At 40.0% G+C, this 125,573-nt stretch overlaps 1 protein-coding gene across 3 annotated transcripts; it reads right to left on the bottom strand.

The window, feature by feature from the left end:
- Positions 1 to 36,416: 36,416 nt before the first annotated feature.
- GASK1B (golgi associated kinase 1B) lies at positions 36,417 to 93,782 on the bottom strand. Of its 3 annotated transcripts, none has more exons than XM_068542383.1 (6): positions 93,606 to 93,782; positions 91,752 to 92,885; positions 85,535 to 85,729; positions 71,537 to 71,751; positions 41,920 to 42,146; positions 36,417 to 39,038 (listed from the first exon to the last, which is right to left on the bottom strand). In XM_068542383.1, the coding sequence occupies exons 2-6, from the start codon at positions 92,662 to 92,664 to the stop codon at positions 38,831 to 38,833; spliced, it is 1,758 nt and encodes a 585-aa protein (XP_068398484.1). In that variant the 5' UTR covers positions 92,665 to 92,885; positions 93,606 to 93,782; the 3' UTR covers positions 36,417 to 38,830. The 3 variants fall into 3 exon arrangements, with proteins under 3 accessions (XP_068398484.1, XP_068398485.1, XP_068398486.1); XM_068542384.1 differs by having other exon boundaries at positions 93,602 to 93,771; XM_068542385.1 differs by lacking the exon at positions 85,535 to 85,729.
- Positions 93,783 to 125,573: the final 31,791 nt, after the last annotated feature.

Genomic DNA, 125,573 nt, shown 5'->3' on the forward strand with positions numbered 1-125,573 from the left:
GAGAAACATGACTTGCATTTCAAGTTATGACAAAAAGGCAATATATGTGAATAGGAAGTGAAACTTCATAGACTGAAAAACAGATGAAGATATTTCAAACCTCCCTAGTCATTAGACAAATGCAAAGTTACATCATGATCTATCACTTTATATCCATCAAATTAAAATAATTAGAAAGCTATATGATACCAAGTGCTGACAAGTATGTGAGAAAATAGGAACCTCATGTGTTTCAGGTAGAAGTATAATCTGACAAAGCTAATGTGTGGAAAATTTGAGGACTTGGTAACCATGAGTATGGCCCAGCAATGCTACAGTTGGATGTAGAAACACTTGTGTATAGGCACACACAGGGGTGTGTATGCATACGTTTATTACAGCATTGTGATCACGAAAGCTGGATGCAGCCTATGTGTCCATTTCTGGGAAATAAATTAGGAAACAATCATAGACATGTGAAAAAAGATCATTAGGAAAAAATCATAGATGTGAAAAAAGATCCTGCAGCAATTCAGAAGCAGTGACCATGAACAATGCTCTAGAGTAATAACAATACCATTAATGTAACTTCGAAATACACACACACTGAACAATATTTCACAGTTTACAAAAATACACACATATCCAAGGAAAAACCCCACACACATTAGTGATGCCTATCGTGGAGGAAGATGAATAAATATATTTGATGGCCAAGAATAAAGGAAAAGGAAAAAAAAAAGAATAATAGAGGACACTCACACAGACCAATACTATAGTATAGTACACCGAATAATATAGCCTCTGCATTTGAGCTCCCAACACACACACACACACACACACACACACACACACACACACACCCCACCCACATACTTAGACAGACACACATGCACACAGAAAGTTAAAACAAAAAGCCAGAAAATTAGACAAAACTTTGGTATGGGAGCTGGTCAAAAATATTATGGTACATTCACGCAATGGAATATTTATGAAGCTGTTAGAAATAATGAAGTGCTAATGGGAAACAATCTCAAAGGTTTACTATTAAGGTAACATAGCAAAGTTCCAAACTATGTGAAGAGCATGGTACTATTTGCTTTATAAAAAAAACAATATATAAGTTAATACTTGCATATGCACAGACTAAGTCTGGAAGGACACAGAAGAAAATGGTAATGGTGATTGCTCCCAGGAAAGATAACTAGATAGCCAACTGACAGCAGTCGGATGGGAGATTTACATTTTACAGCATCTTATTTATTTTAAATTTTGTAGTCTATTTGCATTAGCAATTCAAACAAATAAATAAAATGCATTGTTAAAGAAAACTTACACCAATAAAATAATTGTCTACTTTGAAGTCAACAATGAACTTATCATAGGCTAAATTACTGCCAAGAGTAAAATCTAAGCATTTGTGATATTTTGATTAAAGTGACAAATGAGAATAACAAAAGCAGGACTGCTATGAAGTCAGAAAGTCTAAAAAATGTCCATGCTTTATTTAAAATTTATTTTGTATTCAAACACAGCTATCTTTATCCATACTTGCAACTCGAAGTTTTTATAATATTTAATATATTACAACCCTTGGAAGTAAAACAATGACTTTGATGAGTCAGCATTTCATTTAGAAGTCAGAATAATTAGTAGGGTGGTAACAATCCCTTTTAGGACACACGCCAGCATTTTCTCTTTTAAATAGCCAAGGATCCCTAGGTGCTAAGGGGCTCAGTGACTTCCCCGTGACAATACCGAACGCATCGATGTGCAGATGTGCTGGGAAGTGTCCCGTGAAAGGACCTTCCCAGTGTGAGAACAGATTCCAATTCCTGTCTCTCTCTGGAGTACTTTTGTTAGAGCTTCACTTTAATCTCAAAAGCCATTCACTTAAATCGTCCTTGATACATGTTACTCATTGCTGTCTGGTACACTTTCAGACTTCCATCAACTGGCACTCAGAAAGCTCCGAATCATTAAATTGAGGACAATTTCTTTCCTAAGTCTCTCTATTCACCTTACTTAACAGATTAGGGTAGTTCTATCTCGCACCAATACTGCAAAAACTTTATAAGTACATTTTCTATTTCTAGAGCAGAATCTATCATTAGTGAGGACTTGAAAGGCAGACTTTACTCAGGAACTGGACACTGACTTATCTTGAACATGTTGTGATCTGGTTGAAAACAATACTATGTGCTCTTAAGAACGTGTACAGAGAGAATAAGAAAAGAAAAATGGAGAATAATGCTAATGCAGATTTATACTTCCCCAGATCTGACTCCCAGAGAATTAAAAGTATAAGAAAGATTAACTACTCAGCTAAAAAAAGAACATTTTATTTAATCTTAAAATGTTAGTAAGATATTCAAATATTTCCTTGCTTAATAATTGAGAAAGCAACTGCTAATGTAGATAGTAACTAGTAATGTGATTTAATTTACAGAATTTAAGGAGACAATACCATTAACTTTGGTAATATTTTCCAAAGGAAATACTCCCATATGTCTAGATAGATAAGTTGAAAACACAATGTTATTCCCAACTTTTACACATAATAAAAACAACAAAAATTAAAACACAGCCAGATAAACAGGAATGAATCAGTACTGATTTCTCTTCCACATGGAAGGGAGGTGAAGTAAGCTGTTGTGGTGTTTGTTCTATTTTTACCTGTGGTCTTTTTCAGGCATCGGGACGCTTTCCCGTAAAGGGAGAGGGAGCAAATATTTTAGACTGTGTAACCCCAGTGGCCTCTGTGACAGGAACCCAGCCCTGCTGCTGGAGTGCCATAGACAGCAGGTCAGCTAGCGGGCCTGGCATGTTTAAATAAAACTTTATTTACAAAAGAGGAGGCAGGCCAGATTTGGTTTGCAGTGTGTGGTAGTTTGCCTACCGCTGATCTGTGCAATTAGACATGAATGATTCATAAAGGTATAGTGAAAAGCAAATAATAACTCCAAGTCCCAAATCTCATCAGCCGCGTGTCTTTTGCGACTCCATAAATGCACCATCTGATATCTCTGGATAGCACTTTATTAGCATACATTCAGCCTCCTTTTCTCTCGGATACTCATTAATTATAAATGGTAGAATTGGTGGATTATGTTTTTATGCCACAATTTCTTTTCTGATCTACGGTGAGGATCTCACAAAGAAAACCATATTGTTTTAGCAAATACTTTACAGAATCCCCGTTCTCTTATTGGCTATCGTAGAGAATGTTGCTCTGAACGTGGAGGTACAGACATCTTTTCAAGTTGGTGTTTTGTTTCCTTTGGATGCACTCCTAGAAGTGGAATTGCTAGATCATACGGTAGCTCTATATTTAGTTTTTGAGGAATTTCCATACTGTTCTCCATAGTAGCTGCACCATTTACTTTCTCACCAGTGCACAAGGGTTCCCTTCCCTCCACAGTTTTACCAACACTTGTTGTTTTTCTTTTTGATGACAGCCATTCTAGCAAGTGTGAGGTGATATCCCATGGTGGTTTTAATTTCATTTGCCTAGTGACTAGTGGATGTTGAACATTTTTTCATATACCTGTTGGCCTTTCACATATCTTCTTGTAAGAAATATCTATTTAGGTTCTTTGTGAATTTTTAATTGAGTTATTGGGTCTTTTGCTATTGTGCTGTATGAGTTATTTATATATTTTGACTATTAACCCCTTATCAGATATATGATTTGTAAATATTTTTTCTCATTTCACAGGTTGCCTTTTCACTTTGTTGATGGTTTCTTTTCTTGAGGCTTTTTAATGCTGTTCTCTCTTTTGATAGCACATGCAATACACAGAAATTGTCTAGGTCATAGGATAGTGAGTAGCACATACTAGATGCAAATACATGCTAGTTTTATTCTACTCTGTCTATTTCTTCACTATCTATAACAAATAGCAGTCTCTTTGCTATAGTTATACAGTTACAGAAGTTTTCTCTATGACCAGCGTGGCTAATGAACATATCTAGTTAGTTAAGTGATACATTGAGAGAATTTTTGACAACTCATATATTGATTAATATTTTGTGGAAAAAGATATTTTAAATAGCAGAATAATTATATGCCCCAGTACATTGTACTTAAGACTCTGTCTATTCTAGACTACTGCAAAATAACTGATGAGCAATGGAAATTTCAGTCGTGTTTACATAACATCATGTTCCCAAATACCTTATCATTATTAACAAGCTTTATTCTTTCAAATTCTCGGAAGCCTTTAGAGTTGGTAGTGATACAGTTGACCCCTGAACGACACGAGGATTAGAGGCACCAACCTGTATGCAGTCAAAAATCTGAGTATAACTTTACGGCCAGCCTCAGCAGCAGGGGTTCTGCATCCCTTGATTCAGCCAGCGTTGTTTACTGTAGTCCTATAGGCCATATTTATTGGAAAAAATCAGCAAGTAAGTGGACCCACACAGTTCAAACCCATGTGCATTTTGCAGATACAGAGATGGGCTCCCAGGGGCTAATTGATGTCTACAAAATCAGACAATTCGTTAATGATAGAACCTAAATTAGAACCCAGATTTTCTTCCTTTCTCAATGGATATATAGTCTATTAAATTCCAGACAGTTAATAGTCTTGAGGTAATAATATCAAGATATTAATATCAATCATATCACATAAGACAATAATATCAATAATATCACATAATAAACACTACAAATGTGACTCTAAACCCAGCACATTGAGATGTCTGCCAAGGGTGAAGAGGAGAGTTAATTCAGAAAAGCTTATTGGGGCACAGGGACAGAGAGGGCAGAAACATAGTCAAGAAAAGATCTTTTACAGCAATTAAACTACTAACAGTTTTAAGGAGAGAAGAAATAAGGCCTGGTTTTTAATGCACAAGGCTGACAAAAACGAGACTGGCCCCAGATGGTAGGCGGGGACCAGCAGAGATCCGAGACAGCTTCTGCCTCTCCAGGAGGGGGCTGGAGCAGGTACCCTGGCTTCTCCCTAGAGGGAGTCAAGGAGGCCATCATGTCTATCCTTTCTGGAAACCCTGGGGCCTTGATCCACCATCGGGAGAAAAGTCAAACTTATTTTCAGCTCCTACTGCCTCTTGGGCAAAGGGGCAATGACATCGGTATATACCTGCCACCCAGCCTGATTGGTTTAGTTCCAAGGAAAGACAAGGCAGTTTGCCATTGTTTGGGGATTTGTTCCTAACAATTAGGAATTCTTATACAAGCCATCCTCTCTCCCACTGAATAGAGAATCGTTTTCTCTTTCAAACAAGGTTTTGCATTTTCCGTGTATGACTGTTTGTTAGAAACAAGAGAAAACAGTTCCTCTCCATGTAAAACAGGCAACTTTCCAAAGAGGAAAACAAAATGTATTCTTCATGGAAAGAATTTTGGTAACAATAGAACTTTGAGTTCTTTCGAGAAAAAGTCGTGTGTGTGTGTGTGTGTGTGAGAGAGTGTGTGTGTGTGTGTGTGAGAGAGAGAGAGAGAGAGAGCAGGGTGGCAGTTGGACACGGACCCAGGCTCACACCCATATACATTCTCAGATATCACTCCAGTCCTGCAGGGAGAAAATGAGAAAAATTCAATAGTCAGAGTTCTTAGACACCATGATACAACGTTACAAAATGACTTTAGTAGACCATTTTGCCTTTATAAAGGCTAGACTTTTAGGTAGTTCTGTGCAACTATGTGGAATATAAAACCCAGACACGATGCTTCAGCCTGGCTACCCCGTTTAACCATGAGAAAGCCCAAAGCATCACACTTGTTTACTGTGGCCCTACGTGTAGAAGCTCAAAGCAGAGACAATGGCTCCGCACGAAAGCCATAACAGATAAAGGAGTGTGGCATATGCAGCCTACTCTCAAATGGTTCAGATAAGAAAAAACAAAACAAAACAGTGTGTGTGTGTATGTGTTTGTGTGAGAAAGAGACGGAGAGACAGAAAGAGAGAGAGACAAAGGCAGAGAGTTCAAGAGAGAATAACAAAGCCAATTTTGCAAGATGTTAACAATTGGTCAGTCAAGGTCAGAGACAGAACATCTATCATTAATTGTTGCCGAGGACCAACCAGAAGACTTTCCCCCCATCACAACATCTACTTCTTATCACTTGGAGTGGTGATAATTTGCTAATTCTATAGCAGGAAAGACTGTCAGTGTTTAAGTGAAATTCTTCATCTTTGACCATGGGTTTGTGGCATATGTTTAGTGAGGGGTTATTTTTTGCATATTTTCTCTTTGGTAGATGTGTGACAGTTTAATTGTTACTCAGTTTTCAGATTTATCGCCTGGTCTCTTGTGCAGGACCTTCTTGTGAAATGAACATTTCTGGGCTTAAATATCTGAGCAGAATAAGAACAGTTGAGTAATCACTAGATTACATTTCTAAGGTCCTTTATCCCCCAAAATCTCTTTTATATTTTACTTCCTCAATTTTCTTTTTAATTCCGAATGAATTTAATTATCTCCCCTCAGCACTTCTGTCTCTCTAGGGAGGAAAAAGCAATGCATTCATGGTCATGATGAAGGTGAAGTGAGGTTTGTTGTCATGCTTGTTCTTTCCTACATAATTTGAATTTCTTAATTGAGCCTAGAACTGAAAGAAACTTATTATAACGGGGATTCTAAAAATACTAACTCATGCCTAAGATTGCTTGCATTCTTACAAGTAAAAGAAAATTGTTGAAATAATTGGTTTGTTGCCAGTCAAATGGTTTCAATTTTTGTTACTTCTCAGCACTGGCTTTGTAGAGTCACTGTTACACAGTTTGGCTGCAGGGCTAATCTGGCATTGGCTAAAAATATCCAGCATCAGGAAGGAATGATGTCCTGGGACAAACATAGTTGGCGACAATCTTTCCAGTGGTAACCAATGTTTGTTTGTTTTGTAAATCATTGGCTGAACAATGTAAAAGGCAAATGTTATCTCCTCTTCCTTTTACTTCCCAAGAATCTGAAAGGAACTGCTGGCAAATGCAGCTGAGAGGTAGGCCTGTGACCTCTGCCAGGCACTGGGTCTAGCTGGAATTTGCAGGGTGGGAGAGGTTAAAGGGCAAAGGGCTCACAGACCATCCTTCAATAGCTGCAACCCTGCGGGAAGTCTACGTCCAAGGGTTTCATTCCTCCTTTCATCAATAACACTCACAGACACCCTTGGCCATAATAGGGAGCCTGCTTTAGGGAAAAGAAAAACAAATTATTATGTAAAAGTGTAATAAGGAAAGCAAGGAGGAGGGTCTGGTGTCTGTCCTCTGGGTCCCTGAGTCTGCATCCCTTCCGAGCACAGTGATCTCTGCCCGCCCCAAGGAGGCCGTCAGGAAGATGCTGACGACGGGGACCAAGCTAACTGCTAGGAGAAGGACCAGGAAGGACCCCAGGACCACTGAGCCCTGCAGACAAGCTAGGGAGCCGCCTCTTCACTGTGGAGGGCCAGGCTTTGAGAACCCCTCTTCAGCCCCCTGCCCCAGACCTGCCCCTCTTGCCAGATGCAGGGGCATGGGGGGAGGGGAGGCACACCCTTCACCCCTCTTGCCAAAGCCCTCTCTCCCCCCAACCTTCCTTCTCCCTCCACCCCTAGTGGCTCTAAATCCTCCAATCCCTCTTGGGCTGAAGCAGACCATGTCCACCCCAGGAACCTCAGTTTGGGGCGGCCTTTATTTTATAAAGTATGCAATTATACTGATACCTTTAAATAAAATCAATGGTAGGTACTAGGATGAACTTGAGCAGGGTGAAAATCATTTTTTTTAATTCAGTGAAAACTCACCAATTAAAAAATAGCTTTAATTCACTCATTCAATAAACGTATATTACGTACTTATTATATGCCAGGTTCTGTGGTCCACAAGGCAGGTCTCCACGCTCAGGAAACTTGCAGGTAAAACACTTAAGGAAAATTTTACCCCTTAAGTATTAATTTTTTGAAGTAAAAAGAGATTAATTTGTGGTGGTTGAAATTTTTTGATGTGTGTTTTTATTGTGAAAGACAGATTTGTTTAAATGATGAACATGCCAAGAATATAATTTAAAAAAATTTTTTTACAAATTACAAGTGATACAATTCTTGAAGACCCTTTGACAATTGTCTGGAAAAATATACTAATAATGTTTTTTCTAAATCATTTTTCTAGTATTTTCATTTGTATTGTAATTTACTTTGCCACTCTACAAAGAGTGTTAAAAATCAAACATGTATTTCCAGGGATCTGCACAGTCAATAGATTAGAATATTGCTGTTTTGCAGAAAATATTTTTATTTCCTGCTGTGACATTCAGCCCACTTCAAGTTTTAAAGATTCAGACACACAGCTGATGTTCACAACGCTGTTAAACTTCCTACAGAGACATTCAGGGGAAATTACCAAGTTAGGGTAGGAAAAAGTTAGCGCCATTTAAAAAATGACTTCTATTCAAACAATATTGTCATTGTCTAAAGGCCAAGGTCTTCTTGGAACTGTAAAAGTTTTCATGATATCAGGCCTTACCGTTTGTTAAGCAATAAGCAGTTCTTGCTTTCCAAAATATGCTCTATGTGTTTCTTCCCAAGAAATGCTATCCTTGAAGGAGAAGATGGCATTATTTTAAAAGTACTGCTTAATGAAATCATTTTGCTATGATTGATTTTTAAATAAATATAAAACCATACTGATACTTTTATATAAAAATCAATGTTATCTATTAGGGTGAAGTAGAACAGGCTCTACATTAAGAGTGGAAATCATTTTTTTTAAGTCAGCTAAAACTCACCAGTTAAAAAATAGCTTTAGGGAAACCACCCTCATTAATTTTTTGAAAAAGTCTAACTCAACCATAAAATGACAACCCAATTAAAACCAGGCAAAGAATCCAAACTGGCATTTCTCCAAAACAAGATATACAAACAATTAAGAAATATATGAAAAAATGGTCACCTCATCAGCCATCAGGGAAATACAAGTCAAAACAGGAGGAAAATACCCTTCCCACGCCTCCACCAGGATGACTACAGTTTTCACAGAGTGTAGCCTGTATGGCCAGAGCTCTGTGGAAATACATTTTTAAAAGTTTATTTAAATATTAAGTTATTAGGGCTAGTATTCTCTAATACTGCTGTTAAAGTACTGCAGTTAGAATGCTATTACCAAAAACATTGGAATACCTCTGTATTCCCGGATAAAATTCTAAATATATAGGCTAATAACAGTATATGTTTAAAATATTTTGATAAAAATGAGTAGTATGAATTTGAGAAATTAATATTTTAAATACTTGATGGAAATACTTTGGCTTTGCCTCCTAAATAAGAATGTCTGTCTGCTTAGCGTCATTACAATTGTGCTATGAAGAAAATGGAAGGAAAATTAATTCTATTCCGAGAACGATTTAAGAAATAGGGAAGCCTCGTAGCCAGATGTGATATTGAAAGCATGTTTGTCTATTTGCAACTCTGCACTGAATAAAATGTCAGAAGGAGAACAGTCACTTCTGAGACAGGACCTGGCAGCCTTTCACTACCACCACAGAACTGTTTGAAAGCAGAAACAGAGGAATGTGCAAAAAGCAAGTGCAATAGATAAAACAAAACTTAGAAGCACACTGGTAACGAAACTGAACCAACTAAAACCAACAAAAGTAAATTGGGCCCTGAATCTTAGGGGAAAAGATTCTGAAATTTTCACACACACAAAAATGGCTCATGAAGGCATTTGTTTCATAGAAAGTTTGCTTCATCAAGGACCAGGAATCATTCATAAACACTTAACTCATGGAGAGTTTCCATGGAGACACAGAAGGCCCAACATGGAAACAATTTTTATAGGTTCTTAACCCACACAATGGCCAAAACTGTCCAGAACTGTGGTTACAGCTCAAGCTATAATGGCCACAAGCAATTCCATAGGAAAATCATTCTATTAACAATAAGGAAATAACAAATCACAATATTCTAAAGCAATAGACCACAAACATTCATGAGTTGCTATACAAAATGACATGTCCACATTTCTTAAAGTGTAGACTATTGATAAAACTGTTGATTCTGTTTCTTTCCTTTAATATATTTTGTATGATTTACTGTGGTTGAATAAAACCAACATTAGCTGTTGCTATGGTACTTATGTATTCAGGACACATTTCCTACAAAATAGTTTATGAAACTAAATTTACGTGAAGACGTTTTTATTTATATGTATGGTGATACGTACAAGGAATAAGAGGTATTATTAAGGGCACGGATGAAATGCTATTTGATGGTAGTTACTCTTAACCTGTATTAAATAATCACTGCTGATCTCTACACTTCCCTCCTCTTTCATTTAGTGGAAAGAAAATTGCAGGACTATTTTGTGCCACCACCATAGCACTTCCTAGATGAGGGGATTACTACAACTATTTTGCTTCATTTTTAGATTTCTCTAGCCTATATCCCCTTTCTATTTTGGAAAGAAAAGACATACTTAAGAATGGATCATTTGAGTTGACACACTGCAATTCTCTTTACTCCCCATCCCACCTCTAATATTCCTGAATAAATTGAGAACTAAAATGCTGTTTTATTTCTTTATAAGAGTCCCAGTTATACTATCTATGAGTAGGTAGGATCTGGTGGTTTATTCCACTGTTTCTTGCATTAACTCCAAAGGACTAGAATTATGAAAAAGCTTACCTTTTCCCCTTCATTAGATCCATTGCTTTCGCTGACAAAGAAATCTAGTGGTAGCAAAAGAAGCAGTAAGGTTGCATTTTTAGAATAAGAATAAAGAGAGAAGTAAAAAAAAGAGTAACCAAAAGGGGAAAAAAAAAACTCATGAAAGGAAGAGGATGAAAAAAAAAAACACAACAGAAGATGAGAAGAAAGGTTCTAATTGTAAGAAACTGAGTTGAAAATGATAAAACTCTGAAACAGGAAATACTTTAATTTAGAGACTATGTTAATATTTAAGAATTGCAAGCATCTACTTTTTTAACACACTTTTTAAGACTTTCCAGGTACAAATGCATTTAATCTGCATAGCCCATACTGAGTGACACATGTCCACATGGTGAAGCCCATCACCACGACCAAAATGACGCATAGATCCAGCTCCCAAACTTGCCATCCCTTTCTCACTTCCCCCTGCTCAGGTAAACACTGACCTGCTTTATGTTACTATAGACTAGTACAGATTAGATTTCTATAAATTAGTATGTTGCTGTGAATATAGCTAGAGTTATATATAAGTCGAATCACAACGTACATGTTCCTTTTCTGTCTGGCTTCTTTCCCTCAGCAGAGTTATTTTGAAATCATCCATTCTGATACATGTATGAATAGGTCATCACTTTTTCTTACTTACTCATGTTCTATTGTATGGATGTACCACTACTTGTTTATCCATTCACACGTGATACACATTTGGATTGTTTCCTGTCCCTGTTTATTACAAATCAAGCTGCTGTGAACACTTGTGTACAAGTATTTGGGTAATTTTCTCGAATAAATGCCTAGGAACAGAATGACTAGATCATGTGATAGCTATATGTTTTACTATTAAAGATATTGCCAAATTGTTCTGTAAAGTGGTTATATCATTTTACATTTTCACCATCAGTGTGTGTGTGCTGTATTTCTCTACATCCTTACCCACATTTGGTGTGGTCAGTCTTTTAAATTTTTGTCCTTTTTGCACAGTCTGCAGTGACATCCTATTATGGTTTTAATTTTCATTTGCCTAATAATTAATGAGTGAGCATTTGTGTGTGTGTACTTATTTGCCATTTGTAAATCTCCTTTTGTGAATTGACTCTTCAGATCTTTTGCCTATTTTTGATGGCTTGGTTCTTTTTACTTATTGAGTTTTGAGAGTTCTTTGTATATTCTGGATACAAGTCCTTGAATTTTCTCCTGGTATATGGCTTGTCTTTTCTTTCTCTTAAGAGTGTCTTTGGAAGAGCAGATTTTTTTAAAATTTTGGTGAAATCCAATTTGTCAATTTACTCCTTGTGGATTATGCTTTTGGTAATGTATCTAAGATACCTTTGCCTAACACAAGGTCACAAAGATTTTCTCCTACATTTACATCTAGAATTATTACCATTTTAGGTTTGACATTTAGGCCTATAATCCATTTTAAGTTAATTTTGTATACGGTGAGATATAGTATGGACCAATGTATTTTATTTTTTGGTTTTGTTTTTGTATATAGATATTCAATTGTTCCAGCATCAATTATTGAAAGGACTATCCTTTTTCCATGGAATTACTCTTTCACCTTTGTCAAAAATCCATTGTCCCTATACATGTGGGTCTATGTCTGGACCTCTATCCTTTTAATAGATCTATTTGTCTATCTTAAAGGCAATACCACATTACTTGATTGCTGTGGTTTTATTAAAGGTCTTGATATCTGTTAGGATTAGTCCTTTAAATTTGTTCTTTTAAAAAAATGTTTTGGCTATTCTAAATCCTTTGTACCTCTGTATGAATTTTAGAATCAGCTTGCCAATTTTTACAAATCACCTGCTGAGGTTTTGATTGGGACTTATTTTATGACTGAGAATATGAGTTATCTTGGTAAATATTCCACGTGCAATTGAAAAAACTGCATATTATTCTTTTGTTGGGTAGAGTATTCTATAAATGTCAAATAGACCAGGTTGGAAATAGTGTAGTTAAGTCTTATTACATTCTTGTTAATATTTTCTCTTCTTGTTCTGTTATTTACTGAGAGAGGGGTATTGAAATTTCTGACCATAGGTGAGGATATTTCTACTTTTCCTTGCAGTTCTATCTGTTTAGCCTCATGTATCTGTTACTAGAGGCATAAATGTTTAGAATTCTTATATGCTTTTGATGAACTGATCCTAATCTATTGTATTAAAATTGTCATCAAGTTTGGAAATATTTTGGCCATCGTTTCTTCAGATGTTTTTCCTGCCCCTATACGTCTCTCCATCAGGGACCTGAATTACCTGAGCCTGCTTGAAATTTTCCTACAACCCACTGACGCTTTTCAGTTAATTTTTTCTCTCTGCTTTTCATTACGTATAGTTTCTGCTGCTATGGCTTTAAGTTCACTGGTTTCTTCTTCTGTGATGAAAATTGTTAATTCCATCCAATGTACTTTAATGTCATACTTTGTAGCTTTAGCCTCTAAAATTCTGAATTTAGTCTTTCTCTACTGAACACATTGATCATATGAAAACAGTTATAACTATTTTAATGTCCTGTTTTGCTAATTATTACATCTGTGGCAGTTCTAGGTCATTTTTGGTTTTCTGATTATTCTCTTCCCTCTGCATTATGTTTTCCTACCTCTTTGCATGCCTGGTAAGATTCACTTCAATAAAAAAAAAAGGTGAATTTTGCCTTGTTTGGGGCTTTATTCTAGGATTCAGTTAAGGGCTAGGAAATAATTTAAGCGTTTTGAGCTTACCTTTCTGATTGTTTAGGCAGATCCAGAGAGGTGTTCAGTCTAAGACTAATAATTTCCTGGTACTTGGGCAGGAGCTATCTTGAATTATGAGTTTTTCCAGTCTGGCTACTGGAAACGGGAACTATTCCCAGGCTGTGTAAGTGCCCATCACTGTTCCTGCTAACACTTTTGGTTGGTTGTTTCCTTAGGCTTGGATGGTTCTTTCTTCCCCTGCACTGACCAGTGTTCTGATGGCGACTCCAAGGAAAATCTACTCTTTAGATCTCCAGGGAGCGAACTCTGTGCAGCTCTCTAGTCTCCAGGGCTCTGTCCTGAGAACTCCAGCCTCCTTGGTCTCCCCAGATCAACCCCCACATCCGACTCTTCAACTCAGTAATCCACTGGGCTGCACCTGGGTTTCACCCCCTCTCCCTGCTGCGACCTGGGGCAGTAAACTGGGGAAATGACAGGACTCGCTTTCTTTTTGGGGATCATTATGCTTTGAGTCTGATGCCCAGTGTCTTGAAAACTCTTTTTTATGTACTGTCTGTTTTTTGGGTTGTTGTTTTTGGTTTTTGGTTTTATCAAGCAGGAGGGTATATTCAGTCACTGATACTATATCTTGTGCAGAAGACGAAGTTATCCCTCACCTTTTAAAGACAACTAAAGGGAGAAAGTGCTGAGTAGTGTGGTTCTGTTGACCATATCGTCACTAGAGTTTTATCAATAAAAAGAAATATTAACAATTAAAAAAAACAACAACAACTAAAGGAACAAAGGAAAAAGCAACAGACAGTTAAAGAGAGAGCAGGGGAAGGCTGAAAATGTCCTCTTCCTAGCTTATTTTGATAAGGTACAGTATCTGATAGCTCAGATCTCTGTTGCTGCTGTTAAAAATTATCATAAACTTAGTGGTTTAAAACAACACAATTTTATTATGTATAATTCTGCAGGTTAAAAGTCTGACACAGGTCTCAGTGAGCAAAAGTCTAGATGTCGGCATTTCATCCTGGAGGCTTTAGGAGAGCATCCATTTTCTCGCCTTTTCCAGCTTCTAAAGACCACCCACACGCCTCAGCTCGCGGCTTCCTTGCTCCGTCTTCCAAGACAGCAACCTCTCTGACTGTTCTTCTGGAGTCCTGTCTCCCTCTGACCACAGTAGGGAAAGATTCTCTGCCCTTAATGACCCGTGGTGAGACTGTGCCCATGTAGAAAATCCAGCATACTCTCGACAACCTCAAGTTCCTTAACATAATCGCCTCTGCAAAGTCCCTTTTGCCCTGGAAGGTAAAATATTCATAGGACTTAAGGGTTAGGAGATGGATATCTTTAGGGGATCATTATTCTGCTACTACAACTAAGATTTGGTGACGTAAGCTTTAGTATTCTATTCATGTTAAGCAATGAGAATGACATTCACAGAAATCCTTTTAAAAACATTCAGTCAAATACAAAGTTTTAAGAAAAGAAATTTGCTAGTTTTTCCTTTCCACCCAGTTGATGAAAAAAATTACTTGGACTGACTGCTTTCTGTACCCAACCTACTGCTAAGCCCTCCTTTATTGGCCCGTGATACTGGTTCTTTCTCAGTCACCAAGATTAAAATAGTGAAGTCTAACATGCAATGAATTCTGTGTATGTATTTATATATCATTTTCTATATATTTATAGTATAGATATAGATACAGATATGGATATATTTCACGGTTGAGTTTTGCTTCTTAGCATTTATTCCTAAGAGTCTTCTCAAAAATTGTTGTGTTCGTTAATGTTACTTCTCAAACTAATTTCAAAAGTAATGTCAGTATTATAACAATAGTCAGTATTTATTAAGCACTTACTATTATATAAGGATTTAACCTAAATAACTCTTTTGGCATATGTAGTAGCTGCTATCATTTGATGAGTGAAGAAATGAAGCAGAGAGAGGGTAATTTGCCCAACGTTTCTGAAACAGTTTGCATGGAGGTCAGACCAAAGCCACGACACCCTGACTCCTGGGTCTGTACTCTTGATCCCTATTTTCACCGCATTTTAAGTTCCTGGAAGGCAGGGATCATGCCTTAATATTTTGTTTAAAGCATCTGGCACAGCGCTTCAAACACCTGGCACAGTGCTAGCTAGCGCTTAAGCGTACAACACTTACCTGATCAATTAATATGTACTCCTTTCATGTCTTTAACTATTAAGCAATTTAGATAGATTTGGTGTCCCCAAGGTGCTCCCCTGATTTCCTTGGGAGGAGGTGGGTGAGGAAGAGGTGACAGAGAGCACAGCATATAACTGCCGTTAGTTTACATGTTGGTACAATAGACAAGTAATGTTATATGGTTGCTGTGAGAGCTAGTCAGCCACGCGAGGAGACTCATGATAGCTCACTGAGATTTGCTGTTCTTTGTCTTCATAAACACACAGATATACACCTGAATCTGGAACACTAGGCGTGATTCCTACCTTTTTTTTTTTTTTTTTGATTTAGTGGGAGATTTTTGAATGAAATTGATACAGGCTAACGTCTTTTTTTTTTTAAATTATTATTATTATTATTTTTTTTTTTGGCTGTGTTGGGTCTTCGTTTCTGTGCGAGGGCTTCCTCTAGTTGCGGGCAAGCGGGGGCCACTCTTCATCGCGGTGCGTGGGTCTCTCACTATCGTGGCCTCTCTTGTTGCGGAGCACAGGCTCCAGACGCGCAGGCTCAGTAGTTGTGGCTCACGGGTCCAGCCGCTCCGCGGCATGTGGGATCTTCCCAGACCAGGGCTCGAACCCGTGTCCCCTGCATTAGCAGGCAGATTCTCAACCACTGCGCCACTCGGGAAGCCCGATTCCTACCTTTTCATCTTAAAACAGTTCAACTCTGAAATTGTTTTCACTAGAATGGTAGAAAGCAGAGTCGCAAACTTCACAAAGTGTTGACCCTGTGGGCAGTTGTGAACAGTTTCTAAACCTAGGAGGAAAAAAGACTCCCTTTCTGCTGATTAGTGAGAACATTTAGCTCAAGGCCAGAATCCTCAGGTTTCTCAAAGCTTGGCTTCCATCAGTGAGGAAGGAAATTGTTAGCTGACTACCTAAGCTTTTTTTCTATAACTTGGATTTATTTTAGTCTCACCATCCAGGACTGAATAGCTTGGAAGAAGTTTCCTACCTCTACTAGTTTCCTAGAGCTGCCAAAACAAATGATCACAGACTGGGTAGATTAATGCAACAGAAATGTATTGTCTTGCAGATCTGGAGGCCCTAAGTCTGAGATCAAGTTGTCGGCAGGGTTGGTTCCTTCTGAAGGCTCTGAGGGCATATCTGCTCTGTGCCCCCTCCCAGCTTCTGGTCACAGAAGAGCACCCTCAGTTCCTTGGCTTGTAGATGTTTCCTTCCAACCTCTGCTTCCATTCTCATAGCATTTTCCTATGTATCTGCACCTGTGCCCAATTTTCCATCTTCAAATAAGGACATCAGTCATATTGGATTAAGGCCCCTCATCATGACCTTAACTTGATTAAATCTGCAAAGACTCTATTTTCAAGTAGGATCAAACTCACAGGTGATGGGGAGTCAGATTTCGACAGACATTTTGCGGAGGACACAATCCAACCCACAGCACTGCCCTACTTGTTGAAGAACTTACATGTTAAGAATCACTTAAGCCAAGATTCCACTTAGACCTAATTATCTGGATACGTTACAGAAGTCAGTGATTTGATCATATGACATCGATTATATGTGGAAACTAAAAAAAAAAAGGATACAAATGAACTTATATACAAAACAGAAACAGACTCACAGACATAGAAAACAAACTTATGGTTACCAAAGGGGAATGGGGGGGAGGGATAAATTAGGAGTTTGGGATTAACATATACACACTACTATATATAAAATACATAACCAACAAGGACCTACTGTATAGCACAGGGAACTATTGTAATAACCCATAATGGAAAAGAACCTGAAAAAGAATATATGTATATTCTTTTGTATTATATATTCTTTTATATATTCTTTTATATATATTCTTTTATATTCATCCCCAGATATATATATATATCTGAAATTAACAGTGCTGTAAATCAACTATACTTCAATAAAAATTAAATTTAATTTAATTTAAAAATTATTATTAAAGAAAAGAATTTGGTGATTTGGTTTCACTCTGAAGAACATCACCTCAGGCATCAAAGTCCTCACAGAAATCAAGGAAAATGTTCAGTTCAAACACTGGCCATTAAAATATGAAATGTATAATCCTTCCTGTCTCAGTACCACTTATGTATTATTCATCAATCATGTGAAGCTTGTATTCCTTTTTCTCCTGTATTATGTGGTTACCCCCAGGTTCACCTACATCTGATTCAAGAGCCACTTAATCAGAAGCTATGTAATAGCTTCCTATGTGCTCAACACCAGCTAAGAATCATGAGGCTACTGAAATTACACAGAATGTGAGATGAGAAGGCGTCAACCAGTCCAATCTTTTCATGGTGCTCAGAGGAGAAAACTAAGACCCGGAGAGGTTAGTTGTCTCTTAAATTAACCCTCTAGTTAGTGACAGAGCCAGACATCTCCAGGTATCAATTGTACCTAATCTATTCTTTTTTCTTCCTTTTTTTAAAAGAAATTTTTATTGAAATATAGTTGATTTACAATGTTGTGTTAATTTCAGGTGTACAGCAAAGTGATTCAGTTATACATATACATAAACATGTATCCATTCTTTTTCAGATTCTTTTCCCTTATAGGTTATTACAAAATATTGAGTAGAGTTCCCTGTGCTATACCTTAGGCTCTTGTTGGTTACCTATTTTATATATGGTAGTGTGTATATGTCAATCCCAGACTCGCAATTTATTCTTCCTCCCCCCCTTTCCCCTTTGGTAACCATAAGTTTGTTTTCTATGTTTGTGAGTCTATTTCTGTTTTGTAAATAAATCCATTTGTATCATATTTTAGATTCCACATATAAGTGATATCATATGGTATTTGTCTTGCTCTGTCTGAGTTACTTCACTTAGTATGATAATCTCCAGGTCCATCCATGTTGCTGCAAATGGCATTATTTCATTCTTTTTTATGGCTGAGTAATATTCCATTGTATAAATATACTACATCTTCTTTATCCATTCAACTGTCGATGGACATTTAGGTTGCTTCCATGTCTTGGCTATTGTAAATAGTGCTGGTTTCAATTCACTACCACCCCACGATGCCTGTATAACTCACAAGAATACATATGGGGTAGTGTTGTTCCAATTTTTACTCTCCTTTGCTCTCCATCCCTGATTACAGACAGTGTGGAGGAGAGGGCTCCTGATTTTGTCTCCAGGAAAGGAATTCTCCCCTCTGCGTTTCACTCTGAGGACCTATAGTACATTATAATATGTCAATATGGCAAACCTTTGCTATTATCACTCTTTACCTAATAAATAAGCTGGTAGGAAAAGCCAAAGCCTCATTCAGGTTCTATACAGCTGCTTAAACCATCTCAAAGTCAGCTTTCTTCCCGAAACTCTCCTGATTCTCAGCATTTCAGTTTGCTCAAAAGAGCACTGAATGGTTTGCTTGGGCAGCTGCTAATGTCTAGCTCTGGATATAAAAAAGACAGTTACACAAACAACAATCACATTCTTAATCAACAGTGATTTATGCCCTTGAAACTGGGCAATAAAAATTCAGACTGATTTTTTGTAAGTTATGCCTTCCTGCCTGCAATTCAGTCATCCTTTCTCCAAGTTTCATTTTCTATACAATCCGAAATCTCAAGCACTATTGTGGCTTTGCACTTGCAGAAATAAATTTTAAAAGGAAGCGTGGTTAATTTTGCCTTGATCCCTTTTTTAAAGCCAAAGAGGAAATACGAATTTCAGTGTGCAAGTGTCTTTGCAGCACTAAACATATTCACTGATTAAGTAAGGTAACCACAGTCCAGAAAAAAAAAAAAAAAAAAAAAAAAAGAAGAGGGAAGGATTGAGAACCTACAGGGGAGGAGGGAAAATTCAGTCAAAATTAAAGGTAATTCAGTTAGTTACTTAGTTACTGAGCCAAATATCCCTTAAAGTTATTGCCAACCATAATTTTGATAAGAAAAATTAGACCAATAAATTTGAATAATATAATCAATCTACAAAATTAGCTTGGAGCCCATTACTTGTATCTTTAACAGAGAAACATGGTAAAGTTTTTTCTGGCAATAATCAGATAATTTTATTTTCAATCTACATAAATTCCACCAAAAGCAACTTTGTAGAGACACAATATAGCATAACATTTAAATCAAGAGCTCTAAAGTTAGGCTTCCTTGAGTTGCGGCCAGACATTGCAATTTACTAGCCGTATGACCTGGACAAATTAATTAACCTTCATAAGCCTTCCTCAATTTTTTTTTGTCTGTGAAACAGAGGTAATAAGTAGTCCCTGCCTCACAGGAATGTTGTATAGATGTAACGAGATAATGTATGTAAAGTACTTGTAGTAAGTTCTCCATAGATAATTCAGTATTATCTGCCTGAAAAAGCTATGTCAAATAAGGCATTTGGAGCATAAAATATGGAAAATGACAAATAATGGGTAAAATGCAACAAGATGTTAACAGTGGTTAACATCAGAGCAGTACAGCTATGACTGATTTTTTCTTTTTCCACTTCCCCAAAAATTTAAATGCAATTATATTATATTTAAAACGGAATATGATTTTATAAAAGTCATTAGGGCAAATACGTTACAATGGAAAACTTTAAGTTATTCTTAATATATTTTCTACGGAAACTTTCAGCCCCTAGAAACCAGAATCCTCCTTTCCCCCAACCCCGTGCAACACACACTTCTAACCCCAAGATGAGGCTTTACCAAAGTCTACACCCCACAGGGCACATGCAGAGAACTCATAGCATGGCATTGATTCAGCAGCCCTTTACCACTGAGTTCAGCTTTAAAACATCTCTAGAATTAGAAACTCATGTTCTTCGGAACTCAAGAAAAAGAAAGCTGATTCATTTGTATAAAATACATATTGATGTTATCATATCAAAATTCTGGGTTTACATTAACCATTTCCTTGCAATATATTGTCCAAATGTGATTTTACTAAAATGGACTGCTATTGATTGAATATTGCATTAAGGAATTGAGAAAATAAATATTTAATTTGGGGTTAGCTTTTTCAGTGTCAAGATTATTCATGTCAAGCTCAATATTTTGAAGTCTAACTAAAGAATACGTGGTTTTAGGTGGAGAGAAAGGGGGGAAATCTGCTCGTTTATTTTTTAACAATAAGTAATTCAGAAATAATTTATGGCAGCTTGTATAAATACATTTAGTACAGCAACTACGTCCACATAAGAGAAACTTGTTTGGAAAGCCAATTTATAACTTACAGTTAGTGGATTTATGAATAGTTCATTTTAAAAGTATGTAAAAGCCATACATCATTAACATGTCAAAGCTAGTCATTTGATTTCTTATCCTTTATGAATTTTGAAGCAATATTTTGTTAAAAAGGGGGAAAAGTTATACATAAAAGTGGCTAAGAGGCTTTTCATAAAATTTCCTAATACAGTTACAAAAGATGAGAATTTGGCCATGACTGGTGAAATTTAATTTGGGTTTATTTTCTATTTTTTTCTCCTGGTAGCATTCTAAGAAAGGGGCTTATGTGCTCCCCTGGAATTTAAAATCGTAAAATATCAGCCTGTTGTTTGCTTAAGCTTCTCTGGAGATGGTAAACAGAGAAGACACAGAGGACACGAGCAAGCATTCAGTGTGTCCCCTGGCAACATTCTCTAGAGGTGAAACGAGGTAAAAACAAGCATCCACAGTGTCATGAAGTGACAACTAAGACATAAAAGAAATCGAACAACCTGCTGGGACTTTGCCCCAAGCCTCTTCAATCTTTCACAATCTGTGAGAGGAAGGCGTGGCCGTAGACACCTCTTGAAAATGTAAGCTGAGTTTTAAGCATTGGCTGCACACGACGTCTTTTTTTTTTTTCACCTACAAACAGGAGCCACCTCCTTATCTATCTTCCTGAAACTCCCAACAGGACCACAGGAGTACCGAGTGTGAGTAACCCTGAAGGCATGTGTACTCGAGAGGTGCATTAAAATGAAGCATGAAAAAATAAAGCGCTCTTCACTTCCTGTAGAGATTGGTGATAGCAAGCAAAAGGAAAAAGCATTCTTGAACTGTTATTGTTTTGGCCATCATTCGGAAATTTTTACGAGATCAAATGCAGATACCTCTGAGTAGGGAAGGTGAGACAGTCAGAGATTTATGCCCATCCAAGAAGCAAATGTATGATTTATGAATATTTTTCATCTCCAAAAATAGTGAACAAGTTTTCCATTAATTATTTTTAGGGATACTTTCTTTTTTTATTGAAGTATAGTTGGTTTACAAAGTTGTGTTAGTTTTAGATGTATGGCCAAGTGGTCCAGTTTTATATGTTTACACACACACATATATATTCTTTTTCAGATTCTTTCCCATTATAGTTATTACAAGATACTGAATATAATTCCCTGTGCTATACTGTAGGTCCTCGTTGTTTATCTATTTTATACATAGTTGTCTGTATCTGTTAATCCCAAATTCTCAATTTATCCGTCCTCCCCCCTTTCCCCTTTGGTAACCATAAGATTGTTTTCTATGTCTATGAGCCTAAGCCTGTTTTGTAAATAAGTTCATTTGTATCATTTTTTAAGATTCCACATATAAGTGATATCATGTGGTATTTAACTGCAAAATATTCTCATTCCCATGAAATCCTTTTTTTTTTTTTTTAAGGATTTATTTGCAAAATGTTGAGAAACCTGTCTTCTGTTCTTGGCACATAACTTTGACATTAGCAACTGCAGAAACAGATGCCTGTTCACACTGTTATCCAAAAAGAATAAAGAAGCACGCCAAGGTCAGAGCTATCTGAAAAAATCCAGTAATGACAGATGAAGAAAATTACAGAAAATGAGAGACATACAAGAACGGCAGGAACCAATGATTCTGCTGCTGGATTACATTGACCTCAGTGGCGAAGGAAAAGCAGCCCACAGTGTTGATTAGGGTTCGTTTTACCATGAGTTCCTCACCTGGAATTGTAAAATTCTAGCAAGCTGATCTCTAATTAGGGCAAAATCATCCCACTTAATTCCAGCTGCGTGAAATGTTGCAGAAGTTTTCCCACTATTCGTTGAGATAAAAATTTTTTGTTTTAATATGAGTAAATCCAAACTCCAATCTGCAAAACAGACTATTTACCTTGAGTAACAAGCAGCAATAGAAATTCATCCAATATCAAATGGCTGGAATTAAATGGGAGACCTTTGCTGTTACAAAAGATATCCCTGAAAGGAACGGTGACACGTGTTTCCTCCGGCCTCACACATCAAAGGAAATGCCACACAAATGCTGCTTTTTTGCAAGTTTGTTTAGGTATGTCTTCAAAGGACTTGGATTTAGGCAATGGGTTAATCCTTAGCAAAAGAAAAAAATGAACATATGTCAAAGCTATGGAGGATCAAAGCTAAAATCTACCAAGTGATTAATTTGCTCTAATGAAAAGTAATTCTGCAGAAGCATTTGGAAATCCAATGGTCTGCAGAAATGGTAAATAAATGCTTCCCGACCAACTGTTGCATGGGATTGAACTGTGATTTTAGCACTTTACTAATGATTCCTCATGCCGATCTGATATTGTTCATGTCAGCTTGGCTATGAAGTTCCAGGTTGCAGACTCAGACTCTGTGTTTGGAGATGGGGGAGAGAAAAGCCCACGCGGAGACAAGCGAACGTGGGGATGAGCCACGACAGAAGCACAACTTGTATTTCCTGCTGGTCAGTTCAGGCAGGCAAATATCCTGACCCAGATTTAAGAGTTCTAGGAGGTGGCTGTCACCTTTGGTCCCCCAGGCAAGGAGAAGTTCTAGTTTACACAGGTGGTCTTGTCCCTTCACATCTGCTCCAGGGTGTGGGGATTGAGGCCGCTGTGAGCACAGGCCCAGCAGCCGAGGCGGGAGGGGTTGTTGCTTTACTTCTTCATACCCCTACCTCCTCCTCCCTGGACTGAAGGGGAACCTCATTTTCTCCAGTTTGGCTGAGAAATGACTGGAGATATTCCTAAAAACTTAAAGAAAATAAAATATTTAACAAGGAGGCATTTCATAAAGTAAAATTTTGACCCAAATGTAACTAATATTTTGGCTCGTATGTAATACCCAGTCCCTAATTATGTCTATCAGGGAGTCACTTGATATTTTAGCGCTAGTTTTTAGAGAGACCGCCTAGCACTAGATCCTAGACTTCTCAGTGGCAGAGACTTGACTTTATCCATTGCTGTAATCTCTGCAGTGTCAATCCAGAACAGGGCCATAAACAAGGCCCGTTCCTGTCCTCAGCTCTCAGCACCACACTGCGCTGACATTTCCTCACCTCTTATCATATGGAAAGCAGATGCCATAGACTTCAAGTGGACATAGTCTATTCCAAGGGTCCCTGCTCAGGATTTACTTATTTTCTTTTAGTCCCCACCTCCATCCATCTTCTCCAGCCTAGTTCTTTTCCGGTTATGGTTTTTGTGGTTTTTGTCAATCCTACTGCCATTGAGTGATTAGGTGGGTAACAGAGAAGATGCAGGCATGAAGGGCAGCAATAAATACATGTCTTTGGGTTGATTGAAAGTCATCAGAGGTGGCAGGACAAGAAAAGTCAAGGAAGGTATGGCATATAGAACATGAACCAAAGTGGTGCCTCAGGGATGTTTGACCATCCACTAAACATAGAACAGGAACCCCTAATATGAAACACAAAAATCTAAAACTTACTGGACAGTTTGGTCTTTATTTTTCTGAGGGCCAGAAACCTACCATCATGTGAGATATTTACAGGCACTAGTTAGAGAGCAGAGCACAGCCTGAGGCTTTCTGCTGGGAACTTCTCTAAAATATCCCCACCAACATTAAAGGAGCTTTCTCATTAGAGCCCCAGGAGTTTCTGTTTTTAAGGCCAGAAATAAAAAAGAAAATTATTTTTCAAGGTTAACTCCTCTCTTTGCCAAATAAGGATATTCTTTCATAGAATACAGTGGAAGATTGGTGTGTTAGGCTCTGAGATTCATGAAATCTTCAGTCAAATTCCAGCTAGGAAGTCTCATTAGGAAAATTGCAAATCCATGTTGTTTATATTTGAGTTGTTAAATATAACTTCACATTAAAAGTCTGTACCATGGTGATAGGTATCATCTGAAAATGTATAACTTACCTAATGGATCATTCCATTAACTACGATAGGAGAAGAATTCAAGGCACTCTTGACTTTCCTATTGGTTTGGTCATATACTGCTCAAACAAGTCCTAACGTATTAGTTATTCTTCCTTGTCACGTATAGATCTTACCCCAGGGCAGGGGTGGCGAGAAAAAGAGGGAAAAAAAATCATGGAGTATTAAAAAATCCAAAAGATAAGGTAAGAAAATTAGATTTTCTAGGTAAATTTCAAAATGAATTTATTATCTTAGACCATGTTTCAGTATATACTTGCCATCTCTAAGTTATCTCCACACAGTTTTTTAAAACCACTCCAATTGGACTTTTACCCCCACTACTCCAGTGACACTTTGCTTGAAGGTCATTAATAAGTGGTCAGTTCTCAGTTCTCAGACACAGTTTCTCATCCTTTTGCGATGTCTTGTTTGTTTTTTTTTTTTAATTAAAAATTTTTTTTTTTATTTTCATTTTTTTTTAACATCTTTATTAGAGTATAATTGCTTTACAATGATGTGTTAGTTTCTGCTTTCTAACAAAGTGAATCAGCTATACGTATACTTATATCCCCATATCTCCTCCCTCTTGCGTCTCCTTCCCACCCTCCCTATCCCACCCCTCTAGGTGGTCACAAAGCACTGAGCTGATCTCCCTGTGCGATGCAGCAGTCTTGATAGAAGGAATTTAGGGAGATTTACTTTTCAACAGTAGCCTCTTGTAAAATGGGTCCTGTACTAACCAGTTCTTTGGGAATGGCTTCTCATTTTTACATATGGTGATGGAACAGATTTGATAGTCTATCAGCTTCATAAGAAAGAACGTGGTATTCTAAAAAAGCACCTCATCTCCCCCCGAAACACTGGACTGAGCCATGAATTTCATATTACTCTGTGCATCACGCGCTCAGATATCCCACTGGCCATGAGCTTTGATGCTGTTTCATGGTCACAGTGACATACGTGGCTGCCTGGAGAGTCCAGGTTCTTAAAAAACTGTTCCCGATGATAAAGGGAGAGACGTCTGTTTTTACCTCTCAATCTTCCACAATCCTCAATGACTTCATATAAGCCAACCAGATAGATACTGGATTGTTGAGTATATATTGGGGACTTAACACCATTTTTAAGAGGGTTGTCACTCATACAACTGGCAACAGGAAGGCAAAAAAAAAATGTTTCAATCAAAGCAATGGTAACAAAAATTTTACAAAGGATCACTTTTTGGTCATGAAAATAAACTTTTTTATATGACTCTCAGTGAAAGTAAAAATTCTTTCCCAGCGCAGAGCTGATTTTATATGAGTTTAAATCTGTTCATTGTTTTTTCAATCTCTTGCTTTAAAACACACTAACTAATCAGTTGAACAAAGCTCTAACTGGCTATTATATGTACTTGCAAACTAGCAAATTCAATTTTCGACATAACAACACAAAGTAAAATGAAGTGGAATGCTGTGATTTTAAGGGGGCTTAATCCTCCTTTGTTCTGTGAACTTCACCAGCTTTCACACCATAGCGGTCTCACAGCCCTTTGTTCAAACTCACAACATCGAATGTAAAGAATGGCTTTACATTGTGATTTTCTTACCCGAGGAATCCAAATGCATCAAGAAAAATGTTCATCAAGGCTTGGAACAGAAAGAGGTATTTATTTTACATGTGCCCGAGTTCTGTGTAACTCAGCATCATGGCAAATAGATTGAGATTGCAATTCTAACTTGAAATTCTCTTTGTCTCCTATGAATCAGGAAACCCGAACATATGGCCCAAGATGATAACACTTTTAAAGAGTAGGTACCCATCTTGGGGAACACTGACAATGACCATTTCACACACGTGAGTAGAACCAGATGTGCGAGGGCTATTGCAAACTTGAGCGGCTGACGCTTTTCTCGATTAGATGGCTCTTAGTCAATGTTTCCACTTAAACACCTGGCCATGGTTTCTGCAATTTATCTCGGTGTGTATAAGAGATACGAATTCTCTCAAGGAAGTGAGTCACTGCGACAGAGCGGAGAGAACCCTTGGATGAACTTGGGAAGGTTGTGTAGCCTGATTGTCTGTCATAAGCACAAGCTGTGAAGTTGGGTGGATTTGGATATGAATACTAGGTTGTCACTTCCTGGTTGTTCTTAGACAAATTATTAACTTCTCCATTCTTTCTTTATCTCATGTGACAGGTATAGTCTAGAGGACTAAAGTATTTACTGTTTTTGAAGTGTATCACACCATGCCAGCCTCATAGTGTGAACCTGATATGGGTAGCTATCTTTTTTTTTTTTTAATTTTTATTTTATATTGGAGTATAGTTGATTTACAATATTGTGTTAGTTTCAGGTGTACAGCAAAGTGAATCAGCTATACATATACATATATCCATTCTTTTTCAGATTCTTTTCCATATAGGTTATTACACAATATTGAGTATAGTTCCCTGTGCCATACAGCAGATTCTTGTTGGTTATCTATTTTATATATAGTAGTGTGTATATGTTAATCCCAAATTCCTAATTTATCCCCTGCCCCATTTTCCCTTTGGTAATCATAAGTTTGTTTTCTATGCCTGTGAGCCTGTTTCTGTTTTGTAAATAAGTTTATTTGTATCATTTTTTAGATTCAATATATAAGTGATATCTTATGATATTTATCTTTCTCTGTCTGACTTACTTCACTTAGTATGATAATCTCTAGGTCCATCCATGTTGCCACAAATGGCATTATTTCATTCTTTTTTATGGCTGAGTAATATTCCATTGTATATATGTACCACATCTTCTTTATCCATTCATCTGTCGATGGACACTTAGGTTGCTTCCACATCTTGGCTATTGTAAATAGTACTGCTGTGAACATTAGGGTGCATGTATCTTTTTGAATTATAGTTTTGTCTGGGTATATGCCCAGGTATGGGACTCCTAGATCATATGGTAGCTCTATTTTTAGTTTTTTAAGGAACCTCCATACTGTTCTCCATAGTGGCTGCACCGATTTACATTCCCACCAACAGTGTAGGAGGGTTCCCTTTTCTCCACACCCTCTCGAGCATTTACTGTTTGTAGACCTTTTAATGATGGCCATGGTGGGTAGCTATTGTGATTAAATTAGGAGATCTACCATACTGTTTCATGCCACAACCCACTAGAACTCACAAGTTATTATTTTCAAAATATAAATGAAAAATTTGTACCAATGAGCCTACATGATGACCAGATCTCCAACTGTATCATTCTCCCATTATTTTTCTTTTGCTTTATCTCATGCTCTTTTCAGTTGATTTAAATGGTGTCCAGTACTTATTAAAGAAACTTTTAAAGAGCTGAAAGATAAGACAAGCAAACGGCTTGTGGAAGTATTCATAAGGCAAAGCTGATTTATCTGTCATCAGCCCAGGCAGTAGAAACAAAGTTATAAATTTCTTAAGAGCAACAACGTAGGGGGAAAAAGGATAGAGCTTTTAGGGAAGCAGGAGAATAGGACAGAATATCAAAGGCTGTATCTCTCCATCTCAGAGAAAGAGGATAAATCAGCGTTAGTGAAAAAAGGGAAGAACCAATGGAGATTTTACAAAGATGAAATGGCTATATATGGCAGAAAAGTATTCTGATAGATATCGCATTGAAGAGGCTTTTAGACAAAATAAAATAGAAGGTTGCAATTCTGCGACTCACTAAAAACAAAATAGAAAGAGAAGAAGACCGCTGATAGTGGAGAAAGAGATCTGAGATGTTGAAAGAAGTTGAAGGGGATTATGCCGCAACAAAGGGAAGTAGGCTTACGGGACTGGCTTCTTGAACTTCACTGTCTGGTTCCCATTACTCTTCCTCTTCAAAAAAAAAAAAGTCATCCATTCCTTTCAAGGCAGAACATTTTGCCAAGTATGCTATTTAAATACTGATTTTAGAACATTTCCTTGTCTGAAAGCACACTACAAAGATTGGCAAAACTCCAAGCTCTTTCTTCCTGGAGTCCTTGTCAGAATTTACAGGAGGAGCTTTTTTCTACCAAAGATAAAATTGAAGAAGAACAGAACGTCAAGTGCACAAAACACAGTTCCTGATAATAAAATGCATTGGCTGGAGCTATCATGAAGGATATTTGAGAAATTATGTAAGAGATTCTGGTTCATAAATATATCTGAAAAAATAATCTTTCTTTTTTTAGTAGGAACACTTGAAGAACAGAAAGGAAAGGCTTAAAAAACTCTATATAAAATTAGTTTTTCTTATGTATGAAAAAAAATTAGCTAACGCCTCTGATTTCCATTATACCACATATAGACAGATATTAACTTTTACAGTTTCATGATCAAAGGTTTGAAAATGGAAGCTGCTGAAGAAAAATGTGTTCCCTTATTTTCCTCTGCTGGATCCCAGGATCTAAGGCAGTGCCTGACACACAGTTGGCACTCAAGAAATATTTATTACATGGATGAATCAATAAAACTTTAAAGAAATCAAGTTAAAATAAATTCTGTAGTCCCCACCAGTTCAGAGCTAATTGGTCCAGAAAGTCCTGAGATGTGGGTTTAATCTCATGGTTTGGGGCATCCCAACCTGAGTTCAAAGTCTCAATTCTGATAATAGTAAATCACTCAGTTTATAATCAACTGTGAAAAGAAATCAACCTGTTCATTAAGAAACAAAAGAAAGAAAACAATCCAGCTCTTTATCTGGATTTATTGTCCCATGTGTGTGGTGTGGGGTGTGTGTGTGTGTGACCGTCAATTGCTCTGAATCTTTCTCAGTGATACAAACGCAGGTGACCTTCTCTGTTTGACCTAGCTCCCTTTAAAGACTACTACTGGTGTGATGACTACAGGTGCAGAAAATGCATCTAAGCCCACAGCAGCCTGTTTTGCATACTGTTCCTGGAATATCTTTTCAAGTTATCTCCCATAGTCATGAGTTTTCTCAGAATGGTTAGTCAATACACTTTGAACCTTAAAATTTATAATGACCCACAATTATGTATGAAAAACACTTCAAAATTAGACACATCTTGCCTCACTCCTTGATTCCCTTGTGCCTAAGTAACTTCTAGAGCTTCTAGATCACTTCTCCACGTCCTCCCCATCCTCCTCCCCGACACACTCGCCAGTCTACCCCAGCAGACTCTTTTCTCACATGGTTCTCTTTCTGAAGAACGAGAAAGGGGAGAAAGGCATACAATTATTCTTTGGAAACCACTGAAATGAATAAAGAAGATGGCAAATGAGAAAAAATGATGTCCCTAGTATAAAGCTATAAGATGACCATCACCGAAAGCAGAAAGCAGTGCACTGATTTCTTTGAAAATAAACAATAGGGTTCTAAGAAACCTAAGAAGGAGAAGATGGGATTATACCAGCAAAGACACTGCCATTTTGAAATGAAAGAGACAGAGAAAGCAGGACAGAATGAAGAAATGCTGTCAAACTCACTAACTGCAGATCATGGGCTTTCTCATCCTGCATGATTCTGCAAGACAGGACCATAAATCTCTTCAGTTATGAATGTGCACTACTCCTCAAGAAGACAGAAGGATGATGCTGAGGGTGATTCAGAGATCATCATGGCTGATACTCTCACCACAGGCCCAAGGGACAGAACTAGTTCCTTCAGCTCTCACTTGGCCAGGATACACCCACCCACTGCCATCCCAGATGTCACGTGGGCAAGACCTTTCAGAGAGTCACAGGGGCAGAGCTGTGGGGATGACGCTGCCACCGCTATGACCATGAAAGGTGGGACACCGAGCCAGAGAGGATTATTCTCAAGACTTTAGAGCCAATGAGAGTTGCCTTTCTAGGTTTTGGACTTACTTGGGACCTGTCACCCCTCCTTTCTTTCCTATTTTTCCTTTTCTGAATGGGAATGACCTGCCCCATCACAGTATTTTGGAAGTCCACAACTTGTGTGGTTTCCCAGGTTCAGAGCTGGAGAGGAATCTTGTTTCAGGATGGATCATACCTCAAGTCTCTTGCATATGTGACTTAGATGGTATTTAAATGAGACTTTGAACTTTAGACTTTAGAGATGATGCTGAAACAGTTTAAGACTTTTGGGGCGGTTTTCATGGAATTTATGTATTTTATATGCAAGAAGGATGTGAAATTTGAAGGGCTAGTGCTATAGACTGAATTGTGTCACCCCAAAATTCATATATTGAAGCCCTAACCTCACTGTGATGGTATTTGGAGATGGGGTCTTTGGGAGGTTTAGACAAGGTCGTGAGGGTGGAGCCCTCATGGTGGGATTAGTGCCCTTATAAGAAGACACACCCGAGAGCTTGTTTCCTTTCTCTCCACCTGCACACCCCAAAAAGGCCATGTGAAGACTCAGTAAGGAGGTGGCTGTCTGGAACCCAAGGAGAGAGCCCTCCCCAGACACTGGCCCTGCTGTCACCTTGATCTTGAACTTCCCATCTCCAGTACTGTAAAAGGTAAATTCCCGTGGTCGAAGCCACCTAGCCTGTGGCGTTTTGTTATGGCAGCCCAACCTGACTAAGACAGAGACCAAAACCCTAACCTAGATGTGCTGCCTGGCAGATGAGGTAGAGGGGGAGAAATCGGGAAATGGCAGCTGCTGCTGAGGACGGCACACGAAAATACACAGAGGCGGCCTGTGCTCTACAGCAACACTGGCCAACAGACCTTCTACAGTGATGGAAATGCACTCCATCTGAGCTGATGTGACAATAGAGTATCCATGAAACACCTGTGACTACAGAGCATTTGAAATATTGCTAGTGTGACGGAGGAAATAAACTTTTAACTTTATTTCATTTGAATTTAATTTGAATAGTTTCAGAAACTATTTTCTACAGTCTCGAAGGATATTTTTAAAACCCTTTGAAAAACTAGTTCGACTAAAAAGAATGAAAAAATTAAAAATCAATAAAGAGTTAAGAAAAGCAGCAAAAGATGAAAGCTGAGCTTTCTAAAAAGGAAATTTGAAGATAAATTCGTTAGTGGAATCAACACTGAGAAGCAGTAAGAAGTAGAATAGATGCCCCTGAAATAAAGTTAGAGATGTAAAGAAAACCCTTGAGAAAATAGTACCTTTTGTGAAGGAAAAAAAGATAGAAAAGTAAGCAAATAAGGAAAATACAATTGATTCGGAGGCAGATTCCATACACACATCATAAATATCTCCTTACCTGAAAACAGAACAAATAGAACTAAAAGAATATTCAAATATATATTGTAAAAGTATTTCTGAAATGAGGAAAAATATAAATATGTTGATTTCTTGTTGTGTTCCAGGAAAATTTGATATAGAATGACCAACTTTAAGACATGTCCTGAGAATTTATTAAAATTAAAGAATGAAGAAAGAATTCAGTGTGCATCAAAACTGGAAAAGCAAATCACCTACAAGTTAGACGGAAAAAAAAAATTGCAGGCTGGCCTCTGAAATCTTATCTGTAATGTTCAATGCCAAATGATAGGGTTGCAATGTCTACAGACCTCCAGGGACATTTTGTTTTGAAAAAAAATATATGAAATCCAAATTTCCTATCACCAGGCTGTTGTTTAAACACATCCATACAACAGAGTGTTATTCACAAATGAGCAGGTCTCTGTGAATATAGAACTCATGAGTAAGTCTGTAAACATCATCTGATGAAGAAACCTGTCAGCAAAGAGATGAAGGAGGAAAAACAAAGACGTCAGGAATGAGGAAGCTGTAACTGATGGTGGGCAGGAAATCCATGCTCACAAAGCAGTAAAGCACCTGTGACAGGTGGAAGCCGGAAGGTAAATAGCAAGAAGATCAACAATGTGAGCACGAGGATACATATTTCAGAAGTTGGTTTGGGAAGGAAAGAAGTGGGGGAAGAACACTTGAGAGCACGGACACCTTCATCTGTCACAGGAAGAAATCACGACGTGCTTTCTAAACTTCGTATTAGAAGAAGACCTAACTGCCTTAGAAACCAATCAGAGATTTTCTGTTGGTTGCAAGTATCAGAAAAACAACCAACCCAGATTAAGTTGAAGCAAAAAGGTGAATTAATAAAGGACACTGAGTCATTTCAAGGAAACCAAGAACTGGAAGGCATCTCCAGGGCAACTAAGACAACGGCAGCAACAGGACCACAGGCACCGGCCACCCCTCCTGTCAGCTGTCAGCTCCTCTGCGGGTTCCCTTCCATCTTTCCTCCTTTCTCTGTAATCAGCTTTCTCCAGCTCATGTAAAGTCTGACTAAGATCTCCAGAGTATTGCCCATTATCACTTTAGTCCTGGTCTTCCTCCTTTTCAGGTCTAAAATTCTGAGGCACGTGTTCTGATTGACCCAGTCGGTCAGGTGTTCAATTCTGAACCGATCAATGATGATAGCGAACAGAGCTGAATAAAGAGACTGTGTTTGCCCAGTGGAAGTCACACATACATCCCTGAACCTCTCGACTATGGCCTGGGGGCCCAGGCAGAGGGGAAGTGAAATGGGGGTGGGAGGGGTCCCCAGAAGAAGAGGGTTATTGAATGGACAGTAGTAGACGTAGGTTGTATTTGCCTCAAATATAATCTGAGCCACCACTTGTACCTTTCGCCGTCCACTCATTCACCAGATAGTTCAAGTTTCCCACTTTCCAGACTGCTTTTGTCCAGTGACTTGTAACTGGATATACCAGCCCTTCAGAACTTCCCTTCACTCGGGCACAGCGATGGATACATCCAGCCTGCTCATCTGCTTGGGTCCCAGCGTTTAGGAAACACAAAGCCGTCCTGCCAAGCCGGGATGGGCATTTGTATGAGAAATCGACATTTGTGGTTTCAAGCCACGGAGATATGATGGCACTTCGTTCCTGCGACATTACTTAGTCTATTTTATTGATATTCCATCCTTTTCTTGGATTTCCCATGTGATTCTGCTCCGCCCATTGGCTGCTAACTGCATCCTGGTCCAACAATTCCCTTCTAATGCACTTCATTACTCTTCCTCCCCTCCTGCTGTAAGGACACGCCCCCCGCAATATTTGACTTTCTGTCAGGGGGTGGGGGGGTGGTCCCCTGGGCTGTTAAGAGTCCTGATGAGAGCATGCCTTCTTTACAGACCTGTCTTCTTCTCAAAGGATACAGATACTGGCCTCGGGGGCAGAGGAAGGTAAAGCAATTTTACCACCACTCATTCCAAAATGTTTGTGCTGATGTTTAATTTGTCGTGTGCTCCTAGATTTATCCCTCACCTAAAATTTGTATTTCAGAGCCCAAGATGTCTCTTCCTCCTGACTCTCCTGTGGCTTATTTCAAGATCCCTTTCCCCAAACCATCAAACCTCTTGGGGCTCTGATTGATGTCATACAACATGGCAATCCATTCTAATATGAGGAATTTGACAGAGAACATCTTCATGAACTGAACGTAAGAAGACAAAAGAAAATTAAAGGTTTACCTTCTATGGGGGGCCTTTTATCAATGGACTAAAGCAGTGGTTTTGAACCAGGGGATGATTTTGCCTTTCAGGGGATAGCTGGAGACATTTTTGGTGGTCACAACTTGAAGGCATGTTACTACTGTCAACTGGTAGGTAGCCTGGGACAAAGTCAAGATTTCATTAGGAGTCTATGTCCTTAATCAGGAAGTTCCTGCTCTGGATGTTGCCACGTCACTCCTCTTTAAACATAGTTCATCTCTGCTTGCAACTAACAATAAAGTAAGGCTAAGGAAATGAACCAAATGGCACTGCCACAATTGTCACCAAAAGTCTTGGGAAAGTCATATTTTAACTGTCACTTGCTACCTGATGAAGAGAGAGGAAGATTGACTCTCTCCTAGGAGATGCTATAAATTATTTCAAAATTCTCTTATGAAAGACCTGAATCTTACAAGTTTCATTGTAATGTATTCTCACCAAGTTAGAGCAGATATCTGACTCACAGTTTATTTTTTTAAGTACTAAAAGGTAAAATAATAATGTTGACCTCAATTTGTAATACTCCTGAGGACCTGAAATGAGGATATAGAACAAGATCTCTTGTTCTCCTAAACAGAAGTTGAGCCAATAACATAGAGTACTTTATGAGCCAGATAACGTCTTGTGTCCTGGAGCTAAAGAAAATGTTGGCACGTTTTGCAAAATCACAGCTGTTTCAGTCTCATTTAGTTACTGGCCCACTCCCTGCAGCCCAGTTTGCCTTTTGAAATATAGCTCAGCTAGCTATTCTGCAGCATGTGATAAAAGCCCCTGACAAGGGAAGGTTTTTTTGTTTGTTTGTTTTGTTTTGTTTTTACCTCTTTGTCTCAAAAGCTTTAGAAATCTTGACAAGTGCTGCTAAGAAATACACATTACTTTTTTTTAGAAAGAAGATGCATAGAGGTTTCTTAATGTGTGCAAAATTGTGTATATTTTTATCAACAAATTAAATGCACTTTGGAAACATGAGTGTAAAAAGATACCTTTCTAAGGTGAAAAAAAATGTTGAACTAATTTAACCATATGAAGCGCTGATGTAAAAAAGGATTCCTGTGACTTCATTCACATACCATGTGAATTTTTAGGCTACAAAACAAAGTCTGCCAGTAACCCGTCTGAGTCAGACGTTTCAAGTAGATGATCAACTAATAATTTTTAATAAATTAAAGGATTAAATGAAAATAAACTTAAGCTGTTGATCAAATGGTAGCATTCAGTTCTTAAAATTATGTGACTCTGTTTTGAAAGTTGTTAAAGTTTCAAACTTTTAAAATCATGACTCTCAAGAAAATACAATTATATGGCTCTGCAGTCAAAAATTTATTAAAGCAAAATTTGCAAAAAGGTAGAACTGCAACTCCTATGCAAATGTAAAATGAACATATGTCAAAGATTTTATTCAAATAATTAACTAACAAGGGAACCAGTAAGATGGTAAAATCATTTCAAAGAGTATTTCAAAGCTAAATATTTACAGGCTATGTTGGGATAAGATTGTTGGACTAGATATAAAAACTGGTTAATGTCTAACAGGGTAATAAACGGTAAAACCATTAGGGTTGTCTCTTCCACCAGACAGAAATTATTTGCATCTCCCTGGGATAAAAACTGACAAGTTAACCTCTGCTTTAGAGCACTGTTAAATAGTCCATTCAATCAAAAATCAAGCCCAGCCTTGCACTGAAAGAACACTTCTGGCTATTTCCAAGTGTCCGGAAACTTCTCTGACAAGTCAAATCATCTTTCATTCATAAAAGTTCTTAATTCTTGATGACACTATTTAGTTTTTAGAGAAAGGTCTTCATCATCTTTATTTGACCCATGTACGATTCCCATATCATATTTTCAGACTAGTGCCCTAAATGTGCATTATTTGTTCTGTGCTAAGATAAACATTAGAATTTCATAAGACAGTGTGTAGATGAATCTACATCTAGGTTGTTTTAGTCATTAGCTGTAATTTAATGTATATTGAAAAGTACAATGGTATAAACAGGCTATTATATAAGTTCAGGGATTATAAATATTTTGAGCATAAGTCTAAAACATTTTATATTTCAATAAGCTCCCCAGGTGCCTAATAAGCTTAATAAATATGAATACTATAAAGAAAACTTTAAACATAATGGTAAGACTCACCCAAAGCAAAGAAAACCCCAAATTAGTGTTTTCTTCTAGTTTATGATACCTGTTAACTAATTTGCATACCACCTAAAACAATGCTAAATGTACACCAAGAGAAGGCATGAAATCACTGTTAATGATATCAAATACATGCATACACAAACACAATCCAGTATAATTTTTGACTATTCAATTGTTTCTTTTATCATGGATGAAGGCAGCAAACATTCTCCTAGACTTCACTTCTGAAAAGCAACCCATCTACAAAAAAACAAAAACAAAAACAAAACAACAAAAAAACCACCTACAGAATAAAAAGCACACATCTTTAATTTCTAATATTTTTATTATACATTTTTTAGATATTTATTTTCATAATATCAGCTTAAAAAATAATCACATAAGAATAAGCTTTTGTATGTCTGCCCAGGTAAATTGCTCTATTTTAAACTTGTCAAGTTACAAATAAACCCCATAATGTGCTATGTGAACCAAACCACAGCATAACGAGTATATCTGAAAGGCACAGAGTATTCCCTTAGTTTCAGTAAGAGCAGAGTATTACTTATTAGAATGAAAAGCCTGGCCTTCAGTCATCCATTATTCAAAAATAATGCAGCATGAATTATTCACTGATTCCAAAACAAAATACATTGTTGAAAAGCAAAGTGACTAAAATAAACATGTGTTCCTGGACCTTACAATCAGACCCACTAGTGGGAGGACCAAGCTACCCCGAAATGGTGTAGTTTGAGATGCAAAATTAAAGCCGCTTCTGAGGAGCATGGAATTCCCAGCATCAATTTCACAAATTTGGATAAGATGGTATATTCCATAAAAAGCATTTTAAAATGCAAATATGCCACATGGATAAGACAAGGTATAAGGCAACTTGACAGAGAGTTATTTTAAAGTAGAGTCTGGATCTCCAGACTTCCGTTAGGCCAATTTTTCATTAATGTGCTGATTTTTGAGACATAAAGGGATCTTAAAAAGCCCAAATACAGCAGATAGAAGTGGAGACTCATGAGGGTCCAAGCGTACACTGAATGTGTAGGACCAGGGGAGGCACTCAGGGCTACAGAGGGCACACTGAAGAGAAGATCGTCATAAGACCAGCTCTCCAAGGGTCAGCCAGCAAAGGAAGGTGCTGAGAATAGGGCTTGAATGCGACCCTAGAAAAGTTATAATTAGATGATTGAATGATCCCTTTTCCCTTGGTCTGTCTTCTCTTGTGTTCAACATGCTATTTTGACATCCTGCCCCCATTCATTGGTGTAAATTATAATCTATAGATATCTTAGCCTTTATCAAAATGTCTTCAATAGTTCTAATCTACAGTGATATTGACCCTCGATCAGAACACAGAAAATGGGGGGCACTTTAGGAATAACATGCAGACCTGAGAAAACAGAGGATAGAATACATTATAAACATTCTTAAATTGTATTTTTAAACTGAAAGAAGTCAGTAGAGTAGCTTCTTAATAAGGGATGGGGGGAGGGTAATAATGATTTGTTCAGGGTTTGAAATCTCTATGTGACCATCTAGCAAACACCATGATGTGGACCCCTTCAAGGACCTGAAGACTCAACGCAGGAATACTATGTGTTCACGTCCTTCTACCTCATTAAAAAGTTGGTAGAGTTCGGAGAGAATTATTTGAGCCTAAATAATTTTGGCTGTTTCAGTTCTAGTCACGTGCTTTCATTGAGGAGAATTGATCAGCGTCGGGTTTTAATTGATGTTGTTCATATTTTTCATACTAGAATAAGCCAAACAATATATTTAAACACATTCAATATCCGGTCCTATAGTCAGTATCTGGACAATATCAATTAATTCAGTTTAAATATAATTACACGGAACAAATTAGAAGAAATCCGCTGTTATTAATGAAATATACAGAAATTATAGCATATCCTTGGTAAAGATGACAAAAAGTGTAAAAAGAGCATCCACTTAACAAAAAGATACTCTGTAAGTATAGTTTCACATGTGTAAATACCTTATAACTGTTGAATGTCTAAGCCACTAGACGTAAGTTGGAGCAAAACCGAGACAGCAAAACTACCTGATGTATAAATCTTCGGATATGGATGGTTTCTATACTGGCAACAAATACCTTTCTAAAAAGGAATGGAAAATGCAATTCTTGCACTCAGGATCACAGAGCTGGCTGATCATTTATAGGTACAATAGAATATACACTGGGGGTTTTACAAATAAACCACCATTTCTCCTAAGAATTACTGTAGGCTCTGAGGTTTCTGCAGATCATATGCCTCCATTTTCCAACACAGAGTTGCCTGTGGGTAGTGTCCAGACTGCTCTATGTTCTAACAATTAGTAACAGAAGGACGTCCAGAACCGGTCCCATTAGAGCAGCAAATTATTAAAGGAGTCACCACCTCTGATTCGCACTGTCCTATTAACCGACACAACAGATATTTTAACACGGCTAGCTGGGATAGTAATTGCAAACATTCTGTGCTCAGACGTTGCAACTCACAGGTCATGGTGTTAAAGGAAAATGTAAACCTTTTTTAGCAGTATAATTGTAAAAGCTTTTAGAGTCTGCTTATAGCGCTCAGACTCGTCATATCTACTTGATTAAATTCATTTATTTTGTGTATTCATCGCTACTGCCTCATCCCTAAAAGGACTTGAGGTTTGTGTACTTGACCCCAAAACAAAGATGCATAAATATATGTAGAACTCTATAGCCACAAGACCTTTGGCTACTCATTCATAGGTAACACTTTGGCCCCGTGTGCATTGATGTAGGTGAGCAGGATTCTGGCTCTCTGTTCAACTACATCGATAAGCTTCTCAATTCCCTGTCTACCTCCCTGACTCTCCCAGTAAACTTTATCAAGAAACAGAGACTGAAGGAGTTTCTGCCGTAAGTGCTGGCTCTTCAAAACAGAAACTGCGGATTCAGGAAACCTAAAAAGAGAAAATGATATTTCATTCTTCATAATTGCTTGGAAATATTATGCCTTACCCAATGGCTCTGCCCTTCATTAATCTGGCAGAAATCACACTATCAGATAATACCTTGAGAATCAAAACATTTTTTGTCACTGTCAAGCTGACACATCTCTTAATAATTACATACTAGAAGAATAGGTTTCAAGGGAACTGCGTTTTCTATACCATTGAGAACTTGACATAAATACCAATGTCTAACTTAAGGTTATTATATGCAGGCAAAGAGAGGCATGGAATTAGAATGGATTCTGATAACCTGGAAAAATACTTTCCTCAATCTTAAGCTCCACTGCACCCATAGAAACCACTTTAATCAGTCAAGTAGAATCGTAACCTTGTAAGTGCCAACATGGGGTTTTATGCAAGGAAATATGAGAAGAAAAATGCTGACAATTTCAGTAAAGTACTCTTCTAGAGGAGAAGATGCATGACTGAATTTAATGAGAAATAATCCAAAATGTATGTAGTAAAAAGAAAGAAATCATTCCAAAATGCCCAATTAAATAAAGAACTGCCTTTGGTTCAGATAATACTTCAGGATTTCTAAGAATCTGGGAACATTCTATTAAACCAGAATACTAAATTATTTTCAAATAAATTTAGCAAAACTCAAGTTTGAGACCCAGGGCATTCCACAATGAAGCATCTCTCTGGAAAACCTGAGGTCAATTTAGAAGGATCCTTGCTGAATTACCTAAAGAGAGTACATTGAGATTTCCGCTCTTCATTTAGAAAGAATAAAGCCAGGGGTCTAGCAGATACATTATCTGAAGGACTTAGTAAAATTTCTGGTTCAAAATTACCAGCAATGTTTTGCTGAATCTCCAATGTGGCCTCTCTCCAAGCTTTCATTAAAATGCTGATGAAAGCACAGTACAAATATTGGAGTGTAATAGTAAACTTAGTTGTTCCTTAAAAACTAAAACAGAACCTATACTTGTTTCAAGAGTACAGTCTGCCAGGAGTTTCAGGCCTCTGAGCACCTTCTCCAAAGGTCAGTGGAGCAAGCTGGGGATAGCACTGAGGGAGCATGAATACAGCAAATCCACGTGCTGCAGCATTTCTGATGCTGCAGAGAGACCAAAGGCCACAGAGCTGGAAGTGCTTAAAAGATGCTAATCAGATTCTCTGAGCTCCCCGAAGACATGTCCTATATAATTTAGTGACCACAGTACTAATTAAGTAAGAATTTTTGCTCTATGAAGTACTAATAATCCATGATTTATCAATTCTATGGCCCTTGAACTAATTTAGCTGTGGCAGAATGTATGAGATGAAACTGCTAAAACCATGGATCTCTTTAGCGACTAATCCTTTTCATAAGGGAAAATCAAAAAAATTACCTGACTTTGCATTACACTGATTAATAGAAATATTCTATGCATAAATCTGGGTTAGCAAAGTCTTCATTTTTGCTGTTGAATGGGTAAAGTACATATTCAAAGAAGATTTAACTTTAAACTCATTACTCCTCATAATGCGTTTAAGGTTAAATCTTCTTTGAAAGCATAAATAAAACATTATTCATATTTTTATGAATGTATAGGATAGATGGATTCTCCAGGCATACACTTAATTCTAAGAGGAAATGCAAGGATTTAAAGAAGACCCCATAATACCAACTCAGTAAGTGATGCCTCTGGTATGTAAATTTTCCTACACATAAAATTTCCTGAGCTTAGACACTTAGAAGAGAGAATCTAAGAGAATCCATATATTCTACCTTCAATCCACAAAGAGATGTGAAGAATGAGTATTAACAGGGAAAGACACAACAAAAACTCATGAAAGTGGGGCTCCTGAAACCCTCATTGTCTCTAGTGTCAAAAGACCATAAAATCCACATTACCTAATTCATGGAGCTAGGAAGAATTGTTGAAATATGCTTCAGAGTTTTACTAACAAGAGAAATAGGAACAGAAAAATTACTGGGCTTCGACTTGGAAGACCTGGCTTCTACCCTCAATTTTCGGCTCGCTCATGTGTTCCCAGCAGTCACTCAGTTTCACAAAAGGCTGGTTGACTGTTTCACTAAAGCACCCTTCTATCTTCAAGTTCAGACACACACCCCAGTTTCTTAGTGACCCCGATTTCTCACTAAGGTACAAAGACTATGAAGTGTGCTTACTGGGGGGAGCACTGAAATGTAGCCTCAACCTCCACGGTTGGGGGCGAATAGCCCAGACTCTGCAGTGAGGTTCCTGCCACTATGGAGTGTCTTAGTTTCCTATATTTCCAAATACTTCTTGAGTGTAAGCTCAAGATACCTTTCCCCATAATCTATGTCTATGGAAGGATTTTCAAATGCTCAGAAACCCTCCTACTTGAATTAAACAGCCATCGTCCTTGGCCACCGTGTCCTACTCAGCCGACTGGCTCTGACTTCCCATGCGCTGATCAAAGTCACTGAGTTTATTCTGCCTTTGGACATACTGCCTTGTCAATATCAGCTCGTCTGTTAGCTCCCCGGTCCTGTGCCCTGGTAATGGAGCCCCTGTCACCTGCTCACCCCTGCTGTGCTGCTTCCTATTCCACAGACCTCCACATGACTCCAACCTCACCCACACGGATTTTCACAGTGAGGGTCAAGCAACATGATGGAGGTGAAAACGCAGCAGGACCTTTGTAGGTTGCACGGGCGGGTCAGTGACGGTAAAACCTGGCGGCACCCTTGTTCTCTTCCCCTTGGGTTTGGTTCCCTTCTCTGGGCTCCCATTCCCAGATTCTCTTTAAGGGCTAAATTGATCAGACACAGGCTGTGAGTCTTCTCCAGACCTTACTACCTGTTCAAGAGAAATGTAATGTCCTGCAGATGTTACTACATCAAGAAACTTACTCTTTGATGCCTTCTAACAGTTTGAAGTTCAAGTTATCTTCGCTTCTATCAAAGAAACCCTGGTTGTCTATAAAGACCAAGTGCCTCGGGTCCTGCTTTCGCTGGACGATGTGGGCTAGAGCCACGGCATCCTGGTTTTCACACTTCAGCCTCCGTCCACTCTGTACACAGGCGTCTTCCTTCCGAGGTCGGAACCCACAGCAATTTGTATCCAAGCGATTATAAATCTGATAGGGGAAAACAAAAACAAATCCAAGATGCTGAGTAAAAACAAAACTTGGGAAAGTCAGAAGATTTCCAAAGAACGAGTGCTTTCTAAATAGCTGACTTGCCAGAATCTAATTGGGGCCAGGCTCATTTAATTAAAGGCAACACTTAAAGTCCAAGGTTCATATCCTTCTGACTCAGCGATGGGTCTAAGCATTGCCAGATCTGCTAACAGCTCCAAAGGCAGATCATCCAAGCTAAGCGTCTCCACCCTTAACATTCAGAGTTCCCACTGACATCATACACCGATGCGTGGCCAGAAGAATCTCTGCTCTCATGCTGCTCGGGACAGAAGATAGAAACGGTTGTACTTTGACACATCCAGAAAACCGGAGTTACCTCAATGGCTCTAAAAGTTTACTGCATCCCCTAACCTCTCTGGATTTCAGTATTGCAGTATCTAACCTGAGATAACAGAGAAGAGATGTACTGAAAAGATGTGTGATCCAGTAATAATAGCCAAGAACACTCTATGTATGGAGCCCACAGTTAGATTTTTAAAAAGTAAGCAGAATGAACAGAACAGTTGGGCCTATTGGTGTTTATTGTGGGTAATAGGGCTACTACCCTCTAGAAGAGGGCAAACAGATTAACTAGGAAAGGGAGAATTGGGTTACTTCCATTTCTTTCGGGCAAGGGAAGGAATAATATTTATTAATCAGGGTAAAGAAAAGCTTAGGCTCAGGAGTTAGATTAATTTAAACTCAAGTCTCTTCTCTCACACTTTTCAGCTCCGTGACCTTGTATACATCCCTTTACGTTACTGACTCTCAGTTTAATGATCTGCATAATGGGAATGAAATTATTCACCTTGCACATTTAGTGGGAAGATTAATGAAAGTGTCTGGATACACACCAGCCCTGACCCAGGCATCTAGAAGATACTCAAAAAAAAAAGAAAACTGTCATTACTATTGTTGAGACACAACGCACACACTATATGAAGTGATTTACCTCAGAACAAGCTTCCAAGGCAAAAGGTAATTTCTCCATTTCAGTGAAGGAAAACTGAGCCTCAGAGAGATTAAATAATCTGCTCTGCTACTTAAATATTAGTAAGTAGCAAAGTTAAGATTCAGACACCGTTGTGTTTGTCTTCAAAATGCCACGATTTTCCCCCAGTACGTCACGTTGAATAGTTTAAGGCTAGTCGAATATTGTACAGACGCTCAACATTCAAAAGACGGCTCAACACAGAGTGTCATTTTTATTCTTTTGTCACTAAACTCCCATCCTTTCTCTTCTTCCTGGGTTTTTGCAGATCCTGTGGGGCTGTGGCCACTCTAGGTGGCCACTTGCTAAGGAAGGGATGCAGAAAGAGTAGTACCAAAATTGAGCCTACTTTGACATAACTCTTCATTCATTCATGCAACAGATGTTTATGTAACATCTTCTACCCCCTAGCGGTGGGCCAGGCACCAAGGCAAATGTCACCCATGGCCAGCACCCCTCCACCAGCACTACTTCCTGAGGAAAATGAAGTGGTTTAATCTTGTCTCACTACCACGGCAAACTTTGAGAACTGGACAAATGACCCCTCCTCTCTGTTTTCTGCAGGTAAGTAGACTTGGTATCAAATAGCATACTTTGGAAAGCAGGAATTATAAGGAAGTTAGCATAAGCCAATTTTCTATGAGGTTTATATAAAAGCAGTTACATGGGATGGGGTGGTCCTTGAGCCACGAGAACTTGGACAGTTCGGAGGGTACAGTGCTGGTCGAGAAACAGTTTACAGATCAGGGAGGGCTCTGGCAGAACTGGCTCCAGGCAGCTGATACATAGGGTCGTGAACCTAACCAGTGGTTTATCCAAAAATGTCACATCGGCTGACTCCAGGGCATGGTGAGTTCCCAGGGCTGGTGCAAAGTTTCCCAAAGGTGGGCAGGAATGCCCACCCACATCACTGCAGGTTAAATGAAAAAAGCATATGTTGGAAACTGTTAGAAAAATGTATTGAGCCCTTTCTTCTCAATTTGATTTATTTTATGTAGCACCCTGACTGCCTTTGAATATAAGAGAAACCAAATGATATAGAGAGTTTGTATGTGCTCACCAGTTTTTAAGTTACCATCGGGGGGTCAGGGAGAATGTAAAAAATAACTCTTCTGGAGGCTGCTTCTCACCCAATGTCCCCCCTTTTTGGGGTGGGGTTTTAGAAGTTTGCTTATTGGACTCGAGAGGATTTTTGAGACTGGGCTGACTATTTTTGAGGGCTTGTCTATGAAAATATATTGCCAGTCACTTTCCAATGTCTCTTTTTTATATACATTAGCTAATAATTCTCAAAGAATCCTTTACCCTTTTCCCATCATCTTCATATGTTTTTATCCAATTATAATGACATTATATACGGGGGGGAGAACTTAATCCTCTTTCATTTGGGCTACAAAATCAAGGTGTGTTGTGTTGGATATGTGTGTTTAGAACTTAAATTTTAACAACAAATCTACCAGCCAGTTCTTAAGTAGTGTTCTGAACCCTAAGCTCTTTCTTCATTTTTGATTTCTAGTAGCGGGAAAGGACCAAGACATATAGCAACATTTCTGTTGTTTCTACAACAAGGACACGAGTATCATATATGCTATTGCTAAATAATAAGCACTTTAGCGTTCAGGCCGAACTTTTAGTACTTCTGTATATATTATACTTTTCTGTTTTTAAGCTAAAAGAAAGCATTAAAAGTTAGAAGTGGGACAGACCGAATTAGGGCATCTTTTTACTATCTTCTAACATTGGACTCTTTCGAACAGTGCACTTTTAAAGTGTTTTGTCTGATCTCATTTTGAATCACTCAACAGTCTGTGATGATTTCACCACTCCCCTGTCAGACTGTTGTGCCCTTCAAGTCTCACAGACCTTGTTATTGAAAGTGGGTGTGTGCGTTCAGCTTAACTTCTCTTCCAAAAATGTTTATCGTTCCTTTTATTCAGATCTATGCATGTACCTGGTGGGTATGTTAACAAATGTTGAGTGTGTGTGGTGTGTGTGTGTGTGTGTACACCTACAGATAGAGAATCAGATTGTAAGGCTTTAAATACTCTGAGTATTACTTTGTTTTTCTTAGCATCCAACTATACTAAATTATGTCTTTGTATTAATAACCTTGTCTAGCAAGGGCTTAAGCAGCTATTAAATCTTGTTCCTAGCTCTTCCCAGAATTTTGTTTATAGTCTCCCTTTCAAACTGACATTCAATATACCCAAAATAATTTGACCACAAAACCATAATCCACTCCCTTAAATTCAACACCATTTTGCTTGGCATTTAATTTAGTTATATACTGAATATATTTCCACTTACACTGAGGAGAGTTTACCCACTTTTTAAGGCCCAATAAAGCACATCCTAGACATCTATATATCCATAAATATGGTTTTAATATATGTACTTGTTTAGTCCACACATTAAAACCATCATTTCATTTAAATGTCACATGATCAAGCACCATAGTTACCATCTACATGTCTATATTCTTAGATAATAATCCTACAAAGAAGCCTATCTGGGGGTAAATCTTGTCAGTTAAGCAGTTAGGTATTGATCACCATTATTACAACTTGTTCAAATTCACATCTACTTACTCTTTAAAACAAGGAAAATCTTTTGCAAAATTGATCTTCTGAATCTGAAGATTCCTGCCAATGATGATCTTCTATAAAATTACCCTTTCCTTTTTTAGGAAAATATATCTTTTCAATGTTTACCTAACTAAAATTATACTCAGAAAATTCAGGTGTTCCAGCCAAGTATTTTGTTGATGGGGATATTTTTAGATATCTTGCCTTCTTCTCAAGTTTCTTTTTTTAATCCCATTTTCCTTTTGGTACTGTGAGTTTTGTCTGTAAGAAAAAGTATCATAAGAGTGACTCAAGTTATGTGCACAGAGCCCAAACCAGGATGCCTCAGCTGCCCTAACTAGCTCTCTAAGGCCCAGTAGAAATCTGCAGAAATCCAATCACTCTCCATATTTCTGCACCCCACCCTTTCTACCTGTGTCTTCAAAAAGTGGATCTGTGGGAGTTTCTTCTTATCTCTTTTTCCTCAAAGCAAAACAATTAGATGATTGATTGTATTGCCTGAACAAAGGCAATAAAAATATTCTAAACATGCTGCTAATGTTAATAATGAAAAACATAATAGCAGTCATTTACTGAGTGTTTGGTATGTGCCAGGAATTGTCCACTTAATTCTTTGCATGGATTATTCGATCTTCATAGCAACCCTAAGAGCTGAGTGCTAACAAGAGTCCCATTTGATGAATAAGGACACTGAGGCACAGAAAGGCTAGTTGACTGACTCAAGGTCCCTCAGCTGGCACATGACAAGAGTCAGGCTTCTAACCCAGGTGTCCATCACGCTGTATTTCTCAGGGGCAGCCTCCAACGCGGTGCTGCAGAGAGGTGAATACACCTGTACAGAATGTTAACTGACCCAACTTGCAATAAGTACTGGTCACAGGTTTCAGCAGAAACACAAAGAACTTCAGTGCAAGAGTTCAGGGAAAATTCATGAAGGAGAGGATATTACAGTTGGGTTTTAAAAGACAGGCAGTATTAGCTAAAAAATAGGCAAAGACATGAAGGTAGGAAATCCAAGGGCATCTTTAGAGAACCTCAGGGTATGTTAGACCAGTGCTTCTCAAATGTCTACCGTGAAAAACCTGATGTTTTTGCCTTTTCTCTCCCCAGGCCCCATATTCCATGTGGCCTGTTGCTTTGTTAAAAGATGATAAAATAGAGATTATCATATTAAGCAAAGTAAGAGAAAAACAAATGTCATATGATGCACTTATATGTGGAATCTAAAAAAAATGATACAAATGAACTTATTTACAAAATAGAAAGAGACTCACAGACTCAGAGAACAATCTTATGGTTACCAAAGGGGAAAGGAGGGGAGGGATATATTAGGAGTTTGGGATTAACAGATACACACTACTATATATAAAATAGATAAACAACAAGGACCTACACAGCACAGGGAACTACATTCAATATGTTGTAATAACCTGCAATGGAAAAGAATCTGAAAAAGAGTAGATATCTATGTATGTATAACTGAATCACTTTGCTGTACACCTGAACTAACACAACATTGTAAATGAACTATACTTCAATAAAAAATATAAATAAATAAACACCTTCGTTCATAGTTAGAAATGCTTAGATTAGATTCATCTAATCATCTCAAGAACTCAGGGATCAAGAGCTTCATAAAGACCATATTATGATATATGCTCTTAAAAAAAGTATTCACTATCCTTCTTTTTTTTTTTCTTTTTTGGCTGCGCTGTACACGGCATGCAGGATCTTAGTTCCACGACCAGAGATCGAACCCGTGTCCCCTGCAGTGGAAGCACGGAGTCTTAACCACTGGCCCTTCAGGGAAGTCCCATTATCCTTCTAATGAAACTTTAAAAAAAGATAATACAATAAAGGAAAACAAAATGATCTATTACTAGAGAAATGACATTTTGAAAAATACAAAATACCAACCAAATATTTTGTTAGATTCAATAGACAAAACTCCTCTACCAGATTGACATCAAAGCTTCTAAACACTTGTCTGCAGTGTTTCCCTTCTCTCTCCATGGGTGGGTCTGGACTGGCTCGGGCAGCACTGTATGAGCCCTCGCCATGCGGGCAAGGGCAGCGTGAGGGCGGGGAGCCAGAGCCAGAGCCAGAGCCGGAGCTGAACAAGGGCCCGGTGCCTGTCTGCAAGCTCCACTACCATCTCCTCCTGCAGGGCAGGAAGAGAGGTGAAAGGCAAGGGAGCAGGGCATCAGGAGGAGATGTCAGAAAAAAAAAAAAACCTGAAGGGAACCAAGGCAGGACGTGCTCGGAAGCTGAAGAGAGAGTAGAATGAACACGTACTATCTAACGGAGATGAGAAATTCCCTGGATCCAAAAATTTCTCTCATTCAGTTCTTTCAGTTAAATTACATCGCCCCATCTATTTTTCTACCTGTTTTTCTACACCTCTCTAAGGGTCTGAGTGAGCGCACACGTGTGTGTGTGTGTGTGTGTGCTTCTGGTTTGTTAAGTCAATATCTCAACCTTCTCACCATCTCTTTTCAAGTGATTTGTTTTAAAACTGCACCTTTTGGGGAGGAGGGATACATTGGGAATTTGGGATTAAAACATACACGCTATTATGTATAAAATAGATAAACAACAAGAACCTACTGTAGAGCACCAGGAACTATACTCAATATTTTGTAATAACCTAAATGGGAAAAGAATCTGGAAAAGAACATATATATATATATATATATATATATATATAACTGAATCACTTTGCTGTACACCTGAGTCATTGCAAATCAACTATACTCCAATTAAAAAATAAAGAAAATGTAAAAATATAAATAAAATTTTAAAAATTAAAACTGCCCCTTTACAAAGAAAACTGCATTTTAGAAAGAGAGTTTAAATGACACAATAAAACATGTAACAAGTGGAATTGAACAATTCACCATAGTAACTCATCCAACGCTTGGTGCAGAGCAGGCACTTGATATCTGTGTACAATTGACAGAATTCTCCCGATAGCATCCACTCTGCCTTTGGCTATCTACAAAGCTCCTCCAAAACACTGTCTTCTTTGGGAAGACTCAAATAAGCAAAATGATTCTGGCAGAGTCAGACGTGGGTCTTTTTAGAACAGCACCCAGCTAATGGAGTGGAAAAAGATGGGCAGGGAGCACAGAACAGAGCTGCATGTTCTCATCTGCTCCTGGTTGGCGTCTTTACGTGGTTCAGTTTCACTAACTGTGGACCACAGAGTCTCACACCCCACGGGGAGTCCATGTAACACCCTGCGTGCAAGAGGCATTTGAAAAACAACACGCACATGTGACAGAAATAACACTAGCATTGTAATTTGCAGTTCTCTGGAAGATTCCTTTGAATTCCAGTGATCTCACTTGACACCTCATTTGTTTTTAGAAAATGCACGGAGAGAAAACTTTCAGTACTTACTTTATCTCAAAAAGGCAAAAACACAGGGAGAATTGTCAGCCCCACCCTAGGAAGAGAAACAGAAGCATTTGGACTTACTTATTTGTCAGCTAATAACTCACATTGGAAAATCATTGTACTTGGATTTGTCTTGATGTCCATCAATGCACTGTTGCCACGTTATCAGTGGAACCAGATTTGGATCCCTGTGGTCTAGTGGGTGTGTGGATCTCTACTAGGTCACAGAGAAGGGCGACCTCAGACAAGCCCCCCGGCCCCTACGGTACTTGTGATCACAGACTTAGGCCCATAACCTTGGGAGCTCAACAAAGCAAAAGCAAAAGCAGCCTTCTCACCAGTCTGCACCTGTATCGCTAGGGAACTCTCACCTCATAAAATAATAGGTTTCATTTTTCTTCTGTGCTACCATGGCAACAGGTAGCCTGTTAAATTAGTATGCATGCAAATGTGACCAGCAGAGTTGCTGGAGAACGATGAGAAAAGTAAAAATCGTTTGCAGTACATATATCTAACTCCGGGCATCGGTTCCCCTGTGCCTCGGCCTCTGCACACAGCAGTCATGGCTCTACACCGCCTATACTCCAGAATTCCACACTTAAAAATAACTATCAGTGTATACCAATTCTATGCAGACTCTCCAGCTTCTGTCCCATTACTGAATCATAAGTAAAGACTAACAGTGTTATTTTATGTATAAGTGAAACTATTTTTAACGCTACAGTACATTTGGATCTATTTCTACAGATGCAATATTTGAATTCATGTACCTCTGAAAAAATACCAGAAGTCAAACATCATTCTGCCACAGAAAGACTCTGGAAAGAGTCACTTGTCACCAGGCAAGTGACAATCTATTTTTAGAGAAAGAAAATTCACGTTCTGTAATTTGCACAAGCAGAGCTGCATGAAAATAGCCTGTCAAAGGCACACCCACCTTCCTGTAAAGATTTTCAAAGAGCACTTGCACTAAGAAACACAGTAAATATTTTATGAAATTCTGATTTATAGAATGGATTTATATGAAGCAAATATTTAAAACAGCAATAAAATAACCTTAATATAAGTACACTTTCTTAAAACTACTTTCTTTCGATGAAATGAAACAGCATTTTTAATGATTCAGCATTAAACAGGGTTGCCAATAATTTTTAAATGATGTACATTTACATCTCAGGGAACAGTTCATTCAAAGCTTTTCCCTGGCTTGACTTGATGTGTATTCATTTTTAGCATTCTTATGGAATTTCTATCTGTTTTATTTTCCCCTATTATGCAGTATTTTATTATAAGGATAGTGACAAAAATGAGTAAAGATAAACGAAATGACTATACTAAAACACAGTTCTGATTATGGTGACAAAGTTTCTTTGCTTGACCAAAGTCAGGCTTCTGAACTTTCTCCTAGGCTTTTCACGCACTTCCTTATAAAATCAAGTTTTAGCAAGAACCCTGCAAAGTCAGTTTAACCAGAAGCCCTCACCCTTGCAGCTACCTGGTCACGCTCAACACCTAACCTGGGTCCTCAGCGCCCACCATCCCAAAGGTGATGTCTGAGCACCTGTCTTTAGCAAGAATCTGGTTAGGCCACTTTCCCTGGAACTCCCCTTCCCCCGGATGTCTGCTCTTAGCCATTTTTCACCCCATGACCCCTACTCTGCCCCCCTGGCTATAAGTTCCCACCTGCACTGCTGTATTCTGGGTTCAGCCCCATCCCTCTCCCACTGTAAAATCCCACTGCAGTGTCCCTACACCTATTGCGATGGTCCTGAACAAAGGCTGATCTACCATCTTTAACAAGCACCATGGAATAGTTTTTCTTTAACAGTGATTAACACAACCTAATGTAACATACCCCAAAGTTACTGAAACTTATTTTTTATGGAAATCAGCTCTCTTTATAAAGAAGATAGACTGATTATTTTCTGGTTCTTTAAAAATAAATGCTGCTTGAGAGGAGGATGGAGATTGCCAGGGGCTGGGGAGTTGGGAAGATGGAAGATGCTGGTCAAAGAAAACAAACTTTCAGTTAGAAGATGAATAAGTTCTGAGGATCAGACTATATTTAATAATACTGTATTGTACACTTGAAATTTGCTAACAGAGTAGATCTTACACACTCTCACCACACACACACACACACACACACACAAGGTAACTTTGTGAGGTGATGGAGGTGTTAATTAGCTTAACTGTAGTAAAGATTTCACAACGTATATGTAAATCAAATCACCCCATTGTACACTTTAAGTATATGCATTATATTTGTCAATTATACCTCAATAAAGCTAGAAGAGAAAAAAAAGAGAAAATAAATAAATTCTGCTTTACTAAATTAGACTTAAAAAAAAAAGACTATTTTTACATATATGTATAGAATTTGCTGTTTGAAAATGTATTTGTTTCTATGCTCCCTGAGTTGGCAAATAGCTATAAAGTAAAGCTGTTTATGTAGCTTAGATATGAAATCCCAGGATACTGCCAAAGCATTTTATATCATGCAGTTACTAATTATCAAAATAAACCAAAAGGTTAGGTATCACATTACAAATAAAGAAAAGGCTCAGAGAGGTTAAGTAACCTGCCCAAGGAGACACAGCTAGAGAATGATGTGGATTTCTACCAACTTCCGCCTTTTCCACACTGCCTCCCAACGTGGAGAAGACAAGATTCCTGCTATCACAGAGATTCCAATCGAATGCCTCTAAGTATGATTCACTGTGTATCCTCCACGTCAACCAACACCACGATTTGCACAATGCAAATACTCAATAAATGTCTGTCGGAAAAAATGAAGGAATGAACGCCAGCTCCTACTGAAATCTGTCTAATGCAGATAGCTAACTACTAAAAGACCTCTAATCAGGCCAGACCTCCATGTTTTCCTGATCCAGTACCTTGTAAAAAGCTCAGAGTGTTAAAATCAAAATCAAAGAATCTTAGAATTACAGAAACGTCATAACGCTGAAGTTACCAGAGACTATACAGGCAAAAGTGAGTTTATTTCAGAAAAATTACCCTAGAGCCATAGTTCTCAAACTTTTTAATTTCAGAAGCTTTTGACACTCTTAAAAGTATTGAAGCCCCCCCAAAATCCTCCTTTATGTGGGTTATTTATCATATAGAAATTAAAACTGAAAAAAATTGAATAGTTACGTATTAACTCATTTAAAAATAACACTGATACACCCATTACATGTTAACATAACATATTTTTACAAGAAATTGCTATATCTCTAAAAAAATAATAAGAGAAATGGAACTGTGCTTGCAAGTTAAAATGGCGTTAAAGGAAAACACAGCAATGAGTTGAGCTCCTGATTCAAACAATTGCATAAGCGGTTTTCCTCAAGACAACCACTGTACTGTGGGAAGCAATAGAAGTGCTTTATATACACTTTCCACTTGCTCACCCAGAATATTAAAAAGATGTACACTTACAGGTAGAGACTTAAGAACATTAACAGTTTTTATTGCTTCATCAAGGACTTTCTTAAGTGCATCAGGCATTCATTCCATGTATCTTTTCACATGAGTCCATTGGCCACGAAAGGAGAACAACTCTTGGTAGAGTCTGGTGCCAGCTTCGATTCATCCCAAGGCACCAACAGATTCAGCCATGATTGCAAATTTTGTAAATATTGTAAAAAAAAAAAAAAAAGCAGAAACTCTGAGTTTTGTGACCTCACAGACCCCCCTGAAAGGGCCACAGAAAAGCCATTACCCCAAACAGTCCCATTCAATGTGACCACAATCAGTAACAACTGTGAAAAGTCCCATTTATCTCTTAGTTATCTGTGTCCATAAACATTTTGAATATGGTTGGGAAGAGCCTGGCACTAATAGAATCCCTGTGGACCAGCTCTCCCTTAAATCTCTCTGAGTCTACTTCCTTGGGCAAAACAAACCATCAATCTTTTAAAAATAATTACATACAAAAAATATATATATTGAGCCAGATAAATAGTTGCTTGTCCTCTCATTGTTGCTATGGCAATACTGTTGGGTTGCTTTTTCCACGGTTTCCTTATTTACCTCCTGGGAGATTTATCTAGATTCAATGCTCAGACCTCCTATTTTCCTGGAAAACAGCAGTCAAGGATGGTTTCAAACTGTCTGTGTTTCCATGGCATAGGATCAGTGGCGAAGCCAATCCCAAAAGCTAGCTCAAACAGTGCATTAAACAATCTTTGAGTCTCAAAAGATTATTTATGGAATCACACAGGCTTCCTCTAATCCCTGATCTCTCCAGCCCAGCTATGGATACAACAAGATTTAGGATTGAAGTGTACTGACCATGCACTAATCAATTTCAGCACAGCCTAAAAATTCCATGGCAAGGGTTGAAATAAGCAAAAATGACCTGTAATTGAGGAAAACAGACTGTGCTTTGATTAATAATTACATTAGAATTGACCCAGAAATGCTCAGTTGGTTGTCCCTTGGCAATATGAGGTTTATGAATATAAGGTATTTGACCAGACATTTCTCCTTTGATTCCGACAGATACAAGAGCAAAGACCTATGTCAACCAGCCCACATTTTACACAAATGAGGCTTTAGCATAATCCATGCCAGAAAGCTCTGAGAATAAATGCTAGACAGTAGGTGGAAAGGATACATAAAATTCTAAAGGCTTTGAAGTTGGAAGCAGACGTCTGAGCAACTCTGTGCTTCTTCACAGGAAGGAGATGCTTTGAGACACAGAGAACCCTTAACAGGAAGTGGGCCAGGATCCAGAGAAATACCTTCCTGCTGTAGAGGCCAGGTTGCTAGTAAGCTACACCTCTGTCACGGACTAGGGTTGGTGTGACAGCTCTTTATCTTCAAAGTTGCATCCTTGAAAAATCAAACAGCTTAAATTCTGTGGAGTGAGAGATTGTGGTCTCTAAAAGGTCTCCACCAGAGAAATGATGTCAAAGCCCAAAAGACAGACTGACAAAGGTCAGGGCCTTTGTATTTACTTTCTCCATCCTGTCATGTTCTTGTAGAGAATTTTTAGCAGCAGAAGTACATTCCATGTAAGGGCCATAAAAAGTGAAACTATTTGCCTTTTGAAATAGTGCTGGTTTCCTAATCTCCACGAGGTTCTGAGACGGCCTAACTTCTTAGTGGGAGGGATGATCTAACGGGTCAATTTATGCAGGAGAAGACTTTACCAACTTCCTAGGTGGAATTGGGTGTGTGAATCAACCAAGGGGCCATCTTTTCTGGGAAAGAATCACACTGAGAAATGAGAGAACAATAGTTCCCAGGCCTGGAGATGACATTGTGTCAGATTCAAGAGCCAAGACACAAAATCTGAAATGATGCCTGAGGCCCACAGATTGGTTGGGAATTAGCTGGCTAGAACACAGAAATCCCTCAGTCCAAGTTTGTTGAATTTAATTGAACCTTGTAAGCAGTATCCTGTATGCTTATAATTCCTGGTTTTGTTTATAAAGTAAAATGAAAAGTACTAACATATGCTCATAGGAAAAATAGAACAAATGGTGGTGAAGCAAATTATTTAAATACAGCACCTAGGAAGCCAAACAAAGCCTTTCATATAATGTGAAAGAGTCCAAAAGCACTAATGTGATATTTGTCCCATTAAGACTCCACTTCCAATCCTGGGAAAATTTCTTGGCTGCTGCTGCCTTGCAGACCTATATCCTCCAGAATAGAAGCCCCTCTAATCTCCACCTCCCACCCTTATTTCCGGCATCTTAAAGCTACAGCCTGGCTGGACCCTGCCTCTCTCTAATTGTTAAAAGTAAGAGCAATTGTTAAAAGATGGCAATGACAAGTCACTGGAAAATGCATGTAGTCAACTGCGTTTACAGAATGTAATGAAAAAACACACACACAGATATCCACTTATTATGTGTGTAAAATAATTTTTAAATTGGCTGAAAAGGTGTATACTAATCTCATGACAGTGATCACCTCAGAGAGAAAGTGCAGGAAGGAACATGAAGAGACGGTCGAAGGCAGTTTAACCGACTTTAATGTATTTCTATCTCTAAAGGAAATTCTTAAAGCAAATAGGCACAGGAAGTTGACAGGATAATTCTGGACGTTGGAAACACGATATTTGTTAGGTTCATTGCTGTTCTTTGGTATGCTTTTATATGTCTTGATGAGGAGACCTCAAGGAACAGAATCTGAGAATAAAATCCCAGCTGGCTTCCCAGATTGTGTCAGCTGAGGACCCTGCAGTTAACAAACACAGAAGAAGGTATTGTCTGCAATTCCCCCATCTATGCAAAAAATACCCTTCACCCCAACTTGACCGGGATGGTGAGTCCATGGAAACTGCCTTCCACGCCCTCATGGTTTCCTACAGCACCAAAGGCTACCATGAGCAGCTCTACGCTGTAGAAAATTCAAAGACAGACCTACATGATCCCTACCACTAACGGCTTGCAGTATTCAGAGATTCAGGAAATCATAGCTATATATACATATATATACTTAGAGTAAATTCAGATTCTTATAAACAGGGTGGTTCTAGATAAAAAACGATGCTGATCTATTGACTACTTGCTCTCCGTCAGTGTCTTAGTCCGTGGAGCGGTTACAACAAATTTATAAACAACAAACATGTATTTCTCACAGTTCGGGAGGCTGAAAGTCTGAGATCAGGGTGCCAGCGTGTTCGGGTTCTGGTGAGGGCGCTCTTTGGGGCTGCACGCTGCCGACCCCTCACTGGGTCTCCCGTGACAGAAGGAACTGGGGGGCCCAGTTGGGCTTCTTTCCTAAAATCACCAATCCCATTCATGGGGCTCTGTCCTCAGGACCTCCTCAACTACCCAAGGCACCACCTCCTAACACTAACACCTTGGGGGTTCGGAATCACACAGAATTTGGAGAGGAACAAACATTCAGCCCTTGACAGCCAGATACCAGGACAAGTACTTCGTGTGCAATAATTCATGATATTCCCAGAACAAATCTCCAAGGGAAGTAAAATCATTTTTGTTTTCATATAGTAAAGAAATTAAAGCTCTGAGAGATTATAAACTTGCCCAAGCTTACAGAGCTGTCTATTAGAGAAGCTGAGATTCGAACCCAAGTCTGTTTTACATAAATGTCATTTCTCTATGAATTTAGTGAACTGAAAACTTGTAGAATTTTTTTTCATCTTCATTGGAGCATAGTTGCTTTACAATGTGGTGTTAGTTTCTCCTGTACAACAAAGTGAATCAGCTATATGCATGCGTATATCCCCATATGCCCTCCCACTTGAGCCTCCCTCCCACCCTCCATATCCCACCCCTCTAGGTGGTCACAAAGCACCGAGCTGATCTCCCTGTGCTCTGCGGCTGCTTCCCACTAGCTATCTATTTTACATTTGGTAGTGTATATATGTCCATGCCACTCTCTCACTTGGTCCCAGCTTCCACTTCACCCCTTGTGTCTTCATGTCCCTTCTCTACCTCTGCGTCTTTATTCCTGTCCTGCCACAAGGTTCATCAGTACCGTTTTTTCAGATTCCATATATATGTGTTAGCATACGGAATTTGTTTTTCTCTTTCTGACTTACTTCACTCTGTAGGACAGACTCTAGGTCCATCCACCTCATTACAAATAACTCAGTTTTGTTCCTTTTTATGGCTGACTAATATTCCATTGTATATATGTGCCACATCTTCTTTATCCATTCATCTGTCAATGGACATTTAGGTTGCTTCCATGTCCTGGCTATTGTAAATAGAGCTGCAATGAACATTGTGGTACATGACTCTTTTTGAACTATGGTTTTCTCAGGGTGTATGCCCAGTAGTGGGATTGCTGGGTCATATGGTACTTCTATTTTTAGTTTTTTAAGGAACCTCCATATTGTTCTCCATAGTGGCTGTATCAATTTATATTCCCACCAACAGTACAGCAGGGTTCCCTTTTCTCCACACCCTCTCCAGCATTTATCGTTTCTAGACTTTTTGATGATGGCCATTCTGACCGGTGTGAGGTGATATCTCATTGTGGTTTTGATTTGCATTTCTCTAATGATTAGTAATGTTGAGCAGCTTTTCATGTGTTTCTTGGCCATCTGTATGTCTTCTTTGGAGAAATGACTATTTAGTTCTTCTGGCCATATTTTTGGGGAGGGGGTGGTTATTTTTTTTTAAATTTAATTTAATTTAATTTTTTTATACAGCAGGTTCTTATTAGTTTTGCATTTTATACATATTAGTGTATATATGTCAATCCCAATCTCCCAATTCATCCCACCACCGCCACCCTCCTTTCCCCCATGGTGTCCATATGTTTGTTCTCTACATCTGTGTCTCTAGTTCTGCCTTGCAAACCAGTTCATCTGTACCAATTTTCTAGATTCCACATATATGAGTTAATATATGATATTTGTTTTTCTCTTTCTGACTTACTTCACTCTGTGTGACAGTCTCTAGGTCCATCCACATCTCTACAAGTGACCCAATTTCGTTCCTTTTAATGGCTGAGTAATATTCTATTGTATACTATGTCTTCTTTATCCATTCGTCTGTCGATGGGCATTTAGGTTGCTTCCATGACCTGGTTATTGTAATTAGAGCTGCAGTGAACACTGTGGTACATGACTCTTTTTGAATTATGGTTTTCTCTGGCTATTTGCCCAGTAGTGGGATTGCTGGATCATATGGTAATTCTATTTTTAGTTTTTTAAGGAACCTCCATTCTCTTTTCCATAGTGACTGTATCAACTTAAATTCCCACCAACAGTGCAAGAGAGTTCCCTCTTCTCCACACTCTCCCCAGCATTTGTTGTTTGTAGATTTTCTGATGATGCCCATTCTAACCGGTGTGAGGTGATACCTCACTCATTGTAGTTTTGATTTGCATTTCTCTAATAATTAGTGATGTTGAGCAGCTTTTCATGTGTCTCTTGGCCATTTGTATGTCTTCTTTGGAGAAATGTCTATTTAGGTCTGCCCATTTTTTTATTCGGTTGTGTGTTTTTTTAATATTGAGCTAATGCGCTGTTTATATATTTTGGAGATTAATCACTTCTCCATTGATTCGTTTGCAAATATTTTCTCCCATTCTGAGGCTTGTCTTTTTGTCTTGTTTATAGATTCCTTTGCTGTGCAAAAACTTTTAAGTTTCATTAGGTCCCATTTGTTTATTTTTATTTCCATTACTCTAGGAGGTGGGTCAAAAAAGATCTTGCTGTGATTTATGTTATAGAGTGTACTGCCCCTGTTTTCCTCTAAGAGTTTTATAGTGTTCAGTCTTATATTCAGGCCTTTAATCCATTTTGAGTTTATTTTTGTGTATGGTGTTAGGCAGTGTCCTAGTTTCATTCTTTTACATGTAGCTATCCAGTTTTCCCAGCAGCACTTATTGAAGAGGCTGTCTTTTCTCCATTGTATTTTCTTGCCTCCTTTATCAAAAGTAAGGTGATCATATGTGCGTGGGTTTATCTCTGGGCTTTCTATCCTGTACCATTGCTCTAAATCTCTGTCTTTGTGCCAGTACCATATTGTCTTGATTACTGTAGCTTTGCAGTATAGTCTGAAGTCCGGGAGTCTGATTCTCCCAGCTCCATTTTTTTCCCTCAAGATTACTTTGGCTATTCGGGGTCTTTTGTGTCTTCATACAGATTTTAAGATTTTTTGTTCTACTTCTGTAAAAAATGCCATTGGTAATTTGATAGGGATTGCATTGAATCTGTAGATTGCTTTGGGTAGTATAGTCATTTTCACAAGGTTGATTCTTCCAATACAAGAACATGGTATATCTCTCCATCTGTTTGTGTCATCTTTGATTTCTTTCATCAGTGTCTTATAGTTTTCTGAGTACAGGTCTTTTATCTCCTTAGGTAGGTTTATTCCTAGGTATTTTATTCTTTTTGTTGCAGTGGTAAATGGGAGTGTTTCCTTAATTTCTCTTTCTGATTTTTTGCTGTTAGTGTAAAGCAGTGTAAAAGATTTCTGTGCATTGATTTTGTATCCTGCTATTTTACCAAATTCATTGATAAGCTCTAGAAGTTTTCTTGGGGCACCTTTAGGATTTTCTGTGTATAGTGTCATGTCATCTGCAAACAGTGGCAGTTTTACTTCTTCCTTTGTGATTTGGATTCCTTTTATTTCTTTATCTTCTCTGATTGCTGTGTCTAGGACTTCCAAAACTGTGTTGAATAATAGTGGTGAGAGTGGGCACCCTTGACTTGTTCCTGATGTTAGAGGAAATGCTTTCAGTTTTTCACCAGTGAGAATGATGTTGGCTGTGGGTTTGTCATATATGGCCTTTATTATGTTGAGGTAGTTTCCCTCTATGCCCACTTTCTGGAGAGTTTTTATCATGAATGGGTGTTGAATTTTCTCAAAAATTTTTTCTGTATCTATTGAGATGATCATATGGTTTTTCTCCTTCAATTTGTTAATATGGTGTATCACGTTGATTGATTTGCGTATATTGAAGAATCCTTGCATTCCTGGGATAAACCCCACTTGATCATGGTGCATGATCCTTTTAATGTGCTGTTGGATTCTGTTTGCTAGTAGTATGTTGAGGGTTTTGCATCTATGTTCATCAGTGATATTGGCCGGTAATTTTCTTTTTTTGTGACATCTTTGTCTGGTTTTGGTATCAGGGTGATGGTGGCCTCATAGAATGAGTTTGGGAGTGTTCCTCCCTCTGCTATATTCTGGAAGAGTTTGACAAGGATAGGAGTTAGCTTTTCTTTAAATGTTTGATAGAATTCCCCTGTGAAGCCATCTGGCCCTGGGCTTTTGTTTGTTGGAAGACTTTTAATCACAGTTTCAATTTCATTGTTTTTGATTGGTCTGTTCATATTTTCTATTTCTTCCTGGTTCAGTCTTGGAAAGTTGTACTTTCCTAAGAGTTTGTCCATTTCTTCCAGGTTGTCCATTTTATTGGCATATAGTTGCTTGTAGTAGTCTCTCATGATCCTTTGTATTTCTGTAGTGTCAGTTGTTACTTCTCCTGTTTCGTTCCTAATTCTGTTGATTTGAGTCTTCTCCCTTTTTTTCCTGATGAGTCTGGTTAATGTTTTATCAATTTTGTTTATATTCTCAAAGAACAAACGTTTAGTTTTATTAATCTTTGCTGTTGTTTCCTTCATTTTTTTTCATTTATTTCTGATCTGATCTTTATAATTTCTTTCCTTCTGCTAATTTTGGGGTTTTTTGTTCTTCTTCTCTAATTGCTTTAGGTTAAGGTTAGGTTTTTTATTTGAGATTTTTCTTGTTTCTTGAGGTAGGATTGTATTGCTATAAACTTCCCTCTTAGAACTACTTTCACTGCATCCCATAGGTTTTGGGTCATCATGTTTTCATTGTCATTTGTCTCCAGGTATTTTTTGATTTCCTCTTTGATTTCTTCAGTGATCCCTTGGTTGTTTAGTATCGTATTGTTTCGCCTCCATGTGTCTGTATTTTTTATAGTTTTTTTCCTGAAATTGATATCTAGTCTCATAGCATTGTGGTCAGAATAGATGCTTAACACGATTTCAATTTTCTTAAATTTACCAAGGCTTGATTTGTGACCCAAGATGTGATCTCTCTTGGAGAAAGTTCCATGAGCACTTGAGAAGAAAGTGTATTCTGTTGTTTTTGGATGGAATGTCCTATAAATATCAATTTAAAGCTTGTGTTTCCACATTTATTTTCTGTTTGGATGATCTGTCCATTGGTGTAAGAAGGGTGTTAAAGTCCCCTATTATCGTGTTACTGTTGATTTCCCCTTTTATGGCTGTTAGCATTTGCCTTATGTATTGAGGTGTTCCTATGTTAGGTTCATAGATATTTACAATTGTTATATCTTCTTCTTGGATTGATCCCTTGATCATTATATAGTGTCCTTGCTTGTCTCTTGTAATAGTCTTTATTTTAAAGCCTATTCTCTTAAACATTTAGAGAAGAGCTAACACCCATCCTTCTCAAACTCTTCCAAAAAATTGCAGAGGAAGGAACACACCCAAACTCACTCTATGAGGCCACCATCACCCTGATACCAAAACCAGACAAAGATACTACAAAAAAAGAAAATTACAGACCAATAACACTGATGAATATAGATGCAAAAATCCTCAACAAAATACTAGCAAACAGAATCCAACAACACATTAAAAGGATCATACACCACGATCAAGTGGGATTTATCCCAGGGATGCAAGGATTCTTCAATATATGCAAATCAATCAATGTGATACACCATATTAACAAATTGAAGAATAAAAACCATATGATCATCTCAATAGATGCAGAAAAAGCTTTTGACAAAATTCAACACCCATTTATGATAAAAACTCTCCAGAAAGTGGGCATAGAGGGAACCTACCTCAACATAATAAAGGCCATATACGACAAACCCACAGCAAACATCATTCTCAACGGTGAAAAACTGAAAGCATTTCCTCTAAGATCAGGAATAAGACAAGGATGTCCACTCTCACCACCATTATTCAACATCGTTTTGGAAGTCCTAGCCACGGCAATCAGAGAAGAAAAACAAATAAAAGGAATACAAATTGGAAAAGAAGAAGTAAAACTGTCACTGTTTGCAGATGACATGATACTATACATAGAGAATCCTAAAACTGCCATCAGAAAACTACTAGAGCTAATCAATGAATTTGGTAAAGTTGCAGGATACAAAATTAATGCACAGAAATCTCTTGCATTCCTATACACTAATGATGAAAAATCTGAAAGAGAAATTATGGAAACACTCCCATTTACCATTGCAACAAAAAGAATAAAATACCTAGGAATAAACCTACCTAGGGAGACAAAAGACCTGTATGCAGAAAACTATAAGACACTGATGAAAGAAAGTAAAGATGATACCAACAGATGGAGAGATATACCATGTTCTTGGATTGGAAGAATCAATACTGTGAAAATGACTGTACTACCCAAAGCAATCTATGGATTCAATGCAATTCCTATCAAATTACCAATGGCATTTTTTACGGAGCTAGAACAAATCATCTTAAAATTTGTATGGAGACACAAAAGACCCCGAATATCCAAAGCAGTCTTGAGGGAAAAAAACGGAGCTAGAAGAATCAGACTCCCTGACTTCAGACTATACTACAAAGCTACAGTAATCAAGACAATATGGTACTGGCACAAAAACAGAAACATAGATCAATGGAACAAGATAGAAAGCCCAGAGATAAACCCACACACTATAGTCAATTAATCTATGACAAAAGAGGCAAAGATATACAATGGAGAAAAGACAGTCTCTTCAGTAAGTGGTGCTGGGAAAACTGGACAGCTGCATGTAAAAGAATGAAATTAGAATACTCCCTAACACCATACACAAAAATAAACTCAAAATGGATTTGAGACCTAAATGTAAGACCAGACACTATAAAACTCTTAGAGGAAAACATAGGAAGAACACTCTTTGACATAAATCACAGCAAGATCTTTTTTGATCCACCTCCTAGAGTAATGGAAATAAAAACAAAAATAAACAAATGGGACCTAATGAAACTTAAAAGCTTTTGCACAGCAAAGGAAACCATAAACAAGACGAAAAGACAACCCTCAGAATGGGAGAAAATATTTGCAAATGAATCAACGGACAAAGGACTAATCTCTAAAATATATAAACAGCTCATTCAGCTCAATATTAAAGAAACAAACAACCCAATCCAAAAATGGGCAGAAGACCTAAATAGACATTTCTACAAAGAAGACATACAGATGGCCAAGAGACACATGAAAAGCTGCTCAACATCACTAATTATTAGAGAAATGCAAATCAAGACTACAATGAGGTATCACCTCACACCAGTTAGAATGGGCATCATCATAAAATCTACAAACAACAAATGCTGGAGAGGGTGTGGAGAAAAGGGAACCCTCTTGCACTGTTGGTGGGAATGTAAATTGATACAGCCACTATGGAGAATAATATGGAGGTTCCTTAAAAAACTAAAAATAGAATTACCATATGATCCAGCAATCCCACTACTGGGCACTTACCCAGAGAAAACCATAATTCAAAAAGACACATGCACCCCAATGTTCATTGCAGCACTATTTACAATAGCCAGGTCATGGAAGCAACATAAATGCCCATCGACAGACGAATGGATAAAGAAGATGTGGTACATATATACGATGGAATATTACTCAGCCATAAAAAGGAACGAAATTGAGTCATTTGTTGAGACGTGGATGGATCTAGAGGCTGTCATACAGAGTGAAGTAAGTCAGAAAGAGAAAAACAAATATCGTATATTAACGCATGTATGTGGAACCCAGAAAAATGCTACAGATGAACCAGTTTGCAGGGCAGAAGTTGAGACACAGATGTAGAGAACAAACGTATGGACACCAAGGGGGGAAAACCGCGGTGGGGTGGGGATGGTGGTGTGCTGAAATGGGGATTGGGATTAACATGTATACACTGATGTGTATAAAATTGATGACTGATTAAAAAAAACAAAAAAACAAAAACCTGCACATGTATGTTTACAACAGCTTTATTCATAATTACAGAAATGTGGAAGCAACCAAGATGTAAAAAAAAAAAAAAAAAGATAGCCTAACTCTTTCTTTAATAAAAATCCTTTCTTGGCAGGGTTTAACCATTTCATTTACATCTTTCTCCTGCAAAAATCTCTATATTTTTTGATATCATCAGAAGCAAATCTGTATGATTCTGTTACCTCACTTCTCTATTTCTACACATATAAACATAAAAAGCAATAAAGACACTGTCGGGGCCAATACATACCAAGTTTTCTAGCCAATTTGCTCACCTATTTCAAGCAACACTCAGAATAATGAAACTATAGTGTCACACAATAATTTGGAAAGTCTTCTGAGGCCTCTTCAATAATCACTGTATTGTAGCATCGTTAATACCAAAAATAATTTCTCCCCATGACAGTGTGAACACATATATATATAGTAGAAACCGTGTTGAAGTCAGACTTTTCAATATCGAAAGGGCAAACTTAGTTTTACACCTTGAAAATTTTATGGTTAACCAGAACATATTTCAGTGCTTAGCACATGCATGTCTGCCAAGTTAGAAGTCCGTCATTTTTAAAGCCTAGACTGACATCTTCTCCATGTCCTTAACGTTGTAAGTGACTCTATAGTCAAGTGAACCACTGTGATTTTTCAACAAACAATAAAAAGCAGGAATATAATGTTCTCTAAATCCTCTCATCCTTGGCAATTTTTCCTCCCTAGATCCCAGCCAATTCAGCATGCCAACCGAGATTGCCAAAGCTAATCCCAGACTTTCTTTGCTACTTGAAGCTAAGACAGTACCTGACTGCATCATCCCTCATTATTTCCCAGCAAATGAATGAGAAACTATATTATTTGCTTGTTTGGACTTACCAATAAATACAGGGCTAGGGGCCATTTAGATTGGCAGTGTGCTGATTATGCAAAACAACAAAACTGACTCAAATTATGTAATTGAACTGCCAGTGTCTGAGACCCTGGATTGCTGTATTTTCTGCTGTCACAGCACTTACCTGCCTGTGAGTGTTGTCCCTCACTGACCTCTAAAAGTTGGAAGCGAGGCCCTTGATCACAGAGTCATAGGGATAAAGGGAGGGGATGCTTGGAAGACAGTCATCATGTACCACGGAGAACACCGTTGGAATCTTTCTTTGCCAGGCATATAGAACGTTCCTACAGAAACAATTTCTTTTTAATGAAAAGTGATGTTTCCTCTTGTTTAGAAGATAGTTGGTCGGAATTTTTACTTTACTATCATCACACCATTAAGAGGAAAAAATGACCCACAGAATCGAGAGCGGGGTGGGCAGAATAGGTCAGAGATTAACGCCTGTTAATCTAATTTGTTATATTGAGGAACTAAATCATTAGGCAGGTAAAAGTTCGGAGAGACAACGCTAGGTGGCCAGGCTTACCAATTTATACTGTTGCCGCTTATTGAATTCATGACCATAAGTGTTTTACTCACAGACATCTGGGAGAAACCACCTTAATGGGACAGGAAGTTTCCAAAGGACCACTTCTCCCAGGCAGTGCACGTCTCCTCCTTTCCGGCCCTTTGTTAGAATCCTTCCCTCTGAAACTCAGTTCCTGACTCCTGTGCTCACCTGATTCCTGCAAGTTCTTCAATTTCTATATTAAGTGTCACATTCTCGGTCCACACTCTTCCCCCTCAAGTTCCACAAGAACTGATAGCATCTTACTTGTTTCTATAGGATGTTAAACTCAATTATTAGACCTGATAAATTCTGCTGTGATTATCTCTCTCCTCTATTGGATGGTGTGATTCTTGCTGGCAGGAAGACGGTCTCAGCCATCTTTTTTATCACCAGCACTATGCCTGCCAAGTGTCTAGAACAGAAAAGAGCTCATGTGGGATTAACATATACACACTACTATATATAAAATAGATAATCAACAAGGACCTACTGTATAGCGCAGGGAACTCTGCTCAGTATTCTCTAATAACCTGTAAAGGAAAGAATCTGAAAAAGAATGGATATATATATATATATATATGAATCCCTTAGCTCTGTACACTTGAAACTAACACAACACTGTAAATAAACTGTACCCCAATATAAAATAAAAATTAAATTAGGGACTTCTTAGTGGTGCAGTGGTTAAGAATCCGCCTGCCAATGCAGGGGACACGGGTTCGAGCCCTGGTCCGGGAAGATCCCACATGCCACAGAGCAACTAAGCCCGTGCACCACAGCTACTGAGCCTGCGCTCTAGAGCCTGCACGCCACAACTACTGAGCCCGAGTGCCGCAACTACTGAAGCCCACGTGCCTAGAGCCCATGCTCCGCAACAAGAGAAGCCACTGCAGTGAGGGGCCTGCTCACTACAAGGAAGAGTAGCCCCTGCTCGCCACAACTAGAGAAAGCCCACGCGCAGCAACGAAGACCCAATGCAGCCAAAAATAAATAAATAAAATAAATTAATTTAAAAAATTAAATTAAAAAGATAAAAATTTAAAAATTAAAAAAAAAAAGAGCATCTGTCAAATCCAAGTGGAAAGAAATATGTGTAACTTATTTTGTTGATGATGGAAGCAGACAACTCCCCAGTCACCTCTCTGTTGGTCCCTCTCTATGGAAATACCCTTTAATTTCCCATCAAATAAACAAAAAATATAAATACAGGGAGGATTTTATTAAATAGTAAAAATATTAAATATTTTCCATTCATTTGATTTTTCATTTTCTAAACATCTCATTATCTGCCTTTAACAAAACTTTACTTCTTTACTGCAAGTAACGTTTTTATTTCTTTCACTTTTAACACTTTTTTTCCCACATCTTTATTGGAGTGTAATTGCTTTACAATTTTGTGTTAGTTTCTGCCATATAACAAAGTGAATCAGCTATACATATACATCTATCCCCGTATCCCCTCCCTCTTGCTTCTCCCTCCCACCCTCCCTATCCCACCCCTCTAGATGGTCACAAAGCACAGAGCTGATCTCCCTGCGCTATGCAGCTGCTTCCCACTAGCCATCCACTTTGCATCTGGTTAATCTGACACTTTGGATTTAATATTTTGATATAACTAGGTAAGTTTTCTTTGATCAAAAAAAACAATGCCTTGAGTAACTGTGACATTTTCAGACACACTGCTGGTAACTGAAGGTTACAAAGTTGAATAAGGCAGGGACTTGACCTTGAGAAAATCACAGCTTATTAAAGAAGACAGACTAGTCAAAAATAATTAAAACTTAATAAGTTAAAATCTAATTGTAAGTATGAAAATATTACACGAGAGTAGAAAAAATGAAATGGTTTGGGAATAACTTACAATTTAATAAGTAAAAATAATGATAAAGTATTCTACTTAATTCCTATATCGATATTTACCTCTAGTATTATTTCTGGATGATCAATTTCTTAATTAATATGAAATGCTCACTGAACACCTCCTGTGTAACAGGCGTTATCCTAAATCCTTTATGTGTATAAAAGTACTGAATCCTCTCAATAGCCCTCTATAAAAACAATATTATTATTCCTATTTTCAGATGAGGAAACCAAGGCAAGGAGAGGTTAAGTAGCTTCTCAGTGTTCAAAAATTAGTTATTGGCAGCTGGAATTCAAACTTAGCAGGCTGGTTCCAGAGTCTCAGTTTCTAACTGTTATACAGACTATATCTGAGGTCGAAAAAGCAAGTTTTATACCTCCTAAATCTTCTTCTGTTATTTTATTTAATCTTTTGAAAGGAATTTGACCAAATGTTGGAAACTCAAATGCTCTCTAGAATACTACCCTTTGTCATCCTAATGGGGGGAGAATTTTTATCCACTCAGTTCAGATACCCACGCTTCAAGAATAAAAGGTTACTTGTGTCTCTATCATATTTAACAGACCCAGTAAAATGCCATAGCCTTTGGGAATGTAGATTTGTTAACTGGGTGAAACAGAAAGAATGTTGTGTACAGAAAATTAACAACTGCGTTCTGTATTCCCTTGCCCTTGCTGTAGCATCAGAGCAAGTGATTTCAGTTTGCTTCAGGCATAACTTTTCTAAGACTGCTCACAAAATCCACCCAATATAATCCAACATATTCCCAAACACCATTTAAATAAGGCATATATTTGACTTTAAAATAAAAATTTCAGTGTAATTGATGAGAAGCATTATTATATAAAAAATAACTATTTATTATGGTACTCATGAAAAATGGCCTAAGCTTGTTCATTTATTCATTCATTTGCTCAGTAAACATTTTCAATAAACATCTCTCTATAAACATTGTATGATGCTAAATATAAGAAGCAAAAAATAAATTAAAAAAATAAGATCTTACAAAAAAATGTAAAATTTCTCTGGAGTAAAATCTATTAGAAAAGTCAAAAGAGGACTTCCCTGGTGGCACAGTGGTTAAGAATCCGCCTGCCAATGCAGGGGACACGGGTTCGAGCCCTGGTCCGGGAAGATCCCACATGCCGTGGAGCAACTAAGCCCATGTTCCACAACTACTGAGCCTGCGTTCTAGAGCCCACGAGCCACAACTACTGAGCCCGCATGCCACAACTACTGAAGCCCATGCGCCTAGAGTCCGTGCTCCGCAACAAGAGAAGCCACTGCAATGAGAATCCCACACACTGCAACGTAGAGTAGCCCCTGCTCGCCGCAACTAGAAAGAAAGCCCGTGCGCAGCAATGAAGACCCAATGCGGCCAAAAATAAATAAATTTTTTAAAAAGTCAAAAGAAAAACAACAAAGAAAAATTGTTTGAGACATTCAGGGTTGGATAATGGCTAACTTTCATCACATAAAAATGTTTTTATAAATCAATACGAAAAAAGTTATGGAATGCAACAAAAACATCAATGATCTGAACAAGCAATTCACAGGAAAAAAACACAAATAATCAACGTATGAAAATATGTTATCCTCAACCTCACTTGTAATGAAGGACCTGGAAATATATACAAGACCCCATTATCCTCCATAAAATCAGCAAAAACATTTATTAGTTTTCAACTTCCCGAAGTTGGTAAGAGAGTGGGAAGCAGACACTCTCACACATTACTGGTAGAATTGTGAAACACTGCAACAACTAGAGAAAATTAGCCTTTGTCTGTGACTTTGGGACAAATAAATGCTGGATGAGTCAAAAATGTAAATCCATTCTCACAGATGACACCCTTGTATATATAGTTTGATCTACTTTTGTAAATAGTGACCAAATGAACTCTTAACAGTCAGACTAACTTCTGACTTTTAGATTCAGTGCTTTAACCAGAGCCAAAACTGGGAACTCCAATCTTGGTGTCTTACCTTGGATGGTTCCAGGTTAAAGTCTTGCAAAGGTCTCATCCTCATGAATTATGGGGGATGAGAAAGACTCCTCCCTCTATTGCACCCTTAAGAGATTATAATATACCATAATATACTGTAAACATAACTTTTATATGCACTGGGAGACCTAAAAATTTGTGTGATTCACTTTATTGTGATATTGGCTTTGTTGTAGTGGTCTGACACCAAACCCAAAACCTCTCTGAGGTATGCCTGTATTTAGGATGCACTAAGTATCATAGGAACATTGCCAATCCCATGTTCTTTCTCATGGTTTCCCCAACCTCTTTATCATTCCCAGCCTACGATCCCACTCGAACTTTCTCCTTCACTATTTTATGGCAAAAGGTTCTGCTTCTTTTGACTGCATAACAGTAAGAACTTACATTATTTTCAGCCAGCCATCCTTACATGGATCTATCTTTTTGTTTTATACAGTATAGTTTCCTAACTAATGTTTTTAAAACCAAACTTGGTGTGCAGCAGTGGGAATAACCATCTCATACTACTTCGCTGCCCCTGCGGTGGTTTTCTATGGTTTAATGCACAGCAGATGTCGCACAAATATATCTTCATTGGTTGAATGATAGTCGGAGCTTCCCTTAACAGAAAGGAGAATGATAAAGACAGATGGTAGGTTGAGACTTAGTTGAAGGTTCCAAAATTAAAACAAATGTCACCAGAGACAACTTCTAACAGGGTTTGCCGTCTAATCATTATAGGTTAGCTCTTCTGTTCATCAGCTGCAAACCTCAAGGTCTATCCCTTCTCGTAGACTTCACCACCAGGTTCATGAATCTCCTCTCCATCCCCCACCCCCTACCGTAGTCATCATCTTCAGGACCTTCAACATCTATGCTGACCACTCCCCATAGTGAAAACCCTTACCTACTTCACCCTGGCAATCTTCTTCCATTCTCCACTGTATCGCTACTACATGTTATCACACCAACATCTTCCATTAAACTAAGAATAACTTGGTAGTTGTTATGTAATAATAGTTAAAAATATGAAAAATACAGTTAGCCAAACTTGCTAAAATCTCTATTTGGGAACTTACTAGCTAAGTAACACCAAACAAGAGAGGTAACTCTTGAGAAACAGTTCTCCGTGGCATTTCTGCACATCTTATGTCAAGTTTTCTTCTGCACTATCTCTTCAAGGATGTCAGTATAGCAAACAGCCTTGGAAGATACAAAGAGTGTCTCCCTCTGGGGTGGAAGACAGATTTGTTTCCTGACCAAGATAATAAAGATAACGTCTCCTTCTGGGGCAAATGTTGGGCAGTTGTGTCAGCAGCCTCTTATAAGACTGGAGGTTTCCTCAGAAGGTACAAGACCCCACTGGGTGTAGCGTTCAGTGGGGCGACTCCACATCGCCCCAGTGGGACTTGAGGGCAGAGGAAAGTGAGTGATGAAGTCATTTGTTGCTGACCCGGGAGGCTTTTGTCTTCTGCTAGCATCTATGGTTGGCTAACTTGTTAACTTGCAAGCAGGGTAAGACCTCAGACTCTTCACAGTTCTTGACAGGAACTTCTTTATGCCTTAGTTTCCCTACCTGTACAACGGAGAGAGGGCACTTACCTCAGAGAGATAGTGTGCTAATTAAATGGACTAATGAGGCTATACATATACGGAGCCCAGCCTGAGTCTCACAGCCGCACTTTTCATCAGTATTTGGTGACTCTTTGCCAAACCAAGTGGCCTGCTCTCGGCTAAGTTCTCACCGGCGGCTCTGAGGCACAGACACCAGAGATATCTCTCCTTCTCGAAGTTCCTAAGCCCTACCCTGCGACCCTGCACTAAACTGGTTTTCTTCCTACGTTTTTGTAGGAAGGCAGTCCTAAATTGCCACAAATATACTAATTAACAATTCAAAAACAGAAAACCAGTTTTTCTAAGGTGGAAGAAGGGGAAGGCAGTAATTGGAATGAGGGGGTAGGGAGAGTCATGAGGTCTTCATCACAAGGAGGTAAGAGTTATTCAAAAACCTATAACACATCAAGTCACTCAGTTATGTAGACGGCCAATATTTACTATTCTCCAATGTCTAATCTTAATGACATATTTGCAAAGAATTACTGGAAAAAAACAGGGGAAATTGTGGCTGTAAGGTATGTGGCCAAGTGACCATTGAAACAGTGTGGAATAATAGAAAAAAGACACTTTTACTGTCAACAGATCCCAGGATTCCAAGCCCCAGATTTTAGTAGTCGTGAGAACTTGGGTGAGTTACTTAACCTCAAAAAACTTTGGTTTACTTACCTCCCAAGTGGGGTAAGACTCTCTACCTTGAAGAGCTGCTGACGGGTTATCTCAGTAAATTGTATCTATGATGGGTATGACTATTCCATGAGTAAAATACTGAAGAATTACTTATTCAGAAATTAATATGAGGGCCAAGGGACATTTCTGAATATTTCCCAAAAGGATACAACATCTCGTGATGTGGTACCAGGCTTGCCAAATACAACCTTATAGAACACCGGGCTTGCCAAATACAGCTTTATAGAACTTACACTCTGGCTTCATAAAAACCCAAGGTACAGAAAACTCCTTAGTGGTAGACGTTTATAACTCTGTGTCAGTCTCAGATAACCACTTACTTGATTGAACTTACCTGTAACAAAAAATCAAAGAGAGCCATCTTGGACCACTCGTGGTGATGTATTTCAGTACAGCCCCATTCAGGTTTGGGTACGCGGCCATTCTGCCAGCACTTCTGTTTCAGCAACTGCTGATAAGTTCCCCAGGTGAGCTTAAGAGAAGAGTGGGTCTCATTACTCGTTGGAGATAAAGATGAGTCCCAGAGAATGAAAGGACATGGGCGGCCATCTATAGAATCCAAAAACACAAAAAAACACACTCTTAGAATGTTACTGACTCAGTGTGTACTCTTGGATGTCATTCAGTCTTTCACAGCTTCACACTCTCATCTGTCACACGTGAGAGTTTGATTAGATGACATTTATGATCACTTTCCCTTCTGAATATTTACTATTTTTATACCTCAGTGATGCTTTCTGATAGGAGTCTTATAAGATGGAAAGTTATTGTTAGACAAGGAAAGAAAAGTTTTTTTTTAAACAAGATACTTTATAGATGTGGCAGGAACAGGCCACTAACCACCCATAACAACGTCCTCCGGTTAATGTGGTTTAATTCCACATCTAAAAGCAGCCACCATGAAAAAGGAAAGAATCCAGACATTTATAATTATCTATTCAGTGTCTGAGTGGAGTGGCTCTCTATTTGTAATAACAACTGTCTGATTTTCTGAGGCCATATTATGATGTCAGGAAGAAAAAGAATTTTTAGAAGTTGCAAATTTAAAAGTGAAATTGTATGTTTCACACCAGTCACTCTAATCTCCAAAGAAAGAAAAAGGAAGCAAGAGGGTTTGTTTTTGGTTTGTTTGTTTTTTTTCTGATAGAAACAACAGCACTCCTGGTAATGGGTCATTTATTCACATAAAACCTCACAAAGTGTATTTAAGCAAATGTCATTTCTTCAACTTCCTGTGCATAGAATATTTTTCAAAAATATCTGTCACTTGAATGTTTTTGTCTCATTCTTGACAGTTTAGAAATTTAATTGGTGAACTGTATATTAAATGACACTGTAAGCTTAAAGCCAAAGCATCCCTCTCAAGCTCCCATGTCTGTCAAATAAAGTCACTGAAAGATGATGAAGAGCAGCTTTGCTTGTAACTTAAAAATCAGAATGATCTCTTGGAAGAAAAAAAAAAAACAACGACTAAGTCACAAAGGTCTGAAAAATCCCATTTAACTCATTCTTAACAGGCCTGGGCATTCGAATCCTCTGAAACTATGGTTGGAATGTCAAGACACATCACAGGGATTTTTAAAGCTCTTTCAAATGACCTGAGAGGTTCTCAATCTATAACTGTTTGTTTTTTGTTAAAGACTTTTATTTTCCCACCTTGCTTATTTGCCTTCCTGTAGAGCTCTTATCTCTGGTCTTTAATGCAAGGACAGTCACTCTTCTAACCACTCCTGAATGTGGTGTTACAATGACCTTAATAATATTAATAACATTCACTTAATCATTCTAATCACCTACATTCCAGTTTTGTTCAAAAGAAAAATCTTTCTCCTTTTAGCCTTGCAATTTAGGCCAGGGCCTGTAGCAAGTCCTTTAGATTGTGGAAAATAGGCCACAGTCACTGATGCACAATTAAAAGAAAAATAGAGAAACATGAACCATATATAAAGAACTTAATTGTTATCTCTCTCCTTTTTATTTCCTTTTACTGTACTAAATGATTTGGGGCTGCTGGGACCCGATTATCTTCTTAGGTATTAGATAAATATAATGTTAAGTGTATATGCTCCAAATACTATGCCAATTTAAAAAATAATAATAATAAATTCTAGGTAAAAGCAGACCATCATGTAGTGGGAGACACACATAAACCAGCGTAACCAAATACATGTAAGAGACACAACACAGCTTTCAAAGATATGGGCACTTCAGACTTCTAAATATCAACACCAAGAGGCTCTATCACTCAGTGCCTTTGGAACAAACTGATACACAGCTAGCACTCTGCATTCTCAAGGCTGGGAAGTATTCAAAGGGAGTTGAAAAACACTGAAATTCAGCAACACAAATCAATACACAAGACAGACAAAGTGCCAGTTTCCTCAGTAGACAAGGCCCTCAGAGAAATGAGGAAATTATGCACATAAACAATTGAAACAGTCAACTTCTGTGCTGTTTTTCCTTCCCTTTAGAAACATTGGTTTCATATTTTAAAAGTAATTAAGAGTAAATCTACTCATTTTAGGAAATGTGGAAAAACATTAAAATGTATAGCTAAAAGATGACATGATACTATATATAGGAAACACTAAAGTCTCCACCAAAAAAACTATTGGAACTAATAAATGAATTCAGTAAAGCTGCAGGATACAAGATTAATATACAGATATCTGTTGCTTTTCTATACACTGAAAATGAACTCTCAGAAAGAGAAATTAAGGAAACAATCACATTTACAATCATATAAAAAAGAATAAAATATCTAGGAATAAACTTAACAGAGTAGGTAAAAGACCTATTTGCTGAAAACTATAAAACATTGACAAAGGAATTTGGAAATTATACAAAGAAATGGAAAGATATCCCATGCTCTTGGATTGGAAGAATTAATATTGTTAAAATGGCCATACTACCCAAAGTCATCTACAGATTTAATGCAATCTCTATCAAAATACCCATGACACTTTACACAGAACTAGAACAAATAATCCTAAAATTTATACGAAACCACAAAAGACCCCAAATTGCCAAAGCAATCCTGAGAAAAAAAGAAGGGAGCTGAAGGAATCATGCCCCCTGACTTCAGACAATACTGCAAAGCTACAGTGATCAAAACAGCATGGTACTGGCACAAAAACAGACATATATCAATGGAACAGAATAGAGAGCCCAGAAATAAGCCCACACACCTTTGGTCAATTAATCTACAGCAAAGGAGGCAAGAAAATACAGTGGGGAAAAGACAGTCTCTTCAATAACTGGTGCTGGGAAAAGTAGACAGCTACATGTAAAAGAATGAGATTAGACATTTCCTTACATCATGTACAAAAATAAACTCAAAATGCATTAAAGACCTAAATGTAAGACCTGAAACCATAAAACTCCTAGAAGAGAACACAGGCAGAACACTCTTTGACATAAATTGTAGCAATATTTTTAAAATCTGTCTTCTAAGGAAAAAGAAATAAAAGCAAAAATAAACAAATGGGACCTAATTAAACTTAAAAGCTTTTACACAGCAAAGGAAACCATAAACTAAATGGAAAGACAACCTACTACATGGGAGAAAATATTTGCCAATTATATGTTTGACAAGGGGTAAATATCCAACATATATAAGTAGCTCACACAACTCAATATCAAAAAAAAAAAACAGATCCCTTAAAAAATGGGCAGAAGACCTGAAGAGACATTTTTCCAAAGAAGACTTACACACAGCCAACAGGTCATGAAATGATGCTCAACCTTGCTAATTTTCAGAGAAATGCAAATCAAACCACAGTGAGATATCAACTCACACCTGTCAGAATGGCCAACATCAAAAAGACTACAAATAACAAATGTTGGCGAGGATGTAGAGAAAAGGGAACCCTCCTCCACTGTTGGTGGGACTGTAAATCGGTGCAGCCACTATAGAGAACAGTACGGAGTTTCCTTAAAAAGCTAAAAACAGAGCTACTATATGATCCAGCAGCTCCACTGCTGGGTATATTCCAAAGAAAACAAAAACGCTAATTCTAAAAGATACATGCACCCCAATGTTCATTGCAGCACTATTTACAATAGCCAAGATATGGAAGCAACCTATGTGTTCATCAACAGATGAATGGATAAAGAGGATGTGGTATATGTACACAATGGAATATTACTCAGCCATAAAAAAGAATGAAATTTTGCCATTTGCAACAACATGGATGGACCTAGAGAGTATGATGCTTTGTGAAATAAGGCAGACAGAGAAAGACAAATATTCTGTTACATCACATATATGCGGAATCTAAAAAAATAAAACAAACCAATGTATATAACATAACAGAAACAGATTCACAGATATAGGTAAAAAAGACTAGTGGTTACCAGTGGGTAGAGGGAAGTGGGGAGGGGTGAGATATAGGCTATAGGATTAAGAGTCACAACTACTATGTATAAAACAAATAAACAACAAAGATATACAGTACAGGAAAATATATCTGTGATTTTTAATAACTTCAAATGGAATATAGAAATATTGAATCACTATGTTGTACCTGAAACTAATAAAATATTGTAATCCACTCTACTTCAATACAAAAAACAAATAAACAAACATAAAAAAAATGTCTAGCCTAGAAAACAGCAATCATCTACAATCTCCTACCCTAGTAACTGGTTCTGTTATTTGTATATTTACATCTGGTATTTTCCCATCCCTTTCTTTCACACCTGAAAAAGTAAATTGTTTTTAGAAATTTAAGGAGTAGAGCTTATGGTTAGCGTTCAGACCCTAGAACCCAACAGACCTTTTGAATTCTGATCCTATTACTTCTTAGCTTTGTAACATTGGACAAGTTATATAACCTTTTCACACCTCACTTTCATCCTCTGTAAAGTATGGGCAATACTGTACCTTCCAAAACAAACTTTGTTAAACAGGATCATGCATTTAAAGTTCTCAGCCTGGTGCCTAACACATATGCATATCCTGGAAAGGTTTTGCTATGACTATTTTTATATGCATGCATTATACAATCACATAATTCATCAGCCTTCTAGCCCTTATTTGTTTATTGAACATCTACTATGTCTCAAGCACTGTTCTAGGCCTAAAGCATACAGACATACATGCCAGGTTTTCAGTTGTTTGTTGTTTTGTGGGATTTTTTTCTTTCATAAAGTTTACATTTCCAGCAGGGAAAAGAGGCAAAAATTACACAAGGGAAATAAACTATTTGGAATCACCTTATGTATATAGTTTATCATAATTGTTTCACTAAATGTTACATTGCAAACATTTCTCTTACAATTAAATATTCTTAAATAGTGTCACTTTAACTGTGATACAATAATGTAGCCCAGTGGTAGGCAAACTTGGTCAAGAGCAGACGGTGAGTATTTCAGGCTTTGAGGGCCATACAATGTCAACTAGCAAGTACTCAACCGCATTGTGATACGAAAGCAGTCAAAACAATAAACAAATGGTGGTGACTATGTTCCAATAAAACTGTATTACATACCCTGAAATTCACATTTTTTGTAATTTTCAAGTGTCATAGTAGTATCATTGTTATTTGGATATTTTTTTCAACCATTTAAAATTGTGGAAACCATTGGTAGCTCAGGGACCACACAAAACAGGCTGTAGGCTATCTCTCTCCCACAGACTGTAGTGAATCAATCCCTAATCTAGTGTATGGGTTTATTGTGTCTCATTTACCATTTCTCTCCTTTAAATCTTAAATTTTTTTTGAACGATATATTTTCTATTAAATGGTTCTCAAACTGCCACAGGGAGCTTTCAACGGATGGGAATAATTGGTTTTCAGTTAACATCCTCTGTTTTCCTCCACATGCACCTCCCCTCAGCAAAATATTCTGACTGCCACAGAAACACATTCTGTCCTGCCACGCCTGGCATCAGTCACCGCAGGGAAAGGGGCTTCCGGAAAGCAGGGTAAGCGGCAATTCTCAGGCTGAGCCAGGCTGGATGCCCTTCCTTCCAGCCAGCAGGTCTTGCAGAGTATTTGTGCACGTTGCCCAGGCTGGTTCCAGATCTCAGAGCTGTAAGGTGCATTCCACTTTGTATAAAATACGGCTGATAACAGAATTGAATGAACCTTGATAGATCTGAAGGGATGACAGAAAAATACCCTTTGAAAGCAGGAAACAGGTTCAAGCAACTTACCTGAAGTGTTTCAGAGATGAGGAGCATTTATCTCTTCGCATTTGGGTTTGTCAGAATGATGTAGTACTGGGCTCTCTAGAGAAATCTTAACGGTGAAGAGAGAAAATTCTAACTATCAGAATGGGGAGGAAGTGGGGTTTTAAAAGACATGTGGGTGTTCCTGTGAATTAACGGTTATATAGCTTGTCTTTTAAAAAACTGAGACTTGCCAGTAAAACTTATTTTTTCCAAAATCTGAATATCTCCCCTGAATTTTGATATTCTCCCAAGTCGTTCTTTATTCAAAAGCACAAAGAAGACATTCTTGTGAGAAGATGAACGTGAAAATCCACTAAGAATGAATGCTATACACAACCTCCTCTGCCCTGGTGTATCAGGTGCCCTTCACCTTGAACCAGTGACCAGTTTTGCTGAACTACAGCGGGAGTTATCAGTGAATGTCTGCATCTATCACTGGGCAGAAACAAGTAAAAATATCCTGAGCTCTGAAATCAAAAGCCTATTTTATCACATGGGCCAAGTTCCAAGCTTCTTGTGAACAAGACAAAAAGGAAAGTGACAGTTCAGCTCAGACCCCTTCATTAAAAATAACTCCAAAACCCTCTAAAGAAAACAAAGACCAGCCAAAACTTGAGGCTCATCTTTGTTATGGAAAACAAATTCTGTCATGTTCCATTGCACCTGTCCGATGCATTGAAGGAAAACTTGAATGTTGCAGGTCTTTCATCTAAAAGCAAGTGTTGATGTGGGCGTACCTCCACGGAGAAGGTAGCAGGTGTCTTGTTGTTAATGATCCTTTAAGTACTATCTGCTCTATTTTTCTACTGTGCCTCTCACAGTAGGGTTCTGGCGATTAAAAGTGAAAAAAGCAGGTAAGATCTCTTGGCTTAGGGATGGCGAATGTGGACAAGCCAGTCAATGTGAGGGAGGGTGAAATAGGATTCTGTGACGGTCTTGCCAGGGAGGAAATGTGCAGGATAAGATGCTCAGGCTTTTAAACATTGTTAATTCACTTATTCCCAAAGCACGTATTTACCACTGTCCCCCAATATCTGGACGCATCTGGTTCCTGTGTGTGGGATAGAAAGAATTCAGAGTGAGGCATACCAGAAACAGAGGCCCTGCAAGAACCCAGTCCCAGGCAAGGCCTGGGCCACAGCTGGGCATCTAGTGGAAACAGACAAGCGTGCGTGTAATGACGATCAGGTTGCGTGTCTGCCAGTTGAAGAGTGTTTTAAAGGGACCGAGGGAAGGAAGGACTAAAATAAAGGCTGAGCTCTCAGTTCCAAGCCAAGCAACGAAGAACTGCCGGGCCCCAGCGTAGCGAAATGAGGAGCTCTGGCCATTAACAAGGAGAAGAGCCGTGTCTGGAGAGAAGCTGAGTGCGTCGGGTGGAAAAAGAAGTCACAGGTGTTGATTCTACTCTTGACGGCATCTCTGGTCTCCACGGGACTCAAGCCCACTCCTCCAGCCACCCTGACTGAGGCAACGGGTTCCCCAAGGCGGGAAAAGTGTGAGATCCAGAGACACTGAAAATACAGCACTGTCAGATATTAGAAAGAATCAACCTATATTAGGTTTTAAAAGGGGAAGGGGACAGAGAAGCAGAATTCCATAGATTTTATACGTGCAGATTCCACGCAGCCAACCAAATCCTCAATACAAGGGCTTGTCTTAGGAATCCAATTTCTGGGTGATTTAGAATACCGTTCTTCCAACAACAATATAAATGTATTTAGTTACCTTCCTAACTGTTTCACTAACTGGTTTTCTCGAGGTTGGACTGAGTTAAAATAATCTCCATGTTTCCTCAAGCGTTAGCTAAGCATGAAGCACTTGTGACTTCCTCTGCCACAGACAACTGAAACAATCCAAACCATCGGTTCTACTTTAAAAACGTATGACCCAGCAATCCCTCTACTGGGCTTATGCCCTGAGAAAACCATAATTCAAAAAGAGTCATGTACCACAATGTTCACTGCAGCACTATTTACAATAGCCAGGACAGGGAAGCAACCTAAGTATCCATCAACAAATGAATGGATAAAGAAGATGTGGCACATATATACAATGGAATATTACTCAGCCATAAAAAGAAACGAAATTGAGTTATTTGTAATGAGGTAAATGGACCTAGAGACTGTCATACAATGTGAAGAAAGTCAGAAAGAGAAAAACAAATACTGTATGCTAACACATATATATGGAATCTAAAAAAAAATGGTTCTGAAGAACCTAGGGGCAGGACAGGAATAAAGACACAGATGTAGAGAATGGAATTGAGGACATGGGGAGGGGGAAGGGTAAGCTGGGACGAAGTGAGAGAGTGGCATGGACATATATACACTACCAAATGTAAAATAGATAGCTAGTGGGAAGCAGCCGCATAGCACAGGGAGATCAGCTCAGTGCTTTGTGACCACCTAGAGGGGTGGGATAGGGAGGGTGGGAGGGAGACGCAAGAGGGAGGGGATATGGGGATATATGTATACGTATAGCTGATTCACTTTGTTATAAAGCAGAAACTAACACACCATTGTAAAGCAATTATACTCCAATAAAGATGTTAAAAAAATAAATAAATAAAAACAAAGTGTCCTTCTTTGTTCTGAACCTTTGACTAATGGACGGGAACTTCTGCTTTCTAGGTCTGCCCTGGACTTCCGCTATAAAAATGGGTTCTCCCAGACTCTTCCTGTCTCCATATTCCATTTAGAAAAACAGGAACTGACCTTGACTTCAGAGGGTCATGATGATGGAGTCACTGCCAATCTCCACAAACGATTGCATTTTGCCAGTAAAGTCTTGGTCACATCAGAGGGACCCGGTCCTGGGCCATTTAATGTTGGTTAAGGTAGATGAAGAAGCCATGAATTGCTGACTGGAGTAAGCTTCCTACAGTCCAAAGCTCATCACATCACCCCTCTTCTTCAGACCCCTCAATGATTTCCCATTATCTGCGGGATGAAGTCCATGTCCTTCCATAACATAAACCCACCCACTCTCCACTCACCACCGCCAGCCCCTATTCTCCTTTTTCCAGAAAGGTTTGCAGTTTCCAGGCACACGCTGCCTTCACAAGCTTCTCACACATCAGTTCTCTCCACCCTTCTGTACCCACCCACAGTGACTTTTAAGAACCAGTCTGACATTACCGCTTCTAGAACTTTCTGCAGTCCCCCTACCCACCCCCTATACACACACATCCCTCTCTGTGCCTGCAGGCTTCCCTAAACATATCTCGTGGAGGTCTTTATCCTACCAATCTTCTTTTTTTTTTTTAAACATCTTTATTGGAGTATAATTCATTTACAATGGTGTGTTAGTTTCTGCTGTATAACAAAGTGAAGCAGCTGTAGGTATACATATATCTCCATATCCCCTCCCTCTTGCATCTCCCTCCCACCCTCCCTATCCCACCCCTCTAGGTGGTCACAAAGCACCAAGCTGATCTCCCTGTGCTGTGCAACTGCTTCCCACTAGCTATCTATTTTACATTTGGTAGTGTATATATGTCCATGCCACTCTCTCACTTGGTCCCAGCTTCCACTTCACCCCTTGTGTCTTCATGTCCCTTCTCTACCTCTGCGTCTTTATTCCTGTCCTGCCACAAGGTTCATCAGTACCATTTCGTTAGATGCCATATATATGTGTTAGCATACGGTACTTGTTTTTCTCTTTCTGACTTACTTCGCTCTGTAGGACAGACTCTAGGTCCATCCACCTCATTACAAATAACTCAATTTTGTTCCTTTTTATGGCTGAGTAATATTCCATTGTATATATGTGCCACATCTTCTTTAACCATTCATCTGTTGATGGACATTTAGGTTGCTTCCCTGTCCTGGCTATTGTAAGTAGAGCTGCAATGAACATTGTGGTACATGACTCTTTTTGAACTATGGTTTTCTCAGGGTGTATGCCCAGTAGTGGGATTGCTGGGTCGTATGGTAGTTCTATTTTTAGTTTTTTAAGGAACCCCCATACTGTTCTCCATAGTGGCTGTATCAATTTACATTCCCACCAACAGTGCAAGAGGGTTCCCTTTTCTCCACACCCTCTCCAGCATTTATTGTTTGTAGACTTTTTGATGATGGCCATTCTGACCAGTGTGAGGTGATACCTCATTGTAGTTTTGATTTGCATTTCTCTAATGATTAATGATGTTGAGCATTCTTTCATGTGTTTGTTGGTAATCTGTGTATCTTCTTTGGAGAAATGTCTCTTTAGGTCTTCTGCCCGTTTTTGGATTGGGTTGTTTGTTTTTTTGTTATTGAGCTGCATGAGCTGCTTGTATATTTTGGAGGTTAATCCTTTGTCAGTTGCTTCATTTGCAAATATTTTCTCCCATTCTGAGGGTTGTCTTTTCATCTTGTTATGGTTTCCTTTGCTGTGCAAAAGCTTTTAAGTTTCTTTAGGTCCCATTTGTTTATTTTTGTATTTATTTCCATTTCTCTAGGAGGTGGGTCAAAATGGATCTTGTCGTGATTTATGTCATAGAGTGTTCTGCCTATGTTTTCCTCTAAGCGTTTTATAGTGTCTGGCATTACATTTAGGTCTTTAATCCATTTTGAGTTTATTTTTGTGTATGGTGTTAGGGAGTGTTCTAATTTCATTCTTTTACATGTAGCTGTCCAGTTTTCCCAGCAACACTTATTGAAGAGGCTGTCTTTTCTCCATTGTATATTCTTGCCTCCTTTATCAAAGATAAGGTGACCATATGTGTGTGGGTTTATCTCTGGGCTTTCTATCCTCTTCCATTGATCTATATTTCTGTTTTTGTGCCAGTACAATACTGTCTTGATTACTGTAGCTTTGTAGTATTGTCTGAAGTCAGGGAGCCTAATTCCTCCATCTCCGTTTTTCTTTCTCAAGATTGCTTTGGCTATTCGGGGTCTTTTGTGTTTCCATACAAATTGTGAAATTTTTTGTTCTAGTTCTGTGAAAAATGCCATTGGTAGTTTGATAGGGATTGCATTGAATCTGTAAATTGCTTTGGGTAGTAGAGTCATTTTCACAATGTTGATTCTTCCAGTCCAAGAACATGGTATATCTCTCCATCTGTTTGGATCATCTTTAATTTCTTTCATCAGTGTCTTATAGTTTTCTGCATGCAGGTCTTTTGTCTCCTTAGGTAGGTTTATTCTAGGTATTTTATTCTTTTTGTTGCAATGGTAAATGGGAGTGTGTCCTTAATTTCTCTTTCAGATCCTACCCTTCCTGTAGGACGGGTTTGGTTAGCTGTCTCTTGCCCTCAAGCTGGGAGCCCTGTGAGAGCAGGGACTGGTTCCCAATCATCTTTGGTTCTCCAGCTCCTGCCATAAGTCCCGATCAAAGCAAGCATTCAACAATGTTGAGGAATGAATGAGTGAATTTTTCAGAATCCCCCAGTTTTCACCTCCAGCCCTTACGTTCAAAGCAATGGTCAATGGGCCCTGAGCAAACGTTTGGTTGGTGTGACCTCCTAGTAAGCAGGGATGTCACTGTCCTCACTCTAAGTGGGTTAAGAAGGACTGAGGCACTGGAGAGGTAGAGGTGGGGGCAGGGGGGTTTCCAGGCCCTCCTTCTGCCATCCATCACCATGTCTCCATAATCCTCTGAGACTCGGGAATGATGAACACAGGGGTGGTGGAGACATCACTGCCTCGCTCCTCCTGACGCCAAATCACCGTCATGAGAAGGGGGACAGTTAAGGCGTCGGGGCTGCACTCGGGAATCAGACCGAAAGGGCGCGGAGGCGGTGGGTTTCCATGGGGACGCATGGTTACGCCGCCACATGCACCGAGGGTCCAGGTGATGTGAGAGGATAATGATGGTAGTGCAGACAGTGATGAGGGGAGGCTGGCGGGCCCTCCCACCCACGTATGCGTCCCAGCCCCACTGCATACGACCTGCACATACGCTAGTCTCTGAGCCTCACTTTCCCCACAGGAGACCTGTCCGAGAACATCTGACGTGCGGGGCTGTTGCGCGGTTTGGTGAGATGCTGAATGTAAAACGATTCGCCCTCCACGAACGGGAGAGACTGGGACCCTCCACCACCCACTCCAGGCGCCTTCTTTACATGACAGTTTGAGGTGCCTGTGTATTTAGTTCACGTGAACATCAATCTAGAGAAAGAAACTAGGGAAATCTAAAGCGATAGATCACCAAGAGCTGACTCAGCCTAGAAACTGAATGAAAATAACACACAGCAATCACTGCGCGTTCCTATGCGGGGGCACTGTTAGAGGTATTTTATCCGTATCGGCTCACTTCATTCCCACAACTCGATGAAGTCAGTACTGCTATCAATACCATTACACTCGAAGAAATAAGGTAGAAAGAGATTAAGAGAATTCACCCAGGTCACACAGTAGAACCAGGATTCAAATTCAGGGAGTCTAGACTGACAGTCATTGTGAAGCTAAACTGTATTCCCCCAAATGTATACATTGAAGCCCCACGCCCAGCACCTCAGAACGTGACTGCATTTGGAGAAAGAGCCTTTGAAGAGGCAATTAAGTTAAAATGAGGCTGTTACAATGGCCCAAATCTAATCTGACTGGTATCCTAATGAGAAGAAGTTTGGACACACTGAGAGACAGGAGGGGGACGGACCACAGAGGAAGGAGCCTATGAGGACACAGTGAGAAGGCGGCCATCGTCAAGCCAAGGAGAGAGGCCTGGGAAGAAACCAGACCAGCCGACACCTTGACCTTGGACTTCCAGCCTCCAGAACTGTGAGAAATAAATGTCTTCTGTTTAAGCCGCCCACCTGTGGTATTTTGTGACAGCAGCCCTAGTAAGCAGATATGCCAGTCACAATCTGAACCACAAAGCTATTTGAATTGGAAACTATACAGCTCCGTCCCCATGTTTAGAGTCACAAATAGAAGGTAAATGCTGTCAGTTACAACCAAATTCGACTGAAACGTCAATATTTGCCCATTAACTGAGGTCAGCACCTGTGCTGCCCTTAAACCCACCCAGAGATGGCAACAGATTCAGTCCCAATGGAAAGGTCATGACCTTGGGCTCAGGCTGGTGCTGAGTGAACCTTGAAATCAGTGGCCATAAGAAGAGTCCCTCCAGGCCACTGAGCTGTCACGTGGTCCAATGGTGTCAGCTCCAAGGGGGACAGGGATTCTTGACTCTTTTGTCCACTGATGCGGCCCCTAATGACTAGAAGAGCAACTGACACATAGCAGGTGCTCAACAACTATTTCTTAAAAGAAGAAAAGATAAACGTGATGCTGTAGAAGGGAACAGATTGCATGGAGCTGAGGAACACGCATCTTTCAGGCTGTGAGCACCGTGGCAACTATTGGCCACTGCCCCTTCTACCCCAGCCTCGTGTGAGATCGGGGGACACTTCCAGAGACACAGCAGAGAAGGTCCCCCAGTTCCCCCACTTTGCCGAAGAAGGTATGTAGTGAGCAAACAAGACGACAGGGGAGCCCAGCACTGCTTGAAGCCCACGCTCAGTAAACTTTTGTTCACGTATGAATGTATTTAGTTGATCAGCTCAACTTGATTGCTAAAGATGATACCCTTAGAGCTTTTCTGATAAAGAACACAATGTGGGCTTCCCTGGTGGCGCAGTGGTTGAGAGTCTGCCTGCCAATGCAGGGGACACGGGTTCGAGCCCTGGTCTGGGAAGATCCCACATGCCGCGGAGCAACTGGGCCCGTGAGCCACAACTACTGAGCCTGCGCGTCTGGAGCCTGTGCTCCACAGCAAGAGAGGCCGCGATAGTGAGAGGCCCGCGCGCCGCAATGAAGAGTGGCCCCCGCTTGCCGCAACTAGAGAAAGCCCTCGCACAGAAACGAAGACCCAACACAGCCAAAAATAAATAAAATAAATAAATAAAAATTTAAAAAAAGAACACAATGTGCTTTCCATCCAGATTTTCAGAAACAAGACATGATTCCTATACTCCTGAGTCAGTATTTTAAGAAAGTTTGCACCCACGTCCCAGACTTCCAGGATTTTGAAGTCAGTGTGTTTCCAAGTTGTGAGGGCATCTGGGTTATTGTCATAACTCCCTGCAAAATGCCTCTGTCCTCACCTGAGAGCCTGGGGCGACAGGAATTGTGCAGCTGCCACTCCCCTGCTCTGGCAGCCGCACCACCAGCGTGGAGCTCACAGCACTGCTCGCACGGACTCGAGAGGAGAGAGGAAAGTACCCACCGTGTTCCTCCTGCTCTGTGACGAGACGAGGCAGTACAAGTCGGAGAACAGTGAGCACAGTGGCATCTACACTGAATTTAAACGGAAGTGGGTGAGGTGCCTGCAGTCTGTCACCCAAGCAGCCCCGACACACAGCGTTCCTGGAACGAGGCGACCTAATCCAGTCTGACAGCTCTATGGCCGTAAAGCGGCATCCTAAAAATAAAGCACACATAATGCATCTCCCATGCTGGGCGTGAAAAACAGTACAATGCTTAAGTGCTGCCAAAATGGTAGCCCTTGGGATTCACTTGCATCTCTGCGCAGACTGCTGGGGAGCTTGGCCCAAGTGCTCCGTGGAAGATCACAGGGGGCTGGGGCTCTTCTGCTCTCTACATGGACATAGTCTGCTTTGTCTTGTCTTAGATACGTATTTTTAAATATCTTGTTTAAAAAAGTATTTAAATGTATCAGTATCACATAGTATCTGGTGACCTCTATCATGATTGATGATTTTTGCAAGGACAGTTTGGCAGAAAACATACTAATACATTCAGTCATATTGGCATATACACGATTGTTTACGGTCAAACAAGAAAATCTGGGAAGCGTTGGCTTGTATTTAAACAACAACAACAGCCCTTGTAGCCGTGTTCAGGGTAGTATGGCCATACTTCCTTTGAGTGAAAATATTATCAATGTTAAGTGGTTGAGTTGAAAAAAGAAGTTAAATAGAAAGATTGGCATAATGGTAAATCAGAAATCACCATGTTAAAATTTGAACATTTTTGTCACTATCCCATGATTATATCAAGTTATATTGGAGAGGTAATGTAGGTCAAGAGAAGCAACATGAGGATACTTTAGTATCAGACAGAACTGGGTACAAATGCCACTTCCACTGCTCACTAGCTATGCGTCCTTGAGCAAATTTCACACCTCACCGAGCCTCAGGATTCCCATATATAAAGTATCAGTACTATCTGCTGTGTGGAATTGTTAAGTAATGCAATAGTCAAATGACACCAAATGCACTATAGACACTCTGTGAGGCGTAACACTAGATTCTTTATAAGTTTACAACTGAAAAATACATCATTATCGCAAACATGGATTTCTTTACGAGGCCTTTGATGCTATATTTCAATTCACTTTTGCATTTCCCACACAGATACGCATAGGATGAGACTCTGGTCTAGTGGTCATGGCTGGATTTTGTAGGGTGGTACCCTCCTGGCCCTCCCTACCTAATTACAACCTTGTCCTTCCCCAAGTACAACCTTCTCATTTTCTGGGATATCTTTGGAGTGACACCTGTCAGAAAATGGTCCAGTGTACAGTTCAGGGCCAGTAAACCTGCTAATTTCACATATATATATTGTTGGATTCAAGGAGAGTCATCTAGAATTCATCAGGTTATACAACCAAGAACCTGTCCCAGACGAACCTGAGCTAGTGGCTCTGGGCTGATAGGATCACCTGTGTCAGTTTTACAAACAAACAAACAAATACATACCTGAAGATGAGCTTTATCATTGGGACCTTTTGTCTTTGGGCTGGATGAACAGAAAGTTTCATCTGAGAGGCTGGGGCGGGCACATCGTTCAGTCACAGCCTCTGATGCTCTTTTACATCTCCCTTTGCATCGTATGTCTCCTTTTTACATCCAGGTAATGTACATGACTTTCGGCAACGGTATTTAATTACACTGGGCCTCTACTTCCACATCCACAAAAGGCCTCTCGTAGAGTACCCACCTTATAAAAAGTTTAGGAGGATTTATTGAGATAATAGGTGCATGGTACTTAAAACAGTGCCAGTAGACGGTAACATTCAATATTACTCTTGCTATGGTCACGGTTGTTGTCTCCTTGAGAAATAAGAGGTTCCCAGAGCCCGTATCTGTGCATCAGTACACAAGTCATCAAGGTCTCGTTGTGTTAGATAACCAGGTATACAAATAGGTCGTGGTGATGGAGAAAGAAGACACACCTTAAGGCCCCCCAAAAGGATTTGGTGAGGAAAGCAGATTGATAAAGAGGAAAGTCTTGGAAGTTACAAGACAAGGGCTTGAATTCTTTCTGGACAATTAACTCATTGTATGACCTTGAGCTGCCTTCTTCTTATCTTTCTTTCTTCTCAAAATTGAGGTAAGAAAGTGTCTCCTGCATAGGTTTCTTTGAGAGATTAACTGCGATAAGCCTAATATCTATATTTGACTCACAAGAGACTAAAGATGTTCTTGGTACTAAACATGAATTTATTTTCACAAACATTCATCAAAAGTCAGAGAACAGAAACAACACTTAAGGCAGACTATTTACAGGACTGGCTGACTATCCACTCTCCCAGATATGAAAAGATCTCCTCCCAGACCAAGCCAGATCATCAGAGAAATGCCTACCTAAGCTGAGTTCTATTTTTCCTCCTACAGAAAACTCATTATCAAATTACATTACAGTGTGAAGCCACAGACCATATTATATTGATGGTCCTCACAAGAATAAGCTCCCTAAACCTTATTATTTGCATAATACAGAGGCTGCCAAGGATATTTTTCTTTACCTTTTCAATGAGCTATTTATAAGAATCTCGAGGAGAAATCCCAGCCTGGATTTAGGACTAAAATGGTAGCACTTGTCCTGAGTTTTTGAAGCCAGAAGGAAGTACAGATTTACTGTTTGGAGTCAGTGAAACAGACCAAAAATGCATTCTTGCATTCATTCAAAAATATTTATTGAGCAACTACTATGTGCCAGACTCTCCCCTGGGATCAGGACATTCAATGATGAGCACGACAGGAAATGTCTCTGCCTTCACAGATCTAGAGCCTAGTGGGAAAGAAGAGATGATTAAATAAGCAACTATAATTATAAAGCAATGATATAGAATGAGCCAGAAACAGATGCTGGGTAACAAGATAAGATCCATCACCCCCTTAGGTAGCTAGGGAGGCGCAAATAAAGCTAAGCTTGGAAAAGAGAAGACTAGGAGGACTCTAGAGGGGAGATCCACACATCTGTGGAAATCAAGGGAAGAAAGACACAAGTCAGGAAAAGACTAGAGGTAGGTGAGTGAAGAGAGATACCAAGAACCTAAGACTGTTAATCCCCTACCGTGACCAGAACTGATCTATTTATGTACTTTACATCAGTACAATGTCTCCATGAGTAGAATTATATTGTGTAGAGTACTCATAACTATAAATCATGTCCTAGCCTCTTGAGGAAACTGGTCTGATTTTATGACTCTCAGTAACTACATTCTAGTAGAAAGTATCAAAGAAAGAATAAAGAAAGTTCTGGTATTCCTGGAGATACAGTCTTAGGTATTTAACTCATCACATTGAGAGTCATGTCAATACAACCTTGTTGGTTTCTTTCCATCATCACTTACTTCTGCAAAGAGAGAGGAACACCAGTCTACATTGGAATTATAGATGTCTCCTTCAAATTTAATGCAACTGCCTTCTTCATTCCCAAAGATGCTGGATATTCAGAGAACAGAATTAAATACCTAAGAGGTATCCTGACACCAAAAAGTTTAACTAAGCCAGCAGGAGACCTACGTTTTAGTCCTAGCCCTGTCACATGAAGAAATGATACGTATCCAGAGAAAACTCTAATTCGAAAAGATACACGCACCCCAGTGTTAACTGCAGCACTATTTACAATAGCCAAGACATGGAAGCAACCTAAATGTCCACTGACAGATGAATGGATAAAGAAGATGTGGTATATACACAATGGAATATTACTCAGCCAAAAAAAGAATGAAATAATGCCATTTGCAGCAATATGGATGGACCTAGAGATTATTACACTAAGTGAAGTAAGTCAGACAGAGAAAGACAAATATCATATGATGTCACTTATATGTGGAATCTAAAAAAACGGTAAAAACGAACTTATTTACAAGACAGAAACAGACTCACAGACATAGAGAACAAACTTGGTTACCAAAGGGGAAGGGGAGGAATTAGGAATTTGTGATTAACAGATACACACTGCTATCTATAAAATAGATAAACAACAAGGACCTACTGTGTAGCACAGGGAACTATATTCAATACCTTGTAATAAACCATAATGGAAAAGAACCTGTAAAAGAATATATATATGTATAACTGAATCACTTTGCTGTACACCTGAAAGAACACAGCATTGTAAATCAACTAGACTTCAATTAAAAAAAAGAAATGATAGGTGAGGCTTGGAGGCTATATGAGTAACTCAGTGAACTTGGAACCTCATGTGCTTCGTGTAGTAACACAAATAATAGCAGTATTTATTGAAGGTTTACTGTGTGTCCAGCACCAGGTCTACGTGTTTTCCCTGTGTTAACTAGCAACAACCTCATGTGGTGGGTACTGTTGTCACTTAGAGCTGAGAACATGGAGGGTCAGAGAGATACTGTGACGTCTGTGGGTCACACGGTTGGTAAATTCAAACCCAGGGGTCCAGCTCCAGAGCCCAGGCTCCTAACCGCTACTTTCCTCTCTCAACTTCCGTCCAGGAGCTCCCAGGGAAGCTGGAAGGACAGATCAGAGTACCATGCCTCAGGATACATTCAAGCACGCATCACCTCTTCTCAGGGCCTTTATGACATGAATGAACGGCAAGGGAGCCTTCCAGGGGGACCCTCTGCCCTGCTTGGTGCAGGACAGGCTCAGTGTGTGCCTGCTTCTCCGTGCCCACCTGCATCCTCCCTCTCTCCAGGGTGCACCTGTCTGGACAGAAGTGGTAGTGTCACCTAAGCCCAACGGCTAAGAGCTGACGTTTTGAAGTTTGCTGGGCCTGGGCGCAAAACCCAGCTTAACCATTAACATGAGGCCAGTTACTTTGCCTAAATAAGCCTCGGCTTTCTCATCTCCACGTGGAGATAAGAATCGCACCTACCTCCTAGTACTGCTGTGAGAAACACAGGAGTCAAGATGTACAGAGACGCTACGTCTCAGTCAGCATAGCGCTTAGCAAGTAGTGAGGACCCTCCAGGAATGAGGTTGTACCACATTTGACAGAACGTCCGAGAGGCTTTCTCACGTCAGCGTCATCCTGGTGGACGACTTTGTGAATCCGGGGCATCGAAACACACCTGTGAATCTGCAGCACTTCGCCACGAACCAGGATGAGTAGGGAATGCCAGGTCTTTCTAAGTAAACCAGTGGTACTTCAAGAAGTACCCATTCTAAGACTAAATCATACCCCCGAAGCCATTGAAAATGCAGTTTGCCTTTTGGCCACTCCCAAGGCTTTAATCCATTCCAGTCCAGACTCCACGGGAACTGGGCTGAAATGCTACGTTTTGTGGTGACAGGCAGTAAGGAAATAGCCTTTGAGCTTATTATCTCTTTGGGGTCCTTTTTAGCCTCTTGGACCAGCCTGGATTCAGAGTGGTAACTTCTGGGATCACTCTGCTTTCAAACGCAGCCAAGGACCCACCCTACTTTGTGCTGGAACGCTGGAAGAGCCTTAGGATTCAGAGAAAACCCTTTCTGTGGCGTGAGCATTGTCACACACCAGCCCTGACGCCTGCAGCTGAATCGGCAGACTGCACACCCCAGAACCTGCCACAGCGTTTGTCACCTGACGGCATCTCGCGGCACTCAGGCTCAATAAACCATAGTCATGGACTCGGAGAAACCACGTGGCTGGTTGGTATATACACTGAACAAATCACCTCTTTTGGCCTCATTTTCTTTGTAAGCTAAAGCGGTCACGTCCATCGCGAAAGATGAAGGGGTCGAATCTAACATGGTCTGGCTCTGGGCCTCTTAAAAAGATTCCATCTGCCGAAGAAAGATAACCCTCTTCGCCTTTATTTTTAAAAGCTTCCAGTGCACAGGATTCTACTTACTTCCATACAAACCCATTTACTAATATGCCTGACTGTCAGCAAGTTCTCTGTCTCCACCCCGGCTCCCTCTCCTCATCACACAAATTGCCCCTGGCTTTAATGAGATGTAATAAGCCTCTGGGAAGCGCGGCGAGGGGAACGGAGAGCACAGATTGCGCCGCGGGGGCTTCAATCGCGTGCGCAGCGCAGCACCGCCCGGGCGCTCTCGTGTCCCCCCAAAGCCGAGAAAATCGAGGACGCCAAGCGCATGGAAAGACGCGCTGCTGCTCTCCAAACGGGAAACGCGGGTGGAGAAAACCATTTAGAAAAAGAGGCTGAGGGAAAAGAGGAAATCAAGCCCAGTCTCCAACAGCTGCAAACAAGAAGCCCGGGAAACGGTTACCTTGGATGAACTCGGATTTCCTGCTCACACAAGGCAGGGTCCGGTTGAGCCCCAGGATCCTGTCCAGGTGGAAGGCAAACACCTCGCTCATGTCCAGAGGCTGCTTGAGCAGCCCGCAGGGGCTGGGGCCGCAGGCGGGCGCCGCGGGCCGGCCGGTCCCCTCCAGCAGCAGCAGGCGCGCCCTGCCCCCGGGCCAGGCCGGCTGGAGACCCGCCACCGCGCCGTCGGCCAGCAGGCGCATCCGGCCGATGTCGTCTCCGCTCAGCCACGACGGGGCGCTCTCGCTGTAGATCCTGATGTTGCTTCCCCCGGCCCGGGGCCGCTGCACATCTGCGTCCCCACCTCGCGCTCCCAGACCCTGCCTCCACCCCCAGGGTCGCTCCCCAGCCTTGGCCAGGTTTCCTCCCCGGACGTGCCCGGGCACTTCAGCCTCAGCTGCCCTTGCAGCTTCCTGAGGCCGAAGGGACGGTCCCACCAAAGCCCCGGGTCCCGGGGCCTGAGAAGCCAGCGCATACTTCTTCCTGCGCTTGGGTTTCACGGTGCCACGGATGCTGGCGGGCTTGCTGCGCTTGGAGCGCAAGGTGATGTACACCACGTTGTTGGGCTGCAGCGTGGTCCCATTGCCCTGGGCCTCGGGAGGGGCCAGCGTGCCGTCCAGGGGTATCTCAGGGAAGGGGGCCTCGGCGGTGGCCCGGCTCCAGTGCGGCCCCTGGCGCGCGCGCCCTCCGTGCGGGGCAGAGGCGCGCCCCACCTGGCTCACCAGGAAGCCCAGGTAGATGGCGCAGGCCGTACCCAGCAGCAGGTTCCTCCTGGTCCTGGGGCGCCGGCTGCTCCAGAGTTTCCGCGCCCTCGGGACGCACAGGGAGGAGAGGAACCAGTTTAGGAGCTGCCCCGGCTGGTCCGGACAGCTCATTTCTGCGTCTCGTCCACATGCCGAGCAGGGTTTAAAGTCTGCCGTCGGCTCCTTCTGGCACGATGCATGGCTTTCTGAACGCAGCTGTCGCCTCCGCGCAGGTGTCTAAGTGGTCGCCAGTGGGCCGAGGAGGAAGTTAAGGGCGGGTGATGGGGCCGGGAAGGCTTCTGACACTGGCCACAGCAAACCTTCTGAACCCCGAGGAGAGGTCTGGCTAGTTCCTGGGAATGAATGGACACAGAGTGAACTGAGTCACAGCCTCAGACTCGGTCAGTTCCTCCACAGGAGGAAAGGAAAACACGGAACCTTTCCTTTCATCACTATCACCACGAAATGACTTTTTAAGTGAGGTTTAAAACAAATAGAAACAAGATAGATGTATAGATTTGATATTCAGTTTCCATTAGTGAAAACCAACCACCAAAATCCAAGACTATTTTATAACTTGCAACTAGAGTCATTTAATTTGATCCTGAAGGAAAAGCATTAAAATTGGACAAATCCAGGCTTTTCGTTTTGAAATTCAGAAATAATTTAAGAAAAGTAACCTAAGGTTTTAGAAATCTGTAGCTATCTTCTATTTATTTTTAAAAGTCCTGCATTAACTAATTGGACAGAAGCACCAAGTATTAACATTCAAATTCAGAAACATATTCTCTTAATCGTATGGTACAGTCTTTTCTTCATAATATATTCCATTATCTTACTTTAAGGGTTATTATAATATAAAGCCATACATGCCCATGTATCTTGGAAGCAATTACATTTATTCAATCACACATACACACACACACACACACACATAAACACAAAACACACATCTAACTGCTTTTTATTCCTTTTCTTTTCACCAAAGTCAGCTGAAAGAAGAAAACCAAAAGCCCTCTAGCTCTACTCTTTCACATTATTAAAAAGAAGAACTAGTAAGCAACCTTACTTACACAGCTGGCCCCGTGCTTGGCTCCAGGAAGAATGTAATCCCTGACGCTAATGCAAAGAACTATTAAAGGCTGAGGCATGTAAGTAGAACATATTTCATGGTCAAGAGTGTTCCACATTTCAAATATTTCAGCTCTGCTTTCAAAGCTCCCTTGAAAACTTCTGATTGCAAAGCAAAACGGGTACTTGTTAACTGGCTGCTGACAACCCACTTTTAAGATGTGTAAGGGTTTTTTTTTTTAAATATTGTAAAAAATAAACTTTAATTTTAAATTCTGGAGGAAAAAAAGCAAATGCCGTATTTTTCCACTTATTTTTAACTCCTGGGAGCCCTCTAGTGTCCTATTTGGAAACAGACGCAGAAGTGTCAGCCTTTTTGGTGTTAAAAAGCATTTGAGAGTGTTCGCTTAGCAGCAGTGAAATAAACGCCTCACGAGGTGAATGCATTCGCCTCTCTGTCCATCCCAGCCACCGGGGATTAGGGCACCAACGTTGCCAGGGACTTACCTTTCCATCCCGGCTGTGTCCAGAGTAACATTAGTCTCCCACCGCTTCTGAGAAGAGAAGGCCCAGAAGTTCATAAAAAGGCAGAAAGGGTTAATGCAAATGAGGGAGAAAAAAGAACAGGCAGATAAGAGTACACATCAGTGGGAAGAGACATTTATAGTGTGCCGTTGCTCGGTGCAACAGTTCACAAAAAGAAGTTGTGGATTCTCCCTGATTGGAGGTTTCTTTTAAAAACAGGTTAGTGATTGGTGTAGGTGGCTTGCTTGTCCTGGCACAAAGGCAGGGGTTGATGACCTCTGGGTCTCACTTAGACTTATTGCTTGTGCTTCTACAGCAAATAGAGTCTAGAAGGCACGCAGGCAGGCAGGGGACAGGGAATGTTTTCCCCACAGGAAAAGAAGGTTGTTATGGGGGGTGAGGGCAGGGAGTGGGAATTAGAGTACGGTGTGTAATTGTAAAAAGACTATATTTAACAATGTGGAAAAGATCAAGGCATTGGAATATGTATAGAAGGAAAGGATAAACTTCCAAGTGATCAAATACCAAAAATTATACTAGAACTGTTCCTGTAGCACTCAAACTCAGACCATTCTTCCTAGAAGTCCCCATAGATTCTGGCTAAACTTCATGAGAACTTAAGCATCAAATCGATTTCCTTTGTTATCCAATACTCTTTTTTTAAATTTTATTTTATATTGGAGAATAGTTGATTAACAATGCTGTGTTAGTTTCAGGTGTACAGCAAAATGATTGTTATATATATACATGTATCTATTCTTTTTCAAATTCTTTTCCCATTTAGGTTATTACAGAATATTGAGTAGAGTTCCCTGGGCTATACAGTAGGTCCTTGTTGGTTGTCTGTTTTATATATCGTAGTGTGTATATGTTAATCCCAAACTCCCAATCTATACCTCCCTACCACCTTCCTCCCTGGTAACCATAAATTCATTCTCTAAGTCCATGAGTCCGTTTTGTAAATAAGTTCATTTGTATCATTTTTTTTTTTAGATTCCACATATAAGTGATATCATAAGATATTTGTCTTCCTCTTTCTGACTTACTTCACTTAGTGTGATAATCTCTAGTTCCATCCATGTTGCTGCAAATGGCATTATTTCATTCTCTTTTATGGCTGAGTAGTATTCCATTGTATATATGTACCACAACTTGTTTATTCATTCACTTTTGATGGACATTTAGGTTGCTTCCATGTCCTGGCTATTGTAAACAGCACTGCAATGAACATTGGGGTGCATGCATCCTTTCAAACCATGATTTCCTCCGGATATATGCCCAGGAGTGGGATTGCTGGATCATATGGTAGCAATACTCTTAAAGCACACTTCCATGAGCCCAGAATTATTTTCTAGATAGTAAATATTAACTTTTTGAAAGGAAACTATAACCAAGCTGGTTTGTAAAACTATCTTGTTATTTTCAGTATTCAGAAGAATAACTGACCTGAACTCTTTAAAAAGTAAAAGTAAGTCTTTGGCAGAGGCCAGGTTCTACTAAGCGGAAGACTCTGCTAGCTGTTTCCAAAGCAGGTTTTTTTAGTGGAGAAATGCTTAGGAAGTAGATCAGAGTTGTCTGACTTAGTAAACTTGGTTGACTCCTCTTGCCCCCAAAATGTTTGTCCCTGACACCTCATTGAACTTCTTGGAGGCCCTTCTCCCAGCCCTGGCATCTGACAGGGAGTCACCATTGCCGAAGGGGAAGGTCTCTGGTAGGATTAGGAACCAGCTCATGGAATCATGGGTGCACCTAATGTATTGCTATTACACATACACTGGATAAACAGGGCTGCCGAAGGGGAAGGTCTCTGGTAGGATTAGGAACCAGCTCATGGAATCATGGGTGCACCTAATGTATTGCTATTACACATACACTGGATAAACAGGGCTGCCGAAGGGGAAGGTCTCTGGTAGGATTAGGAACCAGCTCATGGAATCATGGGTGCACCTAACGTATTGCTATTACACATACACTGGATAAACAGGGCTGCTGAAGGGGAAGGTCTCTGGTAGGATTAGGAACCAGCTCATGGAATCATGGGTGCACCTAACGTATTGCTATTACACATACACTGGATAAACAGGGCTGCCGAAGGGGAAGGTCTCTGGTAGGATTAGGAACCAGCTCATGGAATCATGGGTGCACCTAATGTATTGCTATTACACATACACTGGATAAACAGGGCTCAGCAGATAGCATCAGAGAACAATTTGAACCATCCTCCCCACTGCCTATTCAAACCCACTCTGTGCACTCGTAGCCCTTCTCGACTCCTTTGGATAAAAATTCAGGCATAATTTCTGTAGTCTGACTTTTTAAAATGTCTCCATCATCTGAGCCGCAGACACACACGTACACACACGAATCAAAAGTTAGATTCTATGTAGTAGTCGAGATGTTCACATTTCTTTTACGTTTACAGCATTTCCCCTCTCGGGCATTTTGCTGTTCCTCAAAAAAGTATGGCCAAAATCTACTGAACAGGGTGAAAGGAAATCCATTTGGGATTGTTTCTTCTGTCTAGACTACCCGTTCCTCATCCTCCCACCCACCCGCTTGGCTTTGGGTTTGGCTCTGGCTGTTCCAGAGGTGAAGGGTGCTGGGAAGGGAGAGGAAACAGCACAAATGTCCTTGCTGCCCTCTGACGTCGTGAATTGGCATACCGGCTCTCGGGGCTGGGCAGGTGCATGAAGCTGACCCTCTAGGGGGGAAGGTGCAGTCACTTTGAAGATCGTGGCCTCTCTGGCTGGCTGTCGACGTCTGCTCAGCCCCTTGGAATCTGGCAGCCCCCTATTCCGCGGAGATCACCTTGTTTCTTCAGGCCCTTCTCTTGGAAAGCATTTGAGATAACCAGCAGGCTGGCTTTCTCGCTTGGGCCTGTGTGTATCGCCCACAAATGGTCCAACAGACACGGTCACGTCCTCTGCCTCAGCAGCCTCAGGCTCCCCAAGACAGCAGCCGCCTTCCCGGGCACGGCGATCCCACACCGCACTTTGGAATGTGCAACCATTCCCATCTGTTGCTCAAGGTCACGGCTGAAACTGAACAGAAAGGTATTTTCTCCCGTCAGGTATCATGGGGCTCCAGAGCGAAGTTCCATTCAGTTTTAGAAAAATAAGCCTGAATTCCTTGAGTGAGTCACGGTTTGAAAATTTGTTGTCGCGATATAATATTCACATACACCCCGTGAGGACACATAGAACACTCAAAATATTTGTTACTGCTCTGAATATTATTAGCTCAGAGAGACTGATGTGATAATATTACCTCATACCTAAAGTATTCTCTCTCCATTAAAAAATAAATCTATAAAAAAAAAAGAAATAAATCATGAGCAAAAGAAAGCGGAAAAGTAGACAATAAGACAATGGTGTGGGGCTTCCCTGGTGGCACAGTGGTTGAGAATCTGCCTGCCAATGCAGGGGACACGGGTTCGAGCCCTGGTCTGGGAAGATCCAACGTGCCGCGGAGCAACTAGGCCCGTGAGCCACAACTACTGAGCCTGCGCGTCTGGAGCCTGTGCCCCGCAACAAGAGAGGCCGCGACAGTGAGAGGCCCGCGCACCGCGATGAAGAGTGGCCCCCACTTGCCGCAACTAGAGAAAGCCCTCGCACAGAAACGAAGACCCAACACAGCCATAAATTAATTAATTAATTAATTAATTAATTAAAAAGAAAAAGAGACAATGGTGTGGCCCATTAAAATAACCCGGGAATTTTTTATACCTTTATGGAGAAGTAACATGGGTTTGTGGCAATGTTCCATTTCTCTTTTTTTTTTTTTTTTGTCCATGCCGTGCAGCTTGCGGGATCTTAGTTCCCTGACCAGGGATTGAACCTGGGCCCCTGCAGTGAAAGAGCTGAGTCTTAACCTCTGGACCACCAGGGAACTCCCTAATGTTCTATTTCTTGACCTAGATGGTATTTATTTGGGAATAACTCCTTGGCTATCCATTTACTATTCGTGCACTTTTCCGTATATATCTTACCCTTTAATAAAACTGAAAGAGGTGGTGGGTAAACAAATATTCATTTATATTCTTTGTATCGTGGATATAGCCGTTATACCCCCATATAGAAAGGGAGTGAGAGAGTAATAATGTTTTACATCTTTTTTATTTATAGTGAAGAGGTCCTGATACTTTCATCATTCAAGAATTAAATGAAAAACTTGAAGAACAACGAAATCACTGGAAATTTGAAAAATAGATGCCTAGGTCCCATCCAGCTCCCCAGAGATTCTCCTTTAATTGCTGTGAGGAGGAGCCCAGAAATCCATAGTTTGAAAAATGTCCAATGTGCAGGGTTATAATTCACTCTTCTAAAGGTTCAGTGGCTGGTCTCAGAAGCAAATTAACAGCTTTTCACAGTCAAGGGATACGCGTTAGGTTTTACTGTCAGGGAAATAATCTTTAAATCCTTCAGGTCTTCCAAGGGAAAGATCCACGTGTGGAAAGGCTGTTTCTCCTTCAACCTGGGAGAAATCCAGGACCAGGACCGACAGTGGGAAGGACTCTCCTTTCCCCACGTCTGTCAGGTGTGCTGTTTGCTGCTACCGTGGGGACGAGCTCACCCACCAGAGGGATACGTAAGGGCTCCAGTCACTGAAGAACTAAGTGTTAAGCTTTTCCTTGCTGTGGTTGACCCAGACTTGTTACGTAGGCTATAGACCCACAGATGGATACTCTATCCCCGGTCTGTGCTGTCCAGACCTGCCCCCAGGCTCCGTAACACTTGCCCACCATCCTCCTGACCTGTAGGACCCACAGCTCTCTTAGAACCATAATCCTGGCTTTAGCCTCGGTTCTTGGGTCTGACCTCTGTCCTGCTTGTCATGAGGAATTTGCTAGTACTCTTGCTACCCATCCTAACAGCAGGCCTGGGCGGGACCAAGCTGGCCTGACCTGTTGCTGAAACACTCTTAGCCTGATAAGCTTTGAAATTTTGTTACAAAGGGGTTTAATTGGTACCAAGAAGTTGGTGGTTCCTTCAGTAGTGCTTAGATCTGTCTTTAAAACCTTATAGGGCTTTCCTGGTGGCGCAGTGGTTGAGAATCTGCCTGCCAATGCAGGGGACACGGGTTCGAGCCCTGGTCTGGGAAGATCCCACATGCCGCGGAGCAACTGGGCCCGTGAGCCACAACTACTGAGCCTGCGCATCTGGAGCCTGTGCTCCGCAACAAAAGAGGCCACGACAGTGAGAGGCCTGCGCACCGCGATGAAGAGTGGCCCCCGCTTGCCGCAACTAGAGGAAGCCCTCGCACAGAAACGAAGACCCAACACAGCTAAAAATAATAAATAAATAAATCTATAAAAAACAAAAACAAAAAAAAACCTTATAAAGACGTTACAGGTTTTGTGTTATGAGTTGTAGAAATACGTGCACTTTTATCTGACACTGATGACTCACTGCTAAGGACATTTCTCCTATTGACCCACGCCACCACACCTAGTCTCAATAGGAGAAGCACTTTCAAAGAAAACCCCATGTCTTCTCAAAGCTAGACTTATCCATCTATGAAGCGATGGTGAGTGTCCTAGGCCCATCTCTCACGTGCGACCAAGAGAACACCAATAGGCCCATTTCCAGGGGACAAACTGGCTGGCCTTTCACTGCATTGGGTCTCCTCCCCTGTGTCTGCTGTTATATCTGGTGAAGAGTAATCCTGCCTTTTCCCGGTGTAGAAATCTCCCACAATAATCCCTTTAGCCTCATCTCCCTAGGAATGTTGGTTCCATTTATTTCAAGTTGTGTTTGTGTTAGGAAGGTCCCGCCACGTGCCCAGAAACTGAGCAATGTTTCCAGAAACACAGCATAGTATAGGAAACAGGTAAAATATATGACAGTCAAGCTGACACATATTGGAAGCAACAGATATTCGTAGCGTTGTCATTTCACTTCTAGATAATTAGATGATCTATGCATGTGATAATAATCAGCATTTGTTTTATAATTCTGAAGCCCAAGAACACACAGACTCATTGTGGAGTACAGAAAAAGTAGGTAAGTCTGAGGTAAGTTCCTTCTAAAAGCCCCAGACAGTCTAGACAGCTAAGCTTCTCTGTTTCAGCCGTGGATACTGAAGGCCTCAATTCTCTGTTTCCAACCCACACTCCCAGGGAAGCCAGGACAGACAGACACGCTGGCCCTGGGTCGTTCTTGTCTTAGGACAGAACGCCCCAAGCAGCAGTGGTTTTCAGCCTGTGTGGAGGGATGAAGAGGGGATAAAGCACTCTCAATCCTTAGGCTCCTTGCAGGAAACTAGTGCAGACGAAGGATCTCTTCTCTCCTCCCCTAAGGCAAGTTGGTGTCAAAGAAATAAGCTGCTGGCAGAGTACAAGGAAGGCCCCCTGGCGATCCTAGATTAAATTGGGCACATTAGAAATGGAGCTATAAATAAACACCTTAAAAGTACAGGAAAAGAAGACAGAGAGAAATCTGGGGTCGTTTCTACATTTGTATCTCGTTTTGAGACTCAGTTGTGTTCCCCACGATGGTTCAGACATGTGTGGCACATCTGATAAATTGTTGGGCTCTGAAAACCACACACGCACGGTTATAAATTGATAAAGAAACTGGATTAGAAAAGACAGAATGTGTTGGTGTCATGTATCCGGCCCGTCCACCCTATGCATTCAAGCCCCGGGAAAGAACTACAGGCAAAGCCTGATGGAGGGATTTTCATGTTTTATTCTGAGACACCAAGGCCCTAGCAGTACACGCTGGTTTCCAGGCAGGAAATGGGGTGCAAGGTCAAGGAAGAGCCCATCCTCCCCGTCCCACTTCCAGGCATTGGCAGTTTGCCAGTTGGCAGTTGGGACTCCATAGACCAGTGGTTTTCAAACTCTGGCCTTGAACCAGCAGTATTAACTCCACCTGGGAATTTATTAGAAATGCAACCCTTCAGCCTCACTCCAGATCTGCTAAATTAGAAATTCTGGAGGAGAGGCCTTGTAATCTGTATGGTAACGAGCCCTCCAGTTATCTGATGCATGCTTATGCTTGAGACCCGTTGCCCTGGTGGACAAACCCCAAAAAGAATGGGGCAGGCCAGGAAGAAGAGAGGAAAATGCCAAAGGAGGAAGGATAAAGTAAAAAGTTCAGAAGACTCAAAACCACATTATGCGAGGTCGTTCTGTACCTCTTCTCCCTCTATGAATAGTGTTCTGTTTCCTCCTAGACATTGCATCCATTGGATTAGAACACACAGAGAACAGGTTATATCACATACCCAGCCGCCCACCTTCACCACCCAGCCCTACGATTCGAGCCCCTTGCTCAAAGCAAGGTCATAATCCATAAATACTGGGAAAAGAAGAAATTTGAGAGAGACTGACGTTCACAATCCATGTAATGAAAACCAGGAGCCCTCGTGGCTGGGTATGGAGGAAAATCACAGAAAGAAATCAAATCCTCTACAGGCCAGCACCAGTTCTGCATCCATAAAGATACCTTTTACAGTAAAATCACAGAGGTTTCCAAAAGGCAGTCCTCAGGTTCCCATGGCCACATGTAATGTGTATCGTAGCCAAAAATTATAAGCCAAAGAACTTTGGTAAGAAGCTTGGGATGGGTTCTGCAATTAAAAAGGTGAACAGATACAAAGCACTGTACACGTAGAAGAAAATCAATTATTTTTATAAGAATGAACATGTTGCTTCTCTAAATATAACACACCCCAATTATTTCCCTACAGGAAATAACCAATGCTTTGGTTCAAAAGGCACATTATTTTGCAGGTCTTTGGGGTATGAAGACAACCTTGATTGAGGTCATCACCAGCTCAAAGGCAATGCTCTTTGCTTTATCTTTGCACTAATTACTTAGGATACAGAAACAACCAGACAATAGAGCTGATGGCAATAAATCTGCATTTAAATTCAGGGGAGCTTAGGAACTTGTAAACAAAATATTCTTATCTCAGCGAGGTGCTCTTGGCAGGTGCTGTGGACTGAATGTTGTCTCCCCTCAAAATTCACATGTTGAAACTCCAGTGGCCAAAGTGATGGTGTTTTGAGATGAGGCCTTCGGGAGGTTGTGAGATCATGAAGGTGACGTGCTTGTGGTGGAATTAGTGCCCTTGTAAGAAGAGACAGAAGAGCATGCCTCTTCTCTCTGCTCTGGGCCGGGTGAGGATCAGCAAGAAGACAGCCTCCTGCCAAGCAGGGTGAGGGGTCTCAACCAGAGCCTGACCACGTTGGCACCCCGATCTCAGCCTTCCAGCCTCCAGAACCGTGAGAAATAAATGTTTGTTGTTTTAACCACCCATTCTATAATTTGTAATTTGTTACAGTAGCCTGGACTAAGACACCAAGAAAGTTCATTTTGCTCAATTTCCTCATCTGAAAAACTGGGGTCATTATATCTAGTTCAAGTGTTGTTCTAACAATTAAATTATACGTTATAGGTACGTAAAGCACTTAGCACAGTGCTTGATCCACAGAAGTCATGGCTTATTCACCTGCTCTCTTTTTCTTGCAAGGATGACGCGGATGACTGAGCATTCTCTAAGGAGACTATAAGAAAACACCAGTGGGTAAAACATTGATCGACACTTAGTTTCAGGTTCAAGAAACCGTCATCAACCTTACTGAATTACTAATCCAGCAAATTATCCAGAATTTGATTCACTATTTCCTTCTATACTTAGCAAAGGACTTAAAAGATAATCAGGTACATTCTGCTGGCTACTTTGGATTCAGACCTTCAGTGATTTTTGCCTTTATTTAAAAGTCGTCTATGGTAACCCCTGGGAGGCTACAGTCAGGGGATCTTTGGCAATGTAATTGACATCACGGCGCATCTGTCATACAAGGTATTACGTGTGGATCACACCGGGAAGGACTTCCCCTCGGGTGATTTGACATCTTCCAGCTGGCTAGACCTCCAGAACAATATTACCAGAACAATAATGACTGATGACAGTAGAAGTATAATACTTTAATATTCGTTTTACTTTTCTTAATAATAGCACCTCATAGGGTTGGTGTGAGGATTAGATGAATTAATAAATAAAAGCCCTTAGCACACCAAAAAGAAGTTAACTTGGTCATTGCCAGGACACTGTGCTGGGGAAAAGTAGACCTTAGAAATGTTTACTTATCACGGGCAGAAAGAGATTCAGAGTTGACCACCGCCTTTCGCTCACGGCTCAGGGCAGGGGTCTCCGAGTTGTTGGACGGTTTTAGACGGTCCTTCTCCAGGCAGGTATCTCCCTGCTATGCAGACACTTGTAAGGGGTTATCAGAGCCGAGGTGTCTGTTGCCTTATCTTTAGACCCCTCCATTAGTCTTTTTGTTTTTTTCATTTAAAATATACTTGCAGCAAGTACTTTGTGACAGGCACTGTCGAGTCCCTTTGGATGTAGCTGTGGAGGAGAGGGTTGACCTTCTTCTTGGATCTCACTGTCAAGGGGAGTTTGGGATCCCATCTTCCAGGCCAGACTCTCCAAGAGCTTTCAGCTGTGTCTGTTCTCCACCCTCTTCCCCAGCCACCACCTTAGGACCTGCCCAGACATAATGTCTGGTTTCAGACCCAAATTCTTCCCATCCTGTCTGGTCTCAACACAGTTAAGCAGATCCCTCCTACACCCAGCCTCAAATATGACAATTCTAATCAGGCCAAATTTGCCATCTGCCAAGTGGCAGAACTAGACTGCTTTGATTAGTTTTATAGATTATTCATTTTAGTTTGATGAAGACTTCAACTACCAATCTGTCATAAGTTTCAAACCAAACCGAAGCTTATTTTCACTTATTCACTTATTGGACCTTGGGAAAAGAAGACAGTGTCCTTTTCTTTAAGAAAAAAAAAAAATCCTTTAAAATTAGTTGAATTTTAGCTAACAGGTGAATAACTTTCCCTCTAAAATATATTAATTTTTAAATAAATTTTAAAACATTTAAAAGATGAGTATGGAACTTCAACAGCTGAAGTTTTAACTGTCTGAGAAGCTTAGTGAATCTAAGTTCATCACTAAACATTTTATCACTTTTCTAAGTTTTCCACAGAGAGCACAATTCAAGAATAAAATGTGTAACTTCTGCTTCAGCATGATGTCAGAGGACATTACTCTCAAAGACCTTTGTACTTTAAACCTAGACTAAGGACAAATAAGGAAAAGCATATAACCACTGTTTGCAAGTTCTCTAAAAAGAAACAATTCTCAAATTTAAATTTTCCACAGGAGAATATCAGTTCATATGAGGTGATTATCAGAAATCACCAATATTCAAAAGAAAAAAAAAGAGAAATTTTAGAACTAGAATCCAAATATATATTTAGTATATACTATATAAATAATGTTTAAGGGACAGCAAAGTGAGCATGCAATAAGAGGGGATTAATAATGATTGGGCACATATTTAAAAGAAATTTTAAAGTAACATTTAAAAATGATAATAGAAATTAAAATTCAATGGATACAATTTTGAGCCCTGGGTCCAACAGTGCAGCTTATATTGAATGAAATCGTCTACCAAAAATAACTTTAAAAGTTGTAAATACGGGGCTTCCCTGGTGGTGCAGTGGTTGAGAATCCGCCTCCCAATGCAGGGGACACGGGTTCGAGCCCTGGTCTGGGAGGATCCCACATGCCGCGGAGCAACTGGGCCCGTGAGCCACAACTACTGAGCCTGCGCGTCTGGAGCCTCTGCTCCGCAACAAGAGAGGCCGCGATAGTGAGAGGCCCGCGCACCGCGATGAAGAGTGGCCCCCGCTCGCCGCAACTAGAGAGAAAGCCCTTGCACAGAAACGAAGACCCAACACAGCCATAAATAAATAAACAAATAAATAAAAATTAAAAAAAAAAAGTTGTAAACACATATAAGCGACCCTTTGAAGGCCTTGGAGAGCCAGCACAAGTGGTTTGCAGCAGCTGGAATCCCTAAAGGGATACACACAGGGCACTCGAGTCACCTCAGAAGTCCCCCGTGGGCATCTTCCGACTCGTGGCCAGGGCAACAAGGGCCCGAGAAGAAGGCAGGGGTCTCACGGGCCGAGACACACGCGGGGTCCGCGAAGCCAGAGGCGCTGGGTTTGAGGAGAGAGGATCGTCACCGAGGGTGACCCCAAGTCTGCATTCGCCTTTCCCGCACGTGGCTGGGCACGTGGCTGGGCACGTGGCTGGGCAAGCTTGCGCCGTGAGTGTGCAGAGCAGGCCTGAAGAAGGGCAGGAAGCAGCATCCATCGTCGGGGGCAGAGACAAGGGCCAGCTTCTCCATGGGGTCCACCAGGGGCTGTGAACTGGAGGTCAGGAAAAGTAGGAGCAGTGCTGTTGGCACGCCTTCCCTGCCCACGGCCCAGAAACACCACCAGGCTTTGGAGGGTGACCTCCATCCAGCGGGCAAGGTGCTGATGTGCATCTGGGGCTAGCACATCCCCCCGCCCCCCACAAAGGGCAGTGTAAGTGAAGGGCACCTGGGCTCAAGCTCCTTTGGGTCCGTGGCGAATCCCCCCCAGGCATAGAGCCTGGGTTAGGAGAGGCCCGTTTCTCCAGCAATAGTCGGGAGCTACGCTGACAGAAGGGCTGAATTCTCTCCCTCACAAGAGAGGACCTTTTTGATCTTTCCTGCACTCCTTTCTGCCAGATGAGTCAGATGTCACCTCCTCTCTCTCCCTGATTTATTCTTCCTCTGTACGTCAATCCCTCTGCTTATTTCCAATACTCTACTTATTCCATGGTATTGTAATTTGTCATTGGTGCCATGCTTTTTTTTTGTTTCCAGGCAGCAGGAAACCTAAAAACCCAATTCAAGCATCCACAAAAAGAAATGGTCTTGGCTGGTGTCACTGGAACAGTCAGGGATAGAACTGGCCTCAGTGTCGCTGGGTCATGTCTGGCTATGATTCTCTGTCAGTCTCTTGGCTGTGCCCTTGTCAACGGCTGACTTCCTCAGGCTGATCCCCAGGTGGGTGGCTTTCTGAAGCAACAGACTCTACGTGACCCCTCTTTCACTTCTGGAAGAAAAAAAATTATAAGCATCTCACAACCACCAAACAAGATTTCTGAGCTTTGTGCAGAAGCCAATCCCTTTAGATGAAAAATGTCATATAGGTTTACACCTTGGTTGCCGGCTCACTGCTGAACCAATAACTATAGTAAATGACTTTGAATTATCCCTGGAGTTGCGTGTGATATTAATCCCATACAAATCCCTAACCTCCTGGCTGCTACATGGTGGGAAACGCTTAGAATGGGTAGACAAATAAAGCATCGTTATAATTGGGTAGACATATAAAGCATCGCTATAATCACGGTAGGTTTTTTTCTGTTGTCCCCATAAAACCATGAGAGCCTGTAAGAAAGAGAGAGTCCTGACATACCCCTGTGCCTTCAGATCCTACTCGTGGCTGACATACGATCAGGGTTCTACAGATTCAGGTTCATTCACCTGAATGAATGGGCAAATAAAGTAATAGTTGATTCTCCTCAAAAATATATTTGTCACCAACCATTCCTGTAATTCTTTTTTTTTTTTTTTAAATCTAGTCTTTTGAATTTATTTTATTTTTGGCTGCATTGGGTCTTCGTTGCTGCGTGCGGGCTTTCTCCAGTTGCGGCGAGCGGGGGCTACTCTTCCTTGGGGTGTGCGGGCTTCTCATTGCGGTGGCTTCTCTTTTTGTGGAGCACAGGCTGTATGCGTGTGGGCTTCAGCAGTTGTGGCTTGCGGGCTCTAGAGCGCAGGCTCAGTAGTTGTGGCACGTGGGCTCAGTAGTTGTGGCACGCAGGTTCAGTAGTTGTGGCTCGCGGGCTTAGTTGCTCCACGGCATGTGGGATCTTCCCGGACCAGGGCTCGAACCCGTGTCTCCTGCATCGGCAGGTGGATTCTTAACCACTGCGCCACCAGGGAATCTCCCATTCCTGTAATTCTTAAAGCATATTGGAGTTGCAATAATATTTGTACAAGACCTCATTTTTCAACCCCACCCTGCATGGTTGTAAGTTTTACCTATTGCTTTTTTGTGGTTCTTTCACTTGATTTCAACACATTACTGATTATATTTAGAGCTGCTATTAATACAGACTTCAATTGCTGTCCTGTTTTTCCCCTTGAGCAGTGAAGCAGTTGCCATGGAAACAGAATCCAATACCTCTCTCTAGAGCTTCACATCAATGCAATTTGATGAGAGGGACTCACACGTCACCTCCTACCTCTATTTCATAAGTCTGAAGATCTATTACCTCCAAAAGGTGCAAGTCATCACAGGGGTGAGGCACCTTTGATGAAGTGTGGGTTTGACAGCTTGTCCAAGAAGATGTATCAGAGCTCTCACCTGGAAATAATTCCCTAATCAGAGTTAGAGAAAGTTATTAATGCTTGAATTGACAAAAAAAAAATTCCAAGTCACAAGGTAGATTTTATTTATAGGTGGGAAGAAGGATCATTTTAATTGACAGCACGCAATCAGCACAAAGTCACAGACTCATAACCACATTACCTGGTGATTATGTGGTGGAAGCATCATTCCCCCCAACTCCACCTACGCAAAAAGTGGGATTTGATATCTGATCTAGGTGGGCTGATGGGGGAGGGGAGAGTAAAGCCCCAAGCCTCTCTGGGAGGGGCAGCTCCTCTCAGCCAAAGGCGAAGGCAATTCTCTGGAGGAAGCTGTAGTAGTTCTAAGCTTGAGCTCCTCTACCCTGAGCAGCTGGGGGAGGGCACACTGGCTACGGGAAGTCTGTGGGGAACCAGCAGCCTCAACTGCTGAGTAGAAATGATTGATCACCAAGTCCTAAACCCTCAGCTGGAACAAATTTTCCAAGACTAAGCTTTGACCTTGTCAGCACTTCAGAATCTTTTATTTGGTACCTGGATGTGCTATGATGGAATTTTCTATCTTGTCCTGAGGTGTTTGCACAGAGTCTACCTCTGTGGGTGTATCTCTGAGGGTAACCTGGGTTGACCCAAGGATGTGGTGTGGAGGAAACCAGGATGGGGTGGAGGCAGGGGACAAAGAGGCAGCAGGGGAAAGGTTACAGCACTAGAGCCTACAGTACCATCAGGGACCTAAAGCAGAGGGCTCTAAGCAAAGCAAGTAGCCAGAGGACAAGCCACAGCCAAGTCATCATAGGCGTATTGACTCTTCGATACTGGCAGCCAACAGCAAGCTCATGGATGAGACACAAAGCCTAAAAGGTACATGTACAGACCAGAACAGGATCAACAGACAGAGATCGGTACCAGAAAAGGAGAAAAGGCAGAAGATGAGGCTGGTCTGTAAGAAAACAGACAGGATCCCATCCTGATTCTGCGGTGAAATCCCAGTAGATTTTGTTGCGGGATCTTTTCCGTAGTGCAGTGTTTTCATATTTGTTTTCTTTTTGATTATCTGCTTGTTTGGTTTATAATCCCGACCTTAACAAGATGAGACCTTAAGGATGACACAATATATTTGTTCTTGGTCTATGTTTTCTCTGTCTCAAGGAAAAGGAAGATTATCCATGAGCTGGATCAAGGTTGATTCTCCCAAGTGCCTTGGTTGCCACGGTTTTGGTCTTTGCTGTGTTAACCTTTGCCCTCATCCTAAACCCATCCCAGTGTTCCCAAGGAGCATTCAGTTCCCGTCACTTTTCTAGGAGAGGAGGAGGTCAATATTCTTAGTGGAGCGTATTCTACATACCACCAGATTTGGAAATATTTTTTGTCCCGACGTGCACAGGGTCCCCAGCTCTGATACTGCACAACAAAGCCAGACCGCACTTGGCCCATGTCTACCCAGGACTCAGGGGCATTCAAGGTTGCCAGGTTCTCTGCAGGTACTAGTTGTGGCTGTTGTCTTGCCTTCTTCATACTAAGCCTATTTCCAAAGGACTGGGTACAGATCATGCTCTTACTTGATCAGCTTTGGACAAAATTCCTGACCTGCTCCTACTCTACCTCTTACTTGTTTGCTCTGTACAACTTAAACCCCGCCCTTCACGCCTGACCCCACTACTTCACTGTGTCCATCTTCCTTCTCCCCTGTTCTTGTTTTAACAATCCTACTGTACTCCCTGCTGCTTCTCCATTCTAGGATGGCTAGGACGGCCAGACTGGATCGACTGAGAGGGTATCATGTCCCAGGAGAGATCAGAGCAAGGCCAAGGCCATTGTAAAGACATTGGCTTTTACCCTAGGGAATTAGAGAGCCGTGGAGGGTTTTCAGTTGAGAAGTGGATGCGGTCTAAAAATGACCGAAAAGAATCACTCTGATTGTTGTTTCAGGAACAGATTGTGGTGGGAGGTGGATCTGCAGACAATCAAAATAACTCTGATTGAGACGATGGAGCCCTGATACACGGTAGTCACAGGAGAGATGGTAAGATGAGGTCAGATCCAGATGTATGTTTTAAAAGACAAGGTAAAAGGATTTCCTGGAGTTTCGAATCTAGGATATGAGAGAATGAACGGAGCAAGGCTGACTCCACAGGTTTTACTCTGAGCAATTATTTAAACACTCACATACTATTTCAGGGAATCACAACTATGCCAGACATTATTCTAAGCCCTTTGCCAATCACAGCTCATGTAATCCTTGGAACAACCCTATGATATAAATGTTACTAGCATCCCCATTTTATGGACGAGGAACTTGATGTACAGATCGCTTAAATGACATGTGAATGTAATTGCCATTAGCTGAGAGCGATCGTCTAGGAGGTGAACAGATTGGAGCAATATGAGGAGTTCGCTTTCCTACTTTTCAAGATCTAGAGACCGCTAACTACGCACCTGTCCAGGCTCAGTCCACCTGCGCTTTCATGGTGCACACGTCTTACCTGCGAGTGTTAGATTAGGTACTGCGGGTTGGTACCAGGGCTCCCACAGCTTGGTCTAACTCTGGAAATAGTGGTATGATGGGAAATGTTTCCCAGTCCCTTGGAGGGGGGAGTAGGATTTTCTGAGTATTTGCTGATTTCTGTGTAAATATTCAAATTCAATTTTGAACAATGTAATTTTATTGAATATGGAGTTTGAGAGAGATGTACACAGTCTCCCATCAGCTGCACCTTACCACTAACTGGAGCCTTTATGATAATTTTAAAGGGTTAGCGACTATCTATCTATCTATCTATCTATCTATCTATCTATCTATTACCTATCTACCTAATATTTGGGGCCCCTAAATGAGGAGGAGAATTTATGGTTGGAGACATGGCCAAAGTAGATGAGAAAAGTAATTTAGACTTGAACTAGAGGTTGAAGTATGGATGATAAAGCAAGAATAGACAGAATAAATCCAAGGATGTGGAATTATGAAGGGGCTACATAACTATAGGAGAGCTCAGTGGTTGAAATAGCTGATTCTTGGCTGATGGCACCAGGGTCCAGAGCAGAGATGAACAGGACGTAAACCTGAGGGGACTCCAAGGCAGGTTGGCCAATCAGGAGTCTCTGGAGTAGGTAAAGGAAGAAACGCAGTCAGTGTAGAGAAGAGGCATGACAGAACCCCGAGAGCAGGCAAGAGCAGACACACTCAAGCTTGGTGTTCGCCAAATGACCACTTCTCCAAACTGTCTGCTTCTGAATCTCCAGGAGTTCATTTCAAAAAATATTTTTGATGCAGTGTATCTGGGTTGAGTCAAGGAACTATGTGCTTCTTAAAAGCTTCCTAAGTCATTTATAGATAATATCCGGTTTGGAAACGTGTTAAGTACCAAAGACAGAAGGAGTCAGGATATCAAGGAATCCCAAGAGCCAATAAAAGCCACCTAATTATGAGATTAGAGTTTAGGGCCAAGACAGCAATGCCTGAAAGGAATAGGACCAAGATAACAAGATAACACAGTAGCCAAGTAGCAGGATACATAGGCAGGAGCTGATGCTGAGACCTGGACACCAGGACCATGTGAGGCATCCTCAGCAAGGGTTCACAAGGGTCCCGAACGCGCCACCGGGAAGTTTTTAACTTCTTGGCAATGGGTCCAAGAGAAAAATGTATTCAGGGAAGTGACATGATCATCTCACTTTCACAGTAGGGTGGTGGGCAGAGTGCAAAGAAATAAGACTAGAAGTAAGAAAACTAACCAAGGGGGAAATCAAACAAAAGATGATGAAGGCGTGAACAATGGCTATGACCATAGGGATGGAAGAGTGAGGTTGGTTTTAGAGACATTTCAGAGTTAGAACTGACATAGGATATCTGATTGGATATGGAGAGGGAGGGATAGGGAGAAATGGAAGAGGATCCCCACACCTCCAACTAGGGGGATCTGGTAAACAGCATGCTGCGGGGAGACAAGCACCTAAGAAGGAAAACAGAGGTGAGCTCAGGACTCTTGGTGGCGAACAAGAGAAAATAACTCAACTGGCTCAGACAAAAAATGGTTTTTCTAGTTGCATGGAATCAAAGAAAGGCTTGAACCAGCAACGACGTAGTGAAGTGTGGTAGCTACTGTGCTGTCTTCTCAGGATGTGTTTTCATATCCCTTCTAATAACAGTCTCCAGGTTTCGAGTACAGCTACGTCTGACCTACTCACAGGCACAGGAGCAGTGAACAAGAGAGGACAGGCCAGTCAGAGTGTCCCACACTTTTGGCCAGAGTGACCAACTCAGAGGTGGTCCTAAGACCTGAGCTTGGCCATCAGTCTCAATTCATGAGACTTCTCCAGTCAAGCCAGCAGAGACTTTTCTCCTGGAGCTGCTGTCTTCGGGGTAATGTTTAGGAAGGATGAACAATTGGAGCAGCCTGCAACCCTCTTCCTCAGCAACCTAGAAGAGAGTCTAATTGCGTGAAGTTCAGTTGAGACCAACTCAAAAGCTGAGAGAAGAGGAGGTGAAAGATGGACAGTGTGAGTTCCAGGCATAAGTAGAGGCCGGGGTAATGCAGTATTTCTTTGATCATATTAGCTATTTCAATATCCTTCCCGATCATATGAGGAAATAAATTCCTTTTTCTCCCTTTGGCTAGTTAGCAAAGGGTCTCTGGAATCTAAAGCATTAGATTCTCCATGAATACCTGCTGAAAGGCCAGAGCTACAACTGGGCCCCATGAAAAACTCTATTTGGGGACAGGACGGTCAGCAGAATCTGGTCCCCCTTTCATCTGCACCTCTCTCTGGATGCTGGTGTCATTCTCTCCCACTACAGACTACTTTCATTTACATCATTGGCCATGTGGCCACCACACATCTCCCTAGGCTTACTCTTCATAGGTTCTGTCTCTGTTTTTGAACTTTGTTCTATCTCTGTATTTGAACTTGAACGTGCAGAGAGTAAAAGGCAGGCAGTTTTACTCTCTGCCTTTTACTCTCTTTACTTCCAAGTTCAAAATTTTTAAGGGAGGATTCTGATTGACTGGCCTCGTGTCATGTCATAGATCAAGCAATCGCCACAAGGATATTGCAATCCTATCGCTGGCTTAGGTTGGGCCAGGATGACATCCCTGAACCAATCAAATGAGGCCAGCAGGGCAGACTCGCCTAAGAAGACAGCCACGCTCATGGAAACCACAAAGTTAAAGGAGGGAGAGGAATAATTCCAAGAACAGCAGTACAATTCCCGGAAGAAGGGCAAACATAGCCGTAGGTGTCCCTTACTCAAAGGATAATGTTTTAAATATGTTGACTCTGAAGCCCCATGGAGGGTGAGAAGGATGTAAGGATGGTCAACATTATTACTCACGTCTGTAAGAGACAATTTATGCATGTAATTGATTCTGATGAAACAGGTCGTCTCAGACTAAACTTCAAATTTAAACTGTAAACTGGGTGTAATTTTACCCCAGGATTACCTAGAACTCTAGTTTTCAAGACAATTTTGCTCACTCTCAAATGGTTATGGGCTTTAGTAGAGTGGACATTGTATAGTAAGAGAGAAGAAAGGGGTGTGAGTCACAAAGAGGCAAGACCTCATGAGCAAAAAATCCTGACCTGTGTTTCTCCCCTCTTGGGCAGGAGACAAGATTATGAGCTAGCAGAGCCTCGGGACCCCAAGATTTTTGGTCTGAGAAATTAGAAAAATGGGGTTGCCATTGACAGAGGAGAGGAAGATTATGAGCAGGGCAGGGCTGGGTAAGTTTGAGTTTTCTCTCAGACGTTTATGTGGAGAGGTCAAGGAAGCTATTAGAAACATAGGACTGGATTTCAGAAGAGCAATCTGGGCAGTCTCATATTTCGGATTGAATTATTGGGTTTTTGTGTGATTTCCTCTGTTTTTAATATTTGACTTTGGGGAGTGGATTTCATGATTTCAACTTATACATTCTATTTAAATTTTGGTGAATGCCCCCTTTTTGTCGTTTTTTTTTCTTGAAGTGTAGTTGATTAACAACGTTGTGTTAGTTTCAGGTGTACAGCACAGTGATTCGGTTATATATACATTTATACCTCTTCTTTTCAGACTCTTTTCCCATGTAGGTTATTACACAATACTGAGTACAGTTCCCTGTGCTATCCAGTGGGTCTGATATGGAGAGTTCAGGAATAGATGAGGAACCATCCAAGCAGATTGTTGAAGCCTTCAGAGTATGCGAGGAAAACCAGGAGGATGTGATGTTCTGGAAGCCATGTCAATGAAAAACATCAGAGAGAAGGGAAAATCACTGTGACAGATGCCGCTGAAGGGTCACGTAAATAACGACAAAGAATTGGCCATTGCACTTAGCAATGTGGCTGACATCGGTGATTTTGACAGTTTCCGTGAAGTGATGGGAGCGCAAGGCGAGAGTTCCGCGGGAGCCATGAACGCCAGCAGGGTAGACAGAGGTTAAGTGGGACACTGTCCTGGAAACACAGGATTCCTACAACACCGCACCTTCGGGGCCTGACTCTGCCACGTTCATAACGCCTCGTAAGCCACACCCCTCCCCCACGCACAGGGACACCCCCTGAGGGAGATGAGCAGGGCTGGGAGGACACTGATAGACTGAACGACGTTTGTGTTGTTTCTATTTCATTAAGAGAATCTGAGTGTTAAATAAAGCGTCTGCTTAAATGAGCAGATCACACTAAGCCTTAAATCAAAGTTCATGTTTTTGCTTCCTACCAACTGGTGGGGAAAAGGACCAAATCAGCTACAGACAAAACTGAAAGAACTACATGTTATCCTCGTGTTGGATTTGTCACCTGTGTAGATAAGTTTTTGACCCTAATTGGATTAAAGTTTCATTATAATTTTTTTCATCTTTATGGAGGTATAAATAGAATTGTGCATATTTAAAGTTTGCATTGTGATGAGTTGATACACATACGTTGTGAAATGATCACCACAATCAAGCTAATTAAGACATTCATCACCTTCCATGGTTACCTTTTTGTGTGTGGTGAGAATGAATAAGATCAACTCTTTCAGCAAATTTCAAATATACAATATTATAAAGGATAGTCACAATGCTGTACGTTAGACCCCCAGAACTTACTCATAACTGAAAGTTTGTGCCCTTTGACCAGCATCTCCTCATTCTCCCCACCCATCCCCAGCCCCGGGCAAACACCATTCTACTCTCTGCTTCTATGAGTTTGACTTTTTTAGATTCCACATATAAGTGAGATCATGCCTTTAATTCTTGCTGTGACTGGCTTATTTAACTTTGCATAATGTCCTCCAGGTTCATCCATGTTGTCTCGAATTTCAGGATTTCCTTCTCTTTTATGTATGATAATATTCCATTATAATGTATGTATAGTAACATTTCATTAAATATCACATTTTCTTTATCTATTCATCAGTCAATGGACACTTAGGTTGTCTCCCTATCTTTGTTGTGCCACGATGAACATGGTAGGTCAGGTATCTCTTTGAGATACTGATTTCATTTTATTTGGACATATACTAGAAATAGGATTGCTAGATCCATTATGAATTTTCATTAATAAACTTCCCATATCAGATCCATAGCTTATTTTGTTAATTTTATTTATTTATTTATTTTTATACATATACATGTATCTATTCTTTTTGAAATTCTTTTCCCATTTAGGTTATTAGAGAATATTGAGCAGAGTTCCCTGTGCTATACAGTAGGTCCTTGTTGGTTATCCATTTTAAATATAGCAGTGTGTACATGTCAATTCCAAACTCCCAGTCTATCCCTCCCCCGAACCCTTCCCCCTGGTAACCATAAGTTCTTTCTCTAAGTCTGTGGGTCTGTTTCTGTTTTGTAAATAAGGTCATTTGTACCATTTTTTAAAGATTCCACGTATAAGTGATATCATATGATATTTGTCTTTCTCTGTCTAACTTACTTCACTTGGTATGATAATCTCCAGGTCCATCCATGTTGCTGCAAATGGCCTTACTTCATTCTTTTTTTTTTAACTTTTTATTTTATATTGGAGCATAGCTGATTAACAATGCTGTAATAGTTTCAGGTGCACAGCAAAGGGACTCAGCCATCCATATACATGTATCTATTGTCTCCCAAACTCCCCTCCCATCCAGGCTGCCACCTAACATTGAACAGAGTTCCCTGTACTATACAGTAGGTCCTTGTTGGTTATCCATTTTAAATATAACAGTGTGTACACGTTGAGCCCAAACTCCATGACTAATCCTTCCCCCCATCCTTCCCCCCTGGAAACCACAAGTTCGTTCTCTAAGTCTGTGAGTCTGTTTCTGTTTTGTAATAAATTAATTTGTATTATTTCTTTTCAGATTCCACATATAAGGGATATCGTATGATATTTCTCTTTCTCTGTCTGACTTACTTCACTCAGCATGACAGTCTCTAGGTCCATCCATGTTGCTGCAAATGGCATTATTTTATCCTTTTTAATGGCTGAGTAATATTCCAATGTATATATGTATTACATCTTCTTTATCCATTCATCTGTTGATGGACATTTAGGTTGCTTCCAAGTCCTGGCTATTGTAAATAGTGCTGCAGTGAACACTGGGGTGCGTGTATCTTTTTGAATTATGGTTTTCCCTGGGTATATGACCAGGAGTGGGATTGCTGGAGCATATGGTAGCTCTATTTTTAGTTTTTTAAGGAAACTCCATACTGTTCTCCATAGTGGTTCCACCAATTTACATTCCCACCAATAGTGCAGGAGAGTTCCCTTTTCTCCACACCCTCTCCAGCATTTATTGTTTGTAGATTTTTTCTGATGGCCATTCTGACCAGTGTGAGGTGATACCTCAATGTTGCTTTGATTTGCATTTCTCTAATAATTAGTGATGTCGAGCATCTTTTCATGTGCCTCTTGGCCATCTGTATGTATTCTTTGGAGAAATGTCTATTTAGGTCTTCTGCCTACTTTTTGACTGGGTTGCTTGTTTTTATGGTATTGAGCTGCATGAGCTGTTTGTAAGTTTTGGATACTAATCCTTTGTTGGTAACATTATTTGCAAAAATTTTCTCCCATTCTGTGTGTTCTTTTCATTTTGTTTATGGTTTCCTTTACTGTGCAAAAGCTTTTGAGTTTAATTAGGTCGCAATTGTTTATTTTTGTTTTTATTTCCATTACTCTGGGAGATGGATTGAAAAACATATTGTTGCGATTTATGTCAGAGAGTGTTCTGCCTATGTTCTTCTCTGAGAGTTTTTAGTATCCAGCCTTACATTTAGGTCTTTAACCCATTTTGAGTTTATTTTTGTGTGTGATGCTAAAGAGTGTTCAAATTTCACTTATTTACATGTAGCTGTACAGTTTTCCCAGCACCATGTATTGAAGAGACTGTCTTTCCATCATTGTATAGTCTCGCTTCCTTTGTCATAGATTAACGGACCATAGGTGTGTGGGTTCATTTCTGGGTTTTCTATCCTGTTCCACTGATCTATATGTCTGTTTTGTGCCAGTACCACATAGTTTTGATGATTGTAGCTTTGTAGTATAGTCTGAAGTCAGTGAGCCTGATTCTTCCAGCTCTGTTTTTCTTTCTCAAGATTGCTTTGGCTATTCAGGGTCTTACATGTCTCCATACAAATTTTAAGATTTTTTTGTTCTAGTTCTGTGAAAAATGCCATTGGTAATTTGATGGGGATTGCATTGAATCTGTAGATTGCTTTGGGTAGTATAGTCATTTTCACAATATTGATTCTGCCAATCCAAAAACATGGTATATATTTCCATCTGTTTGTGTTGTCTTCAATTCCTTTCATCAGCATCTTATAGTTTTCAGAGTACCGGTCTTTTGCCTCCTTAGGTAGGTTTATTCCTAGGTATTTTATTCTTTTTGTTGCAATGGTAAATGGGACACCTGAAAAGTATAAAGATAGTGGGAACAGAGTCAAATTAGAATGACTCAGAGGTCAGGAACAAAACAAGTAAGGTTGTAGTTGATCAGCAGTGGAGGAAGCAGGCTTAGAGAATTTTTTAACATACATGTCAGGATGTATAGATACATTATAGTTTTTTACCTGCTTCAGATACTTGAATGCGCATTTCAGGTCTCTTCACAGAGGTCAGAATGAGGCATGGATCACATAATATTTTAGAAAGTATATTAAAAATGAATAACCAAATCACTGAAATCAGAGACATTTTGACTTGAGAACTAGCACTACCACTGATGCGCTATGTGGATCTGAGCAAATTCACTCTTTGAACCTTGCTCAGCCTCGTCACCCATCAGATGGAGGTAATAATAGCATGTAACGCACCCAGTTGGTCTAAGAACTGAACAAAATAATGCAGAGAAGGGTCTTCATGCAGTCCCTGCCTATGGTAAACACTCCATAATTATTATTTATCACTAGTATAATTATCCTCCATCCAGAAGTCTTCATTTTAGGGCCCTACTAGTGACCTTCTCTCCTGACTTGTTTCTACCCCCCCAAGCCCCTGCCAGCTCTCGTCACAGTACCCATCAGCACCCCCCTGACCTTGCCCCACTGTCCTTCCACCACAGGTGTCGTGTTGCCTCCCTCTTACCCTGTGAATCCATCAACTGGAAACACTGTTGAAGAAAAACCACACGTTCACACCAACAAGCAAGTGGAGAGGCCACGTAGGTTCACTGGTGGGCATGGTAAAGATTATGTACACGACAGGTATCCCGGCTAAGCCCTGGACTCAAGAGATTTTATATTTTTGTGAGTAAAATCAAGTAAAAACTTTTAATTAAATGGGATACTAGGAGAAGTTTTTGGTCTTCAAAGATGGAGAGTTTAAATTACCTCATTTTTAGAAAACCAACAGATGAGCCCTTTGACTACACACACTTAAGACAAGTCCTTTGTTTGTGACAGAGTTGCAGTGACCTGTAGGCTGAAGTTAGGTGTCGTGGTTTGATCAGTCACCATGTAAGGTAGAATGAACTCGATCTCTGAGAATATTGACATCCTTTCTTTGTTGTTATTATTGGTTGATTTGTTTACGTGATTTTGTTTTGTTTGCTTGCTTGTTTGAAGCATTGAGAATCACGTGCAGGTGATAAAGCCCAGAAGGCAGAAGCCGCTCTGCTGAGAGACCCAGCAGGAGCAGAACCACTTAAGGCCCAGAGGACATCACGGTGAGGAGAGACTTCCTCTGAGCTTCTTCTAGAACTAACAGTGCCCTGCACCTCAGGAGCTGCAGCAATGGGAGCACAGGGGTGGTGCCGCATCCAACAAGAGGTCTTCTTCCGACGACTGTAATGCTGGTAGCTGGTAGCCTGGGGAAACTAGAACAGGGAAAGAAGAAGATGAAAATGTCACACGGGCCCCGTGATCACCTGGGAGGCTTCCCCTTGGGGACTGGCAGACAGAATTGTGGGAACTCGGACGCTGAGGTCTTGTAAACATACTGCAGGAGGCACTGTCATTTCAGCGTGAAAAATAAAAGAGGTCAAATTTTATATAAACCGACTGGTGAGGACTTCTTTCAACCTCCTTATATTGTGAATTAAAAACATGAGGTACAAACTCCTTAACTGTCTTGACCAACATTACCCAGGAAGGGAGAATGACGTATGCATCAAGATTTTGAGCTATAGTATGTTATAATAATATAGAGTAAAAAAGTAAAAACTGGTTCGAATTTAGAGAGTAAATATCTTCCTTACCGTTCGCCAATCCAGAATCAGAACTGCAAGTAAAGCCAGGTGAGAATTTATCGGAAAACAGTAATTCTCCCAAATACAAGCTGCAGCCATAGAATGCAGTAACAGCCCAATTCTTGGAGTGACCATGGATTTCATACTGAGAATTCTTATTCTCTGAAATCACGGACGATCAGAAACATTTCTGTTTGAAGTTATTTCAGTAAGATAAAACACCAGAGTCTGGTCTGGAGGAGTTTAATCATTGTGATATTCTGAAGCAGGCTTTATTTGCAGCCCATGTGCAGAGCTTCAGCAAGCAGGTCTTGGACACAGCATTTGACATCTACGTTAACTTTGTTTCCATGGAAAACATAACTGCGGGTTCACTTCACAGGCCAGAATTGATGGTGACCCCTTTACACACAGCCTGACTTTGCTTGGAGCCCATCAAAACACCACTTCATTTACATTGCACCTAAAGGCCACTCTTGCAAAATCCCATAGTAACTCTTTTTTTTTTCCTTTCTTTGGTGAAACTCCCCATGGTTCCTTGGATGTGCGGTCCCCCACATGGCAATGAGTCAGTGAAGCTGACTTAGTTGGTGCACAGGTTTGTCTCTGGTGGTCTTAGGCTGATTGAGCTAGGAAAAGACAGTTTCTTATATTTTATTTTTATTTTTTTAAATTTCTTATATTTTAAATGTCTACTCTTAATTATCTGTATTATATCCTCTTCCATATGCAGAAGTAACGAAATAATCTAATTGCAAACCAGAAAAACGTTTATAGCTTAAACGTTTCCATGCTATAAACATAGAACGTTCTTGAGATCAAAGAGGAAGAAAATCAGTGCTTTTAAAATGAAATACACACAGATTTGGTTTTCTTCTGCTTTCCCAAAACCCAGCCTGTGCCTCTTATAATACAACAGTGATCAATAAAGTGTTTTTTCTCCTTAGTTGTATGACCGAGCAACGCTTAGTGACAACGACCAGCATCGCTTGAAAGATACTGAAAAACTTAAAATACTGAAGAATTTCCACAGCCTCCTTCCCAGTCCTCATTCTTAACGTATGACCTTATTTTCTACTTCACAGAGAATTAGGAAAAAAATCAGAAGGGAATGTACACAAGCCTCCAGCACATCTTCCCAACCTCCTGCAACTGCACCTGTATACTTGTCCCTTGGCATCCAACAAGGATGCCTCCCTCTGCTCTGCACTAGGATCCCATCTGCTTGCACCCACACAAGGACATTGTTCCAGGAATTCTCTCCTTTCTTCTCCCTGGCGGTCCACCTTCAAGACAGCCCTGGATGATCCTCAACGCCTGGTACCTGCGCCGTGGTGCAGTCCCCTCTCACACTGAGTCAGGGATGGACTGTATAACCAGCAGAATTCTGCAGAAGCCCCAGTGTGTGACTTCAGATGCCAGGTCATAAAAGACAATGGCACCTCTGCCTTCTTGGAGTTCTTACTGTGGGGAAGCCACACCATGTCATGAGGACACTCAAGCAGTCCCCGATGAGGCCCGTGAAGAGAAACTGAGGTCTCCCCCAAGCAGCGAGGGCCAACGTGCCTGGCCCATAAGCAAGCCTCCTCAGACGTGGCACCTCCAGCCCGTCCACATCTTCAGATGCCTGGAGCCATGGCCAGCATCTCCATGCAGTTTTGGGGGAGACTCTGAGTGAGAACCCCACCCAAGATGCTCCCAAATTCCTGACCCACAGAAACTGTGAGAGAGGACAGATGTCCGGTGTCCCCCAAGGCATTGCATTTGGGATAATTTGTTACGCAGCAATAGATAACTAATACATCTCCCGTGATCACAGGACTTGAGCTGCTCCCCATCTTTCCCAGAGGAAAAGCCAGAGTCCCCTGCAGGCCTCACGAGGCCCCTCCCATCCTGTTCACCCCATTCTCACCACCCCAGGTCCACCCACGGTGACCTCCTTCCCTTCCTCAGAGCCCTGAGATGGGCCTCAGAGCCTCTGTTCCCTCCTCCCCTCTCCCCCCAGCCATCCCTCAATGTCTCCCTCTCTGGGAGGCCTTCCTTGATGACCCTTCCAGAAACACAGCTCCCCACATACACCCACACCCACATCCACACACATTTGTCTTTCTCCCTCCTTTATTTTTTCCTTAATACATCTTGCTGTTTAATAGACCACATGTACTGTTTATGATCTGGCTGCCCTCATAGCTGAGAGCTGAGCTGGTGCAGGGATTGTTGTCTGTCCCCAGTGCCTATAACACTGTCCAGTTTACGGTACGTCCTCCATAAAGATGTCTCGGATGAATGCATGAAGGTTAAGGATGCAAAATTAATAGTACCTTAAAAATGCCTGACACAGGCCTTTGTGATCTGACTCCACTTTATAAACCTGCCTCTAAAATTTACCACTAGTTTATATAGCAAATATACGGGTCCTTAGAATCCACACCTTTTGTTTCATCTTGATTTTCTTCTAAGTTCTCTGTTTTTTAACTTTTGTTCCTATTATTATGTCCTCATTCTACACTGCTTCAAAGACTTCATGAAATTAATATAAATAAATGAAAGTAGGTAAGTAAATAGTGTTGGTGTTCTCCTAAACTCAGAATAGGTGATTAAAACTATCACTGGTTCAGTATATTAGAGAATTGTAAACTTTTTAAGGAATAAAGATCTAATTTTTTGTGAACCCTATTTTTAAAAGTTAGCAAAAGGTAATAGTTTATTTTTCATTGAGGTAAACTTTATTGTGAAATAGTTTACATGAAAAATAAACTTTGGATCAGGACAGGGACATTTATTTTTAACATTTTGCCTCAATTCTCAGTATCACAGCGTATTTTTTCTAATGTCAGGTTATTCTTGGAACATATCGTTTGCTTTTGGGATATAATAAAACTCTTCTTGAAAATTATTTTTGATAAATTGATTCTTTCTTTTCCAAAGAATCCAGGAAGAGTTCTTTTAAAGACTACAGTGAATGATTACACTATCTAGTGAATAAACAGGTTTTTTTCTGCCTTCACACAATTCATAATTTCTCATTATGTATAGAATCCTCAAATTTGGAAGCAGGAGAGCACACCCAGTAGGATCCTATACGAACATTTAGCAACTACCAGAGGGAGGGAGAGTAGCCTAGATTTTGGAAAGCCCTTACAGCCATACTTACCCCAAAGAGTCCTAAAATGATAAACATCTGCTCAATAATCAAAATGGGAAATAATTGGTTTTGATTCTAAAGGAAAGAATAAAATAGTACTTCTCAGGATACGTTTCACTTTGTAAGTACTTCTCTTATTTAGTGAATGGTTGACAAAGACAATCAAATTAAATATATATATATATAGGTATATACCTTATCATATTTATGTGATTGATAAATTTACCTGGCTGAGGAAATAGTGTAATTGCCATAAAATAATCACAAACTTAACAATTTTGTAGATTTTTTTACATTTACTTTTGTATTGAAGTATAGTTGATTTACGTTTCAGATATACAGAAAAGTAATTCAGTTTTATATATATATCTATATGTATATATATATATATATATATATATATATATATATATATATATATATATACATATATATATATACACACACACATATCTGTATATATTCTTTTTCAGATTCTTTTCCATTATAGGGTATTACGAGATCCTTAATATATTTCCCTGTGCTATACAGAAGGTCCTTGTCATTTATCTATTATATATATAGTAGTGTGTATCTGTTAATCCCAAACTCCTAATTTATCCCTCCCCCCTCCAACTTTCTTTTTTAGAACAGCTCTAGATTTACAGAAAAATTAAGCAGATAGGACAGAGTTCCCATATACCCTGTCTCTCCTCTCTCACAGTTCCCGTTAATAATATCTTGCATTAGTGTGGTACCTTTGATACAGTGGATGAACCAATACTGAAACATTTTTATGAGCTAAAGTCCGTAGTTTAGAGTTCACTCTTTAGGCTAGTTCCATGGGTTCTGACAAATGTATAATGTCAAGTACTCACCATTACATTATCATACAGATAGTTTCACTGTCCTTAATCCCCTGTGCTTCACACCTTCATTTCTCCCCTGCTCCGCTTGAACTTCTCACAACTACCGATCTTTTTACTGTCTCCATAGTTTTGTTTTGTCCAGAATGTCATGTACTTGTAATCATACAGTATGGAGACTTTTCAGATTGGCTTCTTTGACTTAGAAAGATGCATTTAAAGTTCCTTCATGTCTTTTTGTGGTTTGAGTCTTTCTTTTATTGGTAAATAATATTCCACTGTATGGATGTACTACAGCTTGTTTTTCCACTCACCTATTGAGGGACGTCTTGGTTGCTTACAGTTTTTAGCAATTATGAATAAAGCTGCTAGAAACATTTGTGTAGACATAAGTTTCCATTCATTTTTTGTAAATACCTGGAAGGATGATTGCTGGATTATATGGTAAGACTATGTTTATCTTTGTAAGAAACCACCTAACTGTCTTCCAAAGTAACCACACAATTTTGCAATCCCACCTGCAATGAAAGAGAGTTCCTATTGTTCCAAGGTGTTTCCATAATTTGGAATTGTCAGATTTTTGAACTGGAGCCATTCTAGTAGGTTGTGAAGTGTGATTTAATTTGCAAATGTTTTAACTTGTAATTGCCTAGTTACGTGATGTTGAGACTCCTTTCATATGATTATTTGCCATTTTTAAAACTTTTATAAGCTACCTGTTCAGATCTTGAGTCCACTTTTTAAGCTGTGTAGTTGGTTTTCTTACTGTTGAATTTTAAGAGATCTTTGTATGTTTTTGGATATGAGTCCTTTATCTGATATGTATTTTACAAATGTTTTCTCCCGTATCAGGGTTGTCTTTTCATTCTCTTACTGTCTTTCTCAGAGAAGTTTTTAATTTTAGTAAGTTCAATTAATCAATTGTTTCTTTCATTCATTGTGCTTTTAGTGTTGTATATTAAAGCTCATCACCAGATCCAAACTCACTTAGATTTTCTCCTATGCTTTTACAAGTTTTAAAGTTTCATATTTTACATTTAAGTGTATGATATGTGTCAAAATTTTGTGGAAAGTGTAAGGTCTGCATCTAGCTTAGTTTGTTTTGCACATGGATGTCTAGTTATTCCAGCACTATTTGTTAAAATACTGTCCTTTCTCCATTAAATTGCCTTCGTTTCTTTATCAAAAAGCAGTTGACTATATACATGTGGGTCTATTTAGGGCTCTCCATTCTGTTCCATGGATCTATGTGTGTATTCTTTCACCATTACCACATTGTCTTGATTATTGTACTTTCCAGTAAGCCTTCAAGTTGGGTAGTGTTTCTCTTTGTTGTTCTTCAGTATTGTGTTGGTAATTCTGGGTCTTTTGCCTTTTTTGTATAAACTTTAGAATCAGTTCATCAATATTCACAAAATAAGTTTCTAGGATTTGATTGGGATTGCATTGAATCTACAGATCAAGTTGAGGAGAAGTGACATCTTAACCATACTTTCTTCTATCCATGAACCTGGAATGTTTCTCCATTTATTTAGTTCTTTGATTTTGCTCAAAATAATTTTGTAGTTTTCCTCACATAGATCTTATACAAATTTTGTTAGGTTTATACTAAATATTTTACTTTTTTAGTGCTAATGTAAACAGTATTTTGCTTTTAACTTCAAGTTTTATTGTCCTTTGCTGGCATATAAAAAACAATTGACGTATCTATTAACCTTGTATCTTGCAACCTTGCTATAATTGCTTACTAGTTCCAGGAATTCTTTCTGGCCATTTTGTGGGATTTTCTATATATACAGTCAAATCATTTGTGAACAAAAACAGTTTTATTATTTCCTTCCCAATCTCTGTAACTTTTACTTCTTTTTCTTGTCTAATTGTTTTAGCTAGGACTTCTAGTACAGTACTGAAAAGCAGCTGTGAGAGGGGCTATCTTTATCTTATTCCTGATCTCGGTGGGAAAGCCTTTAGTCTCTCACCATTAAGTATGATGTTAACTGTGGGTTTTTAATAGATGTTCTTTATCAAACTGAGGAAGTTCCCCTTCCTCAATTTCTAGTTTACTGAGCATTTTTATTCTAAGTGGGTATTGGGTTTTGTCAAATGCGTTTTCTATATCTATTGATATGATCATGTGATTTTTCTTTTTTAGCTTGTTGATATGGTGGATTATATTAATTGACTTTTGAATGTTGAACCAGGCTTGCATACCTGGGATAAATCTCAGTTGGTCATTGGGTGTAATTCTTTTAATATATTGTTGGCCTCTATTTGCTAATATTTTGTTGTGGATTTTTTGCTTGTATATTTGTGAGAGATATTGGTCTGTAGTTTTCTTGTAATGTCTTTATCTGGTTTTATTATTAGGATAGTGCTGGCCTCATAGAATGAGTTAAGAATTGTTTTTTTTGTTTCTTTTTTCTGCAAGAGTATAGATTAATTGGTATACATTTCTTCCCTAAATGTTGGTAGAATTCACCTGTGAACTTATCAAGGCCTGGTGCTTTCTGTTTTGAAAGCTTATTAATTATTGATTCAATTTACTTAATATAAGCC

This window comes from Eschrichtius robustus, chromosome 4, assembly GCF_028021215.1.
Source record: "Eschrichtius robustus isolate mEscRob2 chromosome 4, mEscRob2.pri, whole genome shotgun sequence".
Classification (NCBI taxonomy): domain Eukaryota; kingdom Metazoa; phylum Chordata; class Mammalia; order Artiodactyla; family Eschrichtiidae; genus Eschrichtius; species Eschrichtius robustus.

Excerpts from the sequence above, each read along its gene's own strand:
- GASK1B (XM_068542383.1), bottom strand. The coding sequence starts at position 92,664 with ATGAGCTGTCCGGACCAGCCGGGGCAGCTCCTAAACTGGTTCCTCTCC. Across the intron at positions 42,147-71,536 it reads TCTTTGATTTTTTGTTACAG|ATTTATAATCGCTTGGATAC; the intron begins GTAAGTTCAATC and ends TTCCCCTATCAG. Across the intron at positions 39,039-41,919 it reads CTGTTAGAAGGCATCAAAGA|GTTTCCTGAATCCGCAGTTT; the intron begins GTAAGTTTCTTG and ends TTCTCTTTTTAG.